Source organism: Wyeomyia smithii, chromosome 2, assembly GCF_029784165.1.
Source record: "Wyeomyia smithii strain HCP4-BCI-WySm-NY-G18 chromosome 2, ASM2978416v1, whole genome shotgun sequence".
Lineage (NCBI taxonomy): Eukaryota > Metazoa > Arthropoda > Insecta > Diptera > Culicidae > Wyeomyia > Wyeomyia smithii.
In genome coordinates this window covers 240,136,849-240,260,088 of record NC_073695.1, presented here as the reverse complement: position 1 = coordinate 240,260,088, position 123,240 = coordinate 240,136,849, and the positions used below count along the sequence as shown (strand labels likewise).

The 123,240-nt window shown below is 38.0% G+C and overlaps 2 protein-coding genes across 2 annotated transcripts in view; one reads left to right on the top strand and one right to left on the bottom strand.

Moving 5' to 3' along the window:
• The first annotated feature begins 2,448 nt into the window (after window positions 1-2,448).
• Window positions 2,449-73,330, top strand: LOC129720496 (uncharacterized). Its single transcript, XM_055671978.1, has 3 exons — window positions 2,449-2,455; window positions 3,295-3,621; window positions 73,299-73,330. Exons 1-3 carry the CDS (start codon window positions 2,449-2,451, stop codon window positions 73,313-73,315), a joined length of 351 nt encoding a protein of 116 aa, XP_055527953.1. The 3' UTR covers window positions 73,316-73,330.
• Window positions 73,331-91,659: 18,329 nt separating this feature from the next.
• The window catches only part of LOC129720495 (uncharacterized), a 53,787-nt gene continuing 22,206 nt past the window's right edge, over window positions 91,660-123,240 (bottom strand). Inside the window, exon 4 of the mRNA XM_055671977.1 lies at window positions 91,660-91,740. Coding sequence (XP_055527952.1) covers window positions 91,660-91,740 — 81 coding nt within the window. The remainder of the gene's footprint in view (window positions 91,741-123,240) is intronic.

Sequence of the window (123,240 nt, the reverse complement as noted above, 5' to 3'; positions counted from 1 at the left end):
TCTGGATCCACATCGAGATTTCCCGTTATTTGATTCAGAAATTCATTTCTAGATTTTTGAGTATTTGAGGTCCTGGACATAAGAATTTCTGGATTTTGAAATGCTGAGGTTGAAGATTTCATTTTTTCCATATTTTGCTTTTTGATTGTTTTATTAATGGCGATTTTAAGGCTGCAAAATTCTAGGATTTTAAAATATCTGCGATATTTATATTCCTAAGTTTCTGAACGTCTAAATGTATTTTTTGCAGGTATAACTTATTACGATTCAGGATTTCAGAAGTTCGCAACTCTCTGTTTGCGTGATATGTGGATAACTGTGTTTCTATATATCCTCATCTATAATATTATGGGTTTATCTAATATTTTATCTATAGTTTCCGGATAGCTTTTCTCTGGATTTAAAAAGCGAATTTGAAAATTACTGAAAGATTTCAACCTTTTAGCCAATGTGGTGAAGTGCGGGGCCTTCTATAAGCCCGGAAGTGCATAAAGTGTGCAGAGACTTGAACGGTGGTATCGTCTTCCATGAATTTACAATTAAAGGTCTAGAGTAAAACCTGCGTTGATCAGTGTGATACAAGTTAGGATTTATGAATGTTTTATTTCCTGATGATTCAAATTTCTAGGTCATATTGAACATCAGAATTTTTTGTGCGTATGGAAACTTTTCATATTTAAATATTGATATATTGATATAATCATATATTTAATATTCGAACAATAATATTTGTGTTTTTTTTTTTTTGGTTTTCGGATTATCGGACAATGTAATTCGAACTTGTTAAATTCTAAATTTTGTAGTATACGAACTTCGTCCTGATTTAGATATCTACATTTTTTGGAATGAAGAAGTTTGAGACTTCAGGTATTTTTCATTCTTCAAATTTCTGAATTGTTAAGCCTTTGCTTTTATATTTTTTTTATTTCAACGCATCTTAATTTCGGTAATTGAGTTCGATTTTTATCTTTTCATTTCGGATTTCGAAATTTTATACTTTGGATATTCGGATTTTTGTGATTCTGTCTGAATGTTTGAACCTGCATTTTAGGGTTTCGCTTGGATTTCTGAAATTTTGCATCTCGAATTTCCGGTTTGTGGATTCGAACATTTTGGATTCACCAATAAAATCCGGCATGTTTAACATACTGAGTATTTTCCGACTCTGTTGGACTTTGTTAGAATCAAGAGTAAAATTCTGAAAGGGTGTATGTAGGTATAGGTATTATTCAAAGCATTGTAGCTCAGAAACCTTTGGTTATATATAGAAACTGTCCGGGAATGATTGTAGGATTGTAATAAATATGCACAACTTTGTAATTTGGAATCGATTAAACGGAAATTTTGAAAAATGTTGATATCGAGAAATTTGTCTGAAACCTCTAATTTCTCCATTCTATAATTCCAAAATATTTAAAAAAACTCTTTTTTTCTAAATTTAAAAATTATAGGTGGAGACCTGTGAAAAATATTAAGTGTGCTAAGTAAATGACGTTTGCAAAGTTTTATTTAAATAAAAAATTGTCAATAATTCACGTAAGGTTATTAATTATGATTTTGCTTAAGGGCCATCCACATACCACGTGGACAGCTTTGGGGGGGTTGTTGTTGTTGAAAATAGTGCCTAATAAATATTTACTTCGCAGCATTGTATTCTTGCTTTACATCCGTTGATTTCTCCAAGTAGAATAATGTTCGAGCTATTTCGAGCAGTTCCAGAAGTTTTCTTCCTAATTACATTTTACATAGAAAGTTGTGCTACAATTCGCTCTTCCACCCAGTTTACGAGCGTTATCAAATCCATAAAGAAAATTAATTTAACAACCCTTGATGGACGGACATTTCCCCAAATAAACCCCATTAAATCGTTCCCAAGAAGCGTAACCACTCGAGTAGAAAGCATTCGCCCTCGCATCGGGGTGGTACTAGACAGTTTCGATTGAAGGGCAAATACTTTGCGCCCCGGACCGTCTTCGGAAAGCGGAAGCAGCTCGACGTGCAACACTTTACGTAACAGAGTGCCTTTCCCATTTTGCCCTAGAGCCGTTAAATGGGAGCGGGTGCAGGCACCCCCGCTCGGAGGCAGTTTGCAAAACTTTTTCGCCACTCGAATGTGCAACGAACCGCGCGCGCCAAAGTGGTTGCATTTCGAAAAGAGGAAACTATTCGTATCCTGCTGCTGAAGCTGCCTACAACGGCTACAGTAACAATAACAAAAACAAGAAGCAGCTGCTCTTCGCCCTCTCTGAGGATTTGGGATGAGAGCAGAACGCTCCCTGCGGAAGAAATCTCTACTAGAGAGAGCCGCTTCGTTCCGTCGCGGGGGTTGAAAGAGCGCCCATGCGCACTCGCCACTCTCGGGCGAAATGTTTTTCTCTTGTAATTTTTTCTCTCTGAGAATAAAACTGCAACTGCACTCTACGTACGGATTTCAGCATCCTGGGCGAAATGCTGCGTTAGTTGGACGCACTCATAGACAGGTGGCGCTAGTGGTGTTAAAATCGATTTGATTTATGCAATCAAACCAAAGGCAAAATTCAAAAATCTCCTCACACTTTCTTTCTCCACTGTTTTGAGTCGAGCAGTATCATCCCTTTCATCTTTCTGACTTTGCTTTCACCAATCTAAATCCTTTCCCCCTGATTCAGTTGTACAACAAGGAAACCGAACGAACGCAATCCTCGGGAAGAACGTTCAGTAATAAATATTTAATTAAAAACGAAGATTATCCTATTACAGGACCATCACCAGATTGACATAGAGTGTGTGATAAAATCTCGTTCACACTTCTGTGCTTCGCTACATCGCATTGCTCACTACAGCAGCTAGTCTGCAGCAGAACCGGGGAACCGCAGAGCCACACAGTCGCAAGCTGGCAGCCTGTTTATAACCCTCTAAATGGATTTTTACTGATTCTGCCTGCAGCCGCCGGGATCGATAGGCTCGCAGTCCCGGGGTGGAGCGCGCGATTCCGATTGCTGTTGAAAATATTCCACCTTTCAGCAGGCCCCGAAACTTTTTGGTTGAGTAATAAAAATAAATTAAATACAAATTGCGTCCTAGTTTGCATCCGAAAGGGATTTCGCAATAGCGAAGCTCTGACTATGCAAGCGCGGAAGCAGAAGAGGAATTAATCGATAGCAAATTTGATCTCTTATCTCGGAGGAAGCCATTAAAATCGTGCTAGTTTTCATCTGTTCGAGTCCGTTCGACAATGTAACGGCGGACGGCTTTACACCCTCGTTAATTACTGTATTTCTTTGTTAATTGTTTCTCATTTTTCTCAATGGACAGGAAAAAATCGCCTCTACCCAAGATACTCGCTAAATTCTTCGGACAACGAGGACACACCGATCCATCGGTCGATTTACGCACAGCCCTACAATTCGCAGCTGACACCACAGCTGCAGTGCAACATTCCCGTACTGGGCGGGGGACAATCGAACAGTTACAGTGCTAACAGTGGTTATCGTTCGGTGAAAGGATCGGCATCATCATCATCCTCAACACACGCGCCCCATCAGACGACTACGACACCCTCGTCGGACAACGGTTCCAGTGCGACGCTGACCGATGCCGAACTGGCCTTGGTGAGGGAAAACACGCTGCTGGTTAATAACGGTGAGTTTGAATTGGATTTTTTTTTATCCTGAGCAGATGTTAACACGGGCGAAAAATATTTATTATAACTGCAAAGCTGTGTATCGTTGTCATGAATTTACTAAACATAAAAAGACAGACAGACAGACAGACAGACAGACAGACAGACAGACAGACAGACAGACAGACAGACAGACAGACAGACAGACAGACAGACAGACAGACAGACAGACAGACAGACAGACAGACAGACAGACAGACAGACAGACAGACAGACAGACAGACAGACAGACAGACAGACAGACAGACAGACAGACAGACAGACAGACAGACAGACAGACAGACAGACAGACAGACAGACAGACAGACAGACAGACAGACAGACAGACAGACAGACAGACAGACAGACAGACAGACAGACAGACAGACAGACAGACAGACAGACAGACAGACAGACAGACAGACAGACAGACAGACAGACAGACAGACAGACAGACAGACAGACAGACAGACAGACAGACAGACAGACAGACAGACAGACAGACAGACAGACAGACAGACAGACAGACAGACAGACAGACAGACAGACAGACAGACAGACAGACAGACAGACAGACAGACAGACAGACAGACAGACAGACAGACAGACAGACAGACAGACAGACAGACAGACAGACAGACAGACAGACAGACAGACAGACAGACAGACAGACAGACAGACAGACAGACAGACAGACAGACAGACAGACAGACAGACAGACAGACAGACAGACAGACAGACAGACAGACAGACAGACAGACAGACAGACAGACAGACAGACAGACAGACAGACAGACAGACAGACAGACAGACAGACAGACAGACAGACAGACAGACAGACAGACAGACAGACAGACAGACAGACAGACAGACAGACAGACAGACAGACAGACAGACAGACAGACAGACAGACAGACAGACAGACAGACAGACAGACAGAGCTGCATTTTTAAATGTTTAGATTTCAATGACTTCGTAAAAACGCCATTAAAATAAAATAAAACCTTCGAGTAAACTCAATGTTACTTGGGTGATGTTTGTCCAATGCATATATCAAGATGGCTTTACAAAGTAATTTTTGAAGTAGAATACTTCTCTCAGGAAGTTCGGCTACATAGGGATGTGAAATGAAAATCTCAAACCGAAAAAAGTGAAAAATATGTCCAATTTCAAATGCCAATAAATCGGTTAGCATCCGATGGATTTCCTTCGTTCTTGTAGCAATAGATTGGAAAACCTTCTAAGATTCTTCCCAAAAAAAGATAATTGTAGTTTTATTATTCGCACTATTGTACTATTGAAAATAGTCAAGCCTTGTCAAAACGAAAAATTCAACCTCTGATTGGTCGTTATATGATTGCTTCCCAAGCACGGTCGACAGAATCATATACCTTGCAATTGAAAACATGATATTTGGCTTATATAAGAACCTGTTTCAGCCGAAGCCGCTCATAATAGTTCTAGACAGCGACAACAGCAGTCGTCCTTTCTTAGCAGCAGCACTAGCCCTGTGGTTGGTCACCACGTCTCAGGAGCAGCGCGGTTTTTTGCAGCCTGTGTCGCCAGACTGCCATTATTCCCCCCGTGTTGAGGCAGCATGAAGATTGCCATCAGGAAATCCGATTTTGAAAATCAAAATGCCTTTTTCAAGGCAAATAAACAAGTCATTGAAAGTTAATAATTTTTTGACAACGCAAGCAAGCATTCTGTGTTGGATCCTAGCAATTTAAATCTGTCGCGCCCGTCTAATTCACTGAATGTGGAATAGCTTCCACAGTGCATGTTGTCCGTGTATCTCAATTCCCCCACTGTTAAGGCAGCTCGAAGGTTGCGCTCAGCAACCGATTTTGAACCGCAAAATGCCTTTTCAAGGCAAATAAACAAATAATTGAAGGTTAATAATTTTCTTGCATCAGAACAAGCAGACATTCTGTGCGGGATGGAATCAAATTTTGTTGTAGTTGTCTAAATTTACTTTATTAAGTAAACCCCCCACGGTAGGGGCAGCGCAAAGGCTGCAATCAGCATAACCGACTTTGAATATGAACTGCCCTGTTAGAACGCATTCACAAAAGTAGTTAGTTCGACTATGCAGAGCTAATATGAAGTCGATTCAATCAATCAGCATGAACATGATGCAACACGCAACAGCGAGCAAACGAAATCGCTTTATGTTACAAACCGCAACAAGATAAGGGTTAAAACCGTTGCGTGTGGGAGAGCACCATCGGTGTTTATTCGCTGGATACAAAAATTATATGCGAATTGTGGAATAATTTGTCTGAAGAACATTAGGGAATGGAACAACCGAACTGAAAGGCGTGGCCTATTTAGTAGCACCCTTCGGCTATAAAAGAATGTTTCTGGAAAATCTAGCTACATTCATTAGTCGGAAGGTAAGCTGGATGGACCGTCCGGGTTGTGCCTGTGCCTGCCTTCAAATTAAACAAATCACTTGCCCTGTGGTTGGTCAGCACGTCTCAGGCCTCTGCCTGAGAACGAACGCCAACGCGAGCGATCGGGAGAGATTTTTGCCGTACATCAGCCGGCACTTCCTCTAATGGAAAAGTTGGATCATTTTGTTCAGAAGAATTTTACTCTCGGTGATATTACAAAGATGCGATTGCATTTTATCCGATATGGGATTGAACAATTGTTCTTTTGAGGACAAATAAAACACTTAATTTGAAGAGTTAATAGTTTTGGGTACCAGTAGCAGTATGGTAACAGCCTCAGCGGTAGGTGCAGTCGGTACTTCCATGAGTCGGATGTTATAAGGAAGCAAATGGAAGCGGTACGGCAGCGGCACGGGAAACAGTTCGGGTGTGCTCAGACGAGCGTCATTTTTCGTTGTTGATATTATTCCCCACATGAAACGAAGCGCTTTCGTACGATAGCGGCGGTATTAGCGGTAGATGCATTTGCCAACACTTACTCCAGTAAAGCCGTGTCTAATTTTCAATGTGAAAACACCTTTCGCGAAAAGCGGCGTGTACCGATTCGCCCGGCCGTAGGTTATTGTACAGCCGTAAGTAGAGCTGTGTAAAAGTATTCTACTTCAACCTTGCGGTCGTGGCTTTGCACACAACCCTCCTGTGATTTTTTTCAATTCTTTTATCACCAATATTTAGTGGTTGATTTGTGAGTTCGAAATCCAATTTGTGGTAATTTGTGGTTAAGTGGTTTCCGAGAAATTTTCAAAAAACTGAGTCAAGCCATCTTGAAACATGATTTTTCTTCAAATGAATCGGACAACGATGATATATACATCAATCGAAAGCTCTTAATTTGTGGTTCACGAAAATGTAATTTTAAGGTCATAATTATTAGTGTTTGTGCAGAAATTTGTGTTTCATTGTTCACGTAGTTCTACGTTTTGTTTATTTGTTGATGACGCTGCTGGCCGCTAGTGGCGTTGGCTGTTTGCGGTGTTTATCATTGCCATACTGAGCGTGCCTGTGGGGAATATGGTAAATATCTATATTTATATATCTACAGGTAGCCCAATAGGCGCAGAATGGATATGTGTAAATTTGTTGTCAAAAAGGATACCGGTAACGAAAATGTACTTTCAATGGAAAGCAATCCAATTCGACGGGTTATAATAACTCAACATGTTTTAGTGATATTAGTACAAGTCTGTAAATGTTTTGAAAGCTCTGTTTATCTTTTTTCCAAAACTGCCTAAATATTGAAAATCGGTTAAGAAATGACTGAGTTAAAAAAAAATTTATGCACTGAGGTCCAAAAAACCGTAGTTTGACCATAACTTCAGAATTTGGGGGTGTTTGGAAAATTTCTAGTATGAGCGAATATTACACTCAACAAGACCTACAACCTACGGTAGGTCACTTCAGAAGTTATAAACCGCTGTAGCACAGTGTTATAATCGAACTTAAGCAACCGTTATGTATGAAATTGCAAAACAACGAAAGTCTATTATCTCAAGTATTACACGACTTATTTGAACATAAGTAGTGTCATACGAACGAGTCATCTCTCAAACTTACAAATAACAAACTTCATAACAATTTGATATGTGGTTCAAAAGTTTTGGATAGAAAAGAAATTCAAAGACTATTCAACACTATAGCTGCTTTGATCAATATATATGGCCTCAACATGATTTAAATATGGTTTCGTTCTATTTGAATGTTCCCGGTATCGCTCGTGATTAAATTGTTCAAAATTAAGAGTCATTTCTTTTATTTCGCTATTTCTTAAACACTAACATTACGTCAAATTTCATATTTTATACTTCAATTTCAACATCAATATTTTGGAACCCAAAGAGTGAATATACCTTTATTGGATTTAAGCAGTCATGTAAATCTATTTCTACAAAAAATAAGTTTGAATGAGAAAGGCTGAGTCTGACCGCTAGGTGAATTAATTTAGGTTTTTAGAAGAAAGTTTATCGCTAACTCGTAATTTAAAGGTTTTATATCTGCAATTTTTATCAATTTATTAAATTTTCAAGAGAACGCCACTTGAGGAAAGGCAGATCTTGGCAGCTTCTTTCAGTTTTAATTTTTTCTTGATACTTATCCCAGAACACAAAAAACTAACAAAAAACTGATTATAAGGAGGGGTGTTCTACAAAAAACTCTATTTTGTCATGTCCAACGTACAGATAGAACATCGCAGTATTCAGCAAGTGTTTTGCTTTCAAAATTTTCCACAACTTTGTTGAGGGAAGCAATCTGAAAATTAGGAAAAAATATTTTCTTTGTCTGATTGTTAGCTGGATTGATCGAAAAACTTTGAACGCCACAAGTAAGACCTTGTTTTATGAAACAATTTTGCTGAAGACATTGAGTGCATAAAAACTATTTTTCACAGTCAAATCTAAAACGATTACGATTTTTCTAGTTTAGACCACTGTGCACTGTGGGATTTTCAAATAAATCTTTTCATCAATTGTTAATGTCTTGAAATATAACCCTTGGAATGTGTAGAAACTATTTAGGAAGTTATTTCATAAAATTGTGGTTGAAATACGTGCTTTACAATAACTTTTAAAATAAAGTACAAAGCGTACAAATACGGGTGTAGTAGGAGATCCGACTTGGATCATCACTGATATCAATTACCGAAAGATCTAAAAGTGCGCAAGGAGTTAATACGGTTTTGCGTGAAACATAAGAACCGCACCGCTGCTCAATGTCGGAAGTAAATAGTGTAGTGTAAGCTTATTTCTACTTTTGAGTCCGTTCTGGATTAAGTTAGGAACATACCAGGCATATTGCTTGTGCGGAGAGTACAATTCAGGTGGGTCAATTAATGAATCATAATCATTGATGGATGACACGTTTGATTTAGGGGATATTAAAGATGCAGATTCTCCGGTAACCCCCAGACGGTAAAGCTATCGCCTGCAGGGTGGAATTGTGCATAATGCTGATAAAAAGCATTAAAAACATTCAAGTATTTTCCGAGTGAATGGCATCACAGATGAAAAAAACAACAAAGATCATCGAGGTGGGTGAGGAAGAAGAGTAAGTAGCCAGATGTCTTCCCTCAGGTCTGGCAATCTAAAACCATCCGTCGTTTACAAACAGGGCTGCCAAGTATACAGATGTTTCTGTATTATACAGATTTTTTTACCACGATAAAGAAATGATACAGATAACAGAATTCGTACAGAATTTTTATTTATAATACAGATTTGTACAGAATTTTGGCAGTAGAGTTTTTTCAAGTTTCGGTTTGAAATTGTGATGTTGTATAAAGTGTTCGAACTAAAGAACTGGTCGGTCGGCCTGACAAACATTTCATCCGAACCGATCCGAGCATTAATTTTCAGTTGTTCAAATGCGTTTTCCAAATAGCCGCCAAACTGGTCGATTCGCACAAGGTAATCAAATGAGTGAAAAAGAGAGCAATAACTTTGCTTTCTTTTCTCGGTTTTCACAAGTAGTCTGACTGTTAGAAATAGGAATTTGTATTGTTGCGAGCAGGCTTTAAAATCACAATGTTTCTTTGCCCAACGTGGAATATTTGCGACTGATTGTATTTATATTGTATTTGCGTTGAGGACAACCAACGTTCTTCTTTTGCGCTTTTATTACTTCTGTTCGACTTCTGCTGGGCGTCCGGCATTTAACTGAGCGAGAAATAGCTTTTTTAATTTCTTCTGGACATTCAATATTTCGCTAAGTGGGAAAACTTTGGAACAAAAATACCTGATTCGATTGTTTTTATAGAAAAAGAACACGGTTATAGACCTGAGTTTTCCTCCAAGAATTTTACCTAACCTTTTGACGGTTTCAGGCAAGGTTTAAAGTCGGATTCCAAGCCCAGTTACCCCAAACCCTAGCATTTGTAGGCACACGAGCAAAATACAGAAAAATACAGATTTTTTACGAGTGCATACAGATTTACTAATATACTAATCTGGCAGCTTTGGTTTACAGTCACTTGCGCTGTTGTACAAGCGCTGCGAGAGAATAAAAGTGACGATAAATTTGTCATAACTATACGTTATATAGGATGGATTTTGTTAAAAACCTATAGAATCATATAAATAAATAAATTTTCATAATAACTTTGAAGTCTTAAATTGAATATATTATAAACAAAAAAGGTTTCCTTTTTTGACACGGTTCCAGTTTTGTCAACTGAAATTAAAAATGTTGTTGCCATTAACGGAAACTCACTGTATAAGCACAACTGGAAGAATAAGTATCCCAGTAAAATGTAACTAAAAGTAGCTGCCAAAATCTGTCGCAAGTTATGTTCTCTTGAAAATTGAGTCATAAAATTGCAAAAACAGAAATAACTCTTCCAAATTAAGAGATAGTGATACACTTTCTTCTAAAAAAATGTGACAAATAAGCTTAGTTTGCAGTTTGTAGAACACTTAAACAATGGCAAAATTAAGATACGAGCGCTATCATCCAAAAACACATTTCGATGGGGTGCTTTAATTCTATACTTTATAACTTTGTCAGGTTAAGAGATGGAATTTTCCAATCTTCTATAAACTTGCTAGAAATAGCTAGTTCTACAATATGTCGGAAGAAAGTTACCAAGCTCATCAAGAAATACAAAAGTTATTGTACACCCCCCTTGAACGAAAAATTTTACCACCTAAATAAAGTACTCATAAAACTGTGAAACTTTCTAGAAGCCATCGAAACGCTAAACGATGCGTTTCATCACAAATACCAATGTTTTACTATTTTTGATTTCATCCCACTGTGAGGCGAGAAGAACATGAATAAAATAGAATACTGATAGTAAAATTCTAGGCTTTGAACGTGTCATTTATGTTAAAAAAAAAAATAATTTCGAAATTCTAAAGGTGACATTTCCACTTGAAGCATGGTAGTTTTTGTCACTCACAACTTCAAATAGAAAAAAAAAACATTTTCATTTATAAAATGAGACACAACAGAGGGACTAGTTCGTCAGGGGTTTTCTTCGTCTTAATTTTTGCTTCATTCTAATGAGAAATATATGACGAAGAAAACCCCTGTCGAAGTAGTCCCAGACCCTACCTATTTATAAGTGCTAAAAGTGCGCCATTTGCGTTCTTATCATCCGGCCAAGCTGAGCGGCGACATTTTTTACACATTTTCGGCGCACTTTTTTCCGTCGGCCCCTCCCTGCGCGACACTATTCAGATGAGATTCTAAACCCAATAATTTCACTGAATAGATTTCAAATTAAGGTGCTTATTTGAATGTGAAGCAAAAGGCCAAAGGCAGCAGCAATAGCAGGAGCAGGAAGAAGGAGAAATAAAAATCTTATTTCCACGTTGCTTTTCTCGCCGAGCGAGTGATACCGGACGCTACCAGGAAGCTTCACATACCCACGTCGTCTGACGTGCGCGTGCGAAGGTTCCTTGTTCCGTTCGGAGTGCTTTGGAAAGGGACGTCAGCTTTGCATTTTTCCTTCCAACCGAAGTCCGTGTGAACTTTTCGCACCTGTCTGCTGTCGCTACCGGAGGCAGAGTGCGATCGATTCCAGGAAAAGACCTCCGGCTGTTGGTACGGCTGCTGCCTGGCGGTGGGGGCGATTTCACGTCTGCATTCGAACCGCTTCACGGTAGTAAGTAGCACGTCTTACCTTTTAAAGGTGAAATGTTCTTCTTCACCACTCTCGCCTTGTTTATGACGTCCTAACACCTTCTAAATACAAAGTTTACATAGCACTTAACAGGATTTCCCCAGCCTGGTGGCATTAGAAGCACTTTTTACTCCTTGTTCGGACGGGAACTCGGAACTCGCTGGATGCGACTTGATGCATCAGTCGCGCTGTGAAATTTAACACTGGATACACAACGGTAACAGTTGTAGGGACAGTTTCTCAGCCTGAAGCTTGAAGTAAGCTTTAAACGGATTCATCAATTGTGATCAATTGAAGTATTCCTAATTTCTACAGGTTCACCGCAGCGCAGTTGGTATTTGCTTTTAGTACTTTTTCTGCTTGCAATTTCCACTTCCCGATGGCACTTTTGGGAGCAGCTGCTAACATATGGAGAGCATAATTTCACATACCCAGTAATGTTCCATATTAATAATTGAAACTTCAATTAATGCTCAGTCAGCCGGAATTTTTTCTCTCTAGTTTATTCATACCAGGATATAATCACAGCTAGAGTTGGAACGAAAAAAAAAGTGAGTTTCCACCTGAGCTCGGACTCAGTTATCCTGCGCGAAAGAGAAGGGCCAGCTCATCTAGGGGCCATCAGAAATGATTAGCTCCTTTACGGTGTGTCAGAATATCATCATCAACTGGTCCACGGCATATAAAGCCGCTAGACTGGAATGAGAGAAAAAAGGAGAGAAAGAAACACACACACACACACACTCTGTGCCAGACACATTCCAGACAGACTTCACCTCCGACGGTGGATTTCCTCTCTAACGAGTGCTTTTTTCTCATACAAAGGCCGCGACTTTATTTCTTTTAACCACCATAGAATAGGCGAAACGGCGGCGGGCGTCATACGTTGATGTCTCCCCATCCTCCCCCCTTTGCAACACCGTAATGCATAATCATTACGTTAAGTGCAGCTGTTTTCAAACCAGCTGCTGGCTTTCAGTTCTGGCATCTGATAGAGACTGATGTGGGTGAGGGGAAAATCGTTGGTCTGCCGATCCCGGTGATGAACCACTCTTGACCTTCCGCGATGTAAAGTTGCACGGTTGTGAGGAGGTACACGAGTCTGGCGATTAGGATGCTGATGATGAGCTCTTTCGTGTGCGTTGTCTGGCGTTACTGAATACCTGCGGGTGCACTCGAGGATGCCTTGCAGAGGTTGAATTCGATTTCAAAATACACTTATTTTATTTATTTTTTTTTTAATTTTTAACAAATTATTATTGAACTCTGAGAGAGTGCTGCCGGTTTCATTACTGATAACGGTTTCTTTGGTTGTTTAATGTTAATGATTTCGCGGGGAATTCCACTCCAACATAATATAGTGGGATTAGGTAATTTTGGTTTCAATTTTTTTTTCAATCACGCCTATCAGTTACGCACCAAGTCGCAACCGATGCTCGCTTATCATTAGGCCACGAACTTTTGAATGCTTTCGATGTGGATGCGGACGGCTTTCGATGGTTGGTTTAGTTTTTTTGAATCTCATTATTCTATGAAAAGTTCTTAGCTTTGCAGACGACGTAAATCCCCGTTCGAGATAAGAGAAAGCCGCGTGTAGCAATTAGTTCTGAATGGTCATGTAGAAGTTAAAATTAACAGAGCTAGGTAATAATGTTTTTCAATAACACTACCAGTTACACTTAGAACAGCAGATTGGCTTAACCGAAACCGTCATCAATAAATAACTGTTGATGAATTTTAAACTTTTTCCAAAGTTCAGTGTTTGATTTTACAATTTGTTGAGCGTAATGCATGCTAAACTGCTTCTTCGTTTTCTAAATTATTTGAGACTTTTTCAGGTTTTCGAAGAATGAATTATTGTCGGTTTTGGAAAATTACTTTTCGTAGGGTGATGTTAAGTTCAGTTAGTTTCTGAATTTTCAAAAATATTGTTTGGTTAGCAAATATATCTGAGCGAAAAAAAGTTGTTCATTTTGGATAGATAAAAATTTTCTTTTATTAATTTTTCTTATGAATTTTCTCGTTAAAATTGACGTAGTGAACATATTTTAAAAATTCCCCTCTATTGATCCGTATTGGGTGAAATTAAATATTTTCAGTAACCTTCAGAATTTATTTTATATAAGGATAAAAATCGTTACGATTTTCGAAGGCAATTTGACAAGAAAATTGTAAAATTAATATTGCCAGGATGGCAAAAGCTCCTGAATAATCCTAAATAATCTATAAGCATCGTACATCGTAAAGTAAACGATATTGTTACGATTGTATGGAAATATTCTTCGCAACTAGAAGAAAATATAAATAAAATAAAATTTTCCATAATAGAAAAACTTCGGACTCGAATCATTCTAGAAAAGACTTCAATAAGAAATATTACATTTAGCAACGTAATAAACTCAATTAAATAAACAATGGTTTTAATGAAAGAAATAGTCAAAACCTGAATTATTTTAAATACACTATTGACATAAATTGCAAAAACGTATAGTACGCAATATATCCACGAAATCACGTCTTAAAATCGTTTCAAAATAGAGAAAGTTTTATAGCAAAAGTGACAAATCAATTTACCTATTTTTTCAACAACATATAAAACAATATGAGAAATAAGAAAAAAAAATCTGTGGAATAATAGTGGAAGAGTGGTATCCAAGGCACAGCCACATGACGTAGGACTACGGTATTTTTTTATATTCCGATGCTTCGGAGAAATCGTTTTCTACTGATTCGTACAAATTCTCAATATATTCGTTTATTCACTAAACGGAACTCTTTTGCAATCTGTCATCGATGTGAAAATGTAATACAGAAATCTGGCATCTGTATGTCACCGGTACAGTCTTGGAATGAAAATGATGATAAAATTTTTGTATGGTACCTCTGATATCAAGGTTTTGTCAGTTACTTGGGAAGAGCGCGGAGCGCAGCAGGTTAGGAAATGGCAAGAAAAGTAAAACATTTATGAAAACGGTATCGGCCGTCGAAAAATTAATACTAAGAAACGAATCGAGAACTCGGTTATAAGCGTGTATAGCTTTTACTACTATCAGCAAAGTTTTGTAAGAGAAAAAAATTAACCGTAATGTGAATGCTATCGACTGTCACGTGTATCTATTATTGCTTGGATTTTCGGCTCATCAGTCTTTAAGCTGAACTAAAACGAAGTACTGCCTCTTTTCCTTCAACGTTTCGACAATATATTTTGTCTTTATCAAGAAGTCTACAAAAAACAAAGCAGAGATGTGTTTTCCCTATTTCAAAACCTTTTCCGAATGTCTGGTACTTACTAAAGCTTTTCGTTTTGTTTTCATTTGTAACTTATATAATACATAATTAACTGTTGTCTGTTTGCGTTTATCACATAAAATGGAACTATTTTAAATAATTTTTGTCATTGAATAATCTAGAAAAACTTGTACTCGGAAAAACATTATTTATGGTCACAATTGTTAATCTTCTACTAGTGTGTTGTCGAAAGCTTATCTAGATCAGATTGTCTGAGTGCGCATGATTGTCAGTTTCATGACGTCTATGAATTTTATGTTGTTTATTATTGTTTTTTTACTGTGTTAAACACACCTGCATAAATAGAACTTAACCCGTCTGTATCACTTTTCTTGTTAACTGTATTGTTGTTCGTTGCTATGTGGCATATTTCCAGAATCGGTAGTGCTGTTGTGTTTCTGTGTTGGTCGAGTATTTTAACATTGTTAAGATCAAATGTGTGTTGGGTTCTAATACAGTGGTGCAAGAGTGCTGTCTTTTCACTTAGTGTTGCGAATTGTGGATCTTCTATGTCGGTGCCTGTGTCAACAAGTGTCTGCAGTGCATTCAAGTTCGATCTGTGTCCGCTAATTCGTGTTTTTAACTTATTTGTAGTCATGTAGTCATTGTGAACTGCAGTCGTTGCATGAAATACTATAAATAACATTGGTGTGGTCGTCTTTTGCTATTTTATCTTTTGTTTGTGTATAATGTTGTTTGGCCATGTTTGTCTTACGTGTGGCTAACTTAACTGTTTTGTAATCGTTTTTCAGGAACTTACTGAACTTATCGGTAAGATACGGAATGTATGCTATTGACCGGTAAGTGTATTCCAGGTGTTCACTCGGCGATTGGTTGGAACTATGTTGCTCGGTACTCCTACAGTTTCTCTGGTTGATCAGGCGATGTCGCAGTGTCTTAGGGTAGTCGTTCAGCTTCAAATGTTGATCCATTATATTGACTTTTGCAAACTCCGATAGGCCGGTGGACAACCTGTTCACTCTACTAATAAAATTGATGGCCATGTTTATTTTTTGGTGAGGTGGATGCGCCGAAAAATAGTTTAGAAAACGGCCACTTGAAATCGGTTTTTGGTACCATTCCGTCGATATATGTTGATCATCGTGTCTGACGAGTAGCATGTCAAGGAAAGGTAACCGGTTGTTTTCCTCTGTTTCACAGGTAAACTGGATGTTAGGGTTGTAGCTATTAAAAATCTTGAGCACGTAGTCAAGCTGATCGAGTGGAATGGCAGTGACTAAATCGTCGACATATTTTTTGATGAACGGCACTTTGATTTTAAGCTGTTTGAGTACGCAATCAAGCAATACCTCTGTGACAAGCTCCGCTACGATTGGCGATAAAGGGTTGCCCATAGCTGTTCCGAAGACCTGTTGGTGGTACCGTCCATCAAATTTGAAGAAACTAGCGTCGATGCAAAATTCAACCAGCTCCAGAAACAGGTCCAAGCAAATGTTCTTAGCGTTTGGTCTTATTTGGTCCCAGTAACAAATTACGTCATGGCATACTAGTTCCTTTGGAATGCATGTGAACAATGAAACCACATCCAATGAAATCAACGAACGCTTTAGGTAACCCGTAAATTCTTGGGCATAGTGCGTTCTGCGATTTTAGGTTGGAAGCTGTTTTTTTGTCGATTAGTTTCAGATTATGTAACCGCTCCACCAAAGAATTGTTTTTGCGTTGAAAAGAAGTGGTAGGGTCCCGGTTTAATAATTTATATGTTTTGGTGTCCTCCAACAGTACCATCATCTTCTGTCTATACTCATTGGCGAGCATTAGCACTGTTTTGTTACCTTTATCTGATAGTAAGACCATAACATCAGGATTAGTTTTGGTGGAGCGGTTACATAATCTGAAACTAATCGACAAAAAAACAGCTTCCAACCTGAAATCGCAGAACGCACTATGCCCAAGAATTTACGGGTTACCTAAAGCGCACAAACCTGGTTTACCTTTGAGACCTGTAGTATCTAATATGACGGCGCCGTCCTATGAACTTTCAAAGTTCGTAGGAAGAATTATTCAAAATTCCATGGATAGTGCATACAACATCAAAGATTCCTTCGAGTTTTGCGATTTCATCAACACTGTCACGTTACCTGTTGGATATTCAGCACCCTTATTACAGGCGTCATCCGCATGTTGCTCTCCGTACTTGCCACAACGTGCTTTATTGCCACAGTGGGAGGCCGTATGGCCCAACTGTTTGCACTTGAGGCAATTCATTACCAGCGGTACAAACAAGCGTCACGAGTCCTTAGAGAACTACGGGCCTAATTAGGGTTTTGTACATCGTCAGTTTCGTGCAGCGGTGTATGCTCCTGGATCGAAGCGTCCTGCGAGGGGCAAAGTAGGGTCGATACACAGCTTGAAGACGCCGTTGGACCTCCTTACCTGTGTTATTGTCGGCGGTTACTAGAGATCCCTACTGCCTATAATTCAAAAATTGGCTAATTATGCCATGGGCATCCAATCGAGAAAAACGTATTTTAAAGTTTTCTGTTGGTACAACATACTTTGACTCCATGACAACTTTTTCATTAAGTATAGGGGAACTGCTCCATTATTCATCTCATTAAGCCAAGTTCACGAAGAATGAACGGATTAAACACCAAGTTTTCACGAAATCATTGAACAAATAAAGAAAATACGCTTACGTGCTCTTATGGAATCGTTCAGCATTGTATATTCAGTGAACTTAGCTAGATTTATCCTGAATTTTGTAAAACAAACCATTTTTTACAACGCTTCCATATCCATCTCATAACTTGAATCACTGCTCATTTATTCATCTCACGACGCCCCCATATTCAACACACTGTTAATCATGAATGAATCACATTATCATGAATGAACGTAGCTGCAGCCCGTCGTAGTAGGTTTCCTAGATATCCGCTGAAGTTGTTTACGTGCAAAATTGGTAACCGAGGTAACCACTACAGTGCTGTAGATTTATGTCAATTATGTCGGAATATTTCAACATTTTCAGTTTGATTTTTTCGTATTAACAGAAACTGATTTGGCAACTTTTGATTTTCTTCAACGCTGTGAAAACAGATTAAAATACATACACATATTCAGAAATTCATCCCATATATTTCTGCTAATTCAAGCTTGTTTTTGGAATTTTGAGGTGAACATTTCAAGGATTAAAGTATTCTTAGTGTAGTGAGTGATTTTGTTTAGTAATTAAAATGAAAAGCGGTCCGTTAGTGATGAAATGCAAATTCTTGTTGCATCAAATATTCTTCGTAAAAAAGTCAAATTTAATGTAAGGCCTTACGATCGCTTACCTGTCGCCAGTAACCGCCAGGCTACAACACACTTTCGAAAGTTAGACGAAACCAAGTACAGTAACACACTGGTTCGTGAACATACCACAGGTGAAATTATTTGGATATTGGCCAACTTCTCAATTATTTAGGATACTAGCTGACCCGGCAAACTTCGTCCCGCCTATTTTAGTGTTTAATTCAATAATTTTAAACATTTAAAATTCATTGATTCTTGGCGATTGAATTATATCGTTTAAAAATGATTGGTTTTACCGGAATAACCACATCCTCGACATTTGGCTTTTGTACATGACCTCTATTCCGGATATATATTGGGTGCATTTCAGTTATTTTCGTTGTTTTAAAGAAAATGGAAGTGGTCATCTTCTAATTCAAAATGGTGTCCAGGGTCAAAGCTTGGCTTCTCTACATCATTTCGATTACGAACATATCCATATGTAGTAGTATTCGGTTATTTTCGGCTGTTTCCCAGAAGTTGCCATTTTTCAATTCAAACTGGTGTGTAAGGTAAATTTATAGCACCTTGCATAATTCTGAATTCGGTGATACTCATATTGGGTGGTATTTGATTACTTTGGGCTATTTTTCAGGAAACGTAAGTCGCCATCTTGGATTTGAAAATGGCATTTGGAGACAATTTCTGACCCGTGTGCGTCATTCTGGTTCAAGAAACACCCATATTGGGTGTTATTTGGTCATTTTCGGCTGTTTTCCAGAAACCGGATGTCACTATCTTCGATTTTAAAATGGTGTCTGTGGTCGATTCTAGCTCCTGTGTATCATTCTGGTTCCGAAGGTACTCATATTTTATGGAAATCGGCCATTTTTGACTGTTTTCTAGAAACCGGAAGTTGCCATATAACAATTCATAACGGTGTCTGAGGTCAATTCTCGTTCCAGAGATACTCATATTGGGTGGTATTTGGTCACTTTAGGCTGTTTTTCAGACACAGGAAGTCGCCATCTTACAATTCAAAATGTTGTCTGAGGTCGATTTGTGGCTTCAGTGCATCATAACAACTCCGGAAATACTCATATTGGGTGGTATTTGGTCATTTGCCGCTGTTTTTCAGAAACCGGAAATCGCCATCTTTGTTACACCTAAAAACATTCACCTGCCAAATTTGGTTAAATTTGCTTGATTGGTTCTCGAGCTGTGCGTAATTTGAGTTTCATTTGTATGGGACCCCTCCCTTATAGAAGAGAGAGGGGTGTCAAACCATTATATTTGTTACCCCTAAAAACAATCACCTGCCAAATTTGGTTCCATTTAGTTGGTTAGTTCTCGATATAAGCAGAAATTTGTGTTTCATTTGTTATGAACCCCTTCCTCACAGAAGAGTGACGGGAGTCGAACCATATGTTCATACTTGTTACCTCTAAAAACATTCACATACCAAATTTGGTTGTATTTGGTTGATTGGTTCTCGAGCTGTGCGAAATTCGTATTTCATTTGTATGGGACCCCTCCCTTGTAGAATAGGGAGGGGTAACAAACCATTATGGATATATTTGTTACCCCTAAAAACATTCACCTACCAAATTTGGTTCTATTTACTTGGTCAATTTTCGAGATGCGCAGAAGTTTGTGTTTCATTTGTATAAGACCCCTCCCTTCCAGAAGAGGGATGGGTGTCAATTCAACATAAACATATTTGTTGCTCCTAAAAACATCCTAATTTCAAATTTGGTTCCATTTGCTTGGTTAGTTTTCGAGATGTGCAGAAATTTGTGTTTCATTTGTATGGGACCCCTCTCTTCCAGAAGAGGGAAGGGTGTCGAATCAACATGGACATATTTGCTACTCCCGAAAACATCCACATGCCAATTTGGTTCCATTTTCTTGGTTAGTTCTCGAAATGTGCAGAAGTTTGTGTTTCATTTGTATGGGACCCCTCCCTTATAGAAGAGGGAAGGGTGTCGAATCAACATAAACATATTTGTTGCTCCTAAAAACATCCTATTGCCAAATTTGGTCCAATTTGCTTGGTTAGTTTTCGAGATATGCAGAAATTTGTGTTTCATTTGTAGGTGACCCCTCCCTTGCAGAAGAGGGAGGGGTCTCAAACTATCTTGGTCATCTTTCCCGGCCCCTAAAACCCCTATATACAAAATTTCAGACAGACAGACAGAGCTGCATTTTTATATGTTTAGACGTGAAAATCTTGTTGGTTGGAATAGCAACTAAATTTTGATTGCGATTGCTTTGGCATTTTATAAATCAACTTAGAATTCTGTCTTGTTCGATATGCATATTGCATTTTTTGAAATAATTTTTGAGCATGAAACTTTGCCAGTTTTTACGCTCAGTATTTATATTAACTTAAATACAAAACAAAAGATTATCGGGGAGAAGCACCGTGTCCTCTCGCGTATGTGTCGATGAGAGGGAATAAAGCGGTCGTACACAATGCTCCGGTGTAAACCTGTCTTCGGCCTTGGTGAGCTTTGCTCATCTAAGGATTATCGGTGTATTGTGATTTCCGAGATGAACCAAATAATTATTTCGGAGACTGTACGCCCGTTGGTTCTTTTTAAGCACGTAACGATTCAGAGTAGGTTTCGTTCGTTCGATAAATATTGTAATTATTCAATCGCGACTAAGACAAACCCTGCATAAATGCCAAATCTATTCCTGTTTTGCCGGTTCCCTTTTTTCCCTTTTTTTTTTTATAAAGCGGGTGTTTTGGCTTTTTCGTCATACCAGTGGTTGGCACGCTCTTGTTTGCTTTCGGAAAAGGCAGTTCAGTTTCGCGCGCGGTATTTTGACTGCACTCAGTGTGACTATCTTAATACAGCGCTCTATCGGTTATTTGAGCTGGTACCAAAAGTTTGCGTATTTTGCGTAGTTTGCGTTCGGCGTGCGGTTGTTGCGTTTTACGAAATCCATTCGTTTCTAGGTAAATTTGAATTAAGTTCACGACATTAAACGCAAAGTTTGGTGTGATACAGACTGTTAACGATTGGTAGGTTGCCGAAGATAACTAGATCGTGTCGTGGTTCTATTTATATCGTCTCCTGGTGGCCGGTTGCCCAGAGACCGAGAAGTAACCATATCGTGCGCGAATTTGTGTAGAAAAGATCGCCCCATTAACCTCGATTGATCCAGATCAATTCCTTTCCACTAACAATAATTTCTTCCTTTGATACTTGTGGATGATGCAGAGGATTCCTCGGTCTTTAGTAGCAACAGGTATTAAACTAACACTCCCGATATCTCTTCCTCTATTGATCTGCATTGGGCGTGGCCAGCTACGTTATTAACCAGTGAAAAAAAAAAGATCACCAGGAGTTGTACACTGAAAATGGCTTGCTACTCCTAGGCACCATTTTGACGGTTCTTTGTGCAATTTCAGCTGATTCTGGTCAATCGCGGGCAACACACGGGCGATCAAATATGCTATGCTATGCTATGCTATGCTAAAATTACAAATTTATTGTTTAGGTTTTTCACAAATATGTAATACAAAAGACTAGGCTAAAATTTCAGGAAATTTAAAACAAAAATTTAAGAAAAATACGGCGAGTACATGAAAAAGAATATGAAAAAATAATTACGTTTGTACTACATTGACAAATGTCGCGTTAATGAAAGAAGACATCACCAACATATATAAAAAACTCTCGGCAAACGTTTTAAAGAATTATTGAACATCTAAAGGATGCCCCACATTTCTCCTTCCGTTCAATGCTCGGATTTTCGTAGTATTGATTAATCACACGACTCATTCTCGACTGCATAATTCCGAGTTGTTTCCCGATGTCCCGATTCCAGGTGTTTGCGCAAAATCAATTTGCAAATTTATTTTTCTAATTATCGGCAAACCGACAGCGATCAAAATACAGTGTGAACAATACGCTCTAAACTACTTCTACTTATGTTTTCATGCTTAAATACCCTATGGGTAATTTTCTACAGCAATTCCATACAGCGATTCGATGTGGGACACCCTTCAGACTGTCAAAAAGAAACTTTCAAATCTAGGCTTCATATATTAGCAATCAGGTTTAAAAAGGTTGAAAGGAAACCACGACTCCAAATTTAATTGATAGAATCTCTAATCTCGAATTTGGGATCCAGATTCCAGAAACAAGGACCATGTTCCAAACCTAAAATGTCGGATCCGAATTAAATATAAATAGTCAATAACCTGAATGTCAGACATGGAATGTGATAGCAATAAATTATAAGAGCTCCAATATGTATGGTTCCTAGAAATTCAATTAAGAATTCCCATGCTGGAGACCGGTATTCCGATTCCAAACTTAGGAAAAACGTAATTACACTTTAGAATTACTTGTGGTTGCTGAATCTGCATCATGGAATTTTAGAATTTGGGAACATATTCGTATTAAATTTAGAAACTCTATAGATTAAAATAAAAATACAATAAATTTTGGGGCACAGAGTCCAAGCACTAATAAAGACCAGGCAAAGATTCTGCAATCCATAACACGAGATCAATTTTGAAGCCTAAAACTCGCGAGTTGATCCCAAATCAAATCCAGTGCTATTGAATAATCATCCGAACATTTTATTAAAGATTTACAATGAAAGAAATTTTGAAATTCCTTTTTTTCATTCACCAGAAACTCGGACAGCCTAACGCTGCATTGCTTGCACAAAACGATTATTTCCTGAACGTGAAGTAAAACTGCTCATTTAAAAAAAAAATAATCCGAATCGGTTGAGTATAAAAATGCTTCCTTATCACAGAGCAGCTTAAAGCCGCTCATAGACATTCAATCTCCACTCGAATCACCCGATTTTATCACTCGAGAAGAAAACACAAATAAACGACATAATTTGCTATCAGCACCGGGGGAAATTGCCTCCACAATCCTTTCCAAAACTAACTGCCGATCGAACGAGGGAATAAGCCTTTGGTACGTCTCTCCCTTCCCTCCCGCTTCCGGTCGGTAGGTATCACCACCTGATTGACGCTTGTTAAACGGTTTGTTTAGCGGTATGCTGTGTGCCACTGGATGCTGGGAGGCAGCCTCTGGAATTAAACCATTCGCGCAGGAATTAATTTGAATAATTTATCAGCCAGCACCGGCAGCCCAGCAGTGCGGCGCAATAACTTCCACGCTATACCGGCTTCCGGTCTTCGTTACTTCCGAGGCGACCCAAGTGCGAAAGCGTTTTTCACGTACGAGTGGAACGAAACCGGTGTGTCCCACTGGAAAAAAGCTCTTGATAGTGGTAATAATTCATTCTAATGCGCTTGCGAGGTTCGGCTTTGGACCTCAATGAATTCAAATTGTTTGGTCTATGAATAGTGATAGTTTTAGGACAGACAAGGTTCAAATTAAGCACTAAGGCAGTGCAAGGTTTTAGGGTCAAATTTCACTTGTAAATGAAGAAACAAATAAATCAGAATGTCAAGTTGAACTTTTTTCATTCCCGAAAAAGGGCGTCTGCAAAAATCAATTACACCCCTACTCCATACCGTTACCTACTGCATCCTACAGTTCTGCATCTTTCCTCAAATTATGATGCGAAAAGCAAAACAAGTCACCTTCATCCTTTAGTCCAGACGATGCTTCTACGGTACCTGACTTGGGCGAATACTTTGTGGTACAATCTATACACAAATTACTAGACTAACTCTCTTCTTCTTCTGGTCGAGTTTCCCTTAGATTCATTACCCTAACTGTTCCCCTTCCCCCTTCCCGACTCATCGGTGCTGACATGGATTAGATAATGGTCTTACTTTAGGTCTCATTTTCCCCCCGGTTATGAATACAAACCACGCACACCTTAGTGCTCCCAATTATTTCCTTCTTTGCAAAAGTTTCCCATTCTTGGCGGCACCAAATCTAGCGATGGTTTCCCTAATCTGCCAAGATTTCCACTGGACTTAAGGAACAGAACGAGGAGAGCCCACATATGCATCTCCATCATCTTTCGAGCAGCGACAGGGTGGTCCCACGAACGGTCGCGGTGAGCTTTCCGAAAACTGCACTTCTCGCCACCCTAAGCGTGTTCAATGCTCTCATAACTGCTTCCACCGAAAGGCACCGAGTTGTTATTTAATTTTGGGTTCCAATCCTGGCTAGCCTTTGATTTTTCCCACCCCACTGTAAGCTCGGTTGTTGGTTCGGACATCAAGTGCACTTAAGGGATATACGAGTTATTTCGCTCAAGACGACCGCACCTGCACCGTGCCAGGTGCTGCGTTTCCTCCCACAGAAAGCTGACAGGGATGCCAGATCTCCGCCCAGCTTCGAAGGGAATCAAAAATTCCGAACCCAAATCGGTATTCGTTTGTGGGGAACGGAATTGCTGCACTGGCTCCGGAAGGTGTTTTCTGGTTTTACCCGAAGAAAATTTTCCGGATGGTCCACGGGTCCAAGGGTGGGGAGGAAAATTGCGAGCATACGTGAGATCCGGTTCGTAATTGAATATCATTGTGCTGACATTTTCTCGGTTGCTGTTATGATGCTTGAAGTAGCAGCAGCAGCAGCAGGAAAAACTTGTACCAAGAAGAAAAAAAGGTGATTTCGCTTTGCTGTCGAATGATGGCTGGATGAGTGGCTCATAGCTGGGGACAGTTTAGCGTCGACTGATGAGGACATGTGGCGAAACAAGTGAGGTTAGATTTTTTCTTGAAGGCAACATTTTATTTAACATAACTTTCCTTTGACATTCAGTTGCTCAGTTGCTTCAGGAGGGGCTAGTTTTATTTTGCAAATTGAGCGAAGAGTTGTTTACTTTCACTCGCAGTCACTGTATTATGTAACAGAACCGAGAAAATTTGTAATTTTTCCATTACTCTCGAATGTTTGAATCAACTCTGATCCTTTTATTTCCAAATGAGTTCGCTAAAAGATTCAGATGCGGTTTAAATAGGCAAAATATAAGAAATGGTTTAAGATCAATTATTATTTTTAGTGCTATTAGGCCAATTCTTATTTACATCTTTGTTAAACAAAATACACTGAACTAGTTGTTGACACAAAAAAATCGAAAGACAAATAAAAAGAACCAAAAGAACTACAAACTACAATGGTCGAATAGATCTTACTTTACTTTTTACTTTACTTTGTTGGCTAAAGGAACGTTCACCGGTCTAGGGCCGAACGAATTAGAGATGTTCAGCTTCTTCTATCTTGGGCAGCCGCTCTGCAGTCTCCTCGTACACCAGCAGATCGTGCATCTTCTTCCACCGCGTGCGAGGCCTACCACAGAGTCGACGGCCTCTTCCTGGTTCTCTAGTGAAGATAGTTTTGGCGGCTCTCTCGTCAGGCATCCTGGCTACATGTCCAGCCCACTGAAGCCTGCCCCGCTGTATTACCTTCACTATATCAGCATGTTTGTATACCTGGTACAACTCGTGATTCATGCGTCTGCGCCACACTCCATCTCCCAGTTTACCGCCAAGTATCGATCGCAGAACTTTACGCTCAAAAACTCCGAGCACTCTTCGATCAGCTTCCTTCAGCGTCCATGCTTCATGTCCGTAAAGGGCCACCGGGAGTATCAGCGTCCTATACAGCGCTAGTTTTGTGCGAGTTTGCAAACTACGGGACCTTAGCTGGTTACGCAGTCGAATAGATCATTATACCTAAAATAATAAGGGAGCGGAAAACTATACAAATAAAAACCCCCATATATGACACAAGATGGTGCAGAAATATTACACCATTGACATGAAATTAACACGAAAATAGTTCGAGCGCGATCCAGAAACGACGCATTAATTGTGAAATTGTTGTTGTGGAGCATTAACAAAATAATGCAAGAGCCCACGAAATCTAATCTAGAAAAAACACAAAATGTGTACACATTTCTCACAAAAATAAAAAGAAAAAAAAAACGGAACAATAACGAAAAACATATGAAATAGTGCAAAAGTAAAAAAAAGTAAACTTATGAAAATTGGGACAAAATTAATAAATATAAATACAAAATGGTTGCAGAATACATAATCTAATACCAAAGAAAATGAAGTGTCACCTGAGATAATACTAAAAACTCTCACAAAATGTACCAAAGTGACAAAAAAACTGCAAAAATATAACATGAAATAAGTAATAGAGTAGACAATTGATGACAAAACATAACACACAAACTTCTGAAAAATATCACAAAACAAGGCAAAAATGAAATTAGAAAGCCCAAAATGGCATTGAAAAGTAATATCAAAGTGATACCAAGACGATGCGAAAATGGGACATAAAAGTTACATAACACTCAAAAATTATGAAGGATAAGACAAAAAAATACATACATAAAATCAGAATGATTAGAATACAATACGAAAAAGATTCCAATCTCTCACAGAAACAATTAGAACCTGATACGAAATAGTTATAGAAGAATACAAAAAATGATACAAAAGTGACAATACATCGCAAAAAAATCTTATAATAGTGCGAAATTATAACCAGATTGAAAATTGTTACAAAGCTGGAACAAATATAATTCGGGAATTACACAACAATGATGCAAATTTGAAAAATTTCAAGGTGAAAAATTTTATAAAAATCGTGAAAAATTTGATGGAAACCAATGAATATTATTACAAAATGATCGCAGAAACAATTAAAAATATAACCAAATAAATAAAGGTGTAACCCAGAAATTCATTAAGAAACTCTCGAAAAAGGTACCAAATTAATTACAAAAATAGAACATGAAATAGCAAGTAGAATATAACCAGCAGTAAATGACACACGGACAAAAAATATCACAAAAATTGTTGAAACATAAAAAACACAAAAATTTGAAAAGTTATAAATAATCTGTACCGAAATGATAAAAAATGGCACATAAAAGATACCTGAAAACTTGCAAAAATGCTTAATATATAACCAAAAAAATGATACAAAGACAGTACAAAGTAAACACAAAAAGAGTGTAAAAATGACTCAGAAAAAAGCGGCTTCATAAAAACAACGAAAATAAATTAAGACAGACACGTGAATGGTACAAAAACAGAACAAAAATGACAATAGATGGCGCAAGGGCGATATTAAAAGGGTTCATTAATTACCAAAAGTAAAAATGGAACGAATTCGAAGCAACAAATAAACGATTGTGTAACTCTTTTGATAACGATAGCAATAAAAAAAATTACACAGAAAAAATAAAATATCAGCAAAATTCGCCATGAGTCGGAATGTTCGTAATACCTGCATAAAAAGTCATGCGTCTTCAAGCCGGAAACAATTAAAAATTAAATCAAAATCAGAATCAAAAATATTATTTGAAATAATAATAATTCAGGACAATTTCACTTGAGATTGATGAAAAAATAAACAAACAGGTTGTTGAAACAAAAAGAAAGAGAAGAGAAAGCAAAATTGAAGCAAAAATTAAAATTAAGGGTAGTGAAAAAATGAAAAAGGCCATAGAAATGGAATAACAAAAACTCGACTCGATTTACGTATTGAAACTTGAAACGAATGGAAAACTGGGAAAAAATAGAATAAAGACTAAAATAGAAGCAGAAGGACAGACATAACAACTGGTACAAAAAAACGGAAAGATTAGATAAATCTCAAACAGACACAAGAAGAAATATCAGAGATATATAAACACCGAGAGACTGGAGATATAATAGGAAAGAAAATAGAAATGGTTTAAAAAAACAAACTGGATGACCAAAAAGTCAGAGAAAGATTGTGTAAAAACGATAGAAAACCTGAAGACTAATATATGAAGAATCTAAGAAACGAAAGAAATAGAATTGATTTGGCGTATTCAATCAAAAACATGCAAAACCATGCACCTTTGATGCTAGAAAAGCAAAAATAAAACAGAATGACAGCAGAAAATCAGAAAAACAGGAGGGTAGAGAGATAGAATGATAGAACAACAAATAAAACAGAGATACAGATAAATAGAAAGAGAGTTAAACAGAAATTCAGAGAGACAAATAGGATAGGAGGATAGGAGATATTTAGAAAGTCAAGCGACAGGAAACACAAGGACAGAACGACGGAAACACAGACACACAAAGATACATTAAGACAAAAAGATACCAAGTTGAGTGAGGAGTCAGAGCCACAGACAGACAGAAAAAAGGATAGATATGATGACAACATTAAAGGCAAAAAATTAAGAGACAAATGAGTATCAAGATAGAAATAAGGAGAAAAATAAGAAAATGGATAGACAGAAAGACAGAAACACAGCAAGACATAGAAAGGCAGGAAAGCAGAAAGGCACAAGAAAAGAAGAACATTTAGGCACAGAAAACTAAGATAGAGATAGAGATAGAGATAGATATAGAGATAGAGATAGAGATAGAGATAGAGATAGAGATAGAGATAGAGATAGAGATAGAGATAGAGATAGAGATAGAGATAGAGATAGAGATAGAGATAGAGATAGAGATAGAGATAGAGATAGAGATAGAGATAGAGATAGAGATAGAGATAGAGATAGAGATAGAGATAGAGATAGAGATAGAGATAGAGATAGAGATAGAGATAGAGATAGAGATAGAGATAGAGATAGAGATAGAGATAGAGATAGAGATAGAGATAGAGATAGAGATAGAGATAGAGATAGAGATAGAGATAGAGATAGAGATAGAGATAGAGATAGAGATAGAGATAGAGATAGAGATAGAGATAGAGATAGAGATAGAGATAGAGATAGAGATAGAGATAGAGATAGAGATAGAGATAGAGATAGAGATAGAGATAGAGATAGAGATAGAGATAGAGATAGAGATAGAGATAGAGATAGAGATAGAGATAGAGATAGAGATAGAGATAGAGATAGAGATAGAGATAGAGATAGAGATAGAGATAGAGATAGAGATAGAGATAGAGATAGAGATAGAGATAGAGATAGAGATAGAGATAGAGATAGAGATAGAGATAGAGATAGAGATAGAGATAGAGATAGAGATAGTGATAGAGATAGAGATAGAGATAGAGATAGAGATAGAGATAGAGATAGAGATAGAGATAGAGATAGAGATAGAGATAGAGATAGAGATAGAGATAGAGATAGAGATAGAGATAGAGATAGAGATAGAGATAGAGATAGAGATGGAGATAGAGATAGAGATAGAGATAGAGATAGAGATAGAGATAGAGATAGAGATAGAGATAGAGATAGAGATAGAGATAGAGATAGAGATAGAGATAGAGATAGAGATAGAGATAGAGATAGAGATAGAGATAGAGATAGAGATAGAGATAGAGATAGAGATAGAGATAGAGATAGAGATAGAGATAGAGATAGAGATAGAGATAGAGATAGAGATAGAGATAGAGATAGAGATAGAGATAGAGATAGAGATAGAGATAGAGATAGAGATAGAGATAGAGATGGAGATGGAGATGGAGATGGAGATGGAGATAGGGAGAGATAGAGATAGAGATAGAGATAGAAATAAAGAGAGGGATAGAAAGAAAGAAATATCTCTGATTTAACTGTTAAAGAGAGATAAAAAAGAAAGAGACAGAGAGAAATGGAGAGATAGATCGATAGAGATAGAGATAAAAAGAGAAAGAAACAGAGAAAGAGACAGAGAGAGAGAGGTGGAGAGAGAGAGAGGGAGAGAGAGAGAGAGGTGGAGAGAGAGAGAGGGAGAGAGAGAGAGCGAGAGAGAGAGAGAGAGAGAGAGAGAGAGAGAGAGAGAGAGAGAGAGAGAGAGAGAGAGAGAGAGAGAGAGAGAGAGAGAGAGAGAGAGAGAGAGAGAGAGAGAGAGAGAGAGAGAGAGAGAGAGAGAGAGGATTGCCGTCAGAACCGCCGAAGATTCTAACAAATACTAAAGTGCTGCAAAATAGTTACAAAAATAAAGCATGGAATAACACAAACATGACATTGTTACTAAATAACAGCATGAAAAAGGCCTTGTACAGGATACAAAAATGATACAAAAGTAATAAAGGAAACATACAAAATTGCTCCAAAAATGGCTTTCTCAAAACGAGTTAAAACGAATTTTTCACAAAAAATAATAAAAAAGAAACGCACAAAAGAAATAAAAAAACACTGAAGTAACAACAAATTTCCAGAACAAGGCTTCAAAATTATGCAAACAAGACATCAAAATTAGGCAAAATGGCACTGAAAAGTAGTACAAAATATATTAAATTGAAACAAACCAAAAACAAAAAAATGGTTCAAAAATTTAGTAATAATTAGAGTTCAAAAAGGGAAAATACTGACAAACATAATTTTGAAATGTTCTGAAAATAACATGAAAGCACCAAAATCCAGCAGAGTTCAAAAAGGAGACATAAAAAGAATGCAGACACTGACCTGAAATGATTCGGTAATATCACAAAAGGGAAATGCAGAGGTAGTGCAAAAAAAATCGAAAATGATACAATAATGATTCAAATCATTCATGAAAATAAAGAAAAGGTTACGAATTAGCTAAAACTTGCACCTAGAATGATATAAAATTGACATTAAATGACTCAGTTATCATTCAAAAATTGCCCTAAAAACAACCATAAATTACAAAAAACGCCATCGAAAAATGATACAAAGATACTTCAAAAGTTATACTAAATAATTTAATTCAGAAACTTCACAAAATTTGTTGAAAATGTGGACGATATTTCAAATAATATAAATATATGAATAAAATAAATAATATAAATATATAAATACAAAATAATCGCAAAACAAAAAAAAAATATAAATATAATACAAATTGTTACCGAAAAGTTATACATGAAAGGTACGAAAATAATCCAAAATATACCCAAAAGTTGTGCAAAAATGACCTAGAAACAAAACAAAAATTGTTCAATGTGTGAAAAATCTGATACTAATATTAGCCAAGACCAGTGCAAATTTAACACAAAATAAATGGACAAAAGACTTAAAAAGAAACACACATGGTCTAAAAATGACAAGGAAATAAAAGCTTCTAAATAGTTAGTACAAAATAACAAACGAACAAAGATAGTACAAAATGAAAAATTATATCATAACAAAGAGTGCTTGTTTGAACTTGACCGACCGCACATTTCGTAGTAGCTATTTTGCTCATAAGTTTGGCCAAAGAGGGGGAGGGGGAGAGGTTTGAGGGAGCCCACGCATTAAACACATGACATCGAACGGTTTTATTTATATATATGATGATTCGAACTCAGGAGCATTTGTGGTCAAAGTGGATTTTATAATCTTGAGGTTACGAGCTCCCAAAAAAAATATCTTAACAAAAAACAAAACAATAATGAACAAATGATTTAAAAAAAATACAAAATGTACGATATTGACACAATAACAACACACAACTGATTTAAAAATTAACCAAAAAAAATTGCATATAAATTGTTGAAAATGCGATAAAACAGATTTCAATTAAACTTCAAACTATTCACAATTTATTTTGTTTTTGAAAGTTTAAGTTATTTCTTTTTCTGCGTTTAGTTGATTCAAATAATGATAATAGAAAAGGTTTCTATTAAATTCTAATGCTGTTTGCCCATACAGATTTATTTTGATTAGAACGATATTTGAATTGCTTCTCTCATGTCAGTTATAAGATTTTTCCGTCACTTTCGAGGGACATCTCTCTCTATATTGATGAAAAATTAGGTATTACAGAGCAATCTCTAATTTAATGCAAGAACGACAGCTTAATCAAAGCTGTCTTGAAAAATTACTCCTGGTATGTAGCTTAAACGATCGCTTTTGCTCAAACCTGCAGCACTTGGGTTTTGTGGGTTATAAATGTGGACCCAGCATCCAAGGAAGTGAAATTGGAATGAATAATCTACTCGCATGCCGCAGAAAACTTGAACCGACCAAATTGCTACCCCCCAACTTTCCTTTCACCAGGTGCCCCTACCAGCGAATATATTACGAATTATCGACGACAACTCCGCAGAACCCGCGAATTTCTCGCCAGCTGTGGGTGGGCGGTGACGCTACTGCTGGCTTGTGGTGTGGTGCGGTGCGGTGTGTCGATTAACATCCGTACACGGCGTCAGTACAGCGTGCACGGTTTTAATTATTCCGTAATTAATGACGACAATTTATTATCTCGTGCGGTACAAATTTTGCCGTGTTCGCGTGTTCACCGATACACACACACACGGTTTGGACAGGACCGTAATTATGTATGCGCCCCGATTCCAGGGCAAAGCGAGGTAAACCACCGGCACAGTAGCTGGAGGCTGGACAAAATCGGGATTCTGAGCCTTTAATGCAATAACCAATAGCCTAGCAGAACTAATAGTTCAAAAGCAACTCCGTATTGAGCCAATGTTGGCAGTTTTCGTCTTTTTTTCGTCTTTTCACTAACCTATACAATTGTGTACGGCCTCCGTAGCAAGCATTATGTGTCAATAAACTGGGATCTCTGTGTAAATAATGTCCTACTAAATGTTTTGAGAAATTATTTGAATACACCTAAAATTTATGTAAGTTTTTGTTTGTACTATAGTCTCATGGCAAATTTGAAGATTATTGGCCCCCAAAACTCAACAGAAAAGGTAATTTTAACCTAATTTAAAGTTCTTTCTAGCTTTTTTTGTCCGACATCCGTGTGGAGAATCATCACTGTGCCTCTCCATCGTCAACGTCTCGTTTAATTAAGCGATTACCAGCACTCAATTTGTAGAGTTAACAATTTCCATGCAATGTATCGTAAATTTTACCGTGGACGAGATTCGGTCAGAATTGCGACAAAATGATGAACACCGGATTAAAAGCAATAAATTATTGAGTGATGTATGTATGTCTTCATGCTGGGTTTCACTCCGTTCGGACATGCCTTGGCTGATGGAATTTTCCAAAAGGGTTGCTTCGCCAGACGAAATCGGCAGCTTATTGCGGTGTGGGAATGTTTTGCATTTTTCTTTGCATTTATTTAAGGCAGGCATAAAACTCGTCCGGAAAAGATGCTGGCACCGAAAGCGGTATGCCATACGTGCAACAGAGTAGGCCAAGCGGAAACGAAAGAAAGGAAAACTTCAACTGAGTGCTGCTGCCGTCGTCGTTGCCGGAAAAACAAAGCAGGCTTTGGCAGGAATAATATAGTATGCACTTTATAGCAGATGTTGCGTTTTCTCGCTGGTTTCTGGTACGTGTACTTAGCCTGCTTTGACTGCGTGCACAGGCAAATAATCAAACACAGACACACACACAAACATTCGTTTTTTTCGCCAATGCATCAATGCAGTGAGTGTCAGTGTCGATTCGGCAAAGTGCAGGACGAATAAGTTGACGTCTGGTTGATTTTCAGGGTTCCGAATGCATGCAAAACCGAAAGTACCTACCTACGTGTGTAGCTCCATCTAATGCACCGTATGTGTGCGCACAAATAGGTTGCAATAATGCATTTGACGTCTGAGGGTGCCATCAAATTTGTCTCAAGTGCATACAGCATAGCGTAGCAGCAAGACCGGTGGTGCAGAAAGTAGTGTTGGAAATAGCGGGGTTCGAGGGAATTCGGCGAAAAAAAAATTCGAAGCAGTTTTACAATGTTGCGTTGCGGAGAGACTTAGAAGTGGAAAGCGAAAATTGCAGTTTGTTGTCAACCAACAGTGAACGATTTAATTATTGAATGTCAGAAGTTAATAAAAACAATAATTCATTATATCTAAATCAACGGTTTTCTTTGTCTCTCATTTGTTTTTTTTTCTATTTATTATCTTTCTCAATCATTGTCTTTCTATTCATATATCTTCATCTTTTTAACATTTTCTTTTTCTCTTTTGACTTTTTAACAGATTTCCTTTTTCTTCGTTAGACTCCCACTCTTTAACTGTGTTTTTGTATTTCTTTGTCTATCTTCTTACTGTTGTCATCTTGCTATATATAACTTATTTTTTAGGGATTTATTTACCTCTGTCAGGGTTGCAGATTTTCACTGTCAGCAACAGAATATCAGTTGAAACAGGAAGCTGTGAAAATTAATTTCAGCGTGACCGAACTGAAAATGAAATTACTTCCAGCTTCAATCAAATGACAGTGGTAATACTAAATACTGCGATAGATGCTAATCTATTTCATCGACTTTATGCAATGGATTGGCCCAGAGCAAAAAATTTCAACATTTTTCTAGACGATATCATTTTTTTCACTGACATGATTTTCATTAAGAATTGACACGGGTGACACTCAATATTAGTTTCAACTTGAGAGAATGAAATTGCTGTTTGTTATTTGCATTGTCATTTTGCAGTTTAGAAATTACGCAGCTCTGCCCTCTGTACCATCCATTATTTACATAGCTTTCCCTTTCTCAATACGTCTCTTTCTCATTCTAACTGCCTCTCAGATTATTTTTTTCCCCTCCTAATCACGTGTTCCTCTGTATTACACTGGTCAACTTAAGTGTGGCCCTGAAGTTCAAATTAGAACAAAATGGAAGATTTTAGGTATTACGCCATTCCTGTGAATTTTGGTGCCCGCAGCTAACAACATTTTTATATCAGCTTTCATACAGATTCCATACAGAAAAGTCTTATCTGAATATTTTTATGGGGTACCATAACCAACCAACACACAAAGAATTTTGAGTGAGAATCCCCAACTCGGTGACAGAATCGTTTTTACGCTATAGACGAATCTATGGAGATCCTTCTCATCTAGGGTAGATCTGCCTAATATAGACCACTTCCTTTAGTGGACCACCTGAACTTCTTACACCAAATGACACATTATAAATATACTTATTTTGATTTGAGCTTTGACAACTTCAATAATGTTCTTCATTAGAAATGTTGCAACTGACTTTTACTATAATATTCTTCATTGAAGCTGCAAAAAATGTCTATTAATAACAACTACCTGGTTTGCCATGGTTCGTTAACGTTTTCATAGGAAATGGCTTTACCAAAAACTGTACTAACATCACACTTTCCGAGCGAAAATAATCAAATTTTTGATGAACGGGTAGGATAAGAGTGTATTTAAAGAGGTAAGCAATAAGTTTTATTAGAAAAATACCTAAAATATAGAAAAAAATAGTGGCCCAATTAAGGGTGGAAATAATACTGTTTTCCTTATTCCGGCATGCTTCATTTGGAACAAGAGCTATCATTGAAATAACGCCGCGAGTCATAGTTACCATAGTTACCACAGATTTGTTATGATTGTGTTATTGTACAAAATTGTTGCTAAAAAACGCCGGAAATTAGTGAAAAATATACTAAAGCAGCTGTTACTGAGTGTCTTCAAGCAATAAAAAGTGGTGTATCGACTAGAGAAGCTTGCAGACATATTCCGTGCAAGCTGCAAGTGGTCAGGAAAACCACGAAAAGGTAAACCAACTGCATTGACTGCCGCAGAAGAGGATTCAATTGTTCGCTGGATAACTCGGATGGCACGTAAAGGATTTCCTATTACAAAAGAACGGCTGAAGTCTACAGTTAATCCAGATCCAGAACTCTCAGTGCGTAAGCCAGAGTTAGTTTCATCAGCGGCAGCTACGGTTGAAGAAGTGTATTTTTTAGACCTGGCTCAAATTAGGAAATTGTTGTGGTCCAAAAAAGAAAACGGTGGTCCATTAAAGGAAATTGAAACGATGATTTATTTCTTTTATTATAAGAAAATAGAGGTATTATCTAGTTGTTTTTCATGTAGAAAAGATGATAAACATGATACTTCATGTTTATAGATAATGAAATACTTAATTCAGTTTAGATATTTACACTTTTTCATGCAAAATTTGCAGCTACGCTACTAAGTGGTCCATTAAAGGCGGTTATACCCTACTCCTTATGAATCCAAACGTAAGAGTTTTGAGGTTTTATTTTAAAAGAAATCTTTCTGATGCGCATACAGGCATCTGTAAATGATTCGATTCGTACTGGAAATAGGAGATGATGTCTCATACAAAATGTTAATTATTGTGTTTCTATGTATTATTTAATCATAAAAACTTAATGTTGCAGAGTATACAATTTTTATATCAACTTTATATATATTCTCTTAGAAAACTTACGGACGTTTCAAATTTCGAGAATTTTTGAGAGTGAAAGGTTTTGAATCCAATGAACTTTCATTACACGATTCTCATTCATGACTCCTACTCCTATAGACAGGGCAGGTTGTCTTAAGGGTTCCTTATCGAGAAGGCTACCGATTTCAAATATTAAAGAATCTATACAAATTTCAGGCATTTGTTCCCTTCGGCAGGTCTTTTGCATCAGTCCTATGCAAAAACCTGCCAAAGAAAACCACTGCTGAAGAATATTGATACCCTTAGTTCCCTTTAGCCTTTCGGATGCACATTCTGAATAGAAAAAGGCTCAAAAATCGATTTTTTTTCTGAATTTTTATTATTCTAAAATTTTTGAATTTCTTTTCCCGTTCAACCGATTTAGATTGTATTAACAAATACATTGAAATTAACAATGACCATTCAAACATTTTATTTCCTTTATTTTGGCAAAATATAAGTTTTTAATCTTTACTGATACTAAATCAATCAGAAACTACCATACGTCTCCATTGAAATCAGGTACTGCATTGCTTGATGGAGACACACATGTTGTAGATAGTGACATTAAATTTCTATCTTCAAAATTTGTATTGTCTTGACGAATCCAAAAGATATCAAACGATGGGATTTTCTAGGTCTTCTAGGTCCTTCCAAAACGGCAAAAACAGTTATTCTAATTCAAAGTACAGTTTGGTATATCCTTCAAAAGACCCATTAATTACCAGCAAATAATCACCAAAAAAGCAAATTTTGACAAACAGTTCAAAGTCTACAAATTTAATGAAACCTCAATATTTTGAAAAAGTCGATTTTTGAGCACTTTTTCAGAAGGTGTCACCTCAACTACCAAACAAAGAACACGGATCTGACATTTTTTAATAAATAATACCCTACTGCATCAAATTTCGAATACTTAAGCTATGATGAAACTTCTAGCACCAAAAAATCAACGAAAAATTGACTATGTGATCGTTCTTAACGGTTTGGAATGTTGGTTATTTTATTGTTGTTGCTAATAAATGCTATTAATATAGATTTAAACACGTTTTGTACATGAAAACAAGGAAGATTTGGAAATCGGCTTCGATTCAAACTCCGAACTCTTCAACGTCATCACTAAGAGATAGATAGGCAAACCATCTGAATGCTGACTGTCACTTTTTCCAACGCCTGCTGATTCACTGGAAGTGGCCCTACTGTAAAATGTTATACATCACTGGGTGGAGGATATTCCAAGGAACGAAATGGTGTATATTAATCATACTTTTTATAACACTAGCCGTAATTATTTCATACTTATACTGAAGTGTTCGAAGCTTGAACAAAACGGTAACTATATCGATTTTGAGCACGATTGGAGCAAAAAAAAGTTGGAGAGTTTGTGTATGAGACCCGAGCGCAAGATTAACAGAAGCTTACGACAGCCTGTTTAATGTTAATGTTTTTCTTGCAATAGTCAATAGTCTTGTTCATGAACTTCTAAATGGCTCCTAGAGTTTACTTCCGGACTAAGCGTATCTTTATGGTTCCAAAAATGCCTCTGGAGTCGATTTCAGGGCGCTAAGCCTCATCCCGAATTTCGTCAGTACTCATATTTGGTGGTACAGCTCGGACTCGATTATATATAGTCTCCGATTTTTTTTTTCACTATATATAATCGAATTTTATATATAATCGAATCAGGAACAAAAATGTTTTATATTTATTTTTCATAAATCATTTGTTGTTGTCGAATAAATAGGAAGAATTTTTTTTTGATTCATCCCCCCAAAAGTCAGAAAACACATTTCTTACAAAAAATATACATATCTTGTAGTTATTCCTGATGTAATTGCAGATTTGACTGCAAAAAGAAAATTATAAAAAAAATATAAAAGTATATGTGGATTTGTCAACTTGTTTGTATTTCATTTCTCAAAATTTTAAAAATTAAATTTGTTTAAATTTTTTTTGAAATTTTTTTTATCCAGGTATTTTTATTAAAATATTTCAATTTTTTTTATTTTTAAATTTTTATAAATAATTTTCAAAGTTCAATTTTTTTTTCTATTTTTTCCGCTTCTTATCCAGCGTTACGTATTTTGTGGATATTCTCTTACGATATATTAGCTCTAGATAAGTCATATTTAAAATTCAAGAAAAAAATTTTTCGCTTCTATATATATCAAGTCAAAAATTATATATAATCGAATCATATATAATCAAGTCAATAAATAATTGAGTCTCTATATATTCGATCCGACCTATATTTAATAATTTTTGACTATTACCTAGAAACCGGGATTTCCCAACTTGAACTTTAAAATGGTAACGGGGTTATACTTACCACTATTATGTGGGGTTATACTTACTAACGGCATATGGGGTTATACATACTAAGTCATAAGCATTTGAAGTTAAATAATTTTCGTGGCGCTCTCGATGTTCTCGGTTTTTGAATTTGTTCCCCTATAAATGTTGCCGTAAGACGCAATTCTACGATAAAATTTGGGATAGGCATTTTTCGCATGGAATCGCTATATTGTTGCTATGATTAGATGTCTTTCATTCTTTTTGTTCCTCGTTTTAGATTTTTTTGTCCGGTTGTCGTTTTTTACTGATTTTCTGTGTATGTATTCTTTACGTTTTAAAATTGGACTTCTTTTACAATTCATAGATAAACGAGTAACAGTCATATGTGATGCTGCACTTATTTTTTCTAAATTTTTTGACGTAAAATCCGTCTAACGGCAACATATATAGGGACCCAACGTCAATACATCCAATTTCAAAACCGAAAACATCGATAGCGTCACCAAAATTGTCCAATTTCAAACGTTTTAAACTCAGTCAGTTTCCAACCGATTTCTGTCATTTTTGCAGCAATCGATTGGAAAATCATTTAAGCACCCGTCCAAATGTAATTGTGATCTGATTGTTCAAACTATTGTACTGTTGAAAATTGTTGAACATTGTCGAAACACAAATGTCGACTTTTGATTGGTCGCTTGCTGCCTTTCCCTAAAAAGGACGACAGAATGGAGTACCTAGTTATTCGGGAATGCACTCTTTGGGATATATAAGAGACTGTTTCTCCTCAATCAAATCAGTCTACTAGCAGCAGGCAGCAGCAGCGGACATCAACACCGATGGCGGTAGGCGAAAGCAGCGTAGATCAGCAGCGGACAACAGTGGCGGTGGTCGTGGTAGTGGTTAGCTGCAGTTCCTACCTCTTTCATTTCGGCTCCCTTCGATCTGAGTTGGACCCCACCAGCGGTAATTCAATTCTGATATCGTCGGGTGAATACAAACCGAAACTGAAAGAGACTCGTACCGCCAGGTGGTTTGAAAAGCCACCATCATCCAGCGTATGTATATATAGGGTGTGTGCCCATAACGTGTGTGAATATCGAGAGCGTGTGTCGCTAGCTATATAAGGTGTGTGGCTTGCTATATAGCGTGTGCATGTCTTGCGTGTTTGTGCATGCTCATAGCGTGTGCGTGGCTTGTTATACAGTGTGCGTGGTTAGCTATATAGCGTGTGCATGTCAAGCGTGTGTGGCTTGCTATATAGCGTGCACGTGTGGCTATCGTGCGTGGCTGGTTAGTGAGCCTCTTCGTAGCCACTGCCTAACTTAACCCTTTAGTGCCCAAATTTGTTTTTAGACGGACTTCGAAAAAATCACTATGAACTTTATAAACATTTTTTAAGTTCTTATTGAAGGTTAAAATATCTTAGTTAAGACAGCCTCAACACAATTCAATTTTATTCCTGTTCTGGATACGGCAACAAGTGAAACCGCATACCTGCACATTGCTTCTGCTGTTGTTTATTGTCGTTACCGGTGCCGGCTATAGAGGAAAACGTCATCTGGAGCAGAAAGACCATTAAATTAACTAACCCCAATTGTGTGTATTCCCAAACCTATTCAAATAAACATTTACATAACGTATTCTACGTTAATTCAGCGGTCGTGTCTTATAAACAACCTCTTCAAATTTTTTGTTGCTATGTTTAGATGTCTTTCATTCTTTTTTCGTTCTCGTTCTAGATTTTTTTGCCAGTTGTCGTTTTTCCTAATATTCTGTGTGTGAATTCTTTACGTTTTAAAATTGGATTTTTTTTTTCAATTTATAGATAAACGAGTACTAGTCATATGTGATGCTGCACTTATTTTTTCTAAAATTTTTCTCAGGTTTATATTGCTTTGTATTATATAAAAGTGGATTATCCCGTTTTTGGTCTCAATTTATTTAAACTAACAAGTTTTGTTGTAATAAAATTTTAAATCATATAATTATCATGAACTCTTACTGTGTGTCTCTTCAGCACATCTCTTTAAAACTATTGGCCTGAATGATTTAACGCTTCAAAAAAGTTGTTGATTTTCAACAATTTTCGCTAAAATTCCAACCTATTCCCGGAACAAATGTTAATTATTATCAATCATTCGCGTTGCTCTTACATATTAAACATTGGTTGAAGTTTGTTTTTTGACGTGGGACTACGTCTTTGTTTTCTATGCTGGTATGCATTCTGTAAAATTGAGAATGAAACTGGCAAATGTTGCGTCAGATTTCAAACGATAATAACAGCATAACCACATGATGGATACCAATAACCAATATGTTGTTAGATAGATAAAATGTTGAACAATTTTGTAATACGCTAGTTATCATTATTTTTTCATTGCAAAGCGATAAACATTGATAAAAAGTGCCAAGGACAAATTTACGCGAACAATGAACCAATCATATGCGAGTATTCCTAGCACAGACGACATGAATAGACACCAACCATTCCCTGTGATATTCCCTGTATCAATATCAAAAAAAAAAAAATTGACAGAGTCTCCCCATCCCAATAGGTCAATTTATATTTGCTTCCATGAGCCTAGACTAATTTGATGTCTCGAAGGTAAAGGTTTTTCAAATAGTTTGAAACAACCCCTTTTTGCTGTTAGAGCGACATAAAAACTGATGTCTTGAAAGAAAACATGCTGGTAAAAGCAACATTACCGTAGAGTATGTATATGTGGAGCAATTTCTCGTCGTCTGTCATTGCAGCGGGCACGACTTCTATTCACGAGCATTTAAAACTGCAATGCTACTACTGCTGATAACTGAAAGTTTATCTCATGAATATGGTTACCATAAAAACCATAAATAACTCATCAAGAATTGAACAATTTTGCAACGGTTTTTTTTTTTCTTCATCTATAATTTATTTGACACGGCACAAATACAATTTAATGTTTAACGGTGCCAATTCTATCTGGTAGCTTACTTTCTAAAGTATCTTAATAACTAAAAGCAAATTTTTTATCCTTGCTGCCGACTACGAGCTGAAACTAAATCTAACTTAAAGCTATAATATTTCGCATTAAAAGCACTGGTTTACTGTATGATGGTTTTCATTGCCATAGGTAAGCACATGTTCCGCTGCTGGGCCAAGATATTACGGACTGGCATATTGGGTTGTCTCCCTCGGGACCTGAGAGTATCGTGCGGGTCTAGTTGCTGTTTCCGGATCCGGGGTCTTAACGTGTTCTTGTCGTTTGGTTGGATGTAGGCGGAAGGGAATAGAATTAAACTGGGGCGTGGATGGATTTCAGGAAAACGTATATAAGGGACATGTAGGATAGGTCACGGCTCGCCAAGACATCACGAACAGGAACAGCCGGCTGTCTACTTTCGGCCTGCAGGGAAGCTATTAATTTAGACCTGGCGTCACGGTGTACAGGGCATGACCAAACCACATGCTCTATGTCGTGATAACCCTCACCACAGGCACAGATACCACTTTCCCCGAGACCAACACGACGGAGATGCGCGTCAAATCTATAGTGATTGGACATAAGCCGGGACATCACGCAAATGAAATCCCGACCTACATCCAACCCCTTGAACCACGGGTTCGTCGATACTTTGGGTATAATGGAATGTGACCACCTTCCCAATTCCCCTCTGGTCCAAGCGTTTTGCCAACTGATGATCGTATTCTGACGTACAAGTGCGAAAAATTCATTAAAAGCAATTGGTCTTTCATAAATATCACCGTTTGTTGCGCCCACCTTAGCCAAAAAGTCCACTTTCTCATTACCCGGTATCGAGCAGTGAGAAGGGACCCACGCTAAGGTAATCTGAAACGATTTTTCGGATAAAGCACTCAGATGTTCCCGTATTTTCCCCAGGAAATACGGAGAGTGCTTAACATCTTTCATCGATCGGAGAGCCTCAATGGAACTGACATTCTCCGTAAAGATAAAATAATGGTCCGTGGGCATTTTTTCGATAATCCCTAGGGTGCACTTAATTGCAGCCAATTCTGCGACGTAAACAGAAGCAGGATTATCGAGCTTATGGGAGACGGTTAAATTTTTTGCAACGGTTATAAGCTATAAGTTATTTTTATTTAATTTAATCTCGATATTCACTAAATAAACGTGACCGACATAACATCAAACGAGTAATCACCTAAAAATACTAATTTATAGAAGAGTAAGAGCCGGCGAGTGCTTGTGAATTTTAAGTCCGTTCATAAAGATCTATTCTGAATATTTTTCACATTTCAATATATACTTTTATTAGTTATCTTCGTAATACAGTGACTGTAATTGTTGGCAAATGAAACAAAAGCAAAAAGCATAAATGGATCTTTTCAAACTTTAATTTCGTTGTAATTATTAAATGTTGTTTGCACATAAAAAAAACACTACAGGCACAATAAAACCAAGTGTAAATGAAGTTCTTTCGAATGTTATTAAACATATTTCTGAAAAATGAAGGGGAGGCTGAGAATTAAAATACGTAAATCACTGAACAAACTGATAAATACTATCTGGAATTACAGTGACTACAGTGTTTAGTCCCACGTCACCATTTCATACAACCCTAGGGCTGTATACCTTGTAGTATTTTTTCCAAGATATTGATTGAGTTGATTGATTATTTATCTGTGAATCTTCTCTATTTAACACCAACTGTTTTGATAAAATTTTTTGTTGTATTTTTTTTCTTTTTTTATATTGTTGCTCACTTCTCTCTTCTTCTCTCTCCATTTCTCTCTCTCTCTCTCTTTCGCTCTATAACTATCTTTCAGATAATATTTTTTTTGCTATCCTTCATTTGAATAATTCCACATTTATTTTATCTTTTTATTCCTTATTCTAAAATATGCCCTGCTTCAATTTTTTCTTTCTCAATGTGATACATGCATCATTTACACCTCTTGATATCTGTTATGATTTATCTATAAATTTTCCTCTTGTTATGTTCTTTATGTTTATTCGTTTTCATACATATATTTTGTTATTTTCTGTTCTCGCCTAAGTTTTCTTTACATCTTTATCTTTTTATGCCCAATTCACATATTTTTCCATGTATATTTATATAATTTAATCTCTCATCTTTTAATTTTTTCTTTTTCCTTTATTTCTGTCCCCTTATCTTTCTCGTTTTTAATCTCTGTGTTTCCCTTTGTTTTTTCTCATTCCCCAATTTTTTTTCAGTATATTTCTTCTTTTATTTTTTACTTAGTTTATTTCTATTTTACTTTGGATCTGCTACCCTGATCTTTTCAATCTATTTCTGTTGCAACTCACTTGTATTTGGCCTTTTTGTCTTTCAAATTCTGATTGCGATTGGTACCCATATGAAATCAAAACTTATTTTATTTCCAAGGAGTTTGCAATTGAAAATAGTGTGCAAAGGAGAATACAACTATCTCAGATTTGCTGAAAGTTTTGAGTACTATTTAAAAATGACAATTTTCCGTACCGATTGGATCACCGTACAGTGAGCTCAGTGGGACCCTCTCCTCCTTGATGAATGTACCATTTCACGTCAAAAACTGGTTTTAACTATGATTACAAATACATAACGTCTAGAAATAAACTTACACATAATTTTTGAAGATAGTAGTGAAGATTTTCAAAAACCAGGAAACTAGTAAAGATTTGAGCAGCAGTGCTGCTAAATATGTTTTTTTTTTGCATTTGAAAAATTTAACTCCATTTTTGGCAAATGAGTACATTGTGATTTCGATTTTGGTAATTTCATCGTGTTCCTGAGAAAATTTTGTACGGAAACCTATTATTTTTCCGAGGTATTAAGAGTAAAACTAAAGTCACAGCATTTTAAAAAATTAAGTCAAATTTTCTTTGACTTCAAGCATTTTTCGTTTCTTAGTTTTTTTTTTCTATCTCCGAAAATGAGATATCTATGGGCATTTTGAAAATTGCGTTTTGTAGGAAAGTAGTCAGAAGATTCGAAATCAATTTGGAGCGGCAGTGTTGTCAGATATGTTTTTTTTTGCTTAGAAAAATTAAATTGCTTATTTCGGAAAATGCGTATTTTAAATTTGACAATTTCATAATATATTTGAGACATGAGAACAAAACTCGAGTTATAGCATTTCTCGGAAATAAAGCCAAATTCATTTCAATTTTTGTATAATATTATTACTTTTTGCTTGTATCTTTGTGGAGCTGTTTTGGCTATAGACATTCTGGGTGATACTATTTGAAGGAAATTAGCCATTGAATACTGAAAGGATATAAATTTTGACCAGATGTGTTAGCTTGGATATCCAGAAAAATCATTTATAATATTCTATTTTTCTTCAGTACGAACTTTTATTACAGTTTGTGTTGAAATTGAAAGAAGACATTTATTTCATATACGAAAATCAATACCTAGAGAAAATTTTATTAATAATAAATATAATAATGACCCTTTTCTGCGATATTTGAATTAGAATTCAAAAATTCCGAATCGTTAAAATGAATTCCTTTTCACTGGATAATCTAACAACTGGCAACACTTCCGGTCAAAATTTGTGTACTTCAGAATTCCTCTTCTATTTTCCTTCGAAATCCATAATGAAAAGAAAAATACATATAGGAACAAAAGTTATGAGCAAAAATGAAGAGCCGAAAAGAGCAATTTGATTTTTCAAATGCAGAAGTTCAACTCTGCTGGCAACACTGCTGCCTAAAATGTATTTTTTAATATTTTAGTGGATTTCTTGACTAGTTTATTTCAAAAGTAATGTATCAGTTTATTTGTTGAGCTTGGTTTCAAAATTGCATTCCACCAATGCTAAACTCCGCATTTTTTCGCTTAAGTGCAATGCTGACTTCAGACTGCAATAAAAACAATTTGTCAATATTTGTACTATATTACTTCGGTTAACTGTTTTGTTGTCTAGTTTGTTGTTAATTTGCTTCAAAAATCGTGTTCTAAGACTTTTCATTTTTTTATTGGTAATTTATAATCTTAGACTCGTTGAGAAATTCTGAATCTATTTTTCGTAGCTTCGTGGAATTTTTTTGATTGAATAAAGTAAGAGATGTTGCTTTTTATTTCACTTGAATTTTTCTTGCTTCGCAATAATAAAATTAAACACTGACCTCAATCTCGATATTATCATATGGTCATTTCTTTACAAATGCTATGCAATCTGAAGAAAAACATATGAAATTGTAGTTATCCAAACAACAAGTGTCGAAATCTTTCTTTAATATTATCTTCGAAGAAAAGAATTCAGAAAAATATCAAGCCCGTTTTTTTTTGGTGCATTATATATCCATCATTCATTTAAATCCGATGTCCTTTACCAAACGCCAAAGTTTAACTATGGAGACTATTTATAAAAGGGAAAGTTATTATATAAAGAATTGTATTGTAACACACATTTCAATTATCATATTATCATTAATTCGAACGTGAAAATCAAGTGAAAAAAAACAGCAAAAAATTTTAGGTTGGTTGTCCTATTAAATAAGGTATGTAAATTCTAAATCAATAGTCGAAATCACATTGTTTGGAATGTCTACTGAAGCATTCATGCGAGTTAAAGGAATCGATGACATTTAAGAGTTTAAGTACACAGTAAGAAAACTTTATGTCGAATCGCATATAAAGAATGATATTTCACATAAATTTCACACAAAATCTTGATTTACGTAGAAGCATCTGAAATTTAGATGAGAAAATATTTCACTTGACGTGTAATATTCAGAATTTTTACTGTGCATGTTCTCTCGAGTGTATACTGGAACATTATAAAATAACAAACTGCGATATCGAAAACCATTCTTTTAATGATTTGCAGTCATAGCAAGATTAAGCCAGTTAAATTTGCTTCTCAATCAAGACGATTCCGTTGCATCAGTACCCGTTCCTACAGGCCTACTGTTCCTTTTTCCACAGCAGACCAAACGCTCGGCAGCCTCGTTAACCCGTTCTTGCTTGGCCTTCCTCGTTTCAATGAGGGCCACCAGATAATGGAGCCGCCCGGTGTGCAACTGATTACTCGCAAGAGATGAGGATGCTCTCCAAGAATCACAAACACACTGGCGTCCGCCACAAACAGAGTATGAGTTTGGCGCGCGCGAGAGAACAGAGAAGTTGCTTCAGCCACCCTCAGACAAGGATGCTCTTCGCATGCACAAGCACAGGCGGAACAACAACAGCTGGCTGGCTGGTTGCCTGCACGTTGGGACCACTGCACGGGGAAGGGGCGGACTTTTTACCCTCCCCGGAGGTGTTGGGGTACTGGGGGTCGGGTGCGGATCTGTCTACGTGCAACATTTTCCACCAGCAGCAGCCGTACGCAATGGGAAAACATTAGTCGATCGACGATTCTAAAGCGTAGCGGATGTGCTGAGTTCAGGCTGTTCTCTCGTCAACGACGGTTTTCGGGGTTTGTCATCTGCTGTGCCAGCAGCCGGAGCAAGGATCCGTGTCCTGTTCCGTTTGGGAGTTTTTTTTCTGCTTCTATCCGTCGGTTTTCGGTGTGTAAGCTACTGCCGGTTTGGCTCGTTCGTCGGTTGGTTCGTGTTGTTTCCTACTAACATCTCACTCCCCGTTCACCCTGTTCTCCCACCACCATGCTGTCGAAGGGGGAAGGGCGCAACGGATGGTAGTAGGGGCTATTGACAATTCGAGAGTGTGTGTACTTGGGTGGTATTGATCTGAGATTTGACAGATTTTCGTGATTTGACACGGGTCGCGGAAGTAAATTAACACGGTCGGGCTTTCGGTGGAACACATTTAACGGTGGAAATCGTCTCACGTTGAGGTAGGAAGGCGTGGAAAGAACGGTGCCGACGGCTCCGGTAGGCTCTCTGTTTTGAACTGTTAGACGCTTTGCGGTATGCGGTGTTTGATTCTCCGGAGAGTGCAAGTGACAGAAGATGGGAGGTCATAAATTATAATCATATAAATAGTGGCTTAATTGTATCACCCGAGAAGCAGCTAATTAAAGTAGAAAACTCTTCAGGAAACAGTTTGTGTGTTAGAAGTGCGTCGAAATAGTTCTCAATCTCGGCATTGTTTTCATTAGTGTCCAGAGGTCAGTGATCGGAATGATAACAATTTTCCCACGGTGCGGAAAGTGACCGGGATTGCAGTTGCAATTAGGTTGTGTAGTGCGAAAGTGTACTCTTCCTATCTCATTCTGGCTAGTAATAGACGTCGCGACCATAAACCTGCCCTAGCATTTGCGAATGAATAACCGGTCAGGTATTTGCGTTTAGGGAAATTATCGTAGCATTCATTTACCAGCGGCGGAAGGCGGAAGCTGTTGGCGGTGGTATTCAGCTCGCAGGATTAGATGTACTATGCAATTGACAGTTCAGAAGGTAGGCATATGCGGAGAAATGCTATTCTTCCGTGATTACTCGCTCTCTCCCTCTCTCTCTCGGTCACAGCACCTTCGGATGCGATGAATGAGCGGGACGTAAAATCGCAGATTCAAATGTGAGCATGTATGTATGGCAATGGGTGCCGAGAGCTTCGCTAAGCTGAGAGGCTCCAAATGCTCCGCGCGAATGGTGCAAAACGTCAAACTGCATCTGTCGCTGCCGTAGCGTCTGGCGAAGCCTGCATCTGTGAGCGAAGTTCATCCGTGTGGACACGGAGTCGAAGTTCGCCGGGGATGTGAGAGTGGGATTCGACATTTCGACACGCTAAACACGCTGAAGTCTTTGCTAGGTTAGGTTTGTGTTTTCATGATCAGGGTTGCACTCGAAGGTGCTTGTTAAGTAGTTTGCTGAATCTAGAATTGATTAGGTGTTCTTTTTTACACTTGGAACGAATCAAGTTTGTTTCCATCCATGATAAGCTATTGTAATAATATTCAATTCTGATGCCTTTGTGTATTTTCACGTGAAACAAATCTGTGACAAAACCTGAGTATTTCCGACACTTTGTATTTGCTTTCGACTAGGAGACATTATTTTTCGTAGAGATATCTAGACCAGTGTGACTCAAGCGCTATGGTTTGAAAGAACGTATTAATTTTGTTAGGTAAAATTTTTGAAAAATTGTTTCTCCAAACCTTTAATCTCTACTAAAATGTCTTCTATAGACTAGAAAATTATCATCGAAAAAATGTTCACTAGCTTCATTAATGAATAAAAATTTTCAAGCATGAATTGCAAAAAAAAATCTCTTGCAATCGTGAAAAATTGAGGTCATTCAAGAATATTTTAAACTTGTCGCATGATGAAGCTAACACTTTTTTTAAAATATGTTCAAAAAACATATTTACGTTAATTTTTGATATTCTTAGATTTTAGGTAACTTATATGTTTACCAAAAAAATGAAAAAGATTATTGAATTTAAAATTATAAAACAAAAAAAACCTTAAAACAAGTTATTTGTAGTAAAAACTTTTAAATTACGATTCTCCCGTTTTACGGTGTCTCTGGTTTTGAGGAGACTTGATTATTAATATTAGAATGCCATAGATTACGTTAGACAGATCGAAAGGTGGAGATTGCCCCAAACTTCTATTGCAATATTTGTAAATTAATAAAAGGTTGAGTTGGTTTAGTTTCGTATCATAAAACCAATCACCAGCAGGCTTTTAAAGCTGAAAACAGGATAGTATGGTGCAGTGTTACTTTGAGCAAACAGACCATGAACACAAAAATCTTAATCGATAGGTGGAGTTTCATCAATCTTTTGGTATAATCATTAGCATATCTTTTAAACTGAAAGCCAGTGAAAAAATGAACCTGAAATATTTGAATATACAGCGGCTATCGCTTTATGCTCGCGATGTTAATTTCCGATTATTATTCCTGTTGATTGTAAGTCAAATTTCTGATCGCTAGTTCAGAGCTTTGAATTAAGATTCTCTGTAGTTTTCAGATTCTGGATTGATAGATTCCAGGGGTATCTTTAAAAGGACTGAAACTCTCTCTAGACTGGTTTCTTGCTTATTGGGTAATTTCTATCAAACATGGGGCTCCTGGCTTATGTTTCTGGATTTCAAGATTTGGAATTTAAATTTCAGTATTAAAAGTTTGGGGGTTCCACCTAGCCGATAGTTTTTCACTAGAAATTATATGTCCAGACCATCGATTGTTGTTGATTTTTGTGTACTAGAACCCATGTTGTGATGTTTTGTTTTATTTTTAATTCTGTATGCTACATTGCAAATAATAAATTTCTAATGATTTTGATATTTGAGACTGGACAAAAAGTCTCAAGATATGATGATTATGTTTTAAAATACAAATTATGGTTAAGATAATTTTAATTTTTATTTCTAGCAGTAAATGTGGGGTTGACAATAGAAAAATGTACTAACTGGGGATATATAGTTCCGGATTCGAGTTCCACCTGCTGTACTATATTTTTCAAAAATTTCTAACTACCTATTTCCCCAGTTAGTACATTTTTCAGTTGTCAACCCCACATTCACTGCTTGAAATAAAAATCAAAATAGCTTGACTCTCATTACAGTCAATAAAAATAAGAAATATAGCTATTTTTTCAATCTTTTTTTCAAAATAGGTTTCTAGCTCATAAGTTTTTAATTTTGTTTTTTATTCCCCGAGCTCAATTTCAATGAGCAAATTCCAACACCAGGGTCTTGAATTTGAGAATTTATACTTTGTTTCGGGATTTGGTAACACACATATTATACCTCAATTATTTATAGTTATAGTTATAGTTACACAGTGCTTTTTCGATTTTATCACGGTTAAAAAAAAATTACAGTGAATTTGACGAAACCGTGAATTTAGCGAAATGATAAAAATTGAATTTTTTTGTATTGGAATCAATTGAAATTTATGTCCCTTAAGCTGGAAGTACAAAGTCAGCAGAACAAAGAGTTAATAGCATGAAAATTTAGTGCTCATTCGGTGCTCATTTGATGCCATATCGCCGAATTTAATGCTCCATCATTTCTTTGAAAAATGCTCTTGTTTGCTAGCTCAAGAAAATAGCTAGCGAACAATATACGAAAATAGCATTTCTAGTCACAAAACAGTTCTATAACGGTCAAAAACATTTAATGCTCATTTGATGCTCTTGAAAAAACCTGATTTTCATGATAATTTTATTGTTTTTGTATAAATTTTTCAATAATATGATAATAATATGCTAATACATTAATAGCTTCAATTTTTTCAAACATTTTCCTCTGAAAACAATCAGAATCCTTTTGATACGATAAGATACCAATGGAATGCTTCCATACGCGAGCAGTTTGAATAACTTAGGTGCATTTTTCATTAAATATATTTTTTTTTTCGAAAATATTGTTCTTCTAGCTTAAGAAAAAAGTTAGCAGAACGTTGGCCAGAAACTGCATTTTTGAGCAATAAACTGTTGTAGAATGGTCATAATAATTTAATGCTCGTTAACTGCTCTTGAAAAAACCTGATTTTCATTATGATTTTATTGATTTTGTATAAATTTTTCAATATTATGATAATACATGAATAGCTTCAATTTTTTCAAACATTTTCCTCTGAAAATAATCAGAATCCTTTTGATACGATAAGATACCAATTGAATGCTTCCATATGCGACCAGTTTCAATAAATTAAATGCATATTAGTTTTTCATCATATTTTTATTTTTTTCTGCTCTTGAGTAGGAGTAATAAAAAAAGTAAATAGGATATTGAAGCATAGTTAATATTTTTTAGGACATTTGGTGGATGGAGCTGACACTGACGTTAGAGTATGTGTTCATCACTTCAGCCTGTTGTGTGTGCACCGTGTGCACAAATTACGCAAGGATTTAGTGTGAGAGGGAAGTATTTAAACATCTTATATACGTTCACAAAAAGGGAGAGGGAGATTCGACAAAACCGCAAGGTTTAAAAATATGATGAAAAACTAATACTTGCAAAACTTAAAAATCAGTTGATAAACATCTCACTGATATTCTAATAGTTGAAACTTGCTTAAGCAGCAGGGCTGGTAGTGGTCATGGTTGATGTTAAACGTGACCAAATAGTACCCAACAAATCGAAAAAAGGGACCAACAGTTGCCAGAGAAGCTATTGTTATAGAAAAGGGTACGAAATAAGGGTTTCAACCCGTGATTCGCTAGGTACTGAATTTGATGTGCTATATATTTGATGGAAAATGCATTTAATTTATTGAAACTGGTCGCATATGGAAGCATTCAATTGGTATCTAATCGTAACAAAAGGATTCTGATTGTTTTCAGAGAAAATATTTGAAAAAATTGAAGCTATTCATGTATTATCATATTATAATTATTAATATTGAATATTGAAAAATTTATACAAAATCATTGAAATTATCATGAAAATCAGGTTTTTTTTTTTCAAGAGAATTTAATGAGCATTAAATTATTATGACCATTTTACAACAGTTTATTGCTTGAAATTACTGTTTCTTGCCAATGTTCTGCTATCTTTTTTGCTAGCAGAACAATATTTTTAAAAAAGATTTATTTAATGAAAAATGCACCTAAGTTTTTGAATCTGCTCACACATGGAATCATTTAATTGGTATCTAATCGTATCAAATAGATTCTGATTGTTCCCAGAGGAAAATGTTTGAAGAAATTGATTTTTTTTCAAGATTCAAATTTTTTTCAAGAGCATTTAATGAGCATTAAATTATTATGACCATTCTACAACAGTTTATTGCTTCAAAATGCTGTTTCTGCTAACCAATGTTCTGCTAACTTTTTTCTTAAGCTAGCAGAACAATAATTTTGAAAAAAAAAATTCAATGAAAAATGCATCCAATTAATTGAAACTGCTCGTATATGGAAGCATTTAATTGGTATCTAATCGTATCAAAACTAATTCTGATTGTTTGCAGAGGAAAATATTTAAAAAAATTGAAGCTATTCATGTATTATCATATCATTGAAAAGTTTATACAAAATCAATGTAATTATCATGAAAATCAAGTTGTTTCAAGAGCATTTAATGAGCATTTAATTATTATGACCATTCTACAACAGTTTATTGCTCAAAAATGCTGTTTCTGGCCAATGTTCTGCTAACTTTTTTCTTAAGCTAGCAGAACAATATTTTTGAAAAAAAAAAATATATTTAATGAAAAATGCACCTAAGTTATTCAAACTGCTCGCGTATGGAAGCATTTAATTGGTATCTAATCGTATCAAAAGGATTCTGATTATTTGCAGAGGAAAATGTGAAAAATGAAAAAATTGAAGCTATTCATGTATTATCATATTATTATTATTAATATTGAATATTAAAAAATTTATACAAAATCAATAATATTATCATGAAAATCAGGTTTTTTCAAGAGCATTAAATGAGCATTTAATGTTTTTGATCGTTATAGAACTGTTTTGTGACTAAAAATGCTATTTTCGAATATTGTCTGCTAGCTATTTTCTTAAGCTAGCAAACAACAACATTTTTCAAAGAAATGATTAGGCATTAAATTCGGCGATATGACATTTTGAGTTAAATGATGCACTTTCAAGATTAAATGGAATATAACTTAAAGATACAAATGAAAAAACAAGAAAAGGTTAGTTAATGATATTTTTCTCCATTAAATTTTCGCGAACTTTCTCACAGCTATTATACATGCAATATTAATATGATTTGTACTGCTAATTGTTTAGCATAGCTAGCAAAGTCTAATGCTTGTTTATGTGAAATTGTGAAACCGCTAGATTTTACAAGTTTTAAATCCACGCTCTATGAGGACCAAACTGTAGGGCTGTTTGAGTTGTGAACAGATCTTCTTTCTCAACTGCTCGAATAATACGTAATTTTTGCTTCAAAGTAAATGAAATACGTATTTCACGGTTTATTTTTCTGAAAATTATGACACAATTTGTTTGTAACAGATATGACACATGGTTGCCTCAGAAAATTGATCAGTTTGCGTTCATAAAACTATACGCACAAGGCACTAGTGGAAATGATGATTCGAATACATTTTCTGCAGCTGAAATTATTCTTGATTTATAGCTTTTTGACTTTCTCCTAGAAAGGTATAGTTTACTTACTTTACTTTAACGGTGACAGACCGATTATCGATCCAATGCCGAATCCAGAATACGTCGCCATGTCACTCGGTCTTGGGCTGCTATCCTCCAATTTCCCCTAATACCTATTTCGCGGACATCCTTGTGGACAGCAAACTTCCAACGAGTGCGGGGTCTACCTCGAAGTCGACGGCCTCTTTCGGGATTTCTGCTAAATATAGTCTTCGTTGGTCGTTCTTCCGGCATTCTAGCTACATGCTCAGCCCACTACAACCTGCCGTGTTTTATCCGCTTAACTATATCCGCCGATTTGTACACTTGGTACACTTAACGGTTCATGTGTCTGCGCCAAACACCATTTTCTAGTTTGCCGCCAAGGATTGAACGCAAAACCCTACGCTTAACTCTCTCCCGCTCACAAGGTTTATCATTAAAATTTATAGCTTCACGAGAAAATTCAAGCTGAACGCTTTCTAGACTAACTAAAATTACTGTCAACTGTAGTATTTTGAAGAAAATGCCCAGTGATGCTCTTAGGCAGCATATAAAAGTTCATGGAACAATCGTAAGCACAACAAACTATTTTATGTCAAGATATGATGACTATAGTTCTTGGTGCTTTAGAGTCACCATGAGCGGGAAAGGGTTAAAATCACCAAGAGCTCGCCGATCGGCCTCTTTCCACGTCTTTGCTTCATAGCCGCAGAAGGGTCACGGGAAGAATTAGTGTCTTGTAGAGTGCAAGTTTAGTACGGGTTTGCAGACTACGGGACCTCAGCTGGTTACGCAATCCGTAAAAAGCTTTGTTTGCAGCCGCTATCCGCCTTTTTATCTCACGGCTAACCACGTTGTCACATGTCACTAGTGTACACAGGTAAATTAATTCGTCGACTACTTCAAAAGTTTCCCCATCTTTGACCACCTCAGCACCAACATCCGTCGGACTACCACGCTCTCTACTAGCCACCATGTATTTCGTTTTGGCAGAGTTAATGATGAGTCCTACTCTCGCAGCTTCCCTGCTGAGAGGTCCGAAGGTTAATGCCAATGACGTCGATATCGTCCGCAATACCTAGAAGCGTATGAGACTTCGTTATGATGTTGCCGCTTCTTTGCTCGCCGGCCCTCCGTATAGCACCCTCCAATGCGATGTTGAACAATATGTTTGACAGCACGTCTCCCTGCTTCAAACCATCTAACGTCTCGAAGGAGTCCGATCTCTCACCGGTTATCCTGACGCCTGATGTAGAGCCTTCAAGGGTAGCACGTATCAGCCTAATTAGTTTTGTTGGGAAATCATGTTCGACCATAATTAGCCATAACTCATTTCTCTTTACTGTATCGTACGCTGCCTTGAAGTCAAACAGATGGTGCGTCTGCAGGTTAAATTCTTGAAATTTATCCAGGATCTGACGCAGGGTAAACATTTGGACCGTAGTGGAGCATCCCCCTCGAAAACCACATTGGTAATCGCCAACAGGTCTCCGACAACGGCCTCAGTCTATGGAACAGAATAAGGGAGAGAGTTTTGAAAACGGTGTTGAGACGGGTTATGCCCCGATAATGACTACAGTCCAGGCGGGGGCCTCTCTTGTAGATTGGACATATGAGACCCTCCAACCAGTCCGAAGGCAATTCTTCATTGGACCACACTCTCAGCATGATCCGGTGTAAAGCACGATACAGCTGTTTCCTCCCGACTTTAAAAAGTTCGGCTGGGATGCCGTCCTTACCAGCTGCCTTGCAGTTCCGCAGCTCTTTTACTTCTTTCAGGTATAGCAATCACTGAAAAAAATAAAGGTATAAAAGTGCCCCAAAGGGCTGAATGTCGTATATCACTCGACTCAGTTCGACGAGCTGAGCCTTTTCTGTATGTGTGCGTGTATGGGTGTGTGTGTAACGCTCTCCCAATCTCACTCGATTTTCTCAGAGATGGCTTAACCGATTTCAATGAAATTAATTGCAAATGAAAGGTCTATTTACCCCATAAGACCCTATTAAATTTCATTGTAATCGGATTTCTAGTTTAGAGGTTATGTATCAAAATGTAAAAATCACGAAACATCAATATCTCAGAAACTACACAACCGATTTGAACAAAATTAATTCCAAATGAATGGGCTACCTAAAAAACCTTCAACTTCCCAATTTCATTGAGATTGAACATGTGGTTCAAAAGTTATCGAAAGAAACGTGTTCTCGAGACTATTTAATCTCACTCATGTTTCTCAGAGATGGCTGGACCGATTTTCATAAAATTGGTGTCAAATGAAAGGTCTAGCTGCTTCATCACACTCTATGAATATCATTGTGATCGGACAGTAACTTTGTCTGTAATGTTTAAAATTTTTGAAATCACGAAACTTCGTTATCTCAGAAACTACATAAACAATTTGAACAATGTTGATATCCAATGAGCGGGCTAGTTGCGGGTTAACGGATAAATTTATTAATGATTGAACACGTGGTTCGAAAATTGTGAAAAAAATCGTGTTCCCATGATTTTTTATATTCACTCGTTTTCTCAAAAATGGCTGAACTAATTGCAACAATCTTATTGTCAAATGAAAGGTTTGGCTGCCCTATAGGTTCCCATTTCATTCGATTGTAATCGGACTTTTTTTTTCAACCGTTATATATTCAATTGTAAAAACAACGTAATTCTATAATCTCAAAGATTACACGACTTATTTGAACATAATCACGGACTTTCTCTCAAACTTACAAGTAACAAATCTCATTACAATTTGATATGTGGTTCAAAAGCTAAAGAAAGGAACGAAATAGATTGATAAAAATACTTGGCATCAACATAGTTCAAATTGGGTATTGTACTAATGAAGTATTGACTCTCGGCCTCTCAGCATTCTCCCGGTTATGAAAATCTCATGTTGGGTAGTATTTGTCTTTTTTATGCTGTTTCCAGAAACCGGAAGCTACTATCTAAAAATTATAAAAGGCGTCTGAAGTTGATTTCTGGCCCCTGGGTGTCATACGGTCCCGGTCCCCCATTATGTCGTGGAGTTATTTTTTATGTTAATGCAGTCAAACGCAAAAAAAATGTATTTGTTTATTTTTAGCCCCTGACTTTAACTATTTAATCTTTAAATTTTTAATTTTTTTTCATTTATTTATTTTTTTTAATATTTTTATTCAGTTTTACTTAGTTTTGAATTTTGTTTCTAAATATTTTCTGAATTTTTCATTTTTATTTTTTTATCTATTATACGTTGGGTAGTATTTGTCTTTTTTATGCTGTTCCCAGAAACCGGAAGCTACTATCTACACGCAAAAGTTGAATGGTGCGAAACCAGTACAAAATTGTGCGTTTTTAGCGCAATTGTTGATGTAATTCGGAACCAGTACAATGATTGCGTATTGGGCATAACGCAATTAATGCTCTAGCGTTTCTTAAATGTATTTGGCAGCTCCAAACTACTACACCTAAACAGTTTCAACTGGTATCAAGCAGCATTGCAAAGCGAGCGAGAAGCAAAACCATTCTTCTCCTTTCTGCTTGAGGACGAGACATATGCTACGCTTTTCAAGTCTTTTGCACACACGCTTTCGAGATACTTTTTCTTCTTCAAGCATTCCTCTGAATAGCAGCAAGCACGCACCGACAGTATGAGTGCGAGACTAACAACACTGGTATCAAGTATGTACAGCACGGGTGTCTCGCTCATTTCGTGAAGCAACGAGATATCGCCTTGCGCGTCGCAATCCGAACCGAAAGAGAAGCGAAAGAGCACATACATGGAAATTCTACGAGCGAGAGAGAAATTTATCTCGTCGCTTGAGAAAAAAGCGCGTGCAGTCACTAATACACTCGACGTGAGAAATAAAGTGTCGGTGTATGATACATATTCTGATTTCATTCTATGTCAATGTATTCGCAGTACAACTGTTGCGTTATGCGTTTCACACATTTATTGTGCGATTTCTGTGCAACATTTGTGCGAATCGGGAAGACACAATGATTGTACAGGACTTCAACTTTTGCGTGTAAAAATGATAAAGGCGTCTGAAGTTGATTTCTGGCCCCTGGGTGTCATACGGTCCCGGTCCCCCATTATGTCGTGGAGTTATTTTTTATGTTAATGCAGTCAAACGCAAAAAAATTGTACTTGTTTATTTATAACCCCTGACTTTAACTATTTAGTTTTTTAAATTTTTATTTTTTTTTCATTTATTTAATTTTTTTTAATATTTTTATTCAGTTTTACTTAGTTTTGAATTTTGTTTCTAAATATTTTCTAAATATTTTCTGAATTTTTCATTTTTATTTTTTTATCTATTTTTTTTTTCCAATATTTATTTTTGATTTTTTTTTTTAAATTTCTTTCTTATTTTATGACTCAATTAGGGAACGTCCATTGATTACACAAAACAAAAATAGATAGGGGAGGAGTACCAGCTATGGCAATGCCTAAAACCCAAATTAATCCACCTAGCGGTGAGACCTAGCCTTTCTCATTCTTACTTATTATTCGTTTAAATAGATTTACACTTCCCCTACAATTATAGATCTCCCACAATTACGGATCACTTTTGTGTCTCATAGCATAGCCTAGCATAGCATAGCATAGCATATTTGATCGCCCGTGTGTTGCCCGCGATTGATCAGAATCAGCTGAAATTGCACAAAGAACCGACAAAATGGTGCCTAGGAGTAGCAAGCCATTTTCAGTGTACAACTCCTGGTGATCTTTTTTTTTTTTCACTGGTCAATAACGTAGCTGGCCACGCCCAATGCAGATCAATAGAGGAAGGGATATCGGGAGTGTTAGTTTAATATTTGTTGCTACTAGAGACCGAGGAATCCTCTGCATCGTCCACAAGTATCAAAGGAAGGAATAAGTGTTAGTGGAAAGGAATTGATCTGGATCCATCGAGGTTAATGGTGCGATCTTTTCTACACAAATTCGCGCACGATATGGTTACTTCGCGGTCTCAGGGCAACCGGCCACCAGGAGACGATATAAATAGAACCGCGCCATGAACGCTGTATCGGCATACAGGAGAATCTAGTTGTCTTCGGAAACCTACCAATCGTTAGCAGTCTGTATCATAGCAAACTTCGCGTTTCATCCCGTGAACTTTTTAAATTTAGCTGGAAACGAATGGATTTTGTAAAACGCAACAACCGCACGCCGAATGCTAACAACGCAAACTACTGGTACCAGTGGCAAATATCATACCGCGTTGATTTGTGACATGATGGAAAAATGGATAATGCGCTCAAATAACCGATAGAACATGTAAGGAGATAAAAAAAACCCTTCGCGAGCGAAGTCTCTGACCAGAAAGCCACCACGAGGCACACCCGAGCATAGAACGATGTAATGGTCATTGATGCGTAGTCATTGAATTTCGAAACCGTCATATTAAGATAGCCACACTGAGTGCAGTCAAAATACCGCGTGCGAAACTGAACTGCCCTCTTCGAAAGCAAACAAGAGCGTGCCGACCACTGGTATGACGGAAAAGCCAAAACACACGCTTTGTTTAAAAAAAAATTATAATAAAAAAATAGATTAAAAAGGGAACTGGCGAAATTCCATGCATCCTAAGCTCAAAACATCAAAGCTGAAAATATAAAACCGAACAAAATGGTCGCAGCCGTCCGAACAGGATTAATCATGGTGAGTGAAGCGATCTTTCTGATGTAATCTATCTCTCGTCGCGAGTTTCCTATTGAGCAGACAAAACTGGCAAAGTTCCATGTATTCAAAGCCATAAGAATTAAGAAAAGGCAGATACACATGTTCGCCAAAACAATATGCATAAATGTAGGTATTAAAACCGACAGAATTCTAAGTTTATTTGAAAAATGCCAAACCAATCACAATCAAAGTAAGTTTGGAAATTATTGCATGGAAAACATATACAGAAATTTCTATCCAAAAGCTAGGAAAATCCTAAAATGAAATCAAGTTTCACCCGTGGAATCAAAACTGGCGCAAATAAAATTCGCTTGGTCATCGCCGTTCGAATCGATCGACAAAAAATCACAAGAGGGTTGTGTGCAAAGCCACGACCGCAAGGATGAAGTAGAATACTTTTACAAGAAAACCCAGCTGCTTGCGTGTCAGTCATTTTTTAATTTGTTATTCAATTCAATATCGGATAAGATACCGATCACATCTTGGCGTTATCACTGACAGTGCGAATAAAGTATTCCTTGTGATAAAATAAACAGTGAAAAGTGACTCAAAATCAGACGGTTCACGTGTTGTCAAAATGAGTCAACTTTTCCGCTATCCGTAGCCATGCTAATGTTTTGGCCGCTATACGCTGCTATTGGTATCCAGTGTCCCTACATCAGCTGGCCCAGCTGCTATCGATGCTGAGATCCGCTGCAACTAGTGCACTATCCATTGCCATGCCACAGCTGTGGCCGCTATCCGCCTGGTATCCACTGCACTGCTACTGCTGCTGCCAAGGGAAGACTGCTGTTGTCGCTGTCTAGAATTATTATGAGCGGCTTCGACTGAAACAGGCTCTTATATAGGGATGAAAAACCTATCGATAGTAGTGGGAAATCATCGATAACTTTCGATAGCCATTTCAGTTGATTTTTCCCATCCTTACTCTTATACCGACAAATGGCAAATTTAAAATGACAAGGTCTATGATTCTGTCGTCCGTGCTTGGGAAGCAATCATATTAACTACTAATCAGGTCAGTCGAATTTTGTGCTTCAACAAGGATTGACCATTCTTAATAATATAGTTGCTTGTCATGATTTAGACTTGATAATTTTTGAATTTTAATTATGCGAAAAATTATTTTTAATGCTGATAATGAAAGCTTTTCGGATGTTGTGCTCATGACTGAAGGAAAAGATAATTCAGTACATACTGAAACACAGAGAGGAAGCCAAATATATATCTGTTCCAAATTTTATGAAAGTGTAAATCGATTCTAGAGAAAATATTAACTCTCCAATTAGGTTTTTAATTTATCCTGAGAAGGACAATTTGTTGTTTAATGCAATGTGATCAATGATGACGATCACATCTTTGCGTTATCACTGGCAGTGCGAATAAAATATTCCTTGGGGGAAAAACACTGAAAAGTTTTCCAGGACGTTCTTTTCATTGGATGCATTTGCTAGTGTGCCTGCTATCGCTCAGAGACAGCATTTCACTACAATGCCACACTGCATCAGCTGGCCCTGCTTATATAGATGTTGAGACCAACGTCAACCGCTGCGCTTTCCCCGCTGACACAGTAGTGGACGCTTCCGTTGCCATTGGTATCCGCTGCCCTGCATCACCTGGTCCTACTATCGATGCTGAGACGCGCTCCGCTATCCGTTGCCATACCACAGCTGTGGCCGTTGTCCGCTGCACTGCTACTGCTGCTGTATCCACTGCTGCTGCTAAGGGAGGACTGCTGTTGTTGCAGTCTAGGATTATAATGAGCGGCTTCGGTTGAAAAAGGCTCTTGTATAGGCCAAATAGCACATTTCAAATGGCAAGGTCTATGATTCTGTCGACCGGGCTTGGGAAGCAATCATATATCGACCAATCAGAGGCCGAAGTTTTTGTTTTGACAAGGTTTGACTATTTTCAATATCACAATAGTTTGAATCTTAGAAGATTTCCCAATCTATTGCTGCAAGAACGAAGGAAATCCATCAAATACTAAGCGATTTATTAGCTTTTGAAATTGGACATATTATTCACTTTTTTCGGTTTTAGATTTTCATTTCACATCCCTATGTAGCCGAACTTCCTGAGAGAAGTATTCTACTTTAAAAGGCGTGTGGTGTTATATAATTGCGGAGAGAAAGAGAAACAAAAGCAGAAGAAATCAAAGACTCGCGACAGCCCAGCACGCACTGTAAGGCTAATGACATACTGAGGCGTCAAATGAAGCGGAGCTAAAAGCGTCGCAAAAGCGTCAGAGCTACTTTTTCGAACGTCTATATGAAACGCTCAAACCGGTCATACTGGAGCGGCAAAGACGCGTCGATAAAGGCGGCGAAACAGAATGAGTAGTGTTTTGACGCGCGTATATGTACGCGGTATTACAATATTCAGACCAAATCTTTTATCGCCAGGTGCTTTATATTTGCTTTGCTTTGGTTTGGTAATTGAAAAAAGCAAATAAAATACATTTTCGTTTAGAAAATGTTAAAATGTTTAGAAGAGGGTTGTGCAGTAAATCCATGTTCAGACTAAACCTGATATCGCCAGATACTTAATATTTGCTTTATTTTGGTCTTAATCTTAAAAAAGAATAAAAGTAGGATAGAAAATACTATCGGGAAAAATTTTCAGGTCGTCGGGAAAATAGCACTGATATTATTGATTGATATTGTTGAGTTTTGATTTGAATGGCCAGAAATCTAGCATGCTGAACTTTTTTGGTCACGAAAATGCAAGCCGCTGAGTAACTAGCTGTGCTCACATGGGTTATTCAAATCCTAACAGATATTATAAACTAGTTGAACGTTGCTCGGGGTTAACGGGTTTAGAATTTAGAATAATTTCGTATATTTTTTACTACGTCTGTAGCGCAACTCACTTAAGTAATATTATTTTATTTCATAAAAAAATCTCTATGTTCACTAAAAACGTAATTTACCGTGCTTGAAAAAGCAAAAAAATCTTCATTGGACGAATTCATATTTCCTTCAATCAAAACCGCTACTGGAATCTAGGAATATGACAACACAACGCATTTGCGACGCTCGCTCCAGTATGTCATAGGAAGCTTCACTCAACGCTTCTGTTTATTCCGCTTCTCAAACGCTCAACGCTTCGCTTCATTTGACGCCTCAGTATGTCAGTAGCCTAAGGCCGAGGTCATAAAGGAAACGATGCAGCACGAACATCGTCTTTCCTCACTCGAAGGAATAATCTTGAAACTGACGCGCATCCGAACACATCCCGAACTGTTTCGGCGCTACTGCGTCGCGTAACCCTCGGCCCAAGCATGAAACTCGATCGAAAGCAAAGTAAACAAAGCTGCTCACCCTCGACCTATTCATTCTGCCATTCGATTAGAAAAAAAAAAATACAAGCAAAATATCCTCATTACTAGTCTAGTTTTTATCTTTTGCTGTGTCTCTTCTCTGATCCCTGGTGTTAGTTCGTGAAACGTCGCATGGGTGACGCTCTTCTTGCACACAACCTTATTGCTACCTAAGTTCACTTTACGCACACTAACACAAACTCATGGCAAGCGCTTGCGAGAAACGCGCTCCGCCACCGAAAAGAGGATTTTAGCATTGGCATCACTTTCACCGGCTCAACGAAACTGCCTAATTTCGTAGAACCTTTCTCTCCAACCTTATTAAAACTTATTGAACTTTTCAAAATTGTGACCGCACCACAGGAACACTAAGGGAAATGCGGTTTTGGCACTTTTCACTATTTTGCTGGGCGCTGTACAGCAATCAAGGACTTAATTATTCGGCGCGGAGCAATCGGAAAAACGAACCGCACTAGTCGAGCGCTCGCATCAAACTCCGGATCACTTTTGTGTCTCATGTTATTCAACTCAGTTAAACTAACGGTTCGAAGGCATATAACATTTTTGCAGTAAATTATGCCATATTTACTAGCTCTGAGCACAGAGAACATAGTTCTTATTCCTAGATTGATATGTTTTTTATAAACGTGAAATATTGTCTTCCAGAATCTAACATAATATTTGTCGTTTTTCTCAATCCGCGCAAGTAGCACGCCCATCGTTCTCGTGCAAAAAAATAACTCATACACAAAGATCAAGGTAAGTTCTTCACGATTCATCAAAATGTAGATGGTTGATAACGATTTTTCTGTAAAAACTAGTTATTTTCTGAGTGTTCCATAACAGGGACAAATGTGATTTTCACCAAATCAAACACCTTCTCAACTTCTATTGAGCTCTGAACGGAAGCTAAAAAGTGCTGAGCCTTTGAAAAATATTATTTCCAAGGCACGAGGAACAGGAAAGCTACGTAAAGCGGGAAACTATTATGATGTACCGTATACAATGGTTCATTGCTACCTTCGGGAGCGACAGACCTGGATTCTCGGTCTAACTGCAACCTCAAAAGCCACATAAAATGTGATCAGGCCATGCGGGATCTTTGATACTATTTGAAATATGTTATTGCTTCAAATTACATAATTTTAATAAGGTTTATTGAATGAATTCGTTGCCAAAAGCTGTTTTCATTATGCTGATCCATAATATGATGCGAAATGTCTCATAATTAGAACCGCTCTCAAAAGTGATCCATAATTGTGCATTTGGTGAGTTATGAAATAAACATATTTTCTGAGAAATATTCACAAAAAATGGAAAGTAATACTCAATGAAATGAAAGATTACATATTTCTGTGACTGAAAACATTTATAGATTACTTATAAACAATGAAATTGGTCAGAAATGATTTTTGTGAATTCATACATCTTCTTAAGTGATCCATAATCGTGGGGGAACTGTACACGAACACTTCAATTTGTTAAAGAAAAAATACACCTTGGTTATTCGAGCATCGAACGTACCAGGGGGCTGTACAAAGCCTTTCTCGTACAGTGGATCGCGGAATCCATCGGCAATTCTAAAAATGAATCCCAGCTGCTTGTTTGCTCTTGAAATGACATCTTCGTAATGTGCCCGGAATGTAACTTAGCTACCCGAAATTACGCCGAGATCTTTAACTTGGCTTACGCGCTGGAGAGTTTGCCAAGATAAGCTGTATGGAAAGCTAATAGAATGAAGCTTTCTACTGAAGGTAATTACATTACATTTTTCCACACACAAGGTAAGAATATTACGGTTGCTCCGCTCACCGAAAGCATCAATCAACTTTAATATTTTTAGACAGTCTCCAAGGCAGGCTATAGTCAAAAAGATTTTTACATCGTCTGCGAAAAGGTGCCGTGTACCTCGAGGTAAAATAGTAGCAACGTCGTTAATGAATAGTGAAAATTAAAGTGGACGGGGATTGCTTCCTTGCGGCACTCCAGAAGAAGGTGTAGATGGCTCAGAATGTGACGACCCAAGACTGACACATACAACTCTGCCGGTCAGGTACGAACAAAACCATTTCACGAGCATGGCAGAGAGCCCTAGTTTATCAAGCTTTCGTAGAAGAAGGTTGTTATTTGCACGATCGAACGCAGCCTTGAAGTACGTGTACACAGCATCCCTTTGCAATCCCGCATCCATTGAGATTGAACAGCTTCACAAGAGGCACCACCAGTTCGTTCGAGTAATTTTCTATCATAGATGGTTGTGGAATGTACACAGACCTTACAAAAAAAAAAGAATTTATTTGGGCATTTGTGGCGGCTGTGCAGCGATTGCCGTGAACCGCTTCTTTTGAAAGTAGCGAGCAGTAGAAGTCGTGCCCAACTCCACTTATCACCAAAACAAAACAAAATTTCATTATCTACAAAAATGTCGCTAAAGAAGTACACATGATTATATTTCTAAAATTTTTCTTCGCAAAATGGCAACGGTTTGAAAAAAAAAATCTTTTTCGACAAATACTACAGATATACAGTGACGTGGGACTGAACACTGTAATTAGGGTTTTTTAATTATAAAATTAACAGAGTCTTCTGACGGAATCAATGTGTTCCTCAGCGACTGTACGTATTTTTATTTTCAGCCTCCCCTGGAAATCAATTTTTGAAATATATTCAACAACACTCGAAAGAATATCGTTTATGTTTGGCGATATTATGCCTGTAGTATTTTTTGTGTGTAAACAACATGTATTTGACAAGGCACAAGCATATCGTGCTTGTTGAAGAAGCACCAAGTATTTCTTGTAATGCGTCAAAGTCAGAATTAACTCTATATCCTCACCAAATCCAATAACACTTACGTTATCATAATGAATGGTTTTGTCTTATTCAACTCTAATTAAATCAAATCTATAATATGGATCTTACTTTCAAAATAATATGGAAGGTTAATTAATTGGCAAACAGGAAAATCTATGTTGAACAAAATTATTAACAAGTTCCAGCAAAAAATCGTAGCAATCAACAATTCCATTTTTGGTTTTTGCTTGACAATTATTTTCATTTGCCTACAATTATATTCACTGTATTACGAAGACAGCTAATATACATTTAGTATGGTAAAGCTTAGAATAATAATATATCATCTAACAATTTCGAAATGTAAAAAAAGATTCTATATGAACCTTAGTAAATAAACCAAAAAATCACAAGCATTCGCAGGCTCTTACTCTTCTATAAATGTGTATATTTGGGAATTTACTCTTTCGATATTATACGGTCACGATTATTTGGTGAATATCGAAGATAAAATTAAATAAATATCCTTTGGGTTCCATCTGTCCCAATCCATCCATATTAGAGTACGGCAAGCATATGTTACAGTAGGTTTTCATATATCAATAATACTAACTTTTTTGTGTTAAGAGATAGATGGATGGTTTATTCAGCAAAGTTTTAGAACGTGCAAAAATATGAAACTTTGCTAAACATTTAAAGTTCCTATCTTCATTGGGTACAGAGTTACAGGGTATATTCTATAAAAGTTACTTAAAAGTTGGTTTTTTGTGTTTAACTTTAGTTAGTTACATTTTACAATAAAACGTTGTTCTTAAGAAGCATTTGGGCATATAAAACACACGTTTTTGTTGGAGGCCACACATCTTCAAAGCTTTTCCTTACAAAGTTTTGGCATGTTTTAGCTTTTTTTTGATAACTTGAGAAAGTATAAAGTAAAAAGGGGCAAGTAGAATCATGATGTCACTACGTTTTCTCGAAGTTCAGCTCGAGTGCTCAAAACTGTCATAAGTTCCATACGTCCCAATCTACCTAATCTATATTCTAAACGTTGTAAAGTTATCGAAAAAATAAGCTGAAACATGCTATAACTTTGTAAGGAGACGTCCTGGAGATGTGTGACCTTCAACAAAAACATATTTTTTGTACACCCAAATGCTTCTTATGTAAAATGTAACTAACAAAAGTTAACCACAAAAAACTAATTTTTAAGTAACTTTTATAGAATATACTCTGTAACTCTGTACCCAATGAAGATAGGGATTTTGTTTGTTCAGCAAAGTTTCATATTTTTGCACGTTCTAAAACTTTGCCGAATAAACCATTCCTCTATCTCTTAACACAAAAAAATTATTATTATTGCTATATGAAAACCTACTGTAACATATGCTCACCGTACTCTAATATGGGTGGATTGGGACAAGTGGAGCCTAAAGGAGTTTATAGTACTTCAGCTTAACTTTAAGGAAAAGTATTGACATCGTGACTCCACTTACCCCTTTTTAACCTATACGTTTTTTGACAATTTGCAATTATGCGGGTCATTCAAACAAACATTTGTTCCGAAAACACTATGAAGCTAGGATGAAGGTGAAAGGCGCTATGGAATTAAGTTCCACGTTTTGCCTTATTGGACCACTGTGCAGCGGCTCTTTTCTCCACTGGTACTGTTGCTTTTACTGGCATGTATTCTTTCAAGACATCAGTTTTTATTAGGCTAATAAAAACTAAATCAGGTTTTGAAATTGTTCAAAAAATGGGGATTGTTTCAAACTCTTCGGAAAACTTTTACCTTCGAGACATCATATTAGTCTAAGCTCATAGAAGCAAAAATAAATTGACCAATTGGGACGGGGTGACCCTGTCAATTTTTATTTCGATATTAATACAGAGAATATCACAGGAAACAGATGGTGTCCGTTCACGTCGTCTGTGCTAGGAATGCTCGAATGTAATTGGTTCATTATTTGGGTAAATTTGTCGTTGAAACTTTTTATCAATTTTACCGCTTAGCAATGGAATTAGAATGATAACTAGCATATTACCAAATTGTTCTACATTTTATCCAACCAACAACATATTGGTTAATGTTATCGGGACCATCCACATACCACGTGGACAGATTTTTGACGATATTTACCCCCCCCCCCTTCCCGTGGACAAATGCCCATATAATTTTTTGTTTTTTTTTGGAAGGACCGTGGATATTACACAACCCCCCTCCTCCCCCCCACCAAAGTTGTCCACGTGGTATGTGGATGGCCCCATCCATCTTGTGGTTATGCTGTTTTTGACGTTTGAAATCTGACGCAACATTTACCAGTTTCATTTCCAATTTTACAAAATGCATCCAGTTTAGTAAGCAAAGACGTAGTCCCACGTCAAAAAAAAGAAAATCCTGACGAGTCGAATGTGGATAACAACGTTTTACTGAGATACGAAAAACCATGGAGGAGTCTGTTACTAGGGGTGGGCAAAACGGCTCTTTTGCAAGAGTGGTTCAGAGCCACTCACCATTTCGAACCAACTCATATGACGGGTCATGGTTCACAATGATTCACGAGCGTTGACAGTTCGTGTTGTCTAGGTGAACTTCGGCTTTGCGCGAACCATCAGGTTCTGGTGCACTCAAATAACCGTGATTCTTTTTCGTAAGCCGTTCGTTCTTTCGCTCTTTTCTAAGAACCGGTTCATATGAACGGTTCTTGAGCCGTTCGCCCATCCCTAAATGTTACCAAAAGTTCCCAATAAGTACATTCACTTTTTTGTTATTGTTTTACTCACTCTAGTGCACAAAGACACACCTACCAAAAAGTTAACTTTCAGTAGTCACGTATAAAAGCTAGCATGCAGCAATTTAGTCTTCATTGTATAACCAATCACCGCAGCAAGAAGACGGTTGATTCTTATTAGAAATTTGCTCGAACCGCAGCCGGAAAAACAGCTGCTGATATTAGCGCCGCAAGATTGAGCAAGTGAGATCCTCACTGCATACACTAGTGTTAGAAATACTACAAGGTATACAGCCCTAGGGTTGTATGAAATGGTGGCGTGGGACTAAACACCGTAATTTGGGGTTTGTTATTCCAAAATATACAGATTCCGCAGACAGAATCAATGTGTTTGCTCGGTGACTTACGTTTTTTTTATTTTCAGCCATCCCTGGCAATCTATTTTTAGAAATATGTGTAGAAATTTGTATAATTTCTCGTAATGCGTCAAAGTCAGAATTAACTCTATATCCTATAAAAACCGAATTCAATAATGCTTACGTGATCATTTTTTACGTTATCATAATGTAGGATTTTGTCTTATTTCACTCTGATTAAATCAAATTTATAATAAATATCTTACTTTCAAAATAATATGGGAGCCCTTACAAAAGTTCATTAATTGGCAAACATAAGAAGATATGTTAAACAAAATTATCAACAAGTTTCAGCAAAAGCCTACAATTTCATTCGCTGTATTACGAAAACAGCTAATAAACATTTAATATGGTAAAGCTTAGAATAATAATATATCATCTAACAATTTTGAAATGTATGAAAGAATTCGGAATGAATCTTAGTAAATGGACCAAAAATTCACAAGCATTCACCGGCTCTTACTTTTCTATAAATTTGTATACAGTGATGATTTGGAGGTTCGTTAGTTGGGTGTTCGCTAGTTGGGCTGTCACCCAACTAAAAAGCACTCTAATGTCAGAATTCAACGTCATTCAAATGCATTTCAGGGACCCGAAAAGTGAAAAAAAAATTACTAAAATAAAATTATATTATTTATTGTTGTAAAAATTTGTAAACATGTTTGCTTATTACGCTTAATCCATTCAGCACTAATAAGTTTGTTTCTCAGCGCTGTTAACTGGACACTTCATGCAGATCATATCTGACATAATCAAACGCGTAATTTGGAAAGTATATTATGAATTTACAACATTTTGTGTGTAATTTAGAGGTTTACTGTTCGGTTGTTTGTTTTTTTTTGTTTTTCAACGCCTTTACCGGAATTATCCAGCGTAGCGATCCTTCATTTTTTAGGCAAGAAGCAGAGTGATGTGCTTGCGCTTCATCATTTTACTTCTCGTTGGAATTTTTGTATGAAAAAGTATTGATCAAATACATAAAATATTTACAACAGCAGCAAGACAGATGAGCAAAGTTCATTTTCTTTGGCATAGTTTTACCGCAATGAAATTAGGAAATCAAACAATCGGCGCTCCCCTTTGAAAAATTTGCCCAGTTGTCAGTTCATCCAACTTACGAACACGATTCGCTAGTTGGGTGGCAGTTGTGTTCCAACCAACGAATTTCGGCTGTATTTGGGAATTCAATCTTTCGATACTATTCGGTCACGATTATTTAGTGAATATCGAATATAATATATAATAAACATGACTTGTAATTGTTGCAAAAATCTACAATTCTTGTTGAGTAATTCATGGTAATCATATTTATGAGATAAACTTCCAATCAGCAGCAGCATTGCAGTTTTTCCTCGGTTGCACACGAATAGAAATGTACGAACAGAAGTATACTACTGCAATACGAACAGTACCGCGCGCTGCAGTACGAACGGAAGTGTACCGCTGAAATATACGAATAGAAGAGTACCGCTGCAATCATAGACGACGTGAGACCTGCGGCTTTTTGCTCCACTAGTACAGTTGCTTTTACTGGCATGTTTTCTTTCAAGACATCAGTTTTTATCACGTTCTGACAACAGGTTTAGGGATTGTGCATTAATGGGGATTGTTTCAAACTTTTCGAAAAACTTTTACCTTCGAGACATCATATTAGTCTAAGCTCATGGAAAGAAAAATAAATTGACCTATTGGGACGGGGAGACTCTGTCAATTTTTTTTCGATATTGATACAGAGAATATCACAGGGAACGGTTGGTGTCCATTCGCGTCGTCTGTGCTAGGAATGCTCACATGTAATTGGTTCATTATTCGCGTAAATTTGTAATTGCAACTTTTTATCAGTTTCACCGCTTAGCAATGAAATTAGAGTGATAACTAGCATATTACAAAATTGTTATACATTTTATCTATCCAACAACATATTGGTTATTGTTATCCATCATGTGGTTATGCTGTCATTAGCGTTTGAAATCTGGCGCAACATTTGCCAGTTTCATTTCCAGTTTTACAGAATGCATCTCAGTATAGTAAACAAAGACGTAGTCCCACGTCAAAAAAATCTAATTTAATTGTTTATAAGTTTTGTTGTTGCTAATCAATCGCTAAAATCGTGTGTACTTCACTAGATAATCTAATGAAAAAGCTACAGTTAAATTTCAGGTCAATCGGATGCAAACTTTTTCAGTTCTACTGCTTGCCGATTTTGAAAACATGGTTTTGAGAAAAACGCGTTCAAAGTTTCAAAATCTTTTAAATCATAAGAATCGCCATAAAAAAGCCCCTAATAATTTTTTACTATCAGTCAGCTATCCCTGCGTCGTAAAGTTGTCCTTCCTGGGCATGATTATGTAGTAGAGAACAGTTTAAAATATCGGCATCACCACAGTTCGAACAAGACACAAGAAGCTTAGTCCACTCTTGCTCGACTGTAAAAACTGCTCAACACTATTACATTTCTTACACACTCCTAATTCAGAAAAGGCAGTAAATACAGCGAAAAATGTATGAAACAGTAGCTGAAATGCCTATTAACATCGCGATCACGGTTTAAATCGGAAGTTTTTAATTTTTTCGCCGAGGTACTAACGTACTTCGAATCTCTTTTGACCGCATGGCGGTTAAGCGGGTGTCGGTTACTAATTTTACTCTGGGTTGTTCTGGTACTTCTTCTTCTACTGCCTTTGTGGCCACTGTACACCTTGTCACTCATATTTAAGTACTTTTGAATATGACTATTGCAGTTAAAAAGTATAGAAAAACTCAAACGAAGAACGTACTCAACGAGAACGGCTGATCGACTAAACAAAGGACAATTGTGAGTAAACACGTGCTGTAGAAACGCTGTAACGGTCAAAACTTGATGAAGCGACCTCTATACTTAGAATTTGAAACACGATATCGAACATAGGAAACTTTGTATGCCGAGCATCGCCAAATTGAACGCAAGATGTGATATCGGAGCATAAAAGTTTTCCGGTAAAAATTGACTTAAACGAACTTTGAGTTTAGATCTGTACCTGGGCGATGTAGATTTAGATTTTAGGATAGTTTTAGCATAATTGAGGCCAATAAAAAATGGCAATTTGCGGATGCGGATTTTATGAATAATAATTGATATAAAATATCCATTAACAGCTACTCAAAGACAAACATTGAATATCGGGTCAAAAGTTTTGAAAAAAATCTATTATAATGGTGCATTTTAGCAGCTAAATCGATTTTGAAAAACTGTGAAAAATATCTATGTATATGTTTCTATAATGATATTGGAAGGGCTGTTAAGATAGGTCTCGTTAATTCGATAATTAAATTTGAAAATTCAAAATTTAAAATAATTTGAATACAATTTTATTAAAGCGTTTTTTATCTCTCGATACAAGTGTTAAAAAACGGGTCGTGAGTTAGGGTCCTGGGTGTGGAGTCGCCTCCCTGGGCGTCGGTGATTGGCTACAACAGTGGCGGAACTAGACCGACGGAAAATAAGCGAGAATAAAAAAAAAGTGTGAGAGATAGTTTGATACATTATTCACAAAAGATCAAGGAAAGTTGATTTCTAACTCTAAGAAATCCATTTTCGGGGAAATGTTTTATCATAACACCCAAAAAGAGTCAACAAAAAATACGCATTGAAACCGTGTTCAACCCAATATGAACATCTTCAACCCAACCGAATGATGATGATGATAGTAAGACTCGAGCAAACTGTAAACAATATCCTAGGAAAAACACAGCCCAGAGTGCCAGTGACACCAACAAACTACATGATCCAGTTATGCATACAAACCTAAATCCGCAATAATCGGTCAGTAGAAGCAAATCTGTTTATTTTGCCGCATTGATATTAAAACATGGAACGTACAGCGGACAGCCATAGTGAAACCGACCGGACCAATCGACATTGCCGGACATCGTCCAACGGGAACAGGCCATCATCCGTCCGGTTCGGTTTCGTTGCAATTGTGCAGCAGCAATAACAAAACAACAATAATAATAACAACAACAACAACAGCAACGGCAATACTAGGCAGGCAAAAACATCACAAAAGCTTTTCCTCCAGCAGCCTGGAAGCTCTATGCTCTATGTTGTATGACGTTGCATAAATATATCTCCGGTCCAGCGCGCCCTCGGGCCCAGTGTAGACTTTTTATTCTCTCTCTCGAAATTTTCTATTTTCCTCATGCATGTATGCAAGCATGCTTGCAGCTTCAACGCCACTCGCTGCACTTGACATGCATCTGGCCGGGTACGGATTCTCCCCCCGTGCCAACCTGCCGTTTGCTGTTTGTGACGATGGAGAGCCGTCGGAGCATTTAGCCTCTTAACGCGTCCGTTCGTGCGATGCGATGCTATGCGATGGGATGCGAGCGGAGAGAAGCACACAAAAGAGGCAATTGCGGATGCGGATAGAGTGTGTGGATTAATCCGCTTTGCTGAACCTGGAAAAACTAATCGCAATTGTGTAATTAGAATTTAGGAAATAAAATCCACCGGCAGTGGATGTGTTTTGAATAAAAAAATAGACGGCCAGGGTCGCGTGATGAAGTGAAACGCACAGCCTTAACGCGGTTCGGGGGATTCGGTTGTTTTTCTGCACTACGGGTACAGGGTATTGTTGCTGAACAAAAAAAAAACCAACAAGAGAGAGTTTGTGTTATAGTCAAAATAAATATTGAAATTGAAATTGAAAAGATCACGGGTTTAACGTGGGGATTATTTCTATCCGATGGTTGCTCGGTGGTTACTGATACCAGTGACAGGAACAGGAGAAATTGAATCACAGTTTCAACTGAGTTACTGCAGCCGGTCTAAGTTTAGAGGTTGCTTGCGAATTCTTTTTCACAATGGACATAGATACTTACTATTAACCATTCTGATAAAAACATTTTGTTTGTCCTACTAACAAAGCTTTTCACCTGCTCTCTCTCTCCTTTCAATCCACAGGTAAGCACCGTCTGTGACAGCTAACAATCAAATTAAAAGCGTAAGTAAGAAACAAACAGTTCCGACCCAGAAATATCTCCAATCAGAAAGTGTGAAAAAGTTTACCGCTCGGCCGAAGGTCGGAGAGGTTAGCCTCGTTTGCTGACATTTGCTAACGTGTTTGCCTATTTGTTTAGGTTGCCACCACCACCGCCGAAACAGCAACCAAAAAGGGCAGGACGAAAGGACGAAAGGACAGCTGATATGACAATTCGTCATCTACAACTGCAACCTGCTGCCGCCTTCTGTCCTTCTGTTCGGGAGGTTCGGAAAAAGACCCGTTTAAACCGAACTCAAAGTTTGCTCCAAGGTCCGGGGTTGGAGCCCAGCCTCTGTTGGCAGAGAAGAGTATGTTTGTCATGTCAGCTTTACGGTCGGTTCATTTTCCCTCTTCCCCGAGATCCGTCAAATTTGCGACACATTCGTTATTAAAAATTATACTCAAACAGATGGTGTTCTGTATGCCCGAAAACGGTTCCCGGGTTCCGGGTGTGTAGTTATTTGTTTGTCGTCCGAACCACGTGACGTGTGTTCCCCCTCATTCATCGTCAGCGTCGGTCGTTCCAACAACGGCGAGTGGAAAACCGAGAGTTCGGGAAGTTTTTCTTTCAGCAGCAGCAGCAGCGCCGTACAAATCGTCATCACAGCCGCACAATATGGTGTGGCACATCGTCAGCGAAAGAGATGAAGTGTAGTACAAGTAGATTCACCGATGCGAAATGGGTCGTGAAAATGAATAATTTCCCTACCGACAGTCGCGATGGCCGTCATGCGGATTCTTCGCTGTGCAGGTCCTAGAAGCGCCGGCGAGAATTTATATCGGCAACAGTTGGGTCGGAAGTGCTCAAAATTTATATTATCAGACACTGCACTGCACGGCAACTGCACTGGAACTGCATCAGTTGGTGGCGGTGGATTTATGCACTGCGAAATGGGGAGCATGAAGCGAGATTAGTTTTGTTCTTAACGTGTAGATATGTCTAAGAGAGATTTCCTGTATGGGGTCTACGAAGAACAAGGATTTAATGATGAAGTTTTTCGGCAGTTTAATTCGAGTTTTTGTTTTAATTCAAGACAGCCTCGTTATACGAATAAAATACAGACCTACATGAAACAGGGTTTTTAACAGTTGTTTACTTGCATATTTATATTACGATGTTACCTACCGAGAAGTAGGACCAATCTTCAATTGATATGTTTTTAAATCATGACTTTCATCATGATGAAGTTGATATACCTCCTTATTTTTGTTTTTTTTCAATAGCTATAGATAAAATTAAATTTATTAAATGAAATTTATCACTGTCAATTAGTTAAATTTTTTATAACGTTCAATACATTTCTAAAACTTGACAAGATGTTTTTCGACAATTTTTTTTAATTTTAACGTATTTGGAAAGATTTTTCGTATTTTGGATTTTATTTAAATTATTAAAACATTTCTCGCGTTATTTTTGTTTTTTCTGTCAGTTTAATTAATTTTGAAGAAAGTGACATTTTCGAAATTTTAGAGATCTCTGACATTCTTAACATTTTTGAAATTTTTGACATATGGTATCGAACAACTTCGGCAGGTTTTTGCATAAGACTGCGCGGAAAACCGCCCTAAGAGAACCACCTGTTCTTTATTCTACTCTTCTTTGCTAGGTGTGTACTTGTTTGGCACTAAATTTTACTCTTTTTGTAGTCTTTTTTCGATCATTTTCTTCAGCACTCTACTCTACTCTACAGTTCTTTTCTACTTCTATGTACTAGTTTACTACTCTTTTTGTGCTAGTTTTCCACTCCTCTCAAATATTTTTCCATATATTTGTTACTCATTTTTTTAATTTAATTTCGCTCTTTCTCTACTCCTTTGCTACTTTTTACTTCCCCATTTCTTCCGCTAAATTTCAGTTAATTCATTTTTTACTATTTTTAAATTCTTTTTACTTTTATTCTTGCGAACTCTACTCTACTATATTGTAATACAATTAACTTTGTTTCAAACTATTTAAAGTTACTCTCTTTTACTCTATTTCTACTCGTTTTCAATTATTTCTTTACTCTTTATTTAATTTTCTACTCATTTATAGCTCAATTTTGACACTTTACCCAGTCTACTTTACTCTTTTTCCACCCTACTCTTGTTTTACTCTACTATGGGTCTAGTTTCTACTCCACTATTCCACTCGATTTTTTTCTATTCATTCTCTTCTATTTTTGTACCAATAACTTTAATTTGCTTAACACGTCTTCTATTCTCATTTTGGTCTTCTTTACTTTACATTTTTAAAATTTTCTCTTCTCTTGATTAGATTTGATTCTAATCTTTTTCTACACTTGATGTACTCATTTTGTTCTGATTTCTTACTTTTTCAGTATTTTCTACATTTTTTATACTGTTTAACAAATCTTTAACACTTTTTTCCTTTAATTCGTTCAAACCGTAATCCTCATTGAAAAATTTATCAATAATTACTCTCCTATACTTTTCACCAAAAGTTCTGTTGAGACTTCGTATTTCAAAATATAATTTAAAATTTTTTTTTTTATAAATCAAAATTTATTACTCCGGCACGCCCTAGTTCAGTCAATTTTAAACATTTTGAATTAATTCCTCATTTTTCCAATGATGGACTGTGGGGCTCATTAATAATTTGCAAATTCATGAGGAGTAAAAACAGCAGGCAGACAGACAGACAGACAGACAGACAGACAGACAGACAGACAGACAGACAGACAGACAGACAGACAGACAGACAGACAGACAGACAGACAGACAGACAGACAGACAGACAGACAGACAGACAGACAGACAGACAGACAGACAGACAGACAGACAGACAGACAGACAGACAGACAGACAGACAGACAGACAGACAGACAGACAGACAGACAGACAGACAGACAGACAGACAGACAGACAGACAGACAGACAGACAGACAGACAGACAGACAGACAGACAGACAGACAGACAGACAGACAGACAGACAGACAGACAGACAGACAGACAGACAGACAGACAGACAGACAGACAGACAGACAGACAGACAGACAGACAGACAGACAGACAGACAGACAGACAGACAGACAGACAGACAGACAGACAGACAGACAGACAGACAGACAGACAGACAGACAGACAGACAGACAGACAGACAGACAGACAGACAGACAGACAGACAGACAGACAGACAGACAGACAGACAGACAGACAGACAGACAGACAGACAGACAGACAGACAGACAGACAGACAGACAGACAGACAGACAGACAGACAGACAGACAGACAGACAGACAGACAGACAGACAGACAGACAGACAGACAGACAGACAGACAGACAGACAGACAGACAGACAGACAGACAGACAGACAGACAGACAGACAGACAGACAGACAGACAGACAGACAGACAGACAGACAGACAGACAGACAGACAGACAGACAGACAGACAGACAGACAGACAGACAGACAGACAGACAGACAGACAGACAGACAGACAGACAGACAGACAGACAGACAGACAGACAGACAGACAGACAGACAGACAGACAGACAGACAGACAGACAGACAGACAGACAGACAGACAGACAGACAGACAGACAGACAGACAGACAGACAGACAGACAGACAGACAGACAGACAGACAGACAGACAGACAGACAGACAGACAGACAGACAGACAGACAGACAGACAGACAGACAGACAGACAGACAGACAGACAGACAGACAGACAGACAGACAGACAGACAGACAGACAGACAGACAGACAGACAGACAGACAGACAGACAGACAGACAGACAGACAGACAGACAGACAGACAGACAGACAGACAGACAGACAGACAGACAGACAGACAGACAGACAGACAGACAGACAGACAGACAGACAGACAGACAGACAGACAGACAGACAGACAGACAGACAGACAGACAGACAGACAGACAGACAGACAGACAGACAGACAGACAGACAGACAGACAGACAGACAGACAGACAGACAGACAGACAGACAGACAGACAGACAGACAGACAGACAGACAGACAGACAGACAGACAGACAGACAGACAGACAGACAGACAGACAGACAGACAGACAGACAGACAGACAGACAGACAGACAGACAGACAGACAGACAGACAGACAGACAGACAGACAGACAGACAGACAGAGTAATCCTTAAGAGACCTTAAGAGACACAGAACACAGACACAGAAAACAGAAAATATCCAGTTTGCCAATACTTGCGAACACACAGAAATGTTTCTGATGTAATCATTGTAATCGCTTCGTGGTTTTCAAAGTTCGATGTTCGTTTTAACAAAGAGAGGTTTTTTTCATATTCCATCATAAATAATCCATAAAAAGGTATTAAACTTATTTTTTCTTCGAATGCTCAATATTGTTTGTAAAAAAATTGGATGAATACTTCTAAGAGTTGAATATTGTGAAAATATTTTTCGTGGCTTGGAATGTAACTCTCTGTTGTACCCATAGGTGCTCCGAAGCATGATTCCATTTTTTTCCAAAATGCGTTATTTAATAGTAATTTTGATTAGTCTACAAAGTATATAACCTAAATTAATCCGTTAAGTATTTTTAAATCACAAAAAACCTCATGAGCGATAAAAGGTTAGACATTTGGTGCCAGCGGCGGGATGGAAGTTCGAGAAAGTAGAACATTGTGGAAGCAGGGTTATCTAAAAAATAACTACTCTTTAACGCATGTATGAATATATGAGAGAAAATTAACGAACATAAAATAAATATTTACTTCTTTAATTTTACTTGTATGAAGCAGTGGCGTAAACAGAAATTATTTCTGAGGCGAAAAAAAATGATTTCTTGAGAAGCATAAAAAAATAAATTGGACATTGATTATTTTCCCTTATTTCGAACAAATCCCAAACATGCCGGAAGTGACACGAATGGTAACAAATATGCCAGAAAGGATGGAAGAGGTAAAATTTCGGATAAAAAATTGAAAACGAACTCCAAAAATATAAAATTCCGGATAATCGAATTCCCGGATAATCGAGTCTCCGGGTAATCGATTTCAACCTGTATCATAAAACAGCATACAACCTTAACATAAGCTGAAACTAAAAAAACACAACTAGCTGAAAAAAAATTGAAAATTTGAGCGAGCAATTGTGATTATTTCCTGAGCAACAGAGGTTGACTAAAAATTGATGTTTTGAGAGAAACACCACATTTAATCTGTACATTCTAGAACTGCTTGGATTTCATCACCATTATCATTAAAAATCATGCTAAGCAAAAATCATCACCATAAAATATCATCATCATTAAAAACATCATTCTCAATAATTATTATCAAAAATTATTATCAAAATTATTGTTATCATGAATAACAAATTTTTCAGAATCGAAACGTTTCATCAATCCAATATTGTACAATATTGTCAAGATAGTCAACGAATTTTGTGCCTTGCGAATCTTAAAAAATATCGGTTAATTGTTCCTGGGTCAGACGACTCTTACTAATTGGACTCAGCATTATAATGGTTGGCCCATATTTCATTCATTGTCACGAATTGCGGCAAAAATTTCTCTTTTTTGAGCGTAATCAATCCTATTTATTTCGTTGAAAATTGAATGTGTTTGTCTTTTCTTGTTGTGTAAATATTATAAATAATCAAAGTTAACTTGGTAGTTTACTCAGTTTCACTTTATGGTTATTACGATTATATGAATCGATGTGTCTGTAGAACTATTTTATAAAAAAATAAGCTCAGTATTACCGAAATATGATAAGCGTACAATTTTTTTACAAATTCCTGCATGATTATTAATTTTTACTGCAAATCACTTAGCAATCTATTTTCATTTTTGCGAAAAAAAACCTAATTACCTAATTGTTTAAAAATATTTTACAGTCGTAATTTTTTTTGAATGCAATTTTTCATTGTTTTCCGAACAATTTAGAATTGCAAATACACTTGTAAAAAATAATACTTTTTGACATAAACAATAATATAAAAAATTTATATAGACAAAATGATATTAATAAAATCTAAACTCTTCGTTTCAACTTAAGGCTCTTGATATCAAATTCTGTATCAAATATCCAAAAATTGATGTAACATTTTTCGGCTATGATTTCCGATAATTCTAGAATCTAGAATCAGGCCAAACCACCAAAAACTAGCTTGCACAATCATTATCGACGTGCAAGAAATTCCTTGGGGGCGCGTCGACTCAAAACCATCGGCGGCGTATGTAAAAGTATCTTTTCAGGGCAAGTTTTTTCTTGCTTTTGTCGACCAGTGTGATTTTCATAATTGTTTTGGTAATATCTTTTGCATGATTATGATTTGAACTTGATTCTTCTAGTGATGCCAAAATATTACACAATATTATAAATTGCAACAATCAGACAATTTAAAACATTCAAATATTTCTTAGTGGTATTAACCCTCTAAGACCTTAAAGCCAAAACATCTCAACAAGACGAACTCCCCAGCTTAAAGCTGGTTCCTAAGAAATTAATCATCCCCGCTTGGGAAACCCATTTGGCCGTAAAATGGCTAAGCCACCGAAACCGGGCCAGGCAGCAGCTGTTCGAACTGCAAATCCTTCTGGGTGGATAGTTTGGCTGGCACGCTCAAGCTCCTCGGGTGTCGCGTACAAATGGCGATGGCGCGCGCGCGTTTTTGGTGACCTTCCGCAGAATCACTCTCGGAAAAGCGGATTTTAAATATTCAGGCTGTGTCTTCCATCCATAATAGAAAGGCTTCCTGGAGGTGGCCGAAGTCAGTTCGACCGGCAACCGGAAGCGCAACCTGCGAACAGAAAACCGGTGGCAAACACTGAAAAATTCAAAAGGGGTTCAAGACGACTCGCTTCTGTTGTCTTTTCGCGTCGATTTCCTTTCGCCTCCGCCGAAACGGAATGCGGCAGGAATGCAAAGAGCACACAAATGGGAAGGGAAGGGATGCTTTCTTCATGGTGTTATGCAAAGCTGCCGTAAAGCCAAAGTGAAAAGTGAACCAAATGTTGCGAAAGTGAAAGAAAGGAAAATGGATTCTTGAATTCGGCAATTGGAAGTGCTCTCTAGTTTCGGGCGGCAGCTGATTTGAATATCAATTTTTGATGTTTTTCTAGGGCTGCAGAAAATTTTCACTGCAATTGAAATGTTGCCTTCGAAAGGGATGTGATTGTTGTGTTCTTATTTGTCTGGTCGAGCCTTGGGCTCGAATTGGATTATCATGTCTAAAAAAAATTGCCCCAGAGTAAAAAGGTCTTTATATGGAATTGAAGCATCCGTTTCTATGCCGTTCAAAGGGCAAAGCTGAAAATGCCTGCTCACTGTTGTACAACTCTTTTCAGTTTGCTGCCAAGCGAAGCATATGCTAAAAACTCATAACAATCCCATTTAGTCGGTTTTATGGAAATAAACGGTGGAACGCGTGTTCGCGTTGTCGTCGCAGTTTTCCATCACCAGCCGACAATTCATTTTCAGTAGACCCAGAAGGCAAGCGAAATCCTCTCCTCAGTGCTACATCAGCATTATTGTCATAAAATCACGCACATAACTTGTCCGTACTCAGCTAGCAGCACGCTGCTGGTCTCGGTGCTACCTTTGGAATCCAGTCAGTCAGATCTCCACCTGCATCCCCTTCTAGACCGCCACCACGCGTGTAGGCAAATCCCAGTTCGACCCGTTGTAATTGTTCAGGCTTGGCTTCACCCGATTAAAACTCACTCAGTCTCGTCCGGAGGCCCCTTCTTTCAGACTGCAGACACGATGATCCTTCACAGCGGTCACAGAGCAATGCGGAACAACTTGCCGCGCCAGGATTATAATCATAATTTCTAGTCCACGCTTGGCTGTAGCAAGAACAATAACACAAAAAAAAACATCCAGCTGCTCGGGAAAGAAGCAATAACAACAATCGAAAACAGTTTTCCACTAGGCGGTAGAAAAAAAAAAACGAGAGATGGAACAGAACGGTGCGGTAAGTGAAATTTATGAATATCGTTTCTGCCGAAAAGGTTGCGCTTTTTAGCGCTGCAAAGCCAATAGCGCAAGCATGTTGACGGCGATGATGATGATGATGATGATGACGTTGGGTTGGCTGGAAATTCCGCAGTTCTAACCTATGGCTTCGCGACCCCGGATCGGATCGGTTGGGCTTCCGCTTTTCCTACCGAGCTCTCCCGAATGCTGCTGGGCGGAGGCACAATCCTGTCTAGGGTCCGATAATAAAAACCTTCCCCGCGTAGGGTTATTGAAATTGGATTGGGGATGGAACAAAAAGGAAGCAACTGATCTAGCAACGACAAATTTTCGATGTTTCCCGCTGTGACAAACAAAAGGTTAAACCTTTTATTGTCTAGCAGATTTAGCGTGTGTTGTTCATTCTATTAAAGACGGTAGAAGGCATTTGCTGTGTCTGATACCACTCGACTAGGAAATTTAATTAGTGTTTTCCAGCTTTGGCAATTTGGCGGGGAATCTGCATTAAATTAGGACCCATCTTTAGTGAAAAATGCATAAAAATGTTTCAATTCAATTTGAAAAATCTAAAATGGCTTGATTGAAAGATTCTCAGTTCAGTTCATCAAGTGTTAAAAATTTAAAAAAAAAAAAAATATGTTTTTTAATTGCTCATTTTTCAATTACTTGTTATTTCAATGTGAGAATCTAATATATGTAAAAATGTACGAATTTATGGTCGCTAAGATTTTGCATCTGCAAGTCAATAGATAGGCCTGTCAATAAGGGATTTTTTGTTCCATGAACCATTCGAAAATTTATTTATTACCATATAACAGTGCTTTCAAAGTGATAATTTTTTATTAGGTTTTTACCATCAAATCATTTTTCTATTATCGCTCCAATCTTGACAGTTACAGTAGCTCACTTCCCAGAAACCAGGTATAATTATGAAATTACATTCCCGCAGACAGACTTCCACTGCGTAGTAGGGTGTCCCAAAATTGCACAAGTTTGGGGCTCACCCTCCAGATGATAGAAAATGGTGTTACGAACAAACTTTTGTTCGGCGGCAGCTCTAAAATATGATGTTTTCAACTGGCTTTGATAATTTATTTGAAAAAATGGGCTTTTCTTATGTTAAATCCAAAAAACATGTTCAGTTATTCAATTTTCCATGAAACCTAATCCTTATATATTTTTTACAGGTTCCTTAGGATCCAAACTGTAACGAAAAAATTCGTTTCGGATTGATTATCGTCAATTTATTTTCCTAAAAAATTTCTATCGTTTGGAAAAGAGATTTTTCAAGTATACTTTAACATTCTATCAATAAAAGTGGGTATTAAACCTAATGCTCTCACCAACCGAATACCATTGAAAGTTGGGAAATTTTATGGGGAAGAACATTGCCAAAGACATGGCTCTGAAATAACTTGATTTTGAGTTATTCGTGAATAACTGTGGAATAAAAAGTTACATTTTGATGATTAAAAAACTGTTAAAACTGTTAAGCTTCAACATTTTAATTTGGCATCAAGATAATAATTTCTATCCAGGCCTTGGGATCTTCCTGAATAAAAAAAACTTGTAATCAAGCCGCAGTCTATCGAAAAAACTTTAGTGACTTCTTTGTGAGTCCACTAAGTTTTTTACAGACGAAAATTTTTTCACTCTTGAATTGTCGTTTTCACTGCTCACCTTTTTCAAGTTTTGTACCACCTTCCTCTTCGCATCCTCGTTAAATTATATACATTTCCTCCCCTTTAGTAAACTTGATAATATTTATTCAATTTCTTCACTCGACCTTGATTATTGTAGGAAAACATTAAAATTCAACTTTTTATTTCACAGTAAATCACGAATAACTCAAATTCAAGTAATTTTAGAGCCATGTAGTCTTTGGCAATGTTCTTCCCCATAAAATTTCCCAACTTTCAATGGTAATCAGTTAGTGAGAGCATTAGGTTTAATTCCCACTTTTATTGATTGAATGTCAAAGTATACTTGAAAAATCTCTTCTCCAAACGATAGAAATTTTTTAGGAAAATAAATTGACGATAATCAATCCGAAACGAATTTTTTCGTTACAGTTTGGACCCTAAGGAACCTGTAAAAAATATATAAGGATTAGGTTTCATGGGAAATTGAATAACTGAACATGTTTTTTGGATTTAACATAAGAAAAGTACATTTTTTCAAATAAATTATCGGGGCCAGTTGAAAACATCATTTTCTAGAGCTGCCGCCGAACAAAAGTTTGTTCGTAACACCATTTTCTATCATTTGGAGGGTGAGCCCCAGACTTGTGCAATTTTGGGACACCCTACTGCGTAGGGTGTATATTTATTAACCTTTTTTTCACCAGAACAATAGATTTAGTGCTCTTCTAATGCTAGACAACTGGTTAGCATGGAAAATAAATTGAAAATTTATAAATAGGAAATCTTTTGACATTCTTTTACCAGTATAAACTCTGACTCCAGACACCTTGTTTCCCATCAGAAACAACGACAGCCGCATGGTATTTAATTGATAGGCAATCGAAACTTCCTCCTTTGTGATGGCTGTATTGATATTCTTACCGTTCCATTTTACGCCATATTCAGCAAATCTTTGGTACAAGGAAAGTCCGATGTCTGGAAGCACTCCAATATGTTACCAGTTTTTAAAGGTGGTAATCGCCGTAATGTCAAAAATTACCTTGGATTAACCAATTTGTCTGTCACATCTAAGGGGCCATCCACATACCACGTGGACAGATTTTTGACGTTATGGAAACGAAATGGACTAGTGAATTGGCCGCCTAGATCATGCGATTTAACACCGCTAGGTTATTTTTTGTGGGGCTACGTTAAGTCTCTCGTCTATGCGGATAAGCCAACACAATTCCAGCCTTGGAAGACAACATGACACGCGTTATTCGCGAGATACCAACCGAAATGCTTGAAAAAGTGACCCAAAATTATACTTTTCGTATGGACCATTTAAAACGTAGCCGTAACATTTGAATGAATTTTCTTTAAAAAATTTATCGGCTCAAATAAAGATTTCATTCAGTTTTGTAATTTCTATGCGTTTTTTTTTAAAGAAAAACCAAATTCTTAAAAAATCACCCTTTACAACTTCTTGAGAACATATTTTTAAATTTGCATAAAAATCTGAACAAAAGGGAGCAAGTTTATAACGATTTGAAGCGCGCCTCGTCACGGCCAAACTTGAAACTTTATATGCGTTTATCTCTGAATGGTGTTTTTCCGAAAATGACTTTGCCGTGTTTACGATTGCGGTAAAATTAATGAACTGATTTTCTGCTTATTTTTTTAATATTCGTTATTAAAATCTCCGGTCGTTGAACGAACGTTTTTTGATACACGAAGTTTAACTTTGCCGAAAACAAACAAATTGGAATGCAATTTTAGGCGCTCTAAACATGTTTTTTTTTTTCAAGAAAACCATTCCCGTTTGCACTAAAAACATACTACTTTTGAAAATGATCGTTCAGATACCCGGCACACTTTTGAACTAATGAAATAATATGAGTTTGCTGGGTCTTTATCGTAAGCACCGCAAACATCTGCAAATAAAGCAGCGTTTAGGGAAAACAGCCATTACTCCACAAATAATTGGTATTTCTCATGAAACAAATGTGTTTTTGTTGTTGATTAACATAACTTTCAGAATAATTCCACTTTTTAACATCCAAAATTTGCTGTTTTTTTTTCTCGAGCAAAAAGGTACATAACCACTTAAATAAAGAAATAAACAAATTACTAAGTATAAAGAAGCATAATTTAAAGCTATAGGTAGTAAGCCAAGAATAAAATGTAAAATGACTACTTTACACGTACAGGGACTTGAGTATAACAAATTCCGGACAAAAAATTTGACTTATCCTTTGAAAATTGGTGACAGCGGCGGGATTAATGAATTTCTACAAAGAAAAAAGAATCTTGTAGAAGTAGGGTTAGCTGAGAGTAAACCATTCTTTAACCCAAGGTGAGAAAACAAGAGTCACCAAGAGAATAAGAGTACAGGTTGTCAGCATGAAAATGACACCCTTTTTTGCCCCAAAATCAAAACCGATAAATATTCATTCTCTGGTTCTTTTTCATCATGATAGAGTGGAGAAGTTACAGTTGAATAAGTTCAATTAGAATTTTTCGCCTTTGCATTTGATTACAGCCCGCAAACGCTTCTCAAAACTTTCACCAGCCGCACGCACTTCGATCGGCATTTCATCGCAGGTTTTCACCGAACGATTCTTTAAGCGTAAAAAGCCATGTGTTTTACTTCACCCAGCTCTCCAAGCATATACCCCCGAGTACTGAAGCCCAATTGATTCAAATCGGGTGAGGATGCAAGGCATTCAGAAGTGCGTCTGAACAACGAATGCCTTAAGCATTCTGGAACCGACCCACTCCATTTCTATCGGCTGAAATATCATGAAGAGCTTCTCTGCTGCATCAAAACTTTTTGAGATTATAGTGTGTGGTGTACTTCTAGAGCTTACTAAAAACTATATATCCTTCGAACAGCTTGGTTTTATGGCTGGCTGATCAGTGGCTACTAATTTATTGCAATTTACTTCTATACATATTGCGTGTCTGGAACAGAAGGCTCAGATGGATGTTATATATACCGACTTGAAAGCCACTTTTGACAAAATTGACCAGCGAATACTGCTCTGTAAACTCTCTCGACTTGGTGCTTCAAGTAAGCTAGTAACGTGGTTCAAATCGTACCTTTCGGATAGAGTGCTGCAAGATAAAATTGATTCCTGCAATTCGAAACATTTTCTCTAACGTGTCAGGAGTTCTTCAAGGGAGCAACCTGGATCCAATGCTCTTCATGTTTTTTTTAACGATGACGCCCTTTTACTGCAGAATAACTGCAAGCTAGTTTATGCGGACGACCTAAAACTTTATTTCGTCGTGCGTACAGCTGAGGATTGTGAATGTCTGCAATAATTATTTGATTTTTTTGCCAATTGGTGTCATAGTAAAGAACTGTGTTTTAGTATTGAAAAATGTGTAGTAATTAGGTTTCACCGCTTCCCCAATCTTATTACTTTTGCGTATGAAATCGATGGCGTTACACTCAGGTGAATGACCTTGGCATCCTGTTGGATGTGAAAATGTCGGCGATTGTTTGGCGATTATTTTAAGAACATTTCCGATCCCCACTGTTTTAAGCCTTTATGTTGTGCGCTAGTTCGTCCTCTTTTGGAAACTGCTGCTGTAGTATGGTGCCCATATCAAACCTCGTGGAGTATAAGAATTGAGCTTATCCAGAAACGTTTTCTTAGACTGGCCCTAAAGAATTCACCAATTCACCGCGCAATCCATCAGAACTTTCACCGTATCCTTACCGATGTCTACTCCTGGGTTTAGGCACGCTGCAACGACGATGAACAATTTAGCAAGCACTATTGAGGCTTTAATTCATTAGGACTAAGTGGTTTTAAGTGGTTTTAAGTACAAATATATATATCAATACTCAAAGGTACTTCAAAATGCTACTGTAAAGCGCATATCAGTCCCATTAACATTTTTGTCGATGTAGAGTTATGACCATCAGCGGTTAGAATTATTAGGCTTTGTGGAATAAATGTCGGTAATTATTCAATTTGTAAACATTGTCAGGAAAGTTTGTCAGGAAAATCATTGTAGCTAACTTAGCGCTGTTAGAATTTATCCAGTCATAGCTCACACACACTCATCAACTATAGCCAGAAATATTGTGCCATATTAAATGAATGTTGTGAACAACAACAAAAAACTATAGCCAGATAAAAGAATATGTAGATATTCTGCGCACATTCAACGGTTTCTCCGTATACACAATACTAGAGATCGCTCAGTGTATGCTCCGATGTCGATCGCGCAGAAATCGATGGGCAGGATCGATGGCCGTGTTTTTTTTCGATAATTTTTTTTTTTTTCAATGTATCATATAGAAATTTTCCTCAGCTTTCAAATGCCGGGCTTAATATTGAAATTGATGCCTGTCAACGTGCTCGTGTTTTATTTTTGAATTTGAATAAATTTTGAACAGTAATTATGAAAGCTCTAGATGTTTATGTATGATGACGTGCTATTTGTAGAGGGTTTTGAAGAAACAACTAATTTTCGCTTTTCTAAAAGCTTGTACATTCCTTGACGAACGAGGGTTCCATCTACTGGAACAAGTTTAAGTGCAATTATTATTTTTTACTGCGTTATCAAACTAACGCAAAAATCAAATTTCTAAGACCTCGTGTTACTAGTGGCCTGGTTTTAATTAGAAGTGCACAGCGGAGCATAATTCTGTGGTATGGTGCATCCATAGTTTTTCATTATTCATTGAATTTATCAGATAAAATGTGGAAAATGTTCCCGGGTAGGCTAAAAAAAACCCGTTAACGTTATTCTCACATAAAAGAAAAGAACTCTCTCTCGTATGTGAGGTTGAGTGTCCACAAACCGTTCAACGCTGCATTGCCGATTCGCATTATTCATTGCCGAAGTTCACTCATGATAAGCTAATGTGTTTTTTTGTAGTTCCAGTGCCACTTTGTTAGTTGCGCTCAATCCTTCAGTTTTAATCGATCAAACCAATCCGTTGGCAAGAAAGATACTTATCGTACGTTTTCGTAATAAGTAAGCATTGTGCGCAACAATAATTAATTACGTAAATTACCAAGGTGACAAAAGACAAACCTTCCTTTCCACCACAGTAACGGAGATGCAGAGATTAACTCGGTCTGGACGTTTAGCTGAAAATCGCCTCCACTGTCCGACTCAGTCACTTACCACGGTGACATACCTTTTATTTTCCGTTGCAGTCGTGGAGATGTAGAAGTAAATTCGGTTCCTTTCTCTCACGATCGTTAAACGTGCGGTAGCTACTGAATTACTATACACTGAAGATAGCAAACTAATCCCAAGTTGCCATACATGTGTTTCTTTGTGCGACTTCATTAGCTTAGACCGGTCACGAAGGAGCAACTATGGAATGTGCGATCAAACCATAGCTTAAGCAACTGAGAATTCTGATTTTCTTGTTCAATTTCCATTTACCAACTCCTGTTAAGAAGGAAACTAATATACTAATTCCATTTTAGGGCACTCAAATTATTAAATGTTTTGACCTCTTGTTGATTTTTTGAGCACAAGAGTTTTGGATCATCAGTGTGTTTTTGTTCCAAGCTCAAGTCACTATTCGCTCTAATATTATTTAAAATGACTGCTCATTTTTCCGTGCAGAGTGAAAACATTTTCTCAAAGAAATAATAATTGAAAAAATAATTTATATTTCTCACAAGCTTTGCCTCCAATGGACGATCGAGTAGTGCTTATAAAAAAATTGGATCAACGTGTAAACCTAGAGGAGAATAAATTTCTAATGTTAATTTCAAACTTACTAAATCTCAATTACAAAAGTAATTTGAAATTTGTATCATATCGCATAACATATCGCATATCGCATCTATCAATTGGCATCACTGCATCGTTGTGTTTACGTGATTTTATTGCTCATTTTCGATTTAGTATTTTTACCGTTCCACCTTGCTGAAATATTAATTTGAACTTTCGTGCGTTTAATTGATCAACCTGTGATCGTCAGTAGAGTGAAGTACAGTGTCATAGTGCGAGATTTTAGGATTTTCGATCTCCAGTGAATAGTGCTTCTTGCTGGCGTTGCTATTGTTTGGCTAGAGTAGCAGCTTAGCATCATCCGTTTTTGTTCGTTCTGCCTGCTTGAAGGCGAGCTGATCCCCGCTAGTCATGGCAAAAATATGTAAAAAATGCAATGATGCAATTAATGGCATCGACTTTGTCACCTGCCGTGGATATTGTGGAGCAATGTTTCATATGAACAATTCGTGCTCAGGTGTCTCTCGTGCTCTGTCGAATTATTTTGCATCAAACAAGAAAAATCTGTATTGGATGTGTGATGAATGCGCAGATCTCTTTGAAAATTCACACTTTCGCATGATGTCTCGTCGAGCCGATGAAACTTCACCGCTCTCGTCGCTTACAAGCGCAATAGATGAACTGCGACAAGAAATTAAACAGCTTGCCCCCAAAACAACAACCGCATTAACACCAAACTGGCCTTTGCCAGGGATACGCCGAGCAAATAAGCGTCTGCGCGGACTTGATGGATCAGCCCGGGCCGTCAGTGACTCTCAGGTAGGATCTAAACTTTTAGGGGAGAGCATCGTGTCTGTCCCTACTAGTAGTTACGCTGATGAGAAGCAAAAATTTTGGCTGTACCTATCTCGAATTCGCCCGGATGTCTCTGTCGATGCTGTTACATCTATGGTTCAGGCCAATCTGGAAATCACAACCGAACCTACAGTTGTTAAGCTGGTCCCCAGGGGAATGGACACAAGTACTATGAATTTTGTCTCCTTCAAAATTGGTATCGATCCCGCAGTAAAATCGAAAGCACTTGAATCGTCAACACGGCCAGAAGGATTATTGTTTCGTGAATTTGAAGACTACGGTTCAATAAAATTTCGCAATCGTTCGGATTCGGAACATAGCACACCGCGTCAACAGCTCCCTGTGAGGACATAATCCACGCCCGACCGCCACCGAGACGCAATATTTTGAGCCTTAAGGAAGCCCCTTACCCCCCCGATGCAGTCGCGTCTATCGCAGCCAGCCCTCATCTTAGTCGTCTCGGTCCTGTTATCGGTTGGGGGAACGGGGTTTTCCGACCCGCCTCACCAGGCAAGTATTGTAATTCGTGTGAACAGATTTCGTTTCCTGATTTGATGATGAATTTTAGCAACCATGAACGAGTCAGCAGCGATCTTACTACCACCTTTAACGTGATGTCACCTACAACATCGGGACGCAATGTGCAAAACTTTACGGAAGTCCCCCATTCGTCCGACCCAGTCGAGCCTCTTGCAGCCAGCGATCAACATAGCCGTCCCGATCCTGCGGTCGGAATGAGTGGTGGGATCTTCCAGGATGCCAGCTCCGGCAAGTATTCTACCGTTGACATTGATTTACTCTCTGAGGAGGCTTCATCTTCCAGTTGCGTTACTCTTCCACCATCTGAGCCATCTGCACGTGGTATGATGAAGGATGGTATATCGATTTATTACCAAAACGTTCGTGGATTACGCACTAAAATCGACGAAGTGTTCATCGGTGTGGCTGAATCCGAATTCGGCATCATCGTACTGACTGAAACATGGCTAGATGAGAAAATCTACTCAGCGCAATTGTTTGGCAAGAATTTTCCAGTATTTCGTTGTGACCGGAGTTCACAAAACAGCAACAAATCACGTGGCGGCGGCGTACTTATTGCTGTGTCAGCAAGATTGAGTGCATATATCGACCCTATTCCTATCTGTAACACGCTCGAGCAGATTTGGATCAGAGTGAAGCTACCGCATCAATCACTGAGTGTTGGCGTCATTTATCTGCCTCCCAACCGCAGAGGTGACCAAATTTGCATCAGGGATCACATACGTTCAGTAGAAGCAATTACCTCCAACCTTAGTCTATGTGATCTGGTATTGTTATTTGGTGATTATAATCAATCAGGTTTAGTTTGGAGCTTCCCGATGAATGCGCCACCAACAGTTGACAGCTTGAAGTCTCGTATATCTGTTGCTTGTGCATCTCTCCTGGATGGTTTTAGTGAGCAGGGCTTCGTGCAGATCAATCATGTTACAAACAGAAATTCTCGCCTACTTGACTTAGTTTTGGTCAATGAATGTACGTTCCCGGTTTGCTGCGTTCGGGAAGCTGCTGAGCCATTGACTTCACTTGACGCTGACCACCCCGCAATCTAAATTACTGTTCAGCCCTCCGCACCCATTGAATTCGTTGAAACTCTGGACGAAAATAACCTGAATTTTGGTAGAGCTGATTTCGCGTCCCTCAGTGCGGCACTTATGCGTGTCGATTGGCGTCGCTTAGAGTTGTTCGAAAATGTTGACGATGCGGTCAATCACTTCACACATATTTTGAAACAACTGATATCAGACTCGGTACCTGTCCGCCAACCTCCTCGAAAGCCACCTTGGGGCAATGCACATTTGCGACGTTTGAAACGTCTGTGATCTTCTGCTTTACGTGCTTACAGTAGACTACGCTGCCCACTCTCTAAACAGCAGTTCAGCTTGGCTAGTAATAATTACCGCTCCTACAATCGTTTCTTGTACCGACGATATACCTTGCACAAGCAAGCAAGCCTTCGTAAAAACCCGAAACTGTTCTGGTCATTTCTGACTTCTAAGAAAAAAGAGGAAGGTTTACCAGTATGCATGTCCTTAAAAGACGAAGAGGCCAGCACATCGCGCGAAAAATGCGAACTTTTTGCTGCGCATTTCAAGGATACGTTTAATTCGGTCATTGCTTCAGACGCACAGATAAACGCTGCTATCGAAAACACTCCACGTGATCTCCTTCAGTTGAATATCTTCCACGTGACCGATCATCTAGTTGAAAAAGCTATAAAAAAACTAAAATATTCGTGTTCTGCTGGACCTGACGGGATTCCCTCTTGCGTTCTCAAAAAATGCATGGCAGCGCATATTTGACCTCTAGTTATTATACTGAATCTTTCCCTTCAGCAGAAAACATTTCCAACGATGTGGAAGAAATCGATAATGTTTCCAGTACACAAAAAAGGAGACAAACGAAATATCGAAAACTATCGCGGAATCACGTCACTTTGTGCTTGTTCGAAGGTGTTTGAAATCATCGTCCATGAAGCGTTGTTTGTTTGTAGCTCTCAATACATTTCCGTGGATCAGCACGGCTTCTTTCCCAAAAGATCTGTAGCAACGAATTTGACTCAATTTGTCTCTTTTTGTTTGAGCCGTCTGGGTGACGGGGAACAAGTAGACGCTGTTTACACAGACCTGAAAGCTGCTTTCGATCGAGTCGACCACGGAATTCTACTGAGTAGGATAGAGAAACTTGGGGTTTCTGGTGATCTCGTAAAATGGATTGAATCATACCTGACGGACCGAGATCTCTGCGTGAAAATTGGTTCGGAAGTGTCAGAATATTTCACGAATCTTTCTGGCGTCCCACCAGGAAGCAATTTAGGTCCCCTGCATTTCACTCTGTTCATTAACGAAGTTTCCTCTTTACTGCCACCTGGGTGTCGCCTATTTTACGCAGATGATGTAAAATATTCGCGGTAATCAAAGCCTTATCCGAGTGTCTGGAACTACAACGTTTGATCAATGAATTTGAGGCATGGTGCACGAAGAATCTGTTGACACTAAGTGTTCAGAAGTGCAACGTAATAACATTTCACCGCAAGCTGAATCCAGTCTTATTCGATTACACCATACTTAATCATACATTGCAACGGGTAGCTCACATTCGTGATCTAGGTGTAAAACTTGATTGTGCGCTAACATTTCGTCCACACTTTGATGAAATGATCTCAAAGGCTAATCGTCAGCTGGGATTTATTTTCAAGATAGCTAATGAGTTTCTGGATCCTTACTGCCTTCGATCGCTCTACTGTTCGCTAGTGCGCTCTATCCTCGAGTCTTGCTCGGTAGTCTGGTGCCCATCACAAGCAAACTGGATCGCTAAAATCGAGTCTGTCCAGAAAAAATTTCTACGATGCGCACTTCGCATGCTACCCTGGAACAACCCGTTAGACTTACCCTCGTATGACGCTCGATGTAAGCTACTAGGACTTGAAACACTCGAGCAGCGACGAACTACTGCTCAAGCCGTTTTTGTTGCTAAAATCCTTTCCGGACAAATTAGACTGCCCTGCAATACTACAACAGATGAACCTTTACGCACCCGAGAGACCACTCCGCACAAGAGACTTCCTGTACCTCGAGCCAAGCAGAGTGAACTATGGGCTGTTTAATCCAATTCGATTTATGGCCGCACAATTAAATGCTGTCTACGAACTTTTCGACTTTGGGATTTCGATTGATGCCTTTAAACGACGACTCTCTTGTAGACGACAACTATTTTAAGATGTTTAGTGTAATTATGTTTGTAACTTAGATTTATTTTATCATTAAGACCATACATGTGTCAGATGACTTTACAAATAAATAATAATAATAATAATAACCCAATCAGGGTCGTAAATCTTAACTCACATAAGAGTTCGGTTAAAAAGTCTCTGAACCTTCTAAGATATGGCACCATCAGAATGTTTTTCCACATCCTTCGAACAATACGTTCGAAAAGGACAATTTAGTGGGTTACCACTACTACCGTATAAACTGTAATAAAAGGATTTTTTTATTGACATATTTGTAACAGCAGATGAAGGATGGAGTCGAAATCCCTACGAATGCACTCTGATTTCGGTTGGATAAGTTATGGCATCTATATTCTCGGATGTGCACGGAATCATCTACATCGACTAGATCGTTAAATAAAAACAATCAATGGTAGCAACTAAGCAATATGGAAGTCCTTGTGGATTCTAACAGTTATCTAAAGTTTACGCTTTGATATTCTTTGTTATAGTCGGAACTACATTGCACTGTTAGTTCATAGCTTTAAAATTTTCATTCAAATAAAAAACGGTCAACGGCTTTGGGATGAACTGGCTCTAAAACAAACATAAGTGCAAATTCATATTTTTCAATTCAATCGCTTCAACTATCAATAAAAATAGAAACGTTCAAGTCCCTTCGGAGTTGCACCCTTCGACAGTGAACGATTTGAACTGCAAACACATTAAAGTTTTTGCTCTCCATATTTGAACTACGATTGTGAATTGCGAATGGTTCAAGCCCTTTGAAACACCCAATCAGTGAACGCACACACACATTCATCCTGCCCGAATTGACCCACACTCGGTCAAATAAATTAGATGATGTTACGGTTAATTGCATGTTAATTTGAATCACCAAGTAATTGACGTTTGCTGAGTTTTTATGCCGCTGTTGTAACTGGCCGTGCTATTTTTTTGCATGTGTGCACTATATCATATAGAAACCATTCCGGTGCGTGTGTGTGTAGATGTGGGTGGGTGCGTATGGAAACGGACTCGGAAAAGCACTCAATTTGTTTGCCACAAGTGTTGGTCGTCGCTATCAGCAAGAATGACGACTTTTTATTCAACGTTTAATGAGTGTTTATATAATGACCGGCGTCCACACGGACAATCGTCAGCGTAAAACCCAGCGATGCTGACCGGCTGTGAGGCGTGAAATCGAAAGGGAGGCAAGCTCCAAGCTGATGAGTTGCTTAATAAGGGGAACGGGATAGTTGTATCAATGTCGGAAACGAGTTAATTTAGATAATTAGTAATGAAGGTATGAATGCGTTGCATTTCATGGCAACTCGAAGTGAAAAAAATTATTCAATTCAATTTAGACCTGGTCTTTGTCTATTTAAGCAACGATTATTTAAATTAATAAAAAATGTCTGAACAATACATTTCTTGATACTCATGTAGAACAATTTACCAATGCCAACGTAACTAGTATAATTTCCTGAATTTTTAACTAGGATCATAGATTTAGAGACTGTTCCATTCCTCTATCAACAGAATTGCATCTTAAAGCATCGTCTCAAAGACTGCTACTGCCGAAATTTACGAGATAACTTTAGTAAGAGTGCTCCCACTCAATTGGTCAGCGCTTCAATTTAATAAAGTGTCCTCATTGTATGTATATCAACTATTCTTTCTGGTCATTACCGGTAACAAAGGGTCATAAGACCGAGGAAGAAAATAACAACATCTTCTCAGCCGGCTTTGCGAATGCACTCAACTTAACTGCTTAACTGCAACGCCTCGGCTCTGAACGGGAGGGGAAACAACCCTCAAAACACCTAACAAGCACATATTTCTGATCCAATCCCGTTCACATTTACATAATGATGTCCGATCCCAAGCTCTTCGAGGCCAAATAAAGTGCTCCCATGCACACAGAGGCCAACGATTACCATCGCCATAAAGGAGATTCCCAATCCAGTTAGTGGTCCATTACCGGTCGTCACGAGAAACGATCTCTGTCTGCTCTGCTTGCCTCGGCTAGATGCTGGCAGAGGAGCGACAGTAAGAAAGAGAGAGAAAAAACTCTATTGTCCCACCGGGTTTCCTTGCGCTTCCCTGTGTTGACCCACGAACTGTCGAGCCGTTGTTACCCCATTTCTTTAAACGTCAATCTAGTCCGGAGATTTTCCGGCTAATCCTCTGGAACATTAAATTTAAACAACCATATATACAGAAAGAGAGCAGAAATTGAATAGCAGAAAAATCTATTGTACAACTTAATCTGCAACACAGGCAACGGAGAACTGCCACACCGCAACCAACCGGAGCTCTGTGGCATTATTGAAGTTTTGCCTTCTGCAGTCGTTTTTGCGCTCTGCTGCTGTCGCTCCCGCACAGTGGGGAAAAGCGGTGGCCAAGCTAGTTATAGTTTTCTTACAATTAAAATTGGAAACTATTGTAGCCGCGATAGTGTTTATTTGCCTTTTTTTTGAGTTATCATCCCACGACTCAAACGTCACAAGAAACTGAAAAGAAAACACAGCTACACAAAAATTTTATTTTATAGTTTATTTCTAATTTTCTCGAGTTTATTCCTTTATTAACTCTTGTGGCTTGTACGATAACCCGAATGTAAGGGAAGGAATTCCAGTGCTGACTGGAACGGAGTTTAAATTTACGTTCTTAAAAACACTTTCACAGTCAACCATGTTCGTAGTTTGAAACAATTTATGTAGTTAATCTACAATTTACTAGCCAGTAACAAAATCGCAGACCCGCTAACTGAAAATAAGCGTAAATAATTAGTTACCGGAATGATTTTAGTGGAATTCTAAACAGTTCTCGACTGGATTCTTTAGTAATAAAAAAATTCCCTTTTGTAACAAGTTTGCTACTAACAAAACAAATAACATTCATCTTTAGTCAAGTAACAACACGTAATGTCGTAAATAATTTTATATTTTGCATCCGGTGTACGTGAATAAATTTGTTCATCGTACGCAGACGGTATAGAACAAAAAATGTAACAAGACCTATTAGGCACATGTTTTTTCTCCATTATACAATTTGCACATGATATTTATTCCAAAGCTTCCATATGCTTTTGGAAATCACATCGCGATCTGTAAACTGGGTAAGAGAAAAACACATATTTACTTTCTTGCAAGCAGGGCTGGAATTCACCTCAGAGCAGAAAGAACCACACCAATTTGTGCACAACACATTTACCATCAAACCGTATGTGCCACTCCCGATATTTCGTTTGTGTTCTCCTCTTCCCATTCGCTCTTTTGTATTTCTTTCGCACCGAAAAAATGCAACTGAGTACACTTTGTTCATTTGCCAAAATGTGCGACACCACACATTGTGTCTTACTTTGTGTGTTGCTTGGGGCAATAATTATCGGATTTGACAACCGAACGATTATAGTATAGTATAGATTATAAATTTGACTCCAATACTGAAATAATTTAGGAGCTAATTTTCAGTGCTGCTCAATGGGTTTTGTTTCAAAACTAAAAATGGTTTCTTCCCGAAGATAGCCGCAATATGTCTCGTACACGAACAGTAGGGTGGCAATAGAAATCGACTTTTCGAATTTAGTTTAGAAGTGGGGCTCAATAGTTTCGTTTTCGAAAATAAGTTCCCATACTAAACTTCAGCTTAATCTGACTTCGGGAACACGAAAGCAATATTTTGTGACCAATAAAAAAATGCACAGGTAGTTCATAAATTTCTGAGTATCAATAAATTCTGATGCCAAATGTCTTAAAAATGCATAAAACATCGAGATCTGGTGTTATCCAAAATTAAAAAATTGAAAAAATCGATCGGTTAAAGTTTCACTTTTCGACTGAACGAACTTCTAAATGCGACAAGGGACAATTTTTTCCTATGCAAGTCATTAAGGCGTCATTCATAAATTATGTAAGGACTTTTTTTGAAATTTTCGACTCCTCCTTCCCCCATAATAATGCTTAGTAAGATTTTGCATTACTACCCTCCCCCCATGAATCTTACGTAAGATTTATTCTTCAAGGAAAAAAATATTTGTTTCACAGCGTATTTGTAGAGGATCAAAACAAAACAATTTAATTCGGTTAATATTATGTCAAAGTAAGAATAATTCAAAATCAAGTAGAAATGAAGTAAAGTACAAAATTATTTAGCAACGGTGGATTCACTGCTTTGTCAAGGTTCAGCTGTTAGAATCACAGCGAAAAATAATTTACCTAATATTATTTCTTTTTAGTTTTATTAATTTTTTTTATTTTTTTTTTATTTTCAATCTTACGTAAGATTCTCTCTTCCCCCTCTCCCCCTTCGTAAGCATTCGTAAGAATTTTGGATACCCCCCCTAAATGAATGTGAATGATCCCTAACACCATAATGAATGGTATCAGTAGTGAATGCTTGTGGCGATTTTATATGAATACCGGAACAGAAACATGTCTGGACGTGCATAATATGTCCTAAGAAACACGTCCACGCCATTGAGAATCATGTTTAAATGAATTCTAAAAAATGTATAGGGTCCTTTCTTGGTTCCTTTTCTCTGCTATTTTTTCTACCCGCAACGCAACGCAAACTGCTCAAACTGAAGCTCTTTGTACTCACGCAATGTGTCACAAAAAGCAGCACAAAGTGTTATTCCGTTCTCCTCTCTTGAAATATTTCTCACTTGGTGCTATCTTTCATAGTCATCTAGTTTTCGCTCTTTCTCTTTGTACCTGTTGGTTGTCAAAATGTGTAGGTACCGTTCTCGTTGTGCCTTGACGTAAAATTAACACACTGAGCGCAACGAGTGTGCGAATGACAGCCCTGCTTGCAAGCGAATGCAAGCCGTGTTGAAAACACACACTCATCGCATTACGAAAAATAAACCACACAAGGAGCTCCGCAAATACTTTTTTCTTTTCCTAAATTTGTTTCTTCCTAAAATTCATTATGTTAATCATCTTATTTACAATCATCTCCGGTAACTCCGGTCACAGTGGATTATCTTTTCAATTTATAATCTATAATAAGTGATGTGAGCTAGCGGACAAAGACTCTGGCGTTTCCAATCAGATATTTGAGGCCGGGACGCTACAGCAGAGATTCTGCATTAGCTGGTAGAGTAGAGAGGACTTAAATGAATCTGAGCGTTGCACCAATACAAATGCAGCGTGAGTAGTTTGACTAACATTGCGGCTCTTGGTTGTTGTTTTTATTTTCTTACGTTGAGCTTGCTACTCGTTTAAGGAACGGTCTTTGAACACGAAAAATAGAAAAGCTGCTCAGAAACAAAGTCTTCTTCATTTGTTGCCATTTTCAACCTCTCCAGCGCTTGGATCCGACTTCCAGTCGTATTGGATACTATTTGACCTTGTTTTCAACGCTGATTCATCTAAATTTGTTCAACAAGGCTCGATATTTTTTAACAATGTAAGTATTCTAAAATTGATGCGTAGCTAATTTAACCAACGATTGCTGCATAAACGAAGGAAACCCGTTGATAACCAACCGAGTTATAGGCATTCGCTATCGAATAAATCGATGTTAGATACTTATTTTTACGTCCTTGAGTACTACGCCCCTGCACAAATCACTTATGGCCGTAGTTCTACGTCAAGAAAATAAACTATTTTGACGTGGGTCTATGTCTTTGTTTTCTCTGCTGGGAAACTGGCATATGTTCCGTCAAACTTTAAACGATGATAACAGAATAACCACACTATGGATAACAATAACTAGTAGGCTGTTGGATAGTACAATTGTTGAACAATTTTGTAATACACTTGTTATCATTATTATTTCTTTGCTTAACGGTAAAAATTTATAAAAAGTTCCAAGGACGAATTTATAAATTCACGCACATACAACAGATCAAGGAATATTTGGTTTATATGATCATCAACTAATTTGATGTCTCGAAGGTAAAAGTTTTTCGAAAAGTTTGAAACAGCTTAAAAAAGTTTGAAAGCTGCTTAAACAATTTGTTAATTTGCTGTTTGAACCTAATCAGAACTGATGTCTTGAAAAACCAAAAAAACATGCTGGTAAAGCGTACAGTACCGTCCAGTACAGGTAGAGCAGAGTGCCGCTGGTCCATGATTGCAGCGTTACACGATTTCTATTTGAGTATAATCACTGAAAGATTGCAATCCTGTTGCTGATGTTGATTATCAGTTCATCTCTTATTTATATGGTTACTATAAAAACCATAAATTATTCAACAAGAATTGAACATGTTTGCAACAAATTGAAATTATAAGTTATTTTTATTTCATTTTATCTTCGATGTGCGCTAAATAATCGTGACTAGTTTAATATCGAAAGAGTGAATTCCTTGAAATACAAATTATTAGAAAGGTAAGAGCCGGCGAATGCTCGTAATGACAATGATAAACGACATTCCCAGCAAGTCGATTTTATCTGATTTTTTTTTGAGATCATTTTAAATAGTTTTATGCATCTGGGCTGATTAACAAATGCCATGAGACAAGTTGAAAGGACTCAGTTGCCCGTAGATACATACGACTGTATAAATTATAGAGGCATCTCATTGCTAAACTTTGCGTACAAAGTGCTCTCCCATATACTGTCCTTGAGATTGAGACCGTTGGCGGAACCTTTTGTCGGTGAATACAAAGCAGATTTTCGAGAGGGACGCTACATGATGGATCAAATATTTACCTTGTGACTGTGACGGATGCTAGATATGTTCCGGGAAAACAACCTGCAGACTCACCATCTGTTTGTTGATTTTGTGGCGGCGTACGATTTAGTCAAGTGAAATGAGCTTTGGCAGTTAAAGCTTGAAAATGTTTTTCCGGTGAAACTTATAAAAAAAAAACTCATTCGAATGGCGTTGGAGGAATCAACATCTTGAGTACGATTAGCGGACTTTCTACATTCAATAGACGCAAGGGGACACACTTTCAAACTTTCAGTTCAACATTGCCACCATATATCGAACGCTCACATGCATCTTAGAATTACGGATGATATCTATATAATCGGGATAAGCCGCATGGCTGTGGATGAAGCCTTCAGGCGAGGTTGGAACTTGATGAGGGAGTGAAGCGGTGAGATTGGGGCTTGCCGCCAACTCTGCCAAAACATCGTTCAATATTTGGCTGCAAGTTAGAAGATGGATTGTGGCGCAGACGCGTGAGTTACGAACTGTGCTAAGTGAACAAATATGCTGACATAGTAAAGGTGATGAAACGCGGCAGGTTGCAGTGGGTTGGGCATGTATCCAGAATGCCTGACATGAGAGCCACCAAAGCAATACTCAGCGAGAAACCAAGAAAGAGTCGAGGCAGACGGCTGCTCAAGACAGACAAACCTGGCCCTGCATTGGACCACTAGAAGGACTGTTGTCATAAAAGTAGAGTCAAGCAAGCAATTTACAGGGTGGTAACATAGAAATGATGGGGACCGGACACGAAGCATATGGACGCTAGGCATATGGATGCTATGTATGCTAGGCATACAGACGCGAGGCACAATGGATACGAAGCATACTGCCACAAGGCATACCGGACGCGAGGCCGAATAGACGCAAAGCCGAATGGACGAGTGGCCGAATGGACGCGAGGCTGAAAACGATGTTGTATGATCGCATGAGGTCCAATTATCGTGGCTATGTGTCCAAGATTTGCAACATTCATTTCGCATCAAAATGTCTATTGAAAAATATGTTGCACGTTTTATGATTGACAAATATATAATAACTCGAATATTTTTTATTCTACCTATGTAGTTTAAGTGTAAATCCTTGAGAGTTCAGGTTGGGCATATTTTTTTTTAAATCATGCGGCGAAGACACATGATCGAGAGCAAGAAACTGATGCGGCACTGAACCACCGTGGTTTCCGCTGTCCAAGCCGGTCGCCTGTTCGGCAAGAGCCACACCTCCACAAAAATTGTAAGCAAAATTTTCCTTCTTTCATCAGTTCATCTGAATGGCCTACATCGTCATCGGATTTGAGCCCGCTAGACTTCAGTATTTGGGGATACATGCTAGGAAAGTTGGACGACGTTAGGCATTTGAGTTTTGACACATTTAAAAAACGTTTGGTGAAAATTTGCCGAACGAATTTGTGCATGCGGCTTACAATAACTTCGAAAAGCGTCTACGAACCGTTTTAAATAAAAGGTGAAAAGATTTGAACTCAACTAAGTACATCGTAATTTTACTGCTTATAGATGTTATTAAAATCGATTCGGAAGAGAAATAAAAATTAGTTTGAGTTTTATGACAAAAACAAAGTGTATTACTTTCACGTTGCGACCCGTACATTTTGAAGTAGAATACTTCTCTCAGGAAGTTCGGCTACATAGGGATGTGAAATGAAAATCTAAAACCGAAAAAAGTGAAAAATATGTCCAATTTCAAATGCTAATAAATCGGTTAGTATTCGACGGATTACCTTTGTTCTTGCAGCAATAGATTGGAAAATCTTTTAAGATTCTCCCCAAATGAAGATAATTGTAATTTTATTTTTCAAACTATTGTACTACTGAAAATAGTCAAGAAAAATTCGACCTCTGATTGGTCGTTATATGATTGCTTCCCAAGCTCAGTCGACAGAATCATATACTTTGCAATTTAAAATATGCTATTCGGCCTATATAAGAGCCTGTTTCAGCCGAAGCCGCTCATAATAGTTCTAGACAGCGACAACAGCAGTCCTCCAGCGATAGCGGATAGCGGCCACAGCTGTGGCATAGCAATGGATAGCGCACAAGTTGCAGCGGAGCTCAGCATCGTTAGCAGCTGAGCCAGCTGATGCAGGGACAGCGGATACCAATGGCAGCGTATAGTGGCCACAACTGTGGCATGGCTACGGATAGCGTAGCAGTTGCAGCGGGTATCAGCATCGATAGCAGCTGATGCAGTGAGGCACTTTAGTGAAATGCAGTCTCTGTGCGCTAACGGGCAATGGAAAGTTGACTCATTTGGACAACACATGAGCCGTCTAGTTTTGAGTGTTAAATCAGCTTCCCACTGTTTATTTTATCACAAGAAATTCTTTATTCGCACAGTCAATGATAACGCCAAGATGTGATCGGTATCTTATCCAATATTGAATTGAACAACAAATTGTCTTTTTCAGGATGAAATAAAAACCTGATGATTGAAGAGTTAATATTTTCTCTTGAGTTAATTTACATTTTTAAATTTGTAAAAGTTATAAATTTTTCTTCATTTCCGTGTCTCAGAACATACTGAATTATCTTTTCCTTTATTCATGAGCACGACGTCCGAAAAACTTTAATTATATGCATTAAAATTATTTTTTCGAATAACCAAAATTCAAAAATTGTCAAGCCCCAATCATGACAAGCAACTTACTTTATTACTGAAAATGGTCAATCCTTGTTGAAGCGCAAAATTCAATTGATCTGATTAGTCAACGTTTATTTACTAGAAAACATACTAAAAAAAATAGAAAAATTAGTGGTCCCCGTGGCTCTGTGATTAGCGATGTCGGTCGGCTAGCTCTCCCACACGGTTGTGATGTCGGGTTCGATTCCCGATCAGGTCGAGGATCTTTTCGAGCTGGAAATTTTCTCGACTTAGCACTGGGGCACGGTGTATCGTTGTACTTATCCTACACATGCAAAATGTGCCAAAATCAATATCGATAACGAATTCTCTCAACTAATAATCGAGTTGATCGAGACCGCATTAGCCCCACAGGCTAGCGTGCGATATTGTTTTTTTACTAGAAAGAATGACTGACACGCAAGCAACCGGGTTTTCTTTCTTGTAAAAGTGTTCTACTTCAACCATGCGGTCGTGGCTTAGCACACAACCCTCTTGTGATATTTTTTCCTACTTTTCATCTCAATAATCTCAATAAAAAATGGCTCCAACTTCATTTAATCAAAAATATAATCATCTTTTTTTTGTTCTCAACATTTATTTGACACGGCACAATACAAATTATTGTTTCTAGGAGCCAGCTGTAAAAAGTATAATTATCTTGAAAAATATTATTTATTTCTCAATAGTGCGGATGGTGATGACTTCTTTAACAGAAGAACAATATTCAAAAATAAAACTTATATTTGTCGAGTTCAAAGCTTCGAACGTCTACTTTGGGCGTGTGCACCTCACAGTTGCCGAAACGAATTGTGGTTGCTTTTCCGCGAACATCATCACCAGCATGCTGCTGAAAATGAGTAAAAGAAAATTAGCTCGTGATAATTGAAAACTTGCTCAACTATGTTTAACTATTCAACTGCATTTTCTATTTGTAAAAATAGAGTTTCGTGGCACTTGTTTCCTTAAACAGAAGACATTTTTTGGCTTGGCCAACATTCTCTCGGATTCACCCCACTGTGGGAAGGCTTTGGCTTGGCTGTCTGCATACATATATGGTGCGCTTGAGTGAACTGTCCCTGTGTTTAATCTGCTTGGAATGCTCGTTGCATTTCGGATGCACCCGCCACCCGATTAGACCGATTCAAGCAATTTCACCCGTTTGGCGTCTTTCTAGAACCGTTTGAACCATTCTACCACTGCTACTGCTGCTGTTGCTGTTACTGCGTCACTATTTCGAACAGTTTACGATACAGTCGTACGGGTTCTAAACTGGCTGGCTACGGAGTCGTTTAACCGTATCTCGTTTTTACTTTCTGATGGCGAAAGCTTCTGCTGCTGCTGCTGCAACTGGCAGAGAACAGCCGGCGCCGCTGCATTCAAAATAGAAAACATTCTCGGGACGAAAGGACCGGGAACTAAAACCGTGCAGTACAGGATCTGCAGGCGACGGGGAACAATATTTACTTAACACTATGGATTCGAATTGCTCGATCGGTTTCTCGGTTCTTTTTCTCTTCTTCGGTTTGGCTATATGTGGTGGCTGTTATAATTTGAATGGATAAAAGCTTTCTTCCTTTCTAATTTTTATGCGCAGCTTGGCAGCACTGCAATGCAGTGCAGTGCTGGCCAGTTAGACATTCCATCAGCTTATCGCCAACACTATGAATTTATATGCTAACAGTTGACATTCAGAGACACTGTTTTATAGGAACTTGAGTCTAGGTTGTGGGATGATTCCCGAAGTTGGCCAAGGACGGGAGAGCCAATGAACGGACGCATGAATTGCTTGTATGCCATTGTAGGCTGGAGAAGATGCAGTTTTTTTATGTTTGCTGTTCATTCGCAACTGGACAACAGACAAGCACAGAAAGGCGAGTTGCGAGTAAATCTGCCTTGGCTGTAGCAGAACAATGTTATCCGCTTCGGACCGAGTATGAATTATTCATTGTTTAACTCCGGGTTCGGACGCTCTGAAGGGAGAGGAGGAGGTTTGGTGCTACTGTCGTACCCGCAACCAACATCGTAAGTTTAACGCGTAACATATGAAGCTGTCGGGCTCGAGAATGAAAGCGAGGCCAAGTGACCGCACCGACATTGCCGTGATGTCCACTTTATGTGACCGGCACTGGGACCGGCATGTTGTTCCTTTCAACTCAGTTAGTGAAGAGGTCCCCCGGGAAGGGCAGCTAGTTGTCGATGAAGGTACAGTGAACTGGTGGTTTACAGATTGATTCAGTTGCTAGAGATGATGTCACCTGAAGAGGATCGGACGGGAGGGATCGGCATTAGTCGCTATCCCATCTTGATTTTCTAGCAAAATGATGATGAGCGCTTGTATTATTAATGTTGAAAATTGACACCATCCCCGCAACGATCCGAGATACATCAGAGCAAATATCAGCGCAGTTAAAAAGAAAAAAAAAGTTATTACACCAAATTTTTTGTTCTTAAAAACTGTGACTTTTAAATTCTGAATTTCTGCAGTATTAAATTAATTAGTTTCGTTGATCAAGGTTTTGAACTTTGGATACCAGATACCAAAAGGTTATATAAAAATTCCATATTCAAAATCATATATTTGCGTTTCGTATAACAGAAAATTTTTTATATTGAAGAAGCGCTGTTTTTCAAATTCAGAATTTCAAATTCTGGTTTCTAAATCTTGGGTTATGATAAGAGTATTGAAGTATTGAATCCAAAATTCAAGAACTTGAATTACTTTTTAAAATCATCGAGTTGCTTGACTATTTTACAAAAAAAAACATATTAGGGTATCGAACGTCTTCGTCAGTGGTTTTCTTCGGCAGTTTTTCTGCAGCAATCTTATGCAAAAGGGGGCCGAAGCAAACCACTGACGAAGACGTTCGATACCCTATATATTCGAAATTAAGCTCTGTTTTCTGTTCAAATCTCATTTCAAAATATATCGCTCACAAAATAGGACGCGTCTTATGGTATTTACATTTAACTCCACTGGAAGCGCTCAAATCAGCTCAAGTTAGTCAGTTCTGATATAAATTGCCAAAATTTTCCCTAAAACACATCCACACCGAAACAGACGATGTTTCAGACAGGTACCTACATGGGATTCTGTTCGCAATAGCCAACATTTTCAATTGAATTATCTGGAAGTACAGCATCTTTTTGTTCAAGAATAACTGAGAGGATTGCAAAGTAGAATCATGTGTTTGAGCGAACAATGCACTCTAATGAGGGCAATCTTCTCTAACCAAGACGTCGGATTGGAAGCTACGGTGAGAGCATCAAGGTAAATGTTTGAAAACAGTAAAGTTTACCGGTCAAATTGCCTTAAATAGTATGTAAGATGTGAATTGTAATTGAATTCCGGATAAATATTTAAGTTGATGTTCATTTTTTTAAAAAGATTTTCATAGGTCTAGTATCTGTTGTTACTACTTTCCTTTAAATATCGTAGGAGGTTACTGATTAAATCTATCTGATCGATCTGACGAGTTATCTCCGGAATAACCACTCCGGAGCAGTCGATTGAAAATGTTAGAAACGGTTCATTTTAGTGGGTACCCGGGTAGCCTGCCGAGCACTTACGGATGTTAAAACTGCCGAATATATAAGGACATCTTTAGCACTTAAGTGTTTTTGATTTTGGAGTCATGAAATATAAATATACATCATCTTAGTTTCGAGAAACACGCTTTTGAAAATTAGCGTCAAAAATTTCTTTTCCGCTACAGTCATACCTCGACATAAGGCAACTTTGTTGACGTGGGACTACGTCTTTGTTTACTATACTGGGATGCATTCTGCAAAAGTGGAAATGAAACTGGCAAATGTTGCGTCAGATTTCAAACGTTAATAACGGCATAAGGGCATCTTCAGCGGTGGTCTATTTTTGAAACAACTTTATACTAGATTTACACCAGCGAAACCTGAATAAAACCAGCTAATATAGACCATTTTTTCGTTCTCCGCACCGGTGTTGTATATCTTGTTGTTTTGAACCGCTGACATCTGTTACTTGTTATAATAAAAAGCACTTAATATTCAACAAACGGAAATTCGCTAATTTTTTCGCACAATAAACGATTACTTTGGCAAGACACTTTATATCCACAAGACTTAATAGATTTGACGGTTCGACCCGAGCGTCAGTGACATTTCTCAGGATGGATTGGTATGATCGAAAAATTTCTGCTACAAGAGGATAGTGAAAAATATTTCATCGCGTAGATGTTCATCTTCCGTTTTCGTCTCATCAATCCTTCAAAATCTTGCAGTTCTTCAAACTTGGGTTGGGTTTTGAGGATATTGGGTGGCATTGCGCAGCTCGATTCGAACGATTTTCGCTATTTTCGAGTAGGTCACATACTGCCAGATATGCTTCAAGCTTAAAAGGAGCTGTCATTGTCATTTGTCCTGCAGCTCATCTAACCCGCAAAGTCGAAAAAATACATAACGCCCCCCAGCGATCATTTAGTTTTGTTCGAGTTGCTCGAAACGAAATGTGCAATGTCATTCCAGCATTTTGAACGTGAATTGTCATAAAAAATCTTTGTTTTGTTTATTCCCCAACACTAGCAAAACGCTTATATGGAAATTGCTAAAAATGAGGTATTAAATAAAAATACGACATTTTACCCACCTATTGGCAGCGTACAAAGGGTTTTAGAACGATCTCTTTCTTGTTTCAAATAAGTGACAAAAATAGACCAAAACGTATACCAGTTTCAATTATTTTCAATTTAGATCTGGTATAAAACAAAATTCACACCATCGGTGCAGCAGTGAATTTGAGTTTGTTCCAAAAAAAATAGAACAAAACAACGACACAGCTGAAGATGCCCTAACCTTATGATCGATAACAATAACCAATATGTTGTTGGATAGAAAAAATGTGTAACAATTTTGTAATATGATAGTTATCACTCTAATTTCATTGCTAAACGGTAAAATTGATAAAAAGTTTTAATTACAAATTTATGCGAACAATGAACCAATTACAGGCATACCTCGATTATACACACCCTCGATTATACGCACCCTCGATTTTACGTACTTCGATTTTACGTTCAAATTACCTCGATTTTATGCACACTTTTTTCAAACACATTTTTAATTCAAATGTTATTTGTTTGATTTGAGTATATTGCAGGATTATATAAATTAGGTATCGTCCACAAATAAGGGACTGTCCATATATCACGTGGAAACTTAGGGGAGAGGTAGGAAGATGTTCACGGTCCATGTTTCGAGAATTCATATGAAAGTTCATCCACGCAGGTCTGAAATCACCCGAAATATGTCAGTTTTGTTACGCAGGGAATACGTTCCCAATGTGTATGGGACCGCGTAAAAAAGACTAAATTGAGTTGAAAAAATAACTTAGAAAACCGTCCTAAAACGTTTGAACTTTGACTATATATGATAGTGGTCATTCTGAAGGCCGAAATACAATGTTATAAATTTTCAGTATTTACACCAAAAATTGTGAATTTTTAAAAAAACTGATATATGATTACTAGTGCCGTAAAACGAAAAACGTGATTGGAATGAGCTTGATATCTTGTGCTGTCTTTGAGTTATGGAGAAATGCAACCCGCTTAAAAACCTTACTTTCTATGGATAGTCCCTAATGAAAACTTGTTTGATTCGGAGTCGTTCGATAACTAAGAGTATTTCAATGAAAAACGTCCCAATTTTGATACTTTTTCCCTACTGTCATTTTTAATCTGGCTGAAATTTTGGAAAGATGTTCTAATTGGCTGAAGTATCATTTTATGCTACTTGTTTTTTAAATCACTTTAAAAATATTTGTAATCATCGAATAAATTAACGAAAGAAGCCATCAGTTGACAGTTGAGTTGTATCGCTGTGTGGAGTGATCTCACACCTGGCTCGCTGCTGGTGGCTGTTTGGTGCTGCTGTATTGGTGCTGCTGGCTGTAACGGCTGCAACTTCGAACGATCGGACAACCAACCTTTCTGGAAGGGAGAAGTAAAAAGGTACGTGCTCTTGTCGGCGCTAGTGCGCTAGACTTAGCGGGATGGATGTAGATCCCTCGCCTCCCGCGCCACCATCCCCGAACCCCTCTGACCCTGACCCTTCTGTTACCCCCTCCCCTGTTCATTCTTCAGTCCCCCCTCGCCCCAGGCTTTACCCAGACGGAGCCCAGGGCAGCTATACTGTTTATTTTCGGCCAAAGGCAGGACCGAAATCGAAAAAGTTGAACCTCTTGCAGATTTCTAAAGACCTGACGAAGGAGTACAAGGGCGTGACCGAAATTTCCAAGGTCCGGCCTAACAAGCTCCGTGTCGTGGTCGGTAACCTGAAAAAGGCCAACGATATAGCTTGCTCTGAGCTCTTCACACGCGAGTATCGCGTTTACATACCCGCACGAGACGTGGAGATCGACGGTGTCATAACCGATTCGAGTCTGTCCGTCGAGTGTATACTGCAAAGTGCCAAAGGGTGCTTTAAGAACAAAACGTGTCCCGAAGTAAAGGTGCTCGACTGCAAGCAATTGCGGTCAGCATCGATCATCGGTGGCAAAACAGTATACACTCCGTCAGACTCGTTTCGAGTTACGTTCGCCGGGTCTGCACTACCAAGTCACGTCTCGATCCACCGGGTTCGTCTCCCTGTGCGATTATATGTGCCTCGCGTCATAAACTGCCTGAATTGTAAGCAGTTAGGCCACACCGCCGCCTACTGCTGCAATAAGGCACGTTGTGGCACGTGTGGGGAGAGTCATGCGGATGATTCCTGCAGTAAAAATGCTGAAAAATGCATTCACTGTGGGGAGAGTCAGCATGAGCTCTCGACATGTGCGGTGTACATGCAGCGCTGGGATAACTTTGCACTCCCAGTTGATGAAACAAACTCTGGATTAGTGAAATTTCCTGACATTGTGGACTGGATTTTGGAAACTTTCAATGTACCCGATCCAATTAAAATTTTTCTTACAGCATTTCTCCCAACAGTTAAAACGTTTTTGAAGCAGTTGACTGCCCAATGGCCCCTCCTTGCAGCGATTGTATCCTTCGATGCCTAATTCAACTGCGTATATGAAGGATTCTATCTCTGTCTTACAGTGGAATTGTAGAAGTATTTTACCAAAAATTGATTCGTTTAAAGTTTTGATAAATAAAAACAAATGCGATGCATTTTCCCTTTGTGAAACTTGGCTTACTTCAAATATTGATCTCAACTTCCATGATTTTAATATTATTCGCCTTGATCGAGACACCCCATATGGAGGAGTACTTTTAGGGATTAAAAAGTGATATTCTTTCTATCGTATTAACCTCCCCTCGATTCCAGGCATCGAAGTTGTCGCATGTCAAATGACAATACAAGGTAAAGAGCTTTGTATTGCCTCAATATATATTCCTCCCAGAGCACAGGTTGGGCAACGGCTCGCCACGTTTGATTTTGGGAGACTTCAACTCTCATGGTGTGGCTTGGGGTTCTCCTTACAATGATAACCGCTCCTCTTTAATCTATAACCTTTGCGATGACTTCGACATGACTATTTTAAACAACGGCGAAATGACACGTATCCCGAAACCTCCAGCGCGCCCAAGCGCTTTGGATCTATCCTTATGTTCGACGTAGCTACGGTTGGATTGCACATGGAAGGTAATCCTCGATCCTCACGGTAGCGACCATTTGCCTATTCTTATTTCAATTAATAACGGGTCAACTCGCATGCGACCAGTTGACATTCCGTATGACCTCACACGGAATGTCGATTGGAAGTTATACGAGGAAATGATTTCAAAAGCGGTCGATTCGATTCAACATCATCCACCACTTGAAGAATACAACCTCCTCGCGGGCTTGATTCTCGACGCCGCGTTGCAAGCCCAAACGAAGAAATATCCCGGCGTAACGATCAAAGAACGGCCTCCCACTCCGTGGTGGGACCAAGAGTGCTCCGATGTTTACACGCAAAGATCCGACGCGTTTTTGGCCTTCCAGAAGGGAGGTATACCTGGCGACTATTTACGGTATTCGGTGCTTGATGCCAAGCTTAAAAGTTTGGCTAAAGCAAAGAAACGCGGATATTGGCATCGGTTCGTGAACGAGACGTCGAGGGAGACATCGATGAGCACTCTTTGGAACACAGCCCGAAGAATGCGGAATCGCGTAACGGTCGACGAAAGCGAGGAGTCTTCAATTCGGTGGATATTTGATTTTGCCAGGAAAGTATGTCCGGACTCTGTTCCTAAGCAAAACATTGTTCGCGATGCGTCTCCGGGCCACGACGCGATAGAATCACCTTTTACGATGGCAGAATTTTCAGTTGCCCTCCTGTCCTGTAACAATAACGCGCCTGGGTTAGATAGAATCAAATTCAACTTGTTGAAGAATCTACCCGGCAATGCCAAGAGGCGCTTGTTGAACTTGTTCAATAAGTTCCTGGAGCAAAACATTGTACCGCAGGCTTGGAGGCAAGTGAAGGTGATCGCCATCCAAAAACCAGGGAAACCAGCTTCTGATCACAACTCTTATAGGCCGATTGCAATGCTATCCTGTATCCGGAAATTGATGGAAAAAATGATACTCCGTCGTTTAGACCATTGGGTCGAATCAAATGGTCTACTATCAGATACTCAATTTGGCTTCCGCCGTGCCAAAAGGACGAATGATTGTCTTGCGTTGCTTTCAACAGATATTCAGCTGGCGTATGCTCGCAAAGAACAAATGGCGTCTGCGTTCTTGGACATTAAGGGGGCTTTTGATTCCGTTTCTATTGACATTCTTTCGTGTAAACTTCACCGACAAGGATTTTCTCCAATTTTGAACAATTTTTTGCACAATTTGTTGTCCGAAAAGCACATGCATTTTACGCACGGCGATTTGGCAACTTTTCGCATTAGCTACATGGGTCTTCCCCAGGGCTCATGTTTAAGCCCCCTTCTTTAAAACTTTTATGTAAATGACATCGACGAATGTCTGGCAAATTCATGCACGATAAGACAACTTGCAGACGACAGTGTAATCTCTGTTACAGGAGCAAAAGCTGCCGATTTGCAAGGACCATTGCAAGATACCTTGGACAATTTGTCTGCTTGGGCTTTACAGCTAGGTATCGAATTCTCTCCGGAGAAGACTTAGATATTAGTTTTTTCTAGGAAGCATGAACCTGCTCTGCTTCAAACACAATTAATGGGTAAAACGATTTCTCAGGTTTTGGTACACAAATATCTTGGTATCTGGTTCGACTCTAAAGGCACCTGGGGTTGTCACGTGAGGTATCTGATGAAAAAATGTCAACAAAGAGTGAATTTTCTTCGTACAATAACCGGACAATGGTGGGGAGCCCATCCAGGAGACCTTATAAGGTTTTACCAAACAACGATATTGTCTGTTATTGAATACGGGTGTTTCTGCTTCCGCTCCGCAGCAAACACACATCTGATCAAACTGGAGCGAATACAATATCATTGTTTGCGTATCGCCTTGGGTTGCATGCAATCGACCCATACGATGAGTTTGGAGGTTTTAGCTGGAGTACTACCATTGAAAAACCGCTTTTGGAGCCAGTCTTCTCGTATTCTTATCAAATGTGAGGTCTTGAACCGTCCCGTGATTGAAAATTTTGAAAGGTTAATCGAACTTAATTCTCAAACCCGTTTTATGACATTGTATTTCAATCACATGTCCCAAAATATTAACCCTTCTTCGAATATTCTAAATCGTGTCGACTTATCAAATACTTCTGATTCTACTGTGTTTTTCGATACATCCATGATAGAAGAAACTCGTGGAATCCCGGATCATTTACGCGTGCAGCAGATCCCCAAAATTTTTTCCAATAAATATCGAAACATCAACTGCAACAATATGTTCTACACTGACGGATCACTTCTTGATGGGTCCACTGGCTTCGGTATTTCCAATAACAATTTAACCGTCTCCCATAAACTCGATAATCCTGCTTCTGTTTACGTCGCAGAATTGGCTGCAATTCAGTACACCCTAGGGATTATCGAAAAAATGCCCACGGACCATTATTTCATCTTTACGGACAGTCTCAGTTCCATTGAGGCTCTCCGATCGATGAAAGATGGTAAGCACTCTCCGTATTTCCTGGGGAAAATACGGGAACATTCGAGTGCTTCATCCGAAAAATCGTTTCAGATTACCTTAGCGTGGGTCTCTTCTCACTGCTCGATACCGGGTAATGAGAAAGCGGACTCTTTGGCTAAGGTGGGCGCAACAAACGGTGATATTTATGAAAGACCAATTGCTTTGAATGAATTTTTCGCACTTGTACGTCAGAATACGATCACCAGTTGGCAAAATTCTTGGACCAGAGGGAAATTGGGAAGGTAGTTACATTCCATAATCCCCAAAGTATCGACGAACCCGTGGTTCAAGGGGTTGGATGTAGGTCGGGATTTCATTTGCGTGATGTCCCGGCTTATGTCCAATCACTATAGATTTGACGCGCATCTCCGTCGTGTTGGGCTCGGGGAGAGTGGTATCTGTGCCTGTGGTGAAGGTTATCACGACATAGAGCATGTGGTTTGGTCATGCCCTGTAGACCGTGACGCCAGGTCTAAATTAATAGCTTCCCTGCAGGCCGAAAGTAGGCAGTCGGCTGTTCCTGTTCGTGATGTCTTGGCGAGCCGTGACCTATCCTACATGTCCCTTATATACGTTTTCCTGAAATCCATCCCCGCCCCAGTTTAATCCTATTCCCTTCCGCCTACATCCAACCAAACGACAAGAACACGTTAAGACCCCGGATCCGGAAACAGCAACTAGACCCGCACGATACTCTCAGGCCCCGAGGGAGACAACCCAATATGCCAGTCCGTAATATCTTGGCCCAGCAGCGGAACATATTCAATATGCTGCTTACCTATGGCGATGGAAAACCATCAAACAACAAATCAGTGCTTTTAATGCAAAACATTCTAGCTTTAAGTTAGATTTAGTTTCAACTCGTAGTCGGCAGCGAGGATAAAAAATTTGCTTTTAGTTATTAAGATACTTTAGAAAGTAAGCTACCAGATATAATTGGCGCCGTTTAACATTGAGTTGTATTTGTGCCGTGTCAAATAAATTATAGATGAAGAAAAAAAAATAACCTTGGAGATATTAATTTAAAAATATAATAAAAAAATTTTACAGTGTTTATTTTTTTTTTTTTTGAAGGACGAAATTAATATCTACAACTTTGCTGTGTAGCGAGTACATGTACAGAGAATTTATAATAATTATTGTTTGTAAATATTAGTTACTAAATATTTGCATGGTCCGAATAAAGTTTCACTTTAAATATTTAAAAACGGTTTTCCAAATAAAACGTTTGATTCAATCACCGCAAGCAAGGCCACAGTCAGAATAGTAATTGGCATAATATTTGAAAAATGAGATCCCCGGTGCTCAAGTGCGCTAATTGCCTTTCTCCACCGATGCTGCTGATGCGACGGGATGATTGACCCAGCCGAGAAAGTCTATCGACCTTTGCAGTGGGAGAGAGAATCTTCTCCTCTCTATCCTTTGGGCTGGGACAGTTGGGATAGATGATAACTGATCGCGGGAAGAAGATTATCTTCGCCCAATTTTGACCTTCGTGCTTTCAGCGCGATTAGAGATTCGCGAAGCAGGTTCCGGTAACGAAGTTACCAAAGGACGGTTTATCTGAGGACTCTTAGGCTCCTATACTTCACTTTAGTCTGGCTAGTGGAGGAGGTAGGAGTTACTTTTAATTAGTTCCGCGTATACGAGGAAAAAGTGTAAGGTGATAACCGCATGTGAATCTCGAACAAGATCACTAAATTTCCTTTCCCTAGATAGATAAGCTGTTCCCATTCAGCTAGGGTAGCTAGTGCGTGCGATAGTTTATGCACCTGTGCGATTTAGAGGTAAGCCACAAATTCTCACCGAAAAAGAAGCATTCGCTTCACAGTGCCACGTGTGGCCTATTATTTATTTGAAAGGTTTGCCGCGACCGCACCACTAACTACCAGTTCGGAATAGCAACCACTATAGAGCCACCGTCAGGACTGAAGAACCCGCCCGGCGATCCACAAGGCCGGAAGAGGGACGCGACCTTAATTGTGCGCCCTAACGAGAGAGCATCCAGACGAGCAGGATAAGCTAATCCAGCCCGAGTGCACTACAGCGCGCTAGAAGCAGCATCGAGAGAGGGAGAAAAACGAATTAACTGATCCACCAGCAGCAGCAGCAGTGCAGAGCCGATAAGCAATGTGGGGGTCCCCATGTTGTAAAATCCACCGAGAGTGGTAGGCAGCACTGAGTGAGTACGTACCTATAAATAGTCCATGCGCATGTGACCGAATGTGAGGGCCGAGACCCTAGAGAATTGATCGATAGAGTCGGATCGGAAATGAAAGAAGTTTCGAACGCACAGTAGGAAGAAAAGTTAGAAGCTTAAATGGGAAAGGAAACGGAAAGATAGACTAGGCCTAGCGAAGAGAAATATGAAGCCAAATGTTTGACGCTAAGATTAGAAAGTAATGAATAAACCCCAAGTAACATGTACCACCGCACTTGTGACTCATTGGTAATATTGTGCGCTATTTCCCTTAGTGTCTTGGGAGAGGTTTTCATGCGGTCCGCGTGACGTTGTCCTGTAGTATGTTTTTGTGTAGATTTTATACTGACCCTGAAATCAGCCACGATCTCTCCCGATTCTTACCGGTGGGCAGACGGGTTAAAGTATAGGGCCTTGCCCGTGATGATAACAACTCTCCCGGTTTGTTTAGCGAGTATTTTAACCGTTGCTTGAAGGCACGGGGTTTAATGTGTGCGCAAGGTCATCTGACGTGGTTTTTCTGACGGAGTACCGCGATAGGTGTTAGAGTCGGCCAACTGTTTCCCCCTCCCTAGTATAGGGATAAAAAGGAACCCTCCCCTAAGGGTCTCACGCTGGGCAATCATCGTGGTGGGTGGTCTCTCTTAGGAGAGTGGCGCTCAAGCCACCCACTTAGCATCGGGGTGCAGAAAGGCGGGCCAGTTACAGCTAAAGATGGATTATCGATAAAACAAATTGTGTTGGTTCTGAAAATATTTTTATCATTATGAGGCACTCGGCCTGGTCAATTCATGAATCAAATTTCAAGCAAGATAAATGGACTTTTTTCAATGAAAGTCGTTGTAATTATGGGTAAAAATGTGTAGCCTACATACCTACACATACACATATACAGTGTATTATACACACGCACCCATATTCATTGTTTCATTTAATTCCTTTCAGATATTCTGAGTGAGTTCCTTGCCATAAACGGCCCAGTAGAGAACGTCTATCAATTACGTAACGCAAATGTCTATCTTCTTCAACTTCCCTCCACGCAATGTAACTATTTTTCGGACCTCAAAATTTTTTCATATGGATTGTCACACTTTCCAACCCCGTCTTTGGACGTTACGTAATAGTTAGATGTTCCATTACACGTTTATTTGCAATTTTCCGATGACAGAAATTATTTTTTGTTATTAAAAATTTTGAAAATCTTGCTTCGATTTTACGCACATTTCAAAAATGGGAATGTGCGTAAAATCGAGGTATGCCTGTACATGCGAGCATTCCTAGCACAGACGACGTGAATGGACACCATCCGTTCCATGTGATATTCTCTGTATCAATATCGAAATAAAAATTGACAGAGTCTCCCCGTCCCAATGGGTCAATTTATTTTTGCTTCTATGAGCTTAGACTAATATGATGTCTTGAAGGTAAAAGTTTTCCGAAAAGTTTGAAATAATCCCCATTCTTGAACAATTTCTAATCCTGCTTTCAAACCCTAATAAAAACTGATGTCTTGAAAGAAAACATGCCGGTAAAAGCATCAGTACCAGTGGAGTAAAGAACCGCCGCACAGTGGGGGTGACTCCATACAAAGGCTGGCCAAGCAAAAAAAGTGTCGATAAATGCGACAAACACTTGGTATTTACATAATTTTGGGGCGCTGAACACGAATTTGGCATCCATTTTTTGTTTGGGGCCGTCCATAAAGCACGAAACCCAATTTTTAATATTTTTTGGCACTTTTTTCGTTTTTTATAGAATTATATGATCTTTGACCACAAGTAGTGCCACTGGGCGTCCTCCCCATTGAAAAAAATACGTTTTTTATGGACGACCCCTCGAACTAAACAAATTTTACCTAAATAAATATATTTTTTTGAATAAACTAAAACAACATAAGTAATACAAAATAATTACAAATTTAAAAAATCATCACCAGCATCATTATCTTTCGCTGTGATCGCTTAAATCTCGTGTTGAATTGTTTCCAGAAAATTTGAAGTTCATTATACTCATCAGCAGGAAAAATGTCTTTCGCTGCAATTTCCATTTCTTCTAGTAATTTTCGAAGTTTCATTGTTTCATATATATGTTATCTTCCTAATCCGGTTTCTATGGTTGAAGAGGACATTTAAATACATGTATAACACCATTAATTGACACCTTACTAGACATTGAATTAGGTGGTGCCGCTGAAGTTGAAGGCTCCATAATAAAATTCAACGAATTTATGAATTTGAAAACTAAGACACTGGAATGATACAACGTTCTAAATGAATACGAAAAGAAGCGGAGGGCGACGACTTTTTTTTGTTTTTTTCTCATGAAGCAAAATGTGTGTTTTACTATTGTATGCAAACGAGTGCGAAGCAAAAGCAATCTTCAAACGGGCTATTGTTGGCCGGAGTTTGATGGTATGAATTTGCTGCTAATATTTGACACTCCAATCAGTTTAATGAATTTCATGATCATAAATTGAAAGGGCTGAATGTCTTTAGTATTGTTTGAAGCTTGCAGAAAGTGATAAAGTTTGAGATAATTAAAATTTCAGATTTGTTTACTGTTTTCTTGTTTAACACTTATTTTATAACTTTTCATTGATAAATTTTGTGATTATTGCCCGAATTTATATTTTATCCTTACGGATTGAGTACGATATCATAAATATTCGTTAATGGGGTATCATGGTTATGATTAAAATTAATTCTGGATGAAATTTCAACTTCAAAAATAAAAACTAAAAAAATCTGCTATCGCATTTTTCTCTAAAGTGACAATTTGCGCAGTTTTGCGCAGCAGCGGACAGTATGCATTTGAAAGTTTACGGTTTTACCTAAATTTTGAATGTAGTCACAACCGTGGCAAACTGCGGCAACTAACTTTTAAGCTACTTTTCTACAAAAAATCACGTTTTTTTTAATTTTTTGTAGTGTCAGGCCTACTATGACCAAATTTTACAATATCTAATGAAAAAGGGTTTGTTTTGCACAATATTTACAACAGCTTTTCCTTTAACGTCAAAAAAATCCAAGCTATCATTGAAGCTACAGAGCGTTTCAAAGTAATGTACTTTTTTTCAAGAAAAAGACAAAAAACGTCAATTCGCCTAGCTTTGAAAAAGCATAAAAAATTCAAACTTTATGATATTGCGCCCAAATTTTGGATTTAGACACTTGAATGTTATAGCAATAAAGCAAAAATATTATGAAACAGCTAACGAAAAAATTTGTTTTTGGCTGATGGCCAGCGATTCCCCACTGTGCGCAGGTCTCTCGTCGTCTATGATTGCAGCGGTACTTTTTTTCGTACATTTCAGCGGTACACTTCTATTCGTACTGCAGCGGTACTATTCATATTGCAGTGGTACACTTTTGTTCGTACATTTCAACTGCAGTGCTGCTGTTGATGGTGATTGAAAGTTTATCTCATAAATATGATTACCATAAATTACTCAACAAGAATTGTAAATTTTTGCAACGTATATTAATAAAATTTTATTTTGGATATTCACAAAATAATCGTGACCGGATAGTATCGAAAGAGTAAATTCCCAAATATACACATTTATTGAAGCATAATAGCCGGCGAATGCTTGTGAACTTTTGGTTTATTTACTAAGATTTATTCAGAATCTCTTTTTACCTTTCAAGATTGTTAAATGATATATTATTATTCTAAGCTTTACCATAAAAAACGTATATTAGCTGTCTTCGTAATACAGCGAATGTAGTTGTAGGCAAATGAAAAAATATCACAAGAGGGTTGTGTGCAAAGCCACGACCGCATGGTTGAAGTAGAACACTTTTACAAGAAAGAAAACCCGGTTGCTTGCGCGTCAATCATTTTTTCTAGTTAAAAAACAATATCGCACGCTAGCCTGTGGGGCTAATGCGGTCTCGATCAGCTCGATCATTAGTTGAGAGAATTCGTTATCGATATTGTTTTTGGCATATTTTGCATGTGTAGGATAAGTACAACGATACACCGTGCCCCAGTGCAAAGTCGAGAAAATTTTCAGCTCGAAAAGATCCTCGACCTGATCGGAAATCGAACCCGACATCACAACCGTGTGGGAGAGCTAGCCGACCGACATCGCTAATCACAGAGCCACTGGGACCACTAATTTTTCTATTTTTTTTTTTTAAAGGCAGCTTTTGACCGAATTGATCACCGAATTGAGACTTGGTGCGTCGCAACAATTTGTTGGTTGGCTAAGATCCTACTTATGTGGTCGGACACTACGCGTGATGTTGAGCTCCTGTTTATCCCCCACGTTCTCCAATACATCCGGAATACCACAAGGTAGTAATATGGGGCCGCTCCTTTTCTTACTTTATTTTAACGATGTGACATTGCTATTGAGTGCTGGATGTAAGCTGGTGTATGCTGATGATCTGAAGCTGTATTTGGCTGTGCGGACCATTGATGATTGTCGTGAGTTACAAAGACTGTTGGATATTTTTATAAGTTGGTGCCGCAGAAACTGGCTCATAGTTAGTATTGCGAAATGTCAGACCATGACATTCCATCGTATTGCGAATCCTGTCCTGTTCGACTATAAGATTGATGGTCATGTGATCGAAAGAGTGGATCAAGTAAACGACCTTGGTGTTTTGCTCGATGCCAAGCTCAACTTTAATCTGAACCGCTCATTTATCATTTCTAAGGCAACTCGACAACTCGGCTTCATTGGTAAAATAGGACGTGATTTTAATGATCCATACTGTTTGAAGGCGTTATTCTGTTCACTCGTGAGACCAATATTAGAAAATGCGTGTTCGATTTGGTCTCCTTATCAGCTTAGTTGGACTCTGAGGATTGAACGAGTACAAAAAAGATTTATCCGCTTAGCATTGAGAAATCTTCCCTGGCGAGATCCCGCTAACCTACCACCGTATTCCGAGCGGTGTCGTCTATTGGCCTTGACACGCTTGAACGACGCAGGAAAATCCAGCAAGCCGGATTTGTGGCCAAGTTATTGAATGGCGAAATTGATTCACCGAGAACCCTAACTTTGCTGAATTTTCGCGCTCCGCAACGCTCACTAAGGTCCGCTGGATTGCTACAACCCAGAGTGCATCGCACAATGTTCGGTTACAATGAACCTGTCACTGCATGTGTTCGAGCATTCACTTCAGTTGAAGCGATCTTCGAATTCGGTGAACCGTCGAACAAATTCCTACGAAAAGTGACTATGTCTAATATTTTTTAATTGACCATATAGAATAATATTAGGACCAATGTTTTATATGCTGACTCGGGGCAACCCAATGTATTTTGTTGAATTTAATGTTAGTTCGTAATGTTTGTAGTTTTATTATTGACAAATTGTAAATGCGTAATATTGTAAATGTTTAAAATTGTAAATGTATTCTTAACAAAAGATGATGGGGTTTTTATGCCTCCATGAGGATGGCCTCAAAAGGCTTCTCCCCATCCACTAATTTTCATGGAGACCAATATGGTCAGATGAAAATAGATAATAAATAAATAAATAAATGAATATAGTATTTTTTCTAGTAAATAAACGTTGACAAATCAGATCAATTGAATTTTGCGCTTCAACAAGGATTGACCATTTTCAATAATATAGTAAGTTGCTTGTCATGATTGGGGCTTGACAATTTTTGAATTTTGGTTATTCGAAAAAATAATTTTTATGCATATAATTAAAGTTTTTCGGACGTCGTGTTCATGAATAAAGGAAAAGATAATTCAGTATGTTCTGAGACACGGAAATAAAGAAAAATTTATAACTTTTACAAATTTAAAAATGTAAATTAACTCAAGAGAAAAAATTAACTCTTCAATCATCAGGTTTTTATTTCATCCTGAAAGAGACAATTTGTTGTTCAATTCAATATTGGATAAGATACAAATCACATCTTGGCGTTATCACTGACTGTGCGAATAAAGAATTTCTTGTGATAAAATAAACAGTGAGAAGCTGATTTAACACTCAAAACTAGACGGCTCATGTGTTGTCCAAATGAGTCAACTTTCCATTGCCCGTTAGCGCACAGAGACTGCATTTCACTAAAGTGCCTCACTGCATCAGCTGCTATCGATGCTGATACCCGCTGCAACTGCTACGCTATCCGTAGCCATGCCACAGTTGTGGCCACTATACGCTGCCATTGGTATCTGCTGTCCCTGCATCAGCTGGCTCAGCTGCTATCGATGCTGAGATCCGCTGCAACTTGTGCGCTATCCATTGCTATGCCACAGCTGTGGCCGCTATCCGCTATCGCTGGAGGACTGCTGTTGTCGCTGTCTAGAACTATTATGAGCGGCTTCGGCTGAAACAGGCTCTTATATAGGCCGAATATTTTAAATTGCAAAGTATATGATTCTGTCGACTGAGCTTGGGAAGCAATCATATAACGACCAATCAGAGGTCGAATTTTTCGTTTTGACAAGGCTTGACTATTTTCAGTAGTACAATAGTTTGAAAAATAAAATTACAATTATCTTCATTTGGGAAGAATCTTAAAAGATTTTCCAACCTATTGCTGCAAGAACGAAAGTAATCCATTGAATACTAGCATGAGCATGAGCATGAGCATGATTGACCGCCCGCGGTTGCTACTCCGTTATTGCCAGATCAGCAGTAATTACACAGAGAACCAATAGATGATGCTTGGGACCAACATGCATCCTCAATGTGTAAAAACTGGTGACCTTAATATGTTTATCAGGCAATACCAGCGCCGGCCGCATCCGAATGCAGGTCAAAGAAGGAGTTTGTATAGGAAAATGTTGACGTGATACTCGCTTTATGGAAGCCGAGAACACCTCTGCACTTCCACGAGAAATCACTGGGATGTTGGAGAAAGGGCGAGGTATACAGCAGGGTTCGTTTTGGTGAACGATGCGCTGATTTCGAGCGTCGGGTTCTTTACAACAAGTGTCGCGCCATTGAGTTCATTACATCCGCCACGATATTCATAATGCGATTCGAACTTATTCAGTTTGAAAATGTAACACAGCAACAATAAATCGTACGCAAGGATACTGGATCTTTGACCGAATCAAGACAACTTCAAATGATCGGATATCTCCTCGTAAGGTGATCCTCTTTATACCGAAAGCTATTGCGGGTTGTTGATCTATCTGAAGATAGGCCTCTTGAAATGTATAAACGCGGAGTCTCTCTAGTTTCGGTCAACCGGATATTTTCTAAATAACAGATCGACTAACGACGTCTCTCGTATTCACTTCGTCTGCTCTAAAAAACGATCCCGCGAAAAACACACCTGAAAAACGGAATATAAAAATGATGCGCGCTTATTACGGAAACGAACCATGAGTATCTTTCTTGCCAAACACCGCGATCCTCTGCGTACGACGCGCGTGAAGTAGCCTTTACCACTTGTAGCAACCAGCTATTTGTCAATCTCGAGTACACGTTGGCCGCGATTCTTTGTAAGGTATACATCGCGTTTTCGTTAGTCACGATATTTATCGACCGAACGAAATCTTCGGTGAGACATGAACAAGCATCTGGGTAAACTCCCCGAAATCACTTAATTTCGAAAACGTTCATATGAGCAAAACTCTCCCAAACCGGAAACGCGGTTTACACCGAAGCATTACGCACGACCGCTATTTTTCCTTCTACCGACGCAGACGCTCGGGGATACGACATTTCGATGTGAATGTTACCTATTTAATAGAAAAATTGGCAAAGTTTCATGCATACAAAGCCTTAATAATTTAAAAACGAAGTTATCCATATTGACCAATATATAGTCTCAAGTTTATTAACAAAATGCCGAACCAGTCATAATTGGAACGTATTATATAAAACATCTGCCCAAAAGCTATAAAAATCGAAAAAGTGAAGCATAAGATGTTGGCTATCATTACTGCACCATAGTCCGACAATGACATTGGTAAATAGTGTGCAGTTTATAGAAAACCCTGCTTTTTAAATTTCAGTTCCAGGTCTATTTTCGTACAAGAATAAAGATCTTTCCATTACATTATAGAAAAGTTATTGGTACCCATTTTTAACATCGATAACACCGCTAAAGACCTAGTGTCAACGACAACCATTGATATGCTGAGGTGGCACAAAGCATGTGAACCACCTCCCGCACCTGAAAATCATCAACTGCTTCACCAACATACTATTTTCATAGGTGATTTTAAGGAAACGAAGCAAAAATACTATTTGAATTGTATATATAAAAACCCATACGAAGCGGTATAATGTAGAATTAAAACGATGAATCCGCGCGCAGATATTTTTCCATAAAAAAAGGTTACTTATCTTGCGTAGCATACGAGCTATTTTCTCCATTCCTTCCACTCAAATCCTGAAGCCCTACTAGTTTTTTGACGTGGGACACGTCTTTGTTTACTATACTGGGATGCATTCTGTAAAATTGGAAATGAAACGG